The sequence below is a fragment of the Staurois parvus genome, unplaced genomic scaffold (genome assembly GCF_062004578.1).
Source record: "Staurois parvus isolate SC_StPar_1 unplaced genomic scaffold, SC_StPar_1.0 ptg000546l, whole genome shotgun sequence".
In the NCBI taxonomy this organism is placed as follows: Eukaryota; Metazoa; Chordata; class Amphibia; order Anura; family Ranidae; genus Staurois; species Staurois parvus.
This window is the reverse complement of record NW_028318342.1, coordinates 4,648,263-4,792,441: the sequence shown is the minus strand read 5'-3', so window position 1 is coordinate 4,792,441 and position 144,179 is coordinate 4,648,263. Positions and strand designations below refer to the sequence as shown.

General features: G+C 42.2%; 1 pseudogene; it reads left to right on the top strand.

The window, feature by feature from the left end:
- The first annotated feature begins 29,552 nt into the window (after positions 1-29,552).
- On the top strand, positions 29,553-140,783 carry LOC149451209 (uncharacterized; annotated as a pseudogene).
- Positions 140,784-144,179: the final 3,396 nt, after the last annotated feature.

The following is a 144,179-nucleotide window of genomic DNA, read 5'->3' as shown; positions in this document are numbered from 1 at the left end:
TCATCATCTGCCAAAATGCAGTGATCATCATTTATCACAATGCTCAGATTTACAACAGGAAATATTATATTTTTGATGAACAAACTGCTATTCGTGTGTGAATTACCGCAGCACCCAAAGGTGCTTTTTGAAATATCTGAAGTATTTTAGCAGTTATTCTAACATAGTTCCCTAGCTCATCTCTAAAACCAACAAAAAATTATTATTTTTGATAACAGCTTGTTAATCACAATTTAATTTTTTTGGGAAAAAAAATCTTTTTACTTAAAAAAACCACAGGAATATCACCCAAAAGTTATTTTATTATTATTATTATCTTTTTGTGAAACTCCAGTATCCTAATGTTTCAGCAGCAGTCTCCTATACCCGTTACTAATGCTGTGAAAATCACCACATGAGAGCTCATCACTTGAAATTAACATAATAGAAACATGCTGTCTTTTATACTTGAAAATGGAAAAATGGCAATTACTAAGACCCACTGCATAACATTAGCAATTTTTTTTGATTTTCTTTCTTTGTTTAATTTGCTGTAATTGATAAAGTTAAAGTCTGACTGGTTGACATCGACACATTACCTCTAGGTTTTTACTGCATTACTCAGTAAGTGCATTAAGTATGTACTGTATGGTTAACAGATTTTCAGAATGAAATCCAGGGGTGATATAGGGCTCTATATCCCTAGGTACTTGCAACACCAATACTTTCCCCTATCCCCTAAAGTTATCGTCAGTAAGAACACGGCCTTAGCATGGTATCTCAGAGAGAACTGCTTCCTGTTGATGTGAATGGAGTTTGGATAAGGAAATCCAGAACAAGTGTTGGGTCTCATTAGGGAAGTTTAAGGACCAAGCGTTCCAGAAGTTATTCACACATGATTTTTTTCCCTAGTAAAAGCTGAAATGGCTAATATTTGGACCTCTAAGGTAACTGAGGCTGAGCCCCAAATTCAGACCTGTCAACCTCTGGGTTGCATGTATCGATGTTCCACCTAGCTACAAAAGCAGTGAATTTGTTCCAGGCTTTGGAGAAGATATTGTTAGTTGATGACCTGAAGCCCTGCAGGGTTCTAATTATTTCCAGAGGACAACCTAGTTCCTCCAACTCTTCCCTCTCAATTTCCAAGACACCAAGTCCAAATGTGGAGGATTTTGATAATGTTGTTAAAGTGGTGATGGACTTGCAGTTCCTATTCTTTCAGTGGGGCTAACATGGAGATCAGGAGTTGTGAATGTCCTTGGTAGGGTGGACAACCTGATAGGAATACCTACAAACTGAAAGTGCTCTTTCCCCTCCATGACCCTGAGAAACTGCTGAAAAGACTGTAGAATGGGAATATGTAGATAAGCATCTTGCAGATTCATGAATATCATCCAGCCCCCCAGCTGGATTGTATGGACAATAGAATGCATAAACTCCATCTTAAATTTCTCTACTTAAATGAACTGATTTAGCTTCTCCAAGTGGCCTCCAGTCTCCAGTTTTTTTTTTTGTATGAGAAAAAAAGGAGAGTAGAGGCATGTAAATTCTAAATAGTGAGGAACCGTAACTATCTCCCCTTGCAGCTGCAAGATACTGATTTATTAATGATTGACATTTTATTTTTGAGAAGATGGTATTGCCACCCTGGAGGTGGTAAAAGAGTGGTCTGGAGGGCACAGATTGAACACCCAGAAATGGCCATATTTTATTGTAGAAAGAACCCATAGATCCTGACAATGTTTTACCCATATGTGTGCAAGATTGGCCATCCTGGCTCCCCCCGCCTATGTGGGCCTCTAGCCAAAAAAACTTCTCAAGGGTCAAAGGGACATTTCCAAAAGGTAGCCTGCTTACTCTTCCATCCTTTCTTGAAGTCTCTGGTCTGATGAAAAGCTCTTGTATTTTGGAAGCTAGGCTGCATCTCCCTAGTACAGTGAACTCGCTGTTGCCTAGACCTCCTATCTTGCAAAAGAAGGCTTGACTTTCTATCAGTTACCCTTGAAATGGCCACATCCAATTTCCAGTCAAAGAGAAACTTTCCATGGAATGCCAGTCTGCAGCAATCTTGTTCTGAGGATGGGTCTGCCAACCAAGGCCTAAGCCATAGAGTGCTCTTTGCTGTAATCAAGTGCAACATTGCTTTCAAGACACATCTGATAACATCAATTGCAACTTCCCCCACAAAATGTGCCAAAAGTTTGAGCTCTTCCAAAGACTGACTCACTTGTTCTTTTGAAAGATCTTACAATAGTAATGGCAACCTTAAGAATCTGGGTCTAGACCCTCATAGCACTTGCCATGGACGTTAGGGTGATTGCTGGGTTACAGGCACATCCTGCTCCCAGATAGAACTTGCAGATCTATGTCAATTCGTCTATCAACACCATCCCTAAAAGAGGAAGAATTTTCCATTGGAAGAGCAATTTTCCTGGCAAGCTTTATAGCTTTAACTACTGGGGGATTGACCAAAAAGGAAATATCTTCCTTTGCCATGGGATATAACTTCTATAAAGGAGTACTCAAGGATGAACTCTTATCCACCTTCTGCCACTCTTCTTAAAAGAGATCTTTAATTTCTCCCATCAGAGGGAAAAATTATGGTTTCCTCTTAAGAAAAGGAAAGTAAGTTCCTGACTTTGTGAGAAATACCTCTGGGTCTTTCCACTCCATGGCCAGCTTGATCACCTTGATAAATGGGTAGGCCATACTGAATTTAAATTCTGAGAATTCCTGCTCCACCTCAGACGAGGATGAATGGCTTTTTCCAGCTCTGAAGAGGTTGGGTGTAGGGCAGGAATAGGTGTATTATACAGTTGCAAGAAAAAGTATGTGAACCCCTTGAGATTACGTGGAGTTTTGCATGAATTGGGCATAGAATGTGCTCTGAACGTCATCTAAGTCACAACAACAGAAGAACACAGTCTGCTGAACATAATACTACACAAACATTAGATGTTGTCATGGTTTAATTGCACATAACATGTAAACATTCACAGTGCAGGGAGGAAAAAGTATGTGACGCCCTAGCTTAATGACTTCTCCCAGAGCTAATTGGAGCCAGGAGTGAGCCAACCTTGACTCCAATCAGTGTGATGATATTGGATGTGTTGCTGACAGCTGTCCTGCCCTTAAAAAACACACACCTGTTTTGGGTTTACTGGTTTCAAGAAGCACTGTCTGATGTGAACCATGCCTCGCAGAAAAGAGCTCTCAGAAGACCTACGATCAAGAATTGTTGACTTGCATGAAGCTGGAAAGGGTTGCAAAAGTATCTCCAAAAGCCTTGATGTTCATGTGTCCACGGTAAGACAGACTGTCTACAAATGGAGAAAGTTTAGCACTGTTGCTACTCTCCCTAGGTGTGGTCGTCCTGTAAAAATGACTGCAAGAGCACAGCGCAGAATGCTGCATGAGGTAAAGAAGAATCCCAGAGTGTCAGCTAAAGACCTACAGAAATCTCTGGCACATGCTAACATTTTTGTTGACACATCTACAATAAGGAAAACATTAAACAAGAATGGAGTACATGGGAGGACACCACGGAGGAAACCATTGCTGTCCAAAAAGAATATTGCAGCACGTTTGAAGTTTGCAAAAGAGCACCTGGATGTTCCACAGCACTACTGGCAAAATATACTGTGGACAGATGAAACCAAGATTGAGTTGTTTGGGAAGAACACACAACACTATGTGTGGAGAAAAAAGGCACAGCACACCAACATCAAAACCTCATCCCCACTGTAAAACATGGCGGAGGGAGCATCATGGTTTGGGGCTGCTTTGCTGCCTCAGGGTCTGGACGGATTGTTGTTATTGATGGGAAAATGAATTCCAGAGTTTATCAAGACATTTTGCAGGAAAACATATGGCCATCTGTCCACCAACTGAAGCTCCGCAGAGGATGGGTGATGCAACAGGACAATGACCCAAAGCATACAAGTAATTCAACAAAACAATGGCTGCAACAGCACAGAATACGCCTTCTGGAGTGGCCCAGTCAGAGTCCTGACCTCAACCCGATTGAAATGCTGTGGCATGACCTTAAGAGAGCGATTCACATCAGACATCCCAAGAATATTGCTACACTGAAACAGTTTTGTGAAGAGGAGTGATCCAAAATTACTCCAGATCGTTGTGCAGGTCTGATCTGCAACTACAGGAAATGTTTGGTTGAGGTTATTGCTGCCAAAGGAGGGTCAACCAGTTTTTAAGTCCAAAGGTTCACATACTTTTTCCTCCCTGCACTGTGAATGTTTACATGTTATGTGCAATTAAACCATGGCAACATCTAATTTTTGTGTAGTATTATGTTCAGCAGACTGTGTTCTTCTATTGTTGTGACTTAGATGACGTTCAGAGCACATTTTATGCCCAATTCATGCAAAACTCCACGTAATCCCAAGGGGTTCACATACTTTTTCTTGCAACTGTAGGTGCCATCTGCACAGAAGTAACATATGAGTGTGATGTGTCTGGAACATCTGTCAGAGGAAAAGACAAGGAAGCCCGGGCAAATGCGCCAATGTGCAATATGGCCACACCAATTTGCGCAAAGAAGTGCGCATGTGCATAGGCGGGCAACACGTAATAAAGCGTTCCTGTGCACGTAAACACACCAGCACACGCACTAATTGCTAACACTCAGTGGCCTTTATAAGGACTGCAGCTCTGCTCAGTGATTGCTGGATTATTGTCAGCCCCTCCCGTTCCTGTGTTCCTGAGTTTCCTGCTGATTTCCTGTTATCGACCCGGCTTGATCCTGACCTTGTTCCTCTCTGCTTCTCTGTGTATGATCCCGGCTTGGTCCTGACCTTGTTCCTGTCTGCTGCTCTGTGTATGATCCTGGCTTGATCCTGACCTTGCTCCTGTCTGCTGCTACTCTGTATATGACCCCAGCTTGATCCTGACCTTGCTCATGTCGGCTGTTCCATATTGATCCTGGCTCTGACTACACTACCCATCCTCCTGAATCCACGTGTTCTCTGGAGACACTTCTCTTGCAACTGGAGCACCCACGGGTTCCATCTCATCAGACATTTCCAAGCAGCAGCACCACTGGCAACCCGTGCTTCTTTGGACACTGAACCTCCTGTTTCCACCTCCAGGGGCGCACTGCACGTAAGCCGTAAGGGGAGCCCTCTCTCTATTGCAGCCTCTGGTCAGGTATGTGACAGTATAATCCAGCCATAATGTCAGAGGCTGAGAGAGGTGTCTCCCCGATAGAGGCTCTGTGCCAGCAGGTTGCCGCCCTCACGCAAGCTGTCAAAAAACTACAAGAAGGCTATTTCCAAGTAGAAGGTTGCCTGCAGAATCTTGACACTCGTTCAGCTCCTCTCTCTATTGCAGCCTCCGGTCAGGTACGAGACAACTTCCCTAGTTAAGGAGAACTGACAGTGCTGAACTGCTGCTGCTGGGAAGGCTGTGTCTTTAACACTGTGCCTAGATTTCACTGGCATAAAGTGGGTAGAGAATTTGGACAGAGAATCCTGGACTACTGGTCTGAGGAGGGTAGTGACCTGTTGGCTATCAAAATCCCTGTCTCTGCAGAGGTCCCAGGGTAAACCTCACAGACAAGTTTGTTTGGCTTCGGATTTGCACCATAAACCTAGCACTTTTTTCCCTTTGGTCACTATAAGCTCCAAGGGGAGGATGAGAGCCAACATTATCAGGAACTATTGTGGTATCTTGAGCAGGACTTGCGGGGGCTGGATAAGTCACTCTCCCATTATGTCTGTCATGATGTACTGATGTCCTCTTAGATTTTCCAAAATGAGCGCAAGAGTGGGCTGGACTGAAAAAAAGAAAAAAAGGCCACACTCATGAAAACGCTGTCAGGGCTGGGCTCCTACTACTTACTGAGCAGCTCTTTTCTTTCACTGTTCAGAAACTGCTCAACTGTCGGTTATTTACCAGCCATTCCTTGTCTCCACAGTGACTCACTTGTATATCATTACTTGTCTCATTAGTCCAGCCTACAGCCAACTCTCTTTGCTATTTTAGCAGCTGAGCTAGTTTTTTCCTTGCCCTTGCGTGGTCTATGATCTCCAGTGTGTTCCTGTCTTTGTTCCTGTGTACAACTTGGTCTAGCTGACTTCTCTTTCGGTTCCTGTTCCTGATTTTTGGCTCCTGACTATGCTGTCTTTTGGTTTCCTGACCCTGGTTCATCTGATTACCCGCAGTGGCATCCAAACTCTGGTTTCTGTTTGACTACGTTCCTGATCTATGTTATATTTGCTATTTCATTAAGGCTGTGATTTTAACTGCACTTTCTGTTTCCGCCTGGTTTATGGTTCCTGACAAACACACTCCTTTTCCCTTGTCCTTCTTATTTACCATACTGATGGTCTCTACCTGAACACATGAAGGTCTTGGTCATGTGGCGGAAGGCTCATTTTGGAGCAAGGTTACAAAAATTGCACAGAAAAGGAAGCAAAGAGAATTTCAGCAAAGGGACAGGCAAACTTACTTGTATATACACACATATCTGGGATGGGATAAAAACCTCATCTCCTTTCTGCTCACCTTCAGAAGCACCAGCAAGGCAATAGAGAACTATCCACCTCTCCAGATCAGGGCAGATTGCCACCATCCCTGAGCATACAGAGTGTTTAATTAAGAAGTCAAAACACTATTTACACCTCCCCCCTTACCAAGAGCCACCCTACTTAGTAGGGAACATTTTTCCCTCATCCAAGATGACCGCCGAGCAGCCTAACCACACTGCACATGTGCAAACCCATCTCTCCCACAACTAAGATGGCTGCCGAGTGATTACTGTGTACGTGTGGCCTCTGTAGGAGAGACAGGAACCAACCAAAAGCCTTCAAAATGGAAGTGCACATACATTTGTGCTCAAAATAATAGCAGTCAAACATCACTAACCTGATCAAACACTGTTTTTGGTAGAAATGATATTTCTACATGGCAAATAATTTACTAGCAGGTGTAGTAGAGTAATAGAAATCCAACAGACCCAACACTCATGACATGCATGCTGCTGATTCTGTGTAAGTGAATCACTAATTGAAAGGGGCATGTTCAAAATAATAGCAGTGTGGAGTTCTATTGGTGAGGTCATTCATTCTTTGAAAAACAGGTGGCAATTATTGCCCTTATTTAAGGAAGGAATGCAGCAAATGTTGTACATTCTGGTTACAGTGCATTTCTCTCTGAAATTCTGAGGAAAATGGGTCGTTCCAGACATTGTTCAGAAGAACAGCGTACCTTGATTAAAAAGTTGATTGAAGAGGGGAAAATATATAAAGAAGTGCAGAAAATGATAGGCTGCTCAGCTAAAATGATCGCAAATGCTTTAAAATGGCAACCAAAACCTGAAAGATGTGGAAGAAAGCGAAAAACTACTATTCGAATGGATAGAATAGCCAAAATGGCAAGAACTCAGCCAACAATCAGCTCCTGGAAGATCAAAGAAGGTGTAAAGTAACCTGTGAGTACTGTTACAATTAGAAGACATCTATGGGAAGCCAACCTATCTGCATGAAGCCCCCGCAAAGTCCCACTGTTGAAAAAAAGACATGTGCTGAAGAGGTTACAATTTGCCAAAGTGCACATTGACTGGCCTAAAGAGAAATGGAGCAACATTTTGTGCACTGATGAAAGTAAGATTGTTCTTTTTGGGTCTAGTGGCCGGAGACAGTTTGTCAGACGACCCCCAAACACTGAATTCAAGCCACAGTACACTGTGAAGACAATGAAGTATGGTTGCGTGAGCATCATGATATGGGGATGTTTCTCATACTACGGTGTTGGGCCTATTTATCGCATACCAGGGATCATGGATCAGTTTGAATACATCAGAACACTTGAAGAGGTCATGCTGCCTTATGCTGAAGAGGAAATACCCTTGAAATGGGTGTTCCAACAAGACAACGACCCCAAACACACCAGTAAATGTGCAACATCTTGGTGCCAGATCAACAAGATTGACATTATGGAGTGGCCAGCCCAATCCCCAGATCTTAATCCAATAGAAAACTTGTGGGGTGACATCAAAAATGCAGTTTCTGAGGCAAAACCAAGAAATACAGAAGAACTGTGGAATGTAGTCCAATCATCCTGGGCTGGAATACCTGTTCACAGGTGCCAGAAGTTGGGTGACTCCATGCAACACAGATGTACAGCAGTTCTCAGAAACAGTGCGACTACAACGAAATATTCATTAAGTGATTCAAAGGAAAGCAAATACTTCAAACATTTTTCAGTTTATATAGTGAATGTTTGAGTATGTAAAGAAGAATACAAACACTGCTATTTTTTGAACAGTCTAATATTCACTTTTTTCAATTTTTTTAAAGCAACAACACAAATTTGATATATTTTTCTTCATGTTTTGATTTGGAATAGAATGTGTAATGTTCCCAATGCATTTGTTTGTATGGAAATAAAAGCTATTAGAAGGATTTTGAGCTTTATTCACATTTTTCAACACACTGCTATTATTTTGAACACAACTGTACGTGCGAGTCTCACTGGCCACTGGGCAGCTACTAGCATGAGAGAGAAAGAGAAATAACAAAATGTAAGGAAACCTACAGCCAGGTAAATAATAATAATAAACAGAGAAAAGACCACCAAACTGACAGTACCAGAAAACTGTCTCAGGCGTGCCACAAGAGGTATAGCGTTTCTAGTTACAAAACTCCTCAGACCCAAAATACCTCTAGACTCCCTAGGGGAGAGGCTGAACTTAGGCTGAACTTAGGCTGATGCCAACCTACTTGGTAGTTAAGGGACTTATTTCATCTTTATAATATACCAGTCTGCAAGTGAAGGTCTTGAGGACAAAAAGGGAATGTAGCACATCTCTCTCTCTTTCCTTTTACAGAATTAAACTGGTCCTTTTAGGTGGGGATGGAGTGGAGCTCTATCATAGGTATGTTGCCATGTTAGTATCAGGAAAAATCTCCAAGCATAGACAATTAAAATACTGTATATGTGTTCACAGCATTTTTGTTTCTCTGAAACACTGTCTCACAAAAAATAACAAAAAACACATAGTATAATCACCATGCTGTTTATAGAAATTGGAATACCATACAAGACTTTTTTTTATCAATACCTATAGCATATCAGAAGAAAGGCAAACATCCACTCTCACATGTTTCAGCCAATGCTTGCCTTAGCCATAGCAGCAATATTGCTATTATAACTATAACCACAATTGGCCAAAATCCTAGATTGTGAGCTCGAAAGAGCAGGGCCCTCGAACCCCTCGTGTATTGTATTGTACTGTTTTGTCTCATGTTCTGTCCCCCCCTCTATTGTACAGCACTGAGCAAACCCTTTGGTGCTATATAAATACTGTAAAAATAATAATACTGCAGTCTAGATTAATGAGGGCATGGGCAGGTGAGCTGATCATTATGTCTTTGGGCTTTGTAAAAGAATCATCCCGTCTTAAAGACACCCTGAGCAGGCACTAGAAATCCATTTCCTGTTTATAGTCCATACAATGCGTTTATTTTAATTCAAACCACAGGTTGGAGGAAATAAAATTACTCAATTCCACCATCAGCACAGTTAGTGGTTGTATTCTGATGGCGGGAGGTTTCCCCGCCATCAGAATACAATGATCACTGCTGGCAGCTTTCGCCGCAGACAGTGCTCGTACCAAACAAAACAGAATGGCTAGAAGAATAAAAAACTCAGCGAGCGCTCAACATAAAAAAGCAGCTATGCACCATAAAGGAAACCATAAAACCTTCAAAGAGACATAGTAAGATATTTGTGCAGCGCTAAAATATAAATAGTCCTGATATGTATGAACCATGTATCTCATGCATAAAATTACAGTCCGTGATAAATATATAAAAAGCTCAAGGTGACTTCAGTATTCCCAAATTCATCAATCTGTAAAATTCGGTGAGAGGCAGGATACAGATAAAATGCACACTCACCAGCTGCGCAAAGGTATTGCACAGTGTATAAATAAATTGAGGTCTGCCAGGGGGTCCTTCTCAGGATGGAATTGGAGTCAGCCCAGTATGAATGGATATAGTCAGGGTGGAAATTCAACCGGAGGTCCTCTTTAAGGACACGGGTGCAGCCTCTTCAATATACTGGGATAGTCACCAGGGGGAGCTCTGGGGGATTTAAGTGCTCAATGCAGAGCAAGAATGGAAATACCCATAGTGTAGCATTTTCACCAAAATATTTAATATAGGAATGAATGAATATCTTCATACATGGAGAGTACTTTATGCAAAGATACTAGTAAACAGTAGCAGTAGCAAAAAATTATGCACCTTAAAAGTTGCTGTGAGCACTGACCAGCTGGTGTTAGATGATGGCCACCGGACCTCCGTGATCTGGCGGTGTGATGTCAAGACCAGCTGGCCTAAACAAAAAATCCCTGTTTTTTTGTGCAAAGTTTGCTATCTAGGGTGTATAGCTGTCTGCAGAGGGTTCATTTAGAATTTTTACCATCATCACAGAGTCCTCTCATCACATCAGAATCCCCCAATGACAGAGTCCCTCCATCACAGAGCCCCTCATCACAGAGCCCCCCAGTCACACAGTCCCTTCATCACATAGCCTCTGGTCATTCAGTCCCACATCATGGACCCCCCCCCCCAACCACACAGTCCCCTCATTTTACTCCAGCAACAAAGCCAAGGGTGGGAGGTGAAACAGAAATGGAGGAGGTGGACTTCTACCCACACCTGAATGCTGGAGGTAGCCCTGCTTGTCACTTGCCCTGGATTGGTACCATGCATTGCCATGGTGTGAGTAGGCTGTTGCTCATACCATAGCAAGGAATCATGCTGGGGGTCTTGCCCTAGAGGCCTACCAACACCATGTCAACTCATGATACTGATCCTGGGCAAACTGGGTCCTGTACTCATGTCACCCAGGAGGAACCCAAACAGTATCTTAGGGTGCTGCGGTACTCTGGTTAAACACCAATGTAGACACTGTTATACATCACTCAGTTCTATTTTCCCCATGCAATCAAGGGAGAAGAAGCCTACATTGACAGATGTTTTAAATTAAGTCCAAGAGCGTAGTTCCTTTAATACATTGCTTACAATTCAGATGGATACAATTAAGAAAGAAACAACTTTTTTTGGCATGCTGTTAAAAAAAGAAATTGGGAAATAGTTTGAGTTTTGAAAGGGAGAATAAGTTATATGAAGGATTGGGGTGAGTTGAGTGTTTTGTCCAATCCTGATTGGCGTTTATATATTGGGACATTTTATTTTAAAGGACTTGTCAAAACTTTTACTTATGGTTTACTTTTTTTCTGCTCAGATATGTTTTTATTGAATGGGAGCACATTTGTAAAATTAACAAATATTGCAACGACAAGTAGTGTATGCGATAACTGAAAGGAAGTTATTCACAATGTCAATAGACAAGGCCATGAAAATGAAATGGTAGTAACATTCTAACCTTCAGTATAAATTGTGGGAGGAAAATAATGTCGCATAGGTTGATAAAAGTGTGCTAGAGGTCCCGGGATTGCATATAAATAACTAAGGGAAAATAAAAACAAAAAGGAAAAAGTAATAAAGAAAAAGAAGTAATAAGGAGGTGTGACAGACCCAGCCAGGACAGGCGCTTTTGGAGGGGACTAGGGGCTAGCCTTTTACCCACTGATTATGGCCCATGGAGGAGACTGGGGATTTTGTCTGCTTCTCCCGGTCACAACATGGCAAAGAGCTCAGTTTAGCCGCTGATCTCATGGTCATAGGGAGCAAATCATTCTCTAATGATGGACAATAATGTCATGAGGCTTGGATTAATTCTCTGCATAAAGACAATAAAGCTTCCCTTCTGGAGTGGATGGAAAAGTGTAGTATTCATTTTGTACAGGTTAATGGACAGAGGAAATATAGTGGCCCTCCTGAAGACTGGGTTGGAGAAGCTCCTCAACTTGGGACAGAAATATTCATCAACAATCTATCAAACAATTTATCAAACAGTTGCAGAGGTGAGGGCCAGTCATCTGAAAGACAGCATAGGTAATGTGCTTTGTGTATCCAGGGTTAGATCACTGCTCATTAGCTGTACTAAAGAATTTTTCTGTTTACTGTTTGCAGTGTTTAGGATAATGTGATCAAGCTCTTACCTATTCAACGTGGGATGTTTGTCCCAATGTGTAATATTTGTTTTATTGGTCATGTGGGGACTGCCTCTATTTCTGAAGTGTATAAAACCTGTATTTATGTTGAATAAAGAGTTCCAGTTGCAACTAAGCTAGTGTCATCTAATCCCTGTGTGCAATGCCCAGCTATAATACCTTGGTCCTGCGTCCCAACGGCAAGGAAGCAGTTCTTTGATGATGGAACTCAAGCGGAGTGCCAGGAGGTCCGTCATAGTGAACTTATCCTTTAAGTTCTCCCTCATGAAGTAAATGTTGTATGCCTTAAGACACAAGGAAGACAAATATCTTGACAGGAGTTCAAGGAGGAGTGGGTACCCATATTGAATTATTCATTAAGTCAGTCCAGTTAGTAGAATATATGGATGTGTTAATAGTTCATAGGAGGGAGGTGTTAATAGGAGAGGTACCCTGTATATTCCCTGTGGATGGTTGGTATACAGAATTGTGTAATTTCACAAGAAGACATAATGGTAGCCACTGTACATGCATTGTTCTTCCCTGATCTGACATGATCATGTATAAGAATCAATTTTGTGGCCATGTAGTACAGTTGTAAATTAGGAAATTATAAGCCAACTAATTTAGATCGCATTTGAAGGACGGCAAGAGAGATTCTAGGAGGGCATTGATTACACATGAAGGAGAAACATATGAATCCTATATTTTGAAAATATCACGCAGGGAGAATTGTCTTGGATATAGAGAAATTTAGGAAGAAAGCGAATTCTAATTAGGCTTACGCAGAAATCTTTATTACAAGCAATCAAGACAAGACTTCAATATTCAATAGTGAAGCTAAACATTAGTGATGAGCTAAATGTACCTGGGTTCAGTTCAGCACAGTTCAGGCAAACCTCCTGCAAAGTATTGAATGCTAATCCCAACTTGATATTGTAGATGCATCTTATCAATTTTATAGCACTCTATTTACCTCTAAGGCCTCAAGCACACTGGGTGTTTTTACAGCTGTTCCTAGGGGCATCTGGCATCTTTTTTTCCTGTCTCTAAACTCCCCTGCTTGTTAGCCTATTGTATGTGTCCATGCATACATAAACGTTTAGAGACTTTTAGTGGTAGCAGAGTCTTCAATTGTCTTCCAAAAATATGTGGGTCACCTCCTGTGTTGTTTAAACACGCAAATATGTATCCACCACTGTTCAATCTTGCACTCACTTCTACTCATAGACCTGTCCTCTTACAGGTTATGAGCACTTGTTTCCCCTAAATGGGGTCCTTAGGTCTGCTCCTCTCTTATATACGGACTCCCCTTTCTTCAATATCGTGTCCTAGGTCCACTCTACATCGTACTTTAAATCCTTAGTAGCCTGGCTTTTTAAATATGCGATCCATGTTTCTGAATTTCATGATCTTCTTCTGTGCCATCCCTTGCATAGAACTACTGCTAGAGACATTAATAAGCATAAATATAGCCTTCTTCACACATACAGCACTTTGCAAAAAAATATGCCATCGTTTTAATCTGCAATCTGGCGAATGGAAACAGGATACTCTGTTATGGGCATCTGGGCATTAATTATGTTAAATGTGGCTAGATGTGCCTAAACGAATTATACACTTTTATAAGCCTCAGATATTTTTTTTGCCAAAGCGCTGCCAGTAGGAAGGCTTCTAGGAGAGTTCGGAAAATGTCCAATGTGAATAAGGCCTAAAAGGGCATATTCAGAAAAACAACTAGGTAATTATTTAAAACATTTAACATTACCTTCTTGGAAGGGGGATATAGATTACTTAGTTTCTCTGGTTTCTTTGAAACAGCTAAAAGGAGTGTTGGAGACACTTCCTGATAATAAGGCTCTTGGAAGGTATAGTCTCATGGCAGAGATATGTAAATCCTTATGAGATCATTATTAGGCATTATTATTGCATTTTATTACCAGCCTATATGTATAGGTAATACTGGTTGCTATATTGAAACTAGGTAAAGATACAATGTACCAAGATTCATACCACATGATATCCCTGCTTTGTGTACTCAATAGCGAAAATATTAGTAAATCACTTGGTTGTGGAAATAAATAAAAATATTAACCCCAGTCAAACAGATTTTATGCCTAACAAATCCATTATGCTTAATAGTATATGCACTTTTTAAACTGTGCAAATACCTCTGGATAATATGGGAGCTAGAATAATATTATATTTAGATGCAGCTAAAGCTTTTGATTAGGGGTTGATTTACTAAAACTGGAAAGTGCAAAATCTGGTTCAGCTCTGCATAGAAACCAATCAGCTTCCAGTTTTTTTTTTTTTTTTTTTTTTATCAAAGCTTAATAGAACAAGCTGAAGATAGAAGCTGATTGGCTACCATGCACAGTTGCACCAGATTTTGCACTCTTCAGTTTTAGTAAATCAACCCCATAGTCTCATTTGTGGATAGTGATGAAAAAACAAGTACTGTTTCAACGCCGAATTTACTAATTGTTTTTCATTTTATATCAGGATCTCTGTTTAAGAATTAGAATAGATAAATGTTTGCCTCCTCAATTTAAGTTACAACTTGGCACTCGGCAAAGGTGTCCTTTATCTCCATTGCTGTTTGAAATAGGTATTGGACCATCTGCAGTGATGATTAGACATTCCACGGATATAAATCATTTAAAATGAAGCTCTTATTGAAGACAAAATAGTGCTATATGTGGAAGAAGTTCTCTTATTTTTAGGCGACACAAGCCGTTCTTAAAAAAAATGTTATGACTGTAACTTCGATCCCTTTTCTGGATTATTAATTAGAGCAAGTCTGTATTATTACCTATTGATGAATTTAAATCCACTTTACCTAGCGGTGCTATTAACCTCCTTAAAAGTTTTAGGTTTGATCATTTCTTCCAATCATAAATGTACAATAAATGTGTTGCTAAATTATTTTTATTGTTAAATTCCAGATACAGTGTAATTCATGATGTAAACTTCCTTTATCTCTAGCTAGCAGATCCAACCTTACTTTATTTATAGCTAGAAGATTCAACCTTATAAAGATGATTTGGATGCCTCAATTATTATATGTGTTAATAATTCACCAAGGTGGACTGCATAGGGTAAATTTCAAATAATTCACTGTACCTTTAAAGATCTTACTTGAATAGATTACGTATAGAAACACTACAGTATCAAAGTGATGAGAGAGAGGTATAGCTGCTGATCCCCATGGTCAGCCTAGCGCAGGAAACAAGGAGCTATTCATGTGGACAGCAGGATCAGCAGGTATAAAGTCTCTATAATGTAAGGCTGTGAAAACTAGAAAGTCTCAATGAGCATGCGTTATGGGAAACTTTCAAAAGACAGTTTTTCATTTTATGCTGTAAAGATACTTTATCCATTTCACTGCCAGGCCCTGCAGTCTACTCTTAACCTCAGGTGGCCAGAACATTTTTGCAATATTTCATTTACAGCTTTCGGAGTTTGTAAAAGACCCTCTTCAAACCATACATTTTCTGAACACACATGACCAGTAGAAAAAATTTTATGTAAGCAATATTTTCAATAAAAATACACTTAAATCATTACTATTTTAAACACAACAAAACTTGCATACTTTCTACTAAATCTACAATATTAAACTGTGTTGAGTTAAGAAATAGCAATTATTTGTAAAATGTAAATAGTGCCTTTTGGTGAAAATGGATAAAGCAAGCACAAGCAAGTTTCTCAAAACTGTAAATAAGTAACTAAAGCTTTAAATCTGGAGGTTGCCTTCACGCTCATTCCTTGTGCCATGATGTCCACTACATTGATGTGCATTGCATCAAAATAATTCAGGCATACATTTTATCATAATGCAGCGAATTACAATGCAGGGCAATGCATCACAGTAAGCTGCTGCACTTGTATCATTGAATCAATGTGCACAATGTGATTTTAAAAACTTGTTACAGGTGGGCTGGGGGTCAGTTAGCACCACATCCCATATAGTAAATAAGCAACAATATGCAAAAAAAGGGGATTTTTAAGGTGCTCAAAAAGTTCCAAACATTTAATGTTGTACTAGAATCATACAAAACTTTATTACATATTGTCATATAAAAAACATCACATTAGTAGTTGTGGAAGCTTAAAACCAACAAAGCGCTCCATAAGGCTTAGAGTTCGCAATGCAACAATTCTCACTTGACATGTTTTGCCACATTTTTGGCTTCTTCAGGAGATTTACAGATAATTGCATATAATTGCCACTAGGAGAAAATAAAATATAACAATGAACAAATTTAACCACTTGCCTTCCTGAGGATTTACCCCCCTTCCTGACCAGGCCATTTTTTGTGTTACAGTGCTGCGTTACTTTGACTGACAATTGCATGGTAATGCAACCCAAATGAAATTTATGTCCTTTTTTTTCATACAAATTGCTCTCTTTTGGTGGTATTTGACCGCCTGCACATTTTTTATTTTCTGCACTATAAGCAAAAAAAACTACATTTTTGAGAAAAAAAAAACAAACAATTGGACATTTTGCTATTAAACATGTCCAGTAAAAAAATAAAAAAATACAATTTTGTCATAAATTTATAATATTTAGGCCAAAGATGTATTCTGCAACATCGAAAATGACATAAAACACAGCACAAAAAATCATGCAAAATAAAAAAAAATTTTGATAAAAGTCCAAAAATTCCAAATAAAGTCCAGTGCTCCAATATAGAGAAAAAAGGTGATAAAAAAGTGATACAAAAGTGATAAAAAAAAATGTTCATAAATTTTCCACCGTTTTCACCTGTACTCACCAAATAAAGTGGATACCCAAGCTGATATGGCTTAAGAATCAAAACATGCTTAAAAGGTGGGGTGTAGTCTCCACAGGTGTGTCTCACTTTAGCGATTCTCTCATAAATCAATGAAAATGCAGAAAAAAAAAAGAAAAATACCAATAGAGTAATACTGCATAAAACTCAAAAGACAAATCAAATGTTTATCATTACACTCACATTGGATAAATTTGTAGCCAGGTTAAATAGACATGAAAGCCTCCCAAACAGCCGCTAGCAGTCCTTCCTTGACAGAGAATCAAAGTATGAAGACAGTGCGGCGCTTGTATAACCCTTACAGCACTAGATAATGGATATCCCAAATAACCTTAACACATATAAGTGATAAACTAGTGATCACATGCAATATAGTGACTAAAACACAATAAAATGAATGGTGTCCATGTGTAAATAATATCATGCAGGTGTGCATGGCAAGTGCCAATCCTCAGACAGGTGGAGTGCCCCCCTCCTTAGACAGGTGGAGTGCCAATCCTCAGACACTGCAAGTGCCAATCCTCAGACAGGTGGAGTGCCCCCTCACCTTCCTGCCCAGGCCCCTAAGGACCAATGAGCCTTTGAATATATACTGGATATTTCCCCTGAACGTGGACGGATCCTTCTGCTGGTGGGTCCCTCAGATGACAATAATGGGCCTCTCCTCCTCTTAACTCCTATACAGATCGTTGGTGGTATCGATAGGTCTCCCTCCCTCACGATCACAAATGAGGAAAGAGAGCTTGCATAGTGTAAATCCACTTTATTAAACGAATATATAAATCAGAAACCTACTCACATGCTTCTATATAAAATCAGGCCTTTACACCACTCAGAGGGTGTACTGTATTCAGGACCAAGTGCACCAAGATGGCGCCCGCGCCGGATGTGACGTCAGAACGTTCGGTCGTATAAGCTCCTCCCCCTGGCGTATCTACGCGTTACGTCACTCACACACGTGACTTCATCAGGATATACGCCCATCCCGGGTGGAGCTTAATTTATCTCATTCACTAGCCAATCAGTAGTTCAAATGGGCTGAGCTTCGCCGCCATGTTAATGAAGCTCACCTAATGTATATAGCCATCGGGGACGTCTAGTGACTGAACAAGACCGTCCCTCATAGATATACAGATGCCAATTACATCTATTGGAGTAATAGCTTGTTTGGAATATAATTAGAGTCATATGCAGGCTGAACCCCTGCATATATGGAACAGGCATATCGGTAAGGATAAGAAAAATTATAAAAAATTAAAAATCAGGTTAGGTCTATGGGATAACACCTACCACTACCATTAAAATACTAAAATAGGGAGTATATATATATTGGAAGATAAAATAAATGTACTATATTAAAAAATGTACATATATAGAAGTATGGATATCCATACCAGTAGTGATTCATCACTATAATTGTAAAATCATATATCTGCATAGTTGTATATATAAAACGAAAGACCCGAAAGGCCGTTTGTATACGGTACACCATCATCGTGGTAACTTATTTAGCAACATCCTAGGGCCATACCCGCCATATACCATGGTCATGTTACATACATAGGCTAATTTATACCTAAGCATATACCAATAAACATAAAATGAACACAGATAGAGAGTACACTGATCATTACTTAAAAATTACCAATGAAGCAATTTAAATCAAATTCTATGTTCAAACCCCTCGGGTGTTGGGACCTCATCAGGAAGATCCATTTTGACTCTGTCTGGCTAATGGCTCTAACCTTATTGCTTCCTCTCCAGTGATTGTTAGACTTCTCTATACCCCAAAACTTCAATTTCGTTGGATCGCTTTTATGATGAGTAGCGAAATGTTTGGAGACACTATGTTTGGTGTGCCCTTTCTTAATGTTCTGCACATGTTCTCTGATCCTTTTCCACATAGGTCTTTTTGTTCTGCCAATATATTGAAGTCCACACTCACACTGGAGGCCATTTACTACACCCACCGTCTGGCAGGATATGAAATCCTTGATAGTATATGTCACTCCTGTTGTTGTTGCCTGGAATTGTTTCCTTCTTGTGTTTAAACCCTTTGTCTCCTTACACGCATAGCAGGTCTTACAGGGATAGAAACCTTTTAGGTCAATAATCGTGGTTCTTAAATTGGTCTGGGGTGGATCAATCACATTCTTTACCAGACACGTTCTAATATTTGGAGCCTTTCTATATATGAATTTTGGTTTAGCAGGTATAACTTTCGTCAGGACTGGGTCTGATTGTAAAATGGGCCAATATTTCGAGAAAATCTTCTCAATCCTTTTATGATGTATATTATAATCTAGAACAATAGGTACCAGGTCCTCTAGATGTTTTGTTTGCTCCTTATCCTTAAGCAATTGGGTTCTGTCCATATGTTCTACCTCCTCCATCTTTCTGGCAATAAAATCCTTATTGTAGCCTTTTTGTTCAAACCTTTCTCCTAATTTCTGAACTTGTGCTTTATAATCACCCACAGTAGTACAGTTCCTTCGCAGATGGACAAATTGTCCCTTGGGGATATTAAGGAGCCATTGGGGGTAATGGCAGCTATCTAGAGAGATGTAGCCATTCCTGTCTACATTTTTAAAGTAAGTAGTGGTTAGCAATTTGTCATTCTTAATTGAGATGTTAAGGTCCAAGAAGTGTATATCTTCCCTACTAGTTTCCCAGGAGAAAACGATGTTCTTATCATTGGTGTTAAGTGACTGCAGAAATACTTGTAAAGAATCCTCATCACCCCGCCACAGAATTATCACATCATCGATGTATCGTTTGTATAGTACTAACTCATCCGGTATTTTGCAATAAATGGAGTGCTGTTCCCAGTGGGCCATAAAAAAGTTTGCCACACTAAGTGCAAACCGGGCGCCCATAGCAACTCCCTTGATTTGTTGAAAAAATTGATGTCCATGCCAGAAATAGTTGTGAGTGAGACAAAAGTCTAGACACTCGACAATATATTTCTGCTGTTTCCTAAGGAGGTTGCTGTATGTCCTCAAGCCCCAACTAGTGGATGTAATGGCATTCTCATGGTCAATGATGGTATATAGCGAGGAGACATCCGCACTCGCTAGCCATAATTCTCTAGTATCTTGGATAGTGCCTAGAGTTTGAATCAAATGTTTAGTGTCTCTAAGATAAGAGACTGTATTTTTGACTAGTGGCTGTAGAAACATATCTACATATTGCCCTAGCCTGGATAGAATAGAATCGATCCCATTCACAATGGGTCTCCCCGGGGGATTATGGAGGTCTTTGTGGATTTTTGGAACTAGATAAATAATAGGTATTCTGCATGTGTCCGGTACAAGATATCTTGCTTCTTTCTTATTGAGAATGTTCCTCTGTACTCCTTTATCTATCAATATCTCCAGTTCCTTCCTGTATTTCATAGTAGGATCTTTATGCAATATTTTATATGTGGTACTATCACTTAATTGTGAATTAAGTTCTCCTAAGTATTTATTTTTTGACAGAACTACAATCCCCCCCCCCCCTTTGTCTGCTGGTCTGACTACTATATCCGTTCGTTGTGACAATTTCTTGATACCTGCTTTAATTCTTCCATTACAGGGTATGTGGGGTAGTTTAACTGTCTCTATATCTGATTGAATCATCTTCTTGAACACTTCAACCTAATTATTCTTATTTAGTTGTGGGTTGAACAATGACTTATTCCTAAGCTCTGTATGTACAACACTACTAGTCTCTCTGTTAACTCTATTTGAGCTTCCTGGTAGGCCTAGAAAATATTTTTTAATATTTAATTTCCTAGTAAATTTAAGTAGATCCACATATACATCAAACCTATTGGCCGGTTTAGGTGGGGCAAATTTGAGGCCCTTATCCAGCACTTCCAATTCTTCTATAGAGAGTGCCTCCCCACTAAGGTTGAAGACCCCAACCCCTAGTGGTCTCTTTTTCTTTTTTTCTCTTGCTCCTGCTCTGCACCCTCTGTATTTTTTATCGGGCTCCTTCCTCTTTCCCCCCCTGGACTTTTCACTATTCTGCCCCTCTCTAAAAAATTATCCTGCGAGTAGTCATATCCAAGGGGTTCATAACGATTGTGTATTGGTAGTGGACTTCTCATATCATATGGCTGGTAATAGTTCCTATCATTACGATAATATCCTTGATCTCTATTAGGCGGTCTATACTGGCGATCATTAGGGTACGGGTTGAAATTGTTTCTTGGCGGATATTGGGGCCTGAAATGTGGGTGTTGTGGTCTCCATTGGTTCCCATAGCCATTCCCTTGAGGTCTATTATATGGTGGTCCTTTGCCCTTTGGTTTCCCTTTATTAATCGGTGTATGATAGTCATTATTTTTCAAGTGTTCTTGTGGTTTGCTAGCTGGTTTCACATCTCGTATGTTATCTTTCAATAGGGTCCCTGTTGTTATATCAGATTTGGATTCATTTTGTGGGGATGTATCTACCGACGCAGATATTGTGGAGTTCAGATTATCTTGCCATTTGAACACCTGATCCTTTCTGAAATCGCTCAAGTCTCTCTGATATTTCTTAATTTTTCTATGTTTAATCTCCTGTTCAGATTTTTCTAGATCTTTATTTAACCGCTGACTTAGATTTAACATCTCTTGTGATTCCTTAAATGGTTCTATTCTGATCTTAATATCATCTATGAGTTTCTCTATATTCCGCATTTTCTTTTGTTTTCTTTTCATTAGGAATGTAATAAATGCCAACCCTTTCTCATGGAAAAAGTCAAACCATTCCTCAATTGACTCCTCGTCTGTTAGCCCATCCCCTATGGGGACATCCCACCTTAATCTCCTAGGGATGAGTCTATCTTTAAGGTACTTTTCGTATGTCAGCATATCCCACCAAGTGGACAGCTTTTTTTCCATTAGGTGTCCAAGCTTTCTGAACTGAGTATGAAGATCCCCTTTCTTAGTAGGGTCTGACTTAGAAAAAATGTCCTCTAGATTAATGGACTTATTCTCTATAAAGCTAAAGATTTCCATATTGGCAGCTGGAGAGTATTGATTGTAATAGACAATTGACATCCTCCAAACTCTCGCTCATGGATGGATAGAAATGCAAAAGAAAGGATACCCAAATAGCATAATACTGTATATAACTTTTTAATATTAAAGTGATGCCCATATTGCACTCACATTTCAAGAGTAAAAAACAAACCTTTTAATGAAAAAAACTCCTTAGGCAGGTTAAAAAACCCATCTGACACTTTCCATTGATGTGTAACACAATCAAGCAGCATGGGCAAAGATGAACTGGCAGCAGTAGGGAGATAGAACTGTCCTCCTCACATTAAAGATGGGCACGGAACGCCACACCAGCGTGCGTTCCACTCACCAGACGTGACATCACATGTCAAAGGTCGGAACCGGAAATTGCGTCAATGCGTTTCACCCCTCCCACAAGGCGTCGTCATGAACAAGGGTCTCCAGCTCCTATTTTAAATATATACTTCCCCATCACTCCTCATTCGTTGAAACTTAATGGACAAGAATACTCTTATTGGTCCCATTCTCAACATCCCTCCCAATCATTCACTAAAGGAGGTAATCTTCACTGCTGCAAATTCACCTCCGTTAACAATAGCCACCATAAACACTTCAATGTCATTAGAACCAATGCACTAAATATTACATAACAATAAAAATTAAAAAATAAAATAAAGTAAAATAAAAATACAAAATAAACAAAACATTTATGAAAAAATATGTAAAAAATATATAAAAATGTATATTAATAAAAAAACATATGTATTAAAAAATGTTATAAAATTATGGTTGTATACAAAATACAAAAATTATATTAAAACAATGACCATCAAAAATGGACTCCAATCTAACGCCCACAGAAATTATTCTCACAGAAAGAACTACCAATTGGATAAAAAACAGGTTAGCTTTATATCAGCATTTAGCCCCCTAGGGGCCATCATGTCCCGGCCGGCAATTCCCCCCCCCCCCCCTCGGCACTAGGTGATTACATTAAGATCATCCATCACTGTCATGAGGCAGATGGCCAAAATTTTGGCTAAGATTTTAGCATCTGCGTTGATCAAAGAGATCGGCCGATAAGAAGCACAATCTTCAGTATCCTTACCAGGATCAAACTGTCCCCTAGCCAGCCAAAAGTCTACCATTCTTGTTCCCATATTCGAACATCCTCTGCGCTGTGGAAAGTAGAGACTTTTTAGTCAGGTCAGTTACATAGTCAGTCTGGCTGAATAAAGACAAAAGTCCATCCAGTTCAACCATTAATAAAACAAAGTTATAATCCTATAACCACAGTTGATCCAGAGGAAGGCAAAAAAACCCAGCAAAGCATGATCCAATTTGCTCTTGCGGGGAAAAAAATCATCGGGGAAAGCTGACAGAGGAGAGACCTGTGTGTAAACAACACAGGTCTTTCTCCTGTCAGCAAGGACAGCAGAGAAATACAAAGCAGCATATCTCCATTGTAAAACAGCACATAATGTGAAACACACGCAGAACACAGTTAATCCTTTGATCGCCCCAGATGTTAACCCCTTCCTGCCCAGTGTCATTAGTCCAGTGTCAGTGCTTTTTATTAGCACTGATCATAGTATTAGTATCACTGGAGATGTCAGTGGCAGTTAGTCAGTTCCCACCCAGTGTCAGAATGCCCGCCACAGTCTCGCAGTCCCACTATAAGTCGCTGATTGCCACCATTACTAGTATAAAAAAAAATTCCAGTATATATACCGCCATTTGTAGACGCTATAACTGTCACGTAAACCAATTAATTTACACGTATTGGGATTATTTTTTTTAGCAAAGACATGTAGAAGAATACATTTTGACCTAAATTTATGACAAATTCGATTTTTTAAATGTTTTTTATTGGATATGTTTTATAGCAAAAAGTCAAAAATATTGTTTTTTTTTTCAAAATTGGCAGTCTTTTTTTTTGTTTATAGCACAAAAAATACAAAACGGAGAGGTGATCAAATATCACTGAAATAAAGCTCTGTTTGTGGAAAAAAAAGGACACAAACTTCATTTATGTACAGCATTGCATGACCATGCCATTGTCAGTTAAAGTAACGCAGCATAGATGGCGGACTGATCAGACATGCATGCCGGAGCTCTGCTGGACAGTTAGCCTTCTTTTCTCCTATCCTACACCTATTGATCACTGAGTGACAGTGCCCACACTCTGGGTGCCTTGTAGATCCTCCGAGTGCCCGAAAGGGGGCAGGAGGCTTCGGATCCCCCCCTCCCCCCACTGCAGCCATCGTGGTCAGCCTGAGTCCGCCTAGGGCAGCCCCACAGGCGCGCTTTTCCAATATGGTGTCTCAAACTGAGGCTGTGGTCCCTCCACTGCTGGACATTCCTGAGGTGATGACGACTATTTCCACCTGCCAAGCAGCATTGACTTCTAAGATAGAGGCAGTTCAGTTGAATGTTGGGCTGCTCCGCCAGGACTTTGACAAGATTTGCTCCCAACTCTCCGCAGGTGAACAGCAGGTTGGACACGTAGAGGACGTGGTGGGGGAACATGCGGCCTCCCTCCGCTTCCTGCAAACGAAGCTCAGAGCCCTGGAATACAAGGCAGAAGATACGGAGAACCACAGCAGACGTAAATCTGTGGATAGTGGGACTCCCAGGGGGTGCGGAAGGTAAGCACCCCACAGTTTATGTGGAAGAGCTGCTGAGATCTCTCCTGCCATGGCCCAGCTTTCCCCCCAGTTTACTGTGGAGGCGGAGCACTGGGTACCCCCGAGGGCTGGACCGGAGGGTTGTTTGCCATGCACATTTTATATGTGGCTACTAAACTATCAACTCCTATAGGCTGCTCGGGTAACGGGAGATTTGTCCTATCATAACACTAGGCTGCTGTTATTTCCGGGGGGGACAGATGGCCATTGCCGACCTTGTTTGGACTGTTGTGGGTTTTACAATGTGTTTTTTACAATGTTTGTTATGTTTTGGTTCTTTTAATGGCCCCTAGGGGCCAGAGAGCTTAACTGAAGAATCCACTTTGTCTCATTCTGTGAGACCGACTTCCTCATGTCACCAACACGCCAATGGGGTTTCATTCTGTCAATCCCACAAAACTTGAGCAAAGATGGATCCCGATTGTGAAATTTTCTGAAGTGATAGGGCAAACTATGATGTTTAAAGCCTTTTTTAATATTAATGTGTTCACCTAATCTCACGGCAAGTTTCCTGGTTGTTCTCCCCACATATTGTAAATGACAAGGGCATTCCAGAAGGTACGTTACATGAATACTATCACATGAAATGAATTTCTGAATTTTATAAATGTCCCCTTTTGCTTGGAACTGAAATTCCAACGTTTTGTTATTATTATTGACCTCCATTGTTTTACATGCTATACATTTACCACATCTAAAAAATCCCACCTGGTCCAGAAAGGTGACCTTGTTGGACGGTGGGTCTGGAACATGCTTTACTAATCTAGTTCTAAGGGTAGGTGGTCTTCTATATATGAATTTAGGTTTCCTGGGGAAAAGCTTTCCCAATACCTCATCATGCAACAAGATTGGCCAGTGACTCCAAAAAACATTTTCAACCAACCTATGCTGCTTGGAAAAACCTGTTATAAAGGTCAAATCAAAATGATCTCCCTTTCTTTCCTTTTTCTTTAACAAGTCATTCCTATCCATATTACCTATCTTGTCCCTGATGCCCTTTAGCTCATTAATCTTATACCCAGGGCTGGACTGACAACTCATGGGGCCCCCGGGCAATAGGGGATCATGGGGCCCCTGTGTCCTTGCCCAAACTCAAAAAAGCCTATGAAAATGGTACCAGGGGCATCTTATCGGGCCCCCTACTGACACCGGGCCCTCGGGCGGTGCCCGAGTTTCCAAACGGTCAGTCCGCCCCTGTTTATACCCTTTCTCCTCAAATCTTTTGATTAGGATCCCTGTCTGTTCCCTATAATCACTTTTCTCATCACAGTTCCGTTTAATTCGCATGAACTGACCTTTTGGAATGGGCTTAAGCCATCCATGGTAATCGCAACTGTGTATGGGGATGTAACCATTCCTGTCAACCTCTTTGAAATTAGTACATGTATGTAATCTGTCCCCTTTTCTGAATATCATGAGATCTAAAAAAATGAATGGAATCAGAACTAAAGTACTAATACTCTCAGTGAATGATATATTAAATCTGTTCATTCCCACTTGTTTGATGAACTTTTCCAACTATTCTTCTGTACCTTCCCAAGTAATACAAATGTCATCTATAAATCTCTTATAGAGCTTTAATTCCGGCCTTCTATTGGAATATATAAATTCATGTTCCCATTTACTCATAAAAAGATTATCTACTGAGGGTGCGTACTTTGCTCCCATAGCAACTCCGGTTTTTTGTCTAAAGAATTTTTTATTATGTCAGACAAAATTATGGCGCATAGCCAAATCTAGACATTGCAATAAAAAATCTTTCTGTTTACTATCCATCTGTAAGGACAATTTTAATGTTAATATATAGTGAGTTCACATCAACACTTGCCATAACACATGGCTTGTCAATCCGTACCTCCTTCAAAACATTAATAAGATCTCCACTATCCCTCAAGTAGGCTGGAAATCTCTGAACAAGTGGCTGAATAAATTGGTCCAAGTACTCCCCTACCCTTGCGAATAGGGAGTCCTCCCCACTCACTATGAGTCTCCCTGGGGGTTTCTTTAAATCCTTGTGTATTTTTGGCAGTTTATATATTACAAGAGTTGATGGGAGCATCAGGGACAATATATATACTTTCTTTTTTATTCAAGAACCCTTCTTTTTCACCTATAGTGATTAGTTTCATTAACTTACTTTTATATTTCCTTGTTGGATTCCCTATTAAAACCTCATAAGTTTCCTGATCATTTAGTAACCTTCAAGTTCTTCATAGTAATCTTTTTTGTTCAAGATAACCACCCCTCCTCCTTTATCTGCTGGTATTATCACAATCTCCTTATTTTTTTCTAAAAGTTCTATGCCCTGAATAATGTCTCTTTTTCTCCTAGTGGGGGGGGGGGGGGATAATGAGAGCCTCCAAATCATCCTCAACTAGTTTCTTAAAGGGGTCCACACAATTATTATTAATTTTAGGGTTAAAGATTGACTTATTTCTCAAGTTAGTATGCAAATATTCTGTGACATATCTTTGCTAAAAAAAAATCCCAATATGTTTAAATTAATTGGTTTACGTGAACGTTATAGAGTTTACAAATGGCGGTATAGATAATGAGATTTTTTTCTACTAGTAATGGCAGCGATCGGAGACTTTTAGCGAGACTGCCATGGACATTCTGACACTGGGGGGAACTAACTTGGTGTCACTGACACCCCAGTGACACCAATACAGTGATCAGTGCTAAAAAAAAAGCACTCACACTGTACTAATGGCACTGGGCAGGAAGGGGTTAATGTGAGGGGCGGTCAAAGGGTTAACTGTGTTCTGGGAGTGTTTTACTAGGGGGTGGGGGTGTGTTCTTCACTGTAAGCACACTGATCGGGATGGCTGTACTGTGCACAGCCATCCCAAGCAGTGTGCTTGAGCTGACAGGGAGGAAGACTGTTTGTAAACAAAACAATCTTACTCCCCATCGGAGATGCTTGGTAATCACCAGGCGCCGGCAGGTAATTACTGGCCGGGACTCGATGATTGACATCTGTGGCTGAAAATGGCGGCACGGGTAGGGCGCGCACGCGGCGTGCATCTGACCCTTACCCAGAACTACAAAATCACGTATATATACGTGATTCTGCGCACAGGTGCCGCCCTGTAGCAGTATATCTGCTATAGGGTGGTCCTTAAGCAGTTAATTAACAAAAGTACAAAAATAGTACACAAGTCATCAATACATCATGTTCATACATCACTACGCCTGCTAGATATGGGTTTTTATAGGGTTAACCTGTCAGGGCTGTTCTTACCAGTTGTATCTTCATTAAAGAGAATACAGCAAACGAGCATCCACTCTCATATTACTCTCAAGTGAGGCTTCAATTGTAGATCATTGAAATTCTAGGCCTTGTTACCAGTGCATTTGCAAAAAACAGAATACTGTCTTCACCAAAGTGTGTAATGATGTGTATAACATGCTCATGTATGTATGTATGCATTTTTATAGCGCTCTGTATGTAATGAATTGTTTTCATATAACTGTATGTAGTCTGTATAAGAAGCATTCTTGTTTAACTGCTTGCCCACCGCCATCTAGTAGAATTACTGCTACAGGGCAGCAGGGCTGTGCAAAATCATGTGTATATATATATATGGGATTTGCATTTCCGGGTAGGGGATGCACACACGCTGTCATTGAGATGTCAATCATCATGTCCCGGCCGGCAATTCTCCTCCCCCCCTCCTCGGCACTAGGTGATTACATTAAGATCATCCATCACTGTCATGAGGCAGATGGCCAAAATTTTGGCTAAGAGTTTAGCATCTACGTTGATCAAAGAGATCAGCCGATAAGAAGCACAATCTTCAGGATCAAACTGTCCCCTAGCCAGCCAAAAGTCTACCATTCTTGTTCCCATATTCGAACATCCTCTGTGCTGTGGAAAGTAGAGACTTTTTAGTCAGGTCAGTTACATAGTTACATAGTTAGTCTGGCTGAATAAAGACAAAAGTCCATCCAGTTCAACCATTAAAAAAAACAAAGTTATAATCCTATAACCACAGTTGATCCAGAGGAAGGCAAAAAAACCCAGCAAAGCATGATCCAATTTGCTCCTGCAGGGAAAAAAATCATCGGGGAAAGCTGACAGAGAGACCTGTGTGTAAACAACACAGGTCTTTCTCCTGTCAGCAATGACAGCAGAGAAATACAAAGTAGCATATCTCCATGGTAAAACAGCACATAATGTGAAACACACACAGAACACAGTTAATCCTTTGATCACCCCAGATGTTAACCCCTTCCTGCCCAGTGTCATTAGTCCAGTGTCAGTGCTTTTTATTAGCACTGATCATAGTATTAGTATCACTGGAGATGTCAGTGGCAGTTAGTCAGTTCCCACCCAGTGTCAGAATGCCCGCCACAGTCTCGCAGTCCCACTATAAGTCGCTGATCGCCACCATTACTAGTATAAAAAAAAATTCCAGTATATATACCGCCCTTTGTAGACGCTATAACTGTCACGTAAACCAATTAATTTACACGTATTGGGATTATTTTTTTAGCAAAGACATGTAGAAGAATACATTTTGACCTAAATTTATGACAAATTTGATTTTTTAAATGTTTTTTATTGGATATGTTTTATAGCAAAAAGTCAAAGATATTGTTTTTTTTCAAAATTGGCAGTCTTTTTTTTGTTTATAGCACAAAAAATACAAAACGGAGAGGTGATCAAATATCACTGAAATAAAGCTGTTTGTGGGAAAAAAAGGACACAAACTTAACTTATGTACAGCATTGCATGACCACGCCATTGTCAGTTAAAGTAACGCAGCATAGATGGCGGACTGATCAGACATGCATGCCGGAGCTCTGCTGGACAGTTATCCTTCTTTTCTCCTATCCTACACCTATAGATCACTGAGTGACGGTGCCCACACTCTGGATGCCTTGTAGATCCTCCGAGTGCCCGAAAGGGGGCAGGAGGCTTCGGATCCCTCCCCCCCGTTGCAGCCATCGTGGTCAGCCTGAGTCCACCTAGGGCAGCCCCACAGGCGCGCTTTTCCAATATGGTGTCTCAAACTGAGGCTGTGGTCCCTCCACTGCTGGACATTCCTGAGGTGATGACGGCTATTTCCACCTGCCAAGCAGCATTGACTTCTAAGATAGAGGCAGTTCAGTTGAATGTTGGGCTGCTCCGCCAGGACTTTGACAATATTTGCTCCCAACTCTCCGCAGGTGAACAGCAGGTTGGACATGTAGAGGACGTGGTGGGGGAACATGCGGCCTCCCTCCGCTTCCTGCAAACGAAGCTCAGAGCCCTGGAATACAAGGCAGAAGATATGGAGAACCACAGCAGACATAACAATCTGTGGATAGTGGGACTCCCAGGGGGTGCGGAAGGTAAGCACCCCACAGTTTATGTGGAAGAGCTGCTGAGATCTCTCCTGCCCGTGGCCTAGCTTTCCCCCCAGTTTACTGTGGAGCGGGAGCACTGGGTGCCCCTGAGGGCTGGACCGGAGGGTTGTTTGCCATGCACATTTATTATGCGGCTACTAAACTATGAACTCCTATAGGCTGCTCGGATAACAGGAGATTTGCCCTATCATAACACTAGGCTGCTGTTATTTCCGGGGGGGGGCGGGCAGATGGCCATTGCCGACCTTGTTTGGACTGTTGTGGGTTTTACAATGTGTTTTTTACAATGTTTGTTATGTTTTGGTTCTTTTAATGGCATTTACATTCAACTGCTACGTGAGGTTGCCTTTTGGGGCTGTAGTGCACCTATTGTGTGGAACGGGTATGTTTTCACGGTGGGGACTCCCCCCTGCTCTGTCCTGAGTCTGGTGGCAGAGCCCTCTGTGCCTTAATCCTTATTAGCTATCTACTTCTGCCACAATATGGCTAAGCTCTCTCTTATATCATGGAATGTCCATGGCCTTAATTCAGCCATGAAGAGATCTGTTATTCTTCTAACTTCGCAGACTCCACCCTCATATCTGTCTTCTTCAGGAGACTCATCTTATGGGTTCCTGAATATTGACTTGGGTGGGTGCCCATTACCATGCCACGTATTCCAACAATGCAAGTGGAGTTAGTATCTTGGTACGCAGATCTTTTCAACTCTTGGAGGTTAGGATGGATCCAGATGCCAGATATGTGCTCTTACATGTTCTAGTAGCAGATGTTGCCTTTGTGATAATGGGTCTCTACTTGCCTCCACCTGCTGATGTGACTCTTCTGTATACACTTATGCAATTGATGGCTCAATATGGTGAAGTTAATGTGTTGCTTTTTGGGAACTTTAACTTGGTGCCCTCCTAAGATCTAGATAGGCTCCCGGACTTCACTGCCTGGACCCAGGGCCTTTCCCAATGGGCCTCCTCTTTTGCATTGATTGATGTGTGGCGCAGGGGCAGACTGACCATTTGTAAACTCAGGCACTGCCCGAGGGCCTGGGTTCAGTAGGGGGCCCCATGAGATGCCCCTGGTACCTTTTTCATAGGCATTTTTGAGTTTGGGCAAGGACACAGGGGCCCCATGATCCCCTATTGCCCCATGAGTTGTCAGTCCGCCCCTGGTGTGGCGAATTTTCATCCTTTTTAGATCACGAATATACTTGTCATTCTACAACTCATCCATCTCTGTCTCGTGTAGACCTGTTATTTGCCTCCTCCTCTGTACTTCAGCGGGTGATCTCAGCTGAGATCCTGGCCAGGGGCATTTCTGACCATGCCCCTCGTCATGATTTTCCTGCGGCTGGGGGCAGCCAGGGGCCAGGACCAATGGAAGCTGTCTAGGTTCTGGCTTATGGACCCATCTGTTCAAGAATTTATCCTCGAGGTCCTTTGTGACTATTGGTTGCATAATGAGGACTCTGCTAGTCCTCTGATAGTTTGGGACACATTTAAGACCTGGCTTAGGGGGGAGTATATTTCTTGCATAACTAATGTAAAGAGTTCTTCTGTGCAGTCTCTGGAGCAGCTGGAGGTTGAGACACGGCAAAGAGCGGCGGACTATATGGCTCATAATGACCGTGACCACTGTGTAGCGTAGCAACAAGCCCCTAGGGAGATATTACTCAGAGCTGGCCAGCTCAGTGGATTACTTCAAAAAAGGCCTGGATTATTTCTTAGATACACATAATATAACTGGATATTAACATTTATAGGTAAAGTTGATCCAAGGAATATCCGATTGCCTCTCAGGGGATTAGGAAGGAATTGTTTTCCCAGCAGGGGCAAATTGGATCATGTTTTGCTGGGGTTTTTTTTGCCTTGCTCTGGATCAACTGTGGGTATAGGATTATAACTTTTTTTTTCCTCTATGGTTGAACTGGATGGACTTTTGTCTTTTTTCAGCCAGACTATGTACTATGTAACTGACATGACTAAAAAAGTCTCTACCTTCCACAGCGCAGAGGATGTTCGAATATGGGGTCAAGAATGGTAGACTTTTGGCTGGCTAGGGGACAGTTTTATCCTGGTAAGGATCCTGAAGATTGTGCTTCTTATCAGCCGATCTCTCTGATCAACGCAGATGCTAAACTCTAAACTGCCTCACGACAGTGATGGATGATCTTATCCACGTTGATCAAACAGGTTTTATGCTTGGGAAGGGTACAGATGTTAACTTGGCTGCCACTCATGCTAATGGTGGCACTGGAGTTATAGCCTCCTTAGATGCTGAAAAAGGCTTTCGATTCGGTTGAGTGGTTGTTCCTTTGGGAGGTACTGTGCAGATTTGGATTTGGCCCTCGGTTTTTGAAGTGGCTGGGTATGCTCTATAATGCTCCTCGAGCTAGGATCAGAACCAACGACCATTTGTCTGACTTTTTCCCTTTTGAGCAGAGGTACTCAGCAGAGATGCCCCTTCTTGCTGTAATTATAGACCTGTTAGTTTAACTTCTATAGTTTGAAAGATACTGGAGAGTTTAAAAAAAGACCACATAGATGAGTTCTTGCTTGAAAAAAATATTTTAAGCAACAGACAGCATGGATTCATGAAAGACAGAACTTGTCAAACAAATCTCATTTCTTTTTAAGGAGGTGAGCAAAACCTTGGACAGAGGGGTGGCTGTGGACAAGGTATACTTGGATTTTGTAAAAGCGTTTGACACAATTCCCCACACATGGCTAATGTGTAAGGTAAAGTCTACAGGCTTGGAAAAATCAGTATGTAAATAGATAGAAAACTGGCTAAAAGATTGTATTCAGAGAGTAGTGGTTAATGATTCATACTCTGAATGGTCTAGGGTTGTCGGTGGTGTACCCCAAGGTTCAGTGTTAAAACCCTTACTGTTTAGTATATTTATAAACGATATAGGGTCTGGGATTAAAAATATAATTTCAGTCTTTGCAGATGACACCAAGCTGTGTAGTGGAATAACGTCCTTACAGGATGTCTCCAACTTTCAAGCCGACCTCAATGCACTGTGTAATTGGGCAACTCTGTGGCAAATGAGGTTTAATGTTGATAAATGTAAGGTTATGCACTTGGGGGCTAAGAATATGCATGCATCATACATACTTTTCATAAACAGTCCTCTTTGTGCTTCTATGATATTTCAGTGACAAGTGAGGTGTTTTGTGCCAGACTCCCCTTGTCACTGAAATATCATAGAAGCACAAAGAGGACTGTTTATGAAATTGTTTTGAATATTGGATGAACATTACTTTGGAATGCACTATATGTTGCACTGGCTTGAAGCACAGTAACTTTGTTCACATTATTATTTGAATAATCACCAGTATATGAGTTTTTAAGAATATTATGGAGCGCGGCACGTATATGTATCTGTAGATATATATGTTTTATGTACAGTCTATGTTTTTGCACAGATAATGAGTATTGTGTAAAGTGTTGATGCACCATTATTTGATATATATGATTTTAGTTATTTATTTATCATGTTAGGGGAGTATCACATTTTGGCTCACAAGTATTATTTATTGTATTTTAATACAGAGAAATACTTACCTTATTCCTGACTTCCCAGCAGCCAGCACTCTTCTGCACTCCAGACCTGAAATGTGGTTGCCCTCAACATCCTTTAATAAAATGAAGGATATTGGAAGGTGCAAGAGAAGAGGATTGACTTTGTGGGCATGGTTGTGCATACCAAAACAAAAAAAAGGTAAGTAATATTCACTATAATGTGCCCCTAAACTAAATGAGCATTAGATCCTAAATGTAACCTGACCAGAATTCAGCTTAAAGCCAATCAACACATTAATATCAAATAATTTTATTTGAATGGCAGTGTGTGTATGTGTGGTGTGTGAGAAAAAGATAAAAATACTTCTGTTCTGTGCATTGCAATAAATAGAGTGTGTATGAATCACATAATAGACAAAGCATTGCTAACAGAATATGCAAACGTTTAACTAAAGCTTCCTTTTACATGCTATGCTGTGTTATCGTTATAAAATGATTGTCACAATTAAAGTCAGAGCCAATTAGCAGGTGGAGAGAGTTCAGATTCAAAATTTTCAAGTTTTACAGTACTGTACTTTAAATAGTTTTAGGAAGCTAAGTATAAAGACGCAAATACTTTGAAAAGCTTGTTGTATTCATATTCTGACTATTTTTTTCTTCTTTATGCTTCACAATCAGAACTGTAGAAACATTGCTGCTTTCTATATTACAGTAAGTATTGAATTATGAATAACATAATAGTCAAAGTCCAGACCTTGAGAGACAGACAAGGCCAAACATTCTATATCACAAATGTAAGAAAAACATATATAAATGGTTTAGATGGTAACCTTTTAGGATAAACCTGTTTTATTGGGAATTGTTAGGAAAGTGAAGAGGAATCAATATTAAATTAATGGAATTGAATGGATGAAAATTGTAAAACACCAAATAAAAGGGGGGGGGGGCAATTTAATAAATATAGCATTTTACTATCTTCAAAATCATTGTGCCTCTTCTGAGATATTAACATTTCTTAACATTAATGGGTATTATGCTAGTGTCCTCAATGTGACCCAAAATTGACAAATGAATTTATCTAAAAAAGAATTTCCAAAAATTCTTTATTACAGTAGTTCTGCATATTCCATGTGGTTTAGAACAGTTTTAGAGTACTTTCATGAAGATCTAGAGTTGTGGCATATATTATCTAAAGTCTCCTTCTTACTTCATTATCAACCAATAGGACCCAGCAATTTTTTTAAAATGACATCTTGTTCTAGTAAATGAATATTTTCTTGGGAATCAACTTTTTACAGATAAGGGTAAACATCTCAGTGTCTAACACACTGGTTTCACTGATCGCATCCCTTGTTAGCAGAAGCAGTAGCAATAGTTACAGTGTACAAGAGTTTATCTGGAATGGAAGCATTTTATTTATCTACTATCTAGTTTGCAATGTGCTGCAATGAACCACGCCCAAAACAGTACTTATCCAGTGTATGTGCAGTTTTGCAATACAGTTTTGATCTATGTCTTGTTTTATTGGCCTGAGTATGTGACATTTAAGAAACTGATTCTGAATTCACACCTTGTATGAATCCACATTGTAAACTGCATTGCAGACTCACCAGGGTGTGGAAGAAAAGGTGTAAGTTTTTGTAGAGATAGCATAGACATCCTCGTCATCCATCTCGTTGTATCTGGTAGTCTGTAAGGCACAGTATCTACAGAGTGCTTTATTCATGAATTCCAAGAGTGCATATGACACTTTGTCACATTCTGATCTTTGGCCCCATTGTCCTCTAAATGCACCTCCTAATGCTGGCTGTAGCTCCATCCCATTCTGAGATGATGGGTGTTCCTGTAGGGGAAAGTACAGCCAGCACAGAGCCCCCACCCCTCTTTAAGCGGATTGATCTTTCACTATTATAAATGAACAATCAGTGCTGCCTTATTATTTATAATAGTAAAAGATCACTCAGAGCTGCAATATCTGCCAGTGCCCTTTAAGTGTAAAAGCAGATACACTTAATCATGATGGTGACACAACCTGGCAGCACTGATTGATTATTCATAAAAAACATTTAACACTGTGATCGCCCATATTAACCTTACGATCACTCCGTCACCCAGTCAGTTCCATTGGTACAGTGTCAGTATTTTTTCACTGATCACTGTATTACTACCACTAGCAACATCAGATAGCGTCAGGGTCAGCTAGCGTTAGATTGCCTGCACACTATCGCACTCAAACTATAGGTTGCTGATCACCGGTTTTACTAGTATAGTGTTTGCATGGATCAATATATTGATCGTGAACAGAAATGTACTAGTGCTTCCTTACTATAGTGTCCGCAAAAGCGCAGTGTTAGCAGGATCAGCCAGCACTAGCATTTAGTGCCTCAGCTGTTTTTCACGTAAGATTTCTATCAATTGTGGGCCAAAACAATTTATACTCACAACAATACATTGCCACCCACCCAAATTCAGCTCTTGCCAGACAATTTGCATGGAAACCTATCACAGTTTTCGAATATAAAACTTTTTTTGGTGTAACCCTCAACATGGACATTACAAAAAAGAATGAATTGAGGTCATATTGGTCCACAGACTCGATTCATCATATGCTCATGTTCTCTGCTGTTCCCAACAAGGACCAGCAACGTACCGTTATATCACTGGACTTTGAGTGGTTATACCAGGATGATGCCTGCAGATATAGACATCAGCCTGGTATTGTTTTTTTTCAGCTGGTGGTCAGCTTTCATGTAAAAGCAATCCTGGCAGCAATCCTGGCAGCTATTTAACTGCTGGCAGATAAGATAACAACCAGTGGAATTGGTACCATTTGTATGAAAATAACAAAAATATGCAAAATGCCTGCGCACAAGGTGTCAATGAATTAAAGTGTTTGTTCACCAATGCCAGAAGTCTGCCAAGCAAAATAGGTGAGTTGAAAGCTTTGGTGCATGAACAGAACTATGATTTAATTGGTATTGCTAAATCTTGGCTTCATTCTTCACATGACTGGGCCATTAATATCCCTGGCTATGTTCTCTTTCAGAGAGACAGGGTAAAAAGGAAAGGTGGTGGTGTTTGTCTCTATGTGAGAAGTGAACTCAGAGCGAGTGTGAAAGAGGACCTAGTTGATGTAGAGTGTGATGAGGTTGAAGCTTATGGGTGGAACTGTACATGGGGGTGTGTACTACAAAGGTAATCTATGCAGTTTGTTATAGGCATCCCAGTGTTAATGAGGAGATGGAGACTCAGCTCCTTGCAGAGATCAAAAGGGCTGCAAGAGCTGGAACAGTGATAATAATGGGGGATTTTAACTACCCGGAAATTGACTGAAGTAATGGTACTGCAGGAACAGTTAAAGGGTAAACATTTTTAAACCTACTAGAGGACAATGTTATGGTACAGTTCATAGAGGCCCCAACTAGGAATGATGCTCTGCTGGACCTGGTACTCTCAAACCATGCAGAGGTTATTACGAATTTCCATATAAAGGAACATCTGGGTAGAAGTGACCATAACATTTCATTTATTGTTAGCTGTAAACAACAAGCACATATGGGAAAAATAAAAACACTCAATTTTAAAAGAGCTAATTTTCCAAGGATGAGACCTGCTTTCCAAGACTTAGACTGGGAGGGAATATTGGCATCGATGAACACAACACAGAAATGGGAGTTCTTCAAAAAAACTGTATGTGAACACACTGCAAAATATATTCCCATGGGCAACAAGTTTAAAAGACTAAAAATCAAACCTATGTGGCTTACAGCCAAAGTTAAAAAAGCTATAGATAATAAGAAGAGAGCTTTTATTAAATATAAAAATGAAGGAACGCTATCATCGTTTAAACATTACAAAAAGAATATAACAGAATATGCAAAAAGGAAACAAGGGCTGCAAAAATTGAAAACGAACGACAGATTGCAAAAAATAGCAGAACCAACCCCAAAGCATTCTTCAAATATATTAATAGCAAAAAGGTTTGGTCTGAACATGTAGACTCTTTACAAAATAATCTAGAGTGGGTGACTGGGGACAAAGAGAAGGCAATTTTATTAAATACCTTCTTTAGCTCTGTGTATACAAAGGAGCAATGGTTGAGCTCTTGCCCATAATGGTCATGGTATTGACACAGCTCCAGATGATCCACATTGGCTCGCAATTGATATGATCCAGAAATATTTAGACAGAATAAAGGTGAATAAAGCACCTGGACTGGATGGCATACACCCAGGGGTCCTTAAAGAATTGAGATCTGTCATTTCAAAGCCATTGTTTCTAATTTTTAGGGACTCTTTAATGACTGGCATAGTACCACTGGACTGGCGTAAGGGCAATGTGGTGCCAATATTTAAAAAGGGGTCAAAATCTTTACCAAGTAATTATTGACCTGTTTGTTTAACTTCTATAGTTGGCAAGATACTGGAGAGTTTAATATAAGACCACATAGATGAGTTCTTGCTTGAAAAAAATATTTTAAGCAACAGACAGCATGGATTCATGAAAGACAGAAGTTGTCAAACAAATCTAATTTCTTTTTATGAGGGTTTAAGCAAAACCTTGGACAGAGGGGTGGTGGTGGACATGGTATACTTGGATTTTGCAAAAGCGTTTGACATGGTTCCCCATACATGGCTTATGTGATAGAAAACTGGCTAAAAGATCGTATTCAGAGAGTAGTGGTTAATGATTCATACTCTGAATGTCTAGGGTTGTTAGTGGTGTACCCCAATATTTACTGTTGGGACCCTTACTTTTTAATATATTTATAAACGATATAGGGTCTGGGATTAAAAATACCATTTCTGGGGGAATCAATGGTGAAGAAGGATCTGGAAGTTCTTGTAGATCACAAGCTTAAAAATGGCATTCAATGCCAAGCTGCAGTTTCTAAAGCGAGCAAAATCCTCTCTTGTATTAAAAAAGGTATAGACTCCTGAGAGAGAGAGATTTAATTTTACCCTGTAAAAATAATTATTAAGACTTCATCTGGAATATGCAGTTTAATTTTGGGCACCAATTCACAATAAGAACATTGGGGAACTGGAGAAAGTACAGAGAACGGCAACCAAACTGGTAAGAGGAATGGAGGAGCTCAGCTATGAGGAAAGGTTAGAGGAACTGAATTTATTCTCTCTTGAGAAGAGGAGATTAAAGGGGGAGTATGATCAACATGTATAAATACATCAGTGGTTCAAATAGTGAAATTGGTGTAGAGTTATTCACCCTGAGGTCATCACAGAGGACAAGGGGGCACTCTTTACATCTGGAGGAAAATAAATTTAATCTCCAAACACGGAAAGGTTTCTTCACAGTAAGAGCTGTGAAAATGTGGAATAGACTCCCTCAAGAGTTGGTTATGGCCAGCTCAGTGGATTGTTTTAAAAAAGACCTGGATTCTTTCTTAGATACACAGAATATAACTGGATACTAACATTTATAGGTAAGGTTGATCCAGGGAATATCTGCTTGTTTCTCAGGGGATCGGGAAGGAATTGTTTCCCCTGCAGGAGCAAATTGGATCATGCTTTGCTGGGGTTTTTTTTGCCTTCCTCTGGATCCACTGTGGGTGTAAGATTATAACTTTTTTTTTTTAATGGTTGAACTGGATAGACTTTTGTCACACAAATTAAATTAATATACATATATTGGGTTCTTTTTCCAAAGACATGTAGCAAAATACATTTTGGCCATAATTTTTTACTAAATTTGAGTTTATTGGATTTTTTTTATAACAGAAAGTAGAAAATATTGTTTTATTCATGATTATCGGTCTTTTTTCATTTATATCACACAAAATTAAAAAACCCAGTGGTGACCAAATACCATCAAAAGAAAGTTCTATTTGTGTGAATAAAGGACATAAATTTAGTTTGGGTATAGCGTTGCATGACCACGCAATTACCAGTTCAAGCTCAGTACTGAACAGCAGAAAATGGCCTAGTCAGCAAGGAGTGTAAATATTCCGGGGCTGAAGTGGATAAGGATTGATTTATTCAGATGGTGCACTCCTCGCTAGGTGAACGCCACACATTTTTCCAGGAATGATGACAGGACTTAGGCAGGCAGCAATATTCTATATGGCAGTATATTTGTTTGTTCTGAGTTGGACTTAATATATGAATTGCTTTAAATACAATATTACGTTTTGACTAATGATGCTATTGCCACCAACTATACAATATGCCCTGTGGTAAGGATAAATTAGGCTTTATTACGTTAGCCCCCTTTTGAACATCACAAAAAATGATATATAAAGACTTAGATTATCATGACATAATGTTTTGATGGGTTCAACACTACTCCTATATATACAATCACTTTCTATATATTATTTTATTTACTATAGATTTTTTTCTCCCAACAATCAATGCTCTATTAGGTTCTTTAAAATCTTGGAAAACAAAGAAAAAATCCTTCTCCCCCCTCTCCATCTATAGGTGGATTACATTAACCACTTGCCCTCCTGAGGATTTACCCCCCTTCCTGACCAGGCCTCTTTTTGCTACTCGGCGCTGCACTAATTCAACTGATAATTGCGCGGTCATGCAATGCTGCACCCAAACAAAATTTATGTCCTTTTTTCACACAAATAGAGCTTTCTTTTGGTGGTATTTGATCACCTATGCGCTTTTTGTTTTTAGCGCTATAACCAGAAAAGTTTTCAAAAAAAATTTTTTGGGAAAAAAACAATATTTTCTCATTTCGGTCATAAGAAATATCCCCCAAAAAATAAAATTTTGTCATAAGTTTAGGCCAAAATGTATTCTGATACATGTTTTTGGTTAAAAAAATCCCAGTAAGTGTATATTGATTACTTTGTGTGAAAGTTATAGCATCTACAAAATATGGTATAGATAATGGAATTTACACAGCTTTTACTTTCTGACTGCCCATCACATTTCTTGAGGTGCTAAAATACCAGGATAGTACAAACACCCTCAAATGACCCCTTTTTGGAAAGTAAACACCCTAAGCTATCTGAGAGGCATATTGAGTCCATGGAAGATTTATTTATTTTCCACAAGTTTCTGGAAAATGACAAAAACATTTTTTTTTTGTTTACACGAAGTTGTCATTTAAGTGATTTATTTCTCGCACAAGCCATGGGTATATGTGGAATTACACCCCAAAATACATTCTGCTACTTCTATCGAGTATGGAGATACCACGTGTGTGAGACTTTTTGGGAGCCTAGCCACATACAGGAGCCTGAAATCCAATGACCACTTTGAAATCCTGAAGGTGCGTAACTTCCTCATTACACTTCCTCACTACCTATCACAGTTTTGAAGGCCCTGACATGCCAGGATAGCACCAAACCCCCCCCCAATGACCCCTTTCTGGAAAGTAGACACCCCAAGGAATTTAAAAAGAAGCATGGTGAGTATTTTGTAGGTCTCATTTTTTCCTCACAAGGTTTTAAAATATACTTGTGGCAACAAATGAGATCTGCAAAATACTTACCATGCTTTTTATCAAATTCCTTGGGGTGTCTACTTTTCAAAAAGGGGTCATTTGAGGGGGTTAGGTGCTATCCTGCCATTTCAGGGCCTCCGAAACTGTGATAGGTAGTCTGGAAGTGTAATGAGGAAATAAAGCCCTTTAAAAGCCTGAAGGTGCTTATTAGATTTTGGGGTCCTGTACTTGGCTAGACTGCCAAAACGTCTCTCACATGTGGTACCACCATACCACATGTGAGAAGTAGCAGAATGTATTTTGGGGAGTAATTCCACATATACCCATGGCATGTGTGAGCAGTAAATCATTTCAGTGACAATTTTGTGTAAAAAAAACCATTTTTTTTGTCATTTTCCAAAAACCTGTGGTAAAAAAATAAATTCTTATATTTATTCAACATGCCTCTCAGCAAATAGTTTGGGGTGTCTACTTCCCAAAAAGGAGTCATTTTGGGGGGTGGGGGCATTCTATGCCCAGCATTAGAAGTTTATGCCACACATCACTCACTCCTCTAACCACTTGAAGACCAAGCCTTTTCTGACACTTTTTGTTCACATGAAAAAAATCTGTATTTTTTGCTAGGAAATTAATTTAAACCCCCAAACATTATATATTTTTTTAAAGCAGACACCCTAGTGAATAAAATGGTGGATACTACAATTTTTTATGGCACATAGTAGTCGCGCAGCGATTTTTCAAAAGCAATTTTTTTTTTAAAAATACACTTTTTGTACTTTTAATGCACAAAAGCACAATATATTGGCCAATTATTTGGTAAAATATAAAAGATAACAGTATGCCGAGTAAATAGATACCAAACATGACATGCTTTAAAACTGCGCATGCCCCGTGCAATGGCGACAAACTGCAAACATTTTTAATATCCATAGGCAACGCTATAAAAGCTACCATTTTAGATTTATAGAGGAGATCTATTGTTAGAATTACTGCCCTTGATATGACGTTCACGGCAATACCTCACATGCATGGAGCAACCGCTGTTTACATACCGCCACAGGGTCAAGGCTTGTGCACACAGGTGTGCGCACATGGGAGGGGCTATTTTTTTTTTTTAGTTATTTCTGATTTTTTAAATTATTTTTACATTGTACCTTTCATTTTTTTTTTTATCACATTTAATGCTATCACAGGGACTGCAAATATCTCCTATAACTTCAATGGGCATTGTCATATATTCTTTTTTGAGAAATCTGGGGTCTATCAGACTTTGGATATCTCCTCTGCCCTTACATTATCTAATCAAATCAAAATCGGTGTGATCAGATGCTTTCCCAATTTACAAATGGCGCTGTTTATATCCTGCGTAACTGAAGTGATGAAATGCTTGTAGCTTCCGAATTCTTAGACTATAGAGATGATTGGCACCACTCTGGTCTCCAGTCAGCTCTATGGTCAGCTGGCAGAAACACCGGCTGCAATCTCAGGTTCCCCCGATGGCACGAGACTGCCCGAGAAGGCCATGGAAGGCAGCGGGGGAGGGGGGCATCAACTCCTGCTGCTTGTAAAAGCAATCCTGCAGCTAATTAACCGCTAGGATTGCTTTTATATGAAAGCCGATCGCCGGCTGAAAAAAACGATACCAGGATGATGCCTGCAGCTGTAGGCATCATCCTGATATAACCATTCAAAGTCCAGTGATGTACCAGTCGCTGATCCTTGTTGGGTGTATATGCTGTGTTCTTTTTTTTTTGTATGCAGCCTGTGGACTGAATGAAAAAAAGTAGAAGAAATCTCTGCCAGAAAAAGTGTGTGATATGCCCACCATTAGAATATACCGCCCTGTGTCCACCCACTTCTAATGGTGGGCACACATTAGGTCACACTTTGCCACAAGCGCCAGTTCCAAGATTGAACAAATGTCTAAATAGTGGCACGCTTGAATAAAAATTGTCCACATATAAGTGGTACCCCATATAGAAAAAGGATGACACCAAGTACCAAACTATCTTGTCACTGCTCCCCATGTAGTCTAGGCATCCAGGGGGCTCCATGTGACTATCTTTTCCCTCGTAAATCCAAAACTTATAAGTATAGCCTGTTGCTCTCTCACAGGTCTTCTACATCTTGACCCCATATCTGGCACGCTTGCAGGGGAGAAATTGTTTGAATGCAAGGTGGCCAGAAAAATTAATGGGGGACTCATCAAAGCAGATGTTTTGCTGGGGAGTATAGACATCTGCAAATTTTCGGTTAAGATGATTTGCGAGGGACTGAATTTTGTGGAGCCGGTCAAATTCAGGGTCACCCCGAGGATGACAGAGTGTATTGTCGTTGAAATGCAGAAAACACATTATAGTCTCATATCTATGCCTGGCCATGGCAGCAGAGAACACGGGCATACGATGAATCGGGTCTGCGGACCAATACAAGCGCAATTCATTTCTTTTAGTAATGCCCATTTTGAGGGTTAGGCCCCAAAAAAATGTACATTCGAAAACCGTAATGAGTTTCCATGCGAATTGTCTGGCAAGGTTTAAATTTGGGTTGGCGGCGATAAATTGTTGTGCATATAAATTGCTTTGATCCACAATCAATGCATACAGATATTTCGTGAAAAACAGCTCCAAAAATCAAGGAGGTATGTGAAAGACCCTGATGTACTAAACCGCTGGTACTCACCAGTTCACCAAAAGAAGAGCGGCACTAGTACTGGCACTCTGCTGCATGAGACTCATCAAAATTTACCGGCAAATGCTAACAGAGATCAGGCCTGATTCTGCGAACACTGCGGTTTTGTGTGCAATGTATCAAGTGACAGTGACCTACTGACACTGCACTTACTGGGGGAGAAAGGGGGGGGTAAGCATAGGGGCTAAACGCAGGTGTTGGCAGGTGCCAGGGCTGATCCCGCTAAGGCTGCATTTTTGGGGACGCTATACTAATGTGAACGCTGGTATAGTGCTGATCTGATCAAAAATATTGACCCGTTCAGACACTATACTAGCAATGGAGGTTTATTGTACATGAGTGTGCTCCTGGCAATCAAGGGGTTAAATGTGATGACTGGTGTACTGACAGGCAATCTGACGCTATCTGGGAGGGGCATGAAAACCACGAGAGCGCAAATCACATATATATATGTGATTTTGCGCACCCATGCCGCCCTGTAGTAGTATTTCTGCTATAGGGCGGTCAGGAATGCGGTTACAGAAGCGGTTTGTGTTACGTCGCTGCGTTATTTTAACTGACAATTGAGCGGTCATGCAACACTGAACTCAAATTAAATATACATCCTTTTTTCCCACAAATTGAGCTTTCTTTCGGTGGTATTTGAACACATGTGCGTTTTTTATTTTTTGCGCTATAAAAAAAAAGGCTGACAATTTTTAGAAACAAAACAATATTTTGGACTTTTTGCTATAAAACATGTCCAGTAAAAAAATTTAAAAATCAAATTTAGTCATAAATTTCTGCCAATATGTATTCTGCAACATGTCTTTGCTTAAAAAAAATCCCAATACGTGTAAATTAATTGGTTTACGTGAAAGTTATAGCATCTACAAATGGTGGGAAAGATACTTGTTTTTTTTTTATTATACTAATAATGGCGGCGATCAGCAACTTATGGCGGTGATCAGCGATTTATGACAGTGATCAGCGACTTATGGAGGGACTGTGGGACTGCGGCAGACATTTTGACACTGGGGGGGAACTGACTTGGGGTCACTGACATCCCCAGTGACACCAATACAGTGATCAGTGCAAAAAAAACACTGACACTGTACTAATGGCACTGGGGAGGAAGAGGTTAAAATTTTTTAGGTAATGAAAGGGTTAACTGTGTGAGGGGAGTGTTTTACTAGGGGGCGGGGGTGTGTACTTCACAGGAACACGCTGATCCCGAGAGATAAAGTCTTCTCTCAGGTTCAGCGTGCTCTGAACTGACAGATAGCAGAGCTGCAGTGTAAACACTGCAGCCGTGCTGTCAGTGATTACCAGTAATCGCCGGTAACCGGCGATGGACACCCGCTGCCACGATCAGCGGGACGGGTAGGGCGGGCAAGCGCCTCGCGCGCGCCCCCTTCCTGTTTTGCATAGCGACGTTAAAAGACGGCGCTGTGCGCAGCGGTACCGCCCTGCCACAGTAAAAACACTGCGGCAGGTCGGCAACTGGTTAAATTTTCAAATTTGTTTTATAGACATTATAGATGATAATGTGGTGTTCAAATAAAATAAACATAACTATCATTTCTGGTATATATATGTACATTCTCTTTACTCTTTTTTGTTGTTGCTTAGGTGGTCCCAGTGTCTACACTTGATGGGTTCTAATGTGATGTGGAAACTCCCCCCTCCTTTCAATTTTGAAGGGTTGCTTTGATGTGGTGGCATCTTGGCTATGATTTTTCAACATGTTTTAATCTCTCTGTGTTTCACTGATGTGTGAGTATTATATGATCACATACTTGGATTATCAGTATACCATTATGTTATGTATGTTCTAAAAAACATATCTTAAACTTTACTACAGATCATACTGTATTGTCTGCAGAGTTACCCCCGAAGAAGGAGCTGTTGTCTCTGAAATTCGTTGGGTACTCATTCAGAGTCTCTGAAAACACAAAGTATTTTGTATTGTAATTTTTGTATTGAGTTTATTATGTAAAAATACTGTATAGACATATTGGAATGTGTAATTTTTACAACTGTTAAGATACAATTATAATAAAGCATATTCTGTAATTTTTAATATTGTTTCAAATTTGTCTATAAAGTCCCATATAATGGGGGAAGTTTTCTTGTACACGTTCCAATATTAGGGATGTTGGAAAGTACATAAGGGAATTCCCTCTTCTTTTCTAAATCTTGTTCTGTCTTGTGTAGTGAAAATTAATCCCAAGTTTATTATACGTATATACATGGTACTGATCATTTATGCAAAGAAACTTAGAACATTTGACAAGACTCTCTTGCCCATAACAGGTTGTCTGCGTATGGGACAATCTAGAGTTTCCCAATACCATTATAATAGGCACTTCATAAACATTTACAAATTTTTGTTTTTTAACCCTCTGTTTTGCTAGATGAACTAAGGAGAGAAAGATCATAAATTCCAGGCCTGCAGCCTGACTGAAGCCATATTCAGGAGGTTAATTTTCAGGGTTTTCTAGAGGCATAGGTAGCAGGCAAATTGATTTGACTAAAGTTTAATAAAGCCATGGGTCCTGATGGTATCAATTCCAGAATTCTAAGAAAACTTTAAAGTATAGTTGTTGGACCAATACCTGATTTTTTAATCATTCTTTTCTAAAAGGAGAAGTTCTCTATGACTAGTGAACAGTTAATAATGTTCCTATCTACAAGAAGGGTAGTAAGGAAGAAGCTGGAAAGTACAGGTCAGTATATTTATACTCCTAAAAAGATGGATCAATGATCATTTATAAACAAACAACTGGATGGACCCAAAGCAGCATTGCTTAACTAAAGGAAGATCATGTCAAACTAATTTTGAAATATTTGACTATATCACAGATGTGCTATGGATATAGACTTAATTTCATCATAGCAATTGATATTGTTCAACATACTCTGATGATCTAATAGAAAGTTGTACAAGTATAACCTTTAGGTAGTTTAGTGGATATGCAGTTAAGGATACTTATAAATAGTTGTAAATGGGGTTAATTCAGGACAGAGAACAGTGAGGTACCACTAGGCTCTGTTCTAGGTTTTGTTCTATTTACTCTGTAACATAACTGAAGGTTTGGTGGGCAAGGGTGGTGTAGAACAGGGTTGATATTTCTTGGGGTGATAGTAGGATGGAATTGGATTTGGCATTGCTGGAAGATTGGTCAAAACAGTGCAAACTGCAGTTCAATGTTTCTAAATGCAAAAGAATGCACCTAATGAAAAGTTATATTCTGAGAGAGTGAACTAATGGGTTACAGTATTGGCCGAAACTACAAAGAAAAAAGATTTTGTTGTGCTTATTTCAGATGATTGTAAAATGAGCAAATAATGTGGTTAGACATCGAGGAAAGCAAAATAGATTTCTGGGGTGCATCACTAGAGAAATCACCAGCAGTAGGAAGGAGGTCATGATTCCTCTGTATTGATCTTTAGTTAGACTTATTAGAAGTATTTTATTGAAAGAGCAGCTGATGTTTGCAAAATTCTTCCAGTAGAGTTAGTAAGTCATTCAACAGTAAGTGAATTAAGTGAATTTAAACATGCTTGGAACAAACATAGATCTATACTTAGAAAAAAAGTAAAACATAAATAAGCAGATAAATAAATTAAGGGACAGACTTGGTGGATCACATTATCTTTTTCTTTTCTCCTCTTTTCTCACTCTTCTATGTTTCTGTGCTTCTATGTTTAAAGCAAACCTCCACAGACACTTATACTTTCAGTAATTTGTATTTCAAGGCATAAAAAACCATATGAAGTACATCTCTGCAATGCATGAACATATCCCTGTGCATTTCCCTTTAGAGACCCTGCATGTACAGAAAAATATCTGCTGATGTGCAATAAATTCAGCTCCTAACAGGTAAAATAATTTTCTAACCTTTTTATGTTCTTTACGTGATTTTATACACTTTCTAAAAAAAAAAAGAAAAATAAAGGGAAACGGAGTAAGGGTAGCTATACATGACTCATTTTTCTCTTGTTCAACTGTTTACTAACAGTTCTCCTCCCTGTCAGCTTGGACACACTGCTTTGGATGGCTGTGTACAGCACAGTGAATCACACAGACAATGCCCCATAGGAAAACACACCCAGCACACAGTTAACCCTTTGATCGCCCCTCATGTTAACCCCTTCCTACCCAGCACCATTAGTACAGTGTCAGTGCTTTTTTTTAGCACTGATCACTGTATTGGTGTCACTGGGGATGTCAGTGACACCAAGTCAGTTCCCCCCAGTGTCAGAATGTCCGCCGCAGTCCCGCTATAGGTCGCTGATCACCGCCATTACTAGTAAAAAATGAAAAAACAAAATCCCAGTATATATACCGCCATTTGTAAATGCTATAACTTTCACGTAAACCAATTAATTTACATATATTGGGATTTTTTTTAGCAAACACATGTAGCAGAATACATTTTGGCCTAAATTTATGACTAACTTTGATTTTTTTAAATTTTTTTACTGGACATGTTTAATAGCAAAATAAATTGTCTTTTTTTTTTTAGCGCAAAAAATGCACAGGTGATCAAATACCACCGAAAGAAAGCTCAATTAGTGGGAAAAAAGGACATACATTAATTTGGGTGCAGCGTTGCATGACTGCGCAATTGTCAGTTAAAGTAATGCAGCGCCGTAATGCAAAAAATGGCCTGGTCAGGAAGGGGGGTAATTCCTCAGAAGGGCAAGTTGTTAATGTCCAATGTGAAATAAATCCATGACACACAATTGAACAATTAATTGCTTCTACTTCAAAGGAAAGTCTCTTCTTTAATAAAGTGCTCTGTGCTCTGCATACAATAAAGCAACTTTGTGCTTAGAAAAAAGTGATCCGTGCCCCCTCTTGTGTGCTCGCACTCACTGGATGAGATGGACTCCCTGCTATCAGCATAAGAGTCATGCAAGCTCTCTACTGGGTGGTGTACCTCTTTGCTCCACTCTGCTATGAACTCCACTCTCCTTCATACTTTTTTCTCCACTTTGAGCTCTAAGTAATTTAACTTGATCTGTTCTTTTAAAGTGTTAATAAACCCACAGCAGTAAAATCAGTCTGTATATGCAGTAAAGCATGCTTTTTATACTCACTATGGAACCTAAGGGGTTAATCCTCTGCATTGTAAAAATGTTGTTTGATCCTGACTTTTCTGATCCTCCCCTTCTTCCAGTGCCCCCCTCTTATCTCCTGATAAGACATATTAGATGGAGACACTCTGCACATGCTCAGTTTGGTGTGTATTGCTAGAGGGTTTTTTTTTCTTGGGAGAGTGCATGTGATCAGCACAGGGCCAATCAGCACTGTTCAGACAGAGATCAGGGGTTCTGCATCATCCTAGATCAAAATGAAAACTCCTCCTACAAGCTTTAACATGTGCTCTGCTGGACACTGATAGAAGTCACAAGACTACTCTAACTGCTGATGAGAAAAGGTATTTAGCAGTTTATATCTACTAAACTAATTGCACTTCCATGTTATGTGTACTGTAGGAGACCAGATATAGTGAATGCAGGGTCCTGGGTTTAGTAACACTTTTAGAACTGTCAACAAACCTTCCACTAAAAGTATATATATATGGTGCAGCTCTGCCAATACTGAACAAAAAAATGGAAAGTGTAAAGAAGATGAGCTACAATGCACCTCCCCCACTAAGGTGTGATCACTATGTGCAATCCTTCATTAGTTATGTGATAAGTATATGAACTTACACAATGAAAAAAAATAATGAAATGAAATGAATCATATGTATGCATATACTCCCCAATAAGTGTTATGGTGCTACAAAACACCTCCCACACATTAACCCTTAATATGCATAAATAATGAGAATAATGGAATATGTGATAAACCAATAATAAATACTGTGAACGAGTCCAAAAAAGTACAAAAACTCTTTGTGCTGAAAATATATCTACTGGGACTATAATGCCCCTTCCACCCCAAATAGGATCTATCTGCAGTCTTGGTGATATATTAGTGCATGGTGAACCACTCATGCTCTTCCTCCACATTCGCTCTCACTGCAATTATTTGACCCCTTATAATAAGCAGGTCAAAAACTGCTCAGGGTGATGCTCTCCTCTCCTTAAATTCCCAGTGTCACGCTGATAGAATTTCCTCCAATCAGATAATACACTGCTCAAAAAAATGAAATTAACAACATGTGCACTATATGGGCAACAATGAGATGACTTCCAAAACAGGAATGGTTTTACAGGTGGAAGCCACTGACATTTTTTTCCCTACAGATCTTTTGTGACTGTTTTTCACTAGTTTTACATTTAGCTATGGTCAGTATCACTACTGGCAGCATGAGGCGATACCTGGACCCAACAGAGGTTGCACAGCAAGTCCAACTCTACCAGGAAGGCACATCAATACCTGCCATTGCCAGAAGGTTTACTGTGTCTCCCAGCACAGTCTCAAGAGCATGGAGGAGATTCCAGGAGACAGGCAGTTACTCTAGGAGAGCTGGACAGGGCTGTAGAAGGTCCTTAACCCATCAGCAGAACCGGTATCTGCTCCTTTGTGCAAGGAGCAACAGGATGAGCACTACCAGAGCCTACAAAATGACCTTCAGCAGGCCACTGGTGTGAATGTCTCTGACCAATCAATCATAAACAGATTTCATGACAGTGGCCTGAGGGCCTGACATCCTCTAGTGGGCCCTGTGCTCCCTGCTCAGCACCACAGAGCTCGATTGGCATTTGCCATTGACGCCAGAATTGGCAGGTCTGCCACTGGCGCACCGTGCATTTCACAGATGAGAGCAGGTTCACCCTGAGCACGTTATAGATGTTAAAGGGTCTGGAGAAGACGTGGAGAATGTTATGCTGCCTGTAACATCATTCAGCATGACCGTTTTGGTGGTGGGTCAGTGATGGTCTGGGAAGGCATATCCATGGATGGATGCACAGACCTCTACAGGCTAGACAATGGCACCCTGACTGCCATTAGGTATCAGGATTAAATTTTTCAGTATAGGTCATGCTGCTCTGTGTGGGGGAGGGGCGTGAGCATGGCGCTCAGAAGCCGCAGGTGCTAGGAGCTCCAGACGCCTGCAGTATAATGTTGGACAATTAAGCTCTTACCTTCCCGAAATGTGCCCTGGCAGAGGAGATATGGTGTGCCTAGCCCAGAGTGCCCTGTACAGCTGAAGTCCTGGTGCAGAGGAGAGCCAGTGAGTTCCTGTGCAGCTGGAGGTGGAGAGAGCTCAGGTGGAGAAACGAAGGATCCCGGGAGTGCCCACGTGACCGATCAGGTGATGGTGGACGGTGCGGGGGAGAGACAGCACCATATTACAGTGAAGACCTGTGGAGTGGTAGTTTAAGTGCAGGGGGTCCCCCGAACACCAACAGCAGCACCCTGAGACCCTTGAAGATATACACCCAGCATACACTTGGTATCGGAAGCTTAGCCGAAAGACGTGGAACACAGGAGGAGTGGGTGAGTTGACGTGGGAGGTGGTAATTCCCCACTGTTACTGCTGCAGATACTGGAAGTAATGTGCAAATAATAGAAGCAATCAAATGGTCTCAGAGGTTGGTGGGACTGTGGAAAATTATAAAAATATCAAAAGGAAGATTATAATAAGAGAGGAGGGGGCACCCAAAAAGTATTAGACAAAGAGGAGAAAGAGTGGATACCAGAGAACTGTAACTCCCATAAAGAGAACTGAAAAGGGGCACAGGAGGAAAAAGATTAACCATATGCCCTCCTGAGGATTTACCCCCCCCCCCCCTCTTCCTGACCAGGCCATTTTTTGCTGTTCGGCACTGCACTAAATCAACTGGTAATTGCGCGGTCATGAAATGCTGTACCCAAAGGAAATTTATGTCCTTTTTTCACATAAATAGAGCTTTCTTTTGGTGGTATTTGATCACCTCTGTGGTTTTTATTTTTTGTGCTATAAACAAAAAAAGACCAAAAATTTTGAAAAAAAACCAATATTTTTCACTTTTAGTTATAAAATATATCCAATAAACTCAAAGTTAGTCATAAATTTAGGCTAAAAAGTATTCTGCTACATGCCTTTGGTAAACAAAATCTCAATACACGTATATTAATTGGTTTGTGTGAGAAGTTATAGCATCTACAAACTATGATATATATATATTGGAATTTATGTAGGTTTTAGTTTCTGACTGCCTATCACATTTCTTGAGGTGCTAAAATGCCAGGGCAGTACAAACCCTCCCCCAAATGACCCTTTTTGGAAAGTAGACACCCCAAGGATTTTGCAGAGAGGCATGTTGAATCCATGGAACATTTGATTTTTTGCCACAAATGTGACAATTTTTTTTTTTTACACAAAGTTGTCACTTTAATGATATATTGCTCATGTATGCCATGGGTATGTGTAGAATAACACCCCAAAGCACATTCTCCTACTTCTCCTGAGTATGGGGATACCACATGTGAGAAACTTTTTGGCAGCCTAGCTACATGCAAGACTACAAAATCCAATGACCATCTCCAGTCTTTCAAAGGGCATATTTCCTCATAGCACTTCCCCACTACCGATCACAGTTTTGGAGGCTCTAAAATGCCAGGATAGTACAAACACCCCCCCCCCCCAAATGACTCCTTTTTGGAAAGTAGAAACCCCAAGGAATTTGATAAGAGGCATGGTGAGTATTTTACAGATATCATTTTTGTCACAGGGTTTTGGAAAAAAAATAGATAAGAAAAATTAATTTTTTTTGTTTTCTTTCTTCATTTTCCAAAAACGCATGGCAACAAATTAGATCTGCAAAACACTCACCATGCCTCTTAGCAATACTTTGGAGTGTCTGCTTTCCAAAAAGGGGTCATTTGGAGGGGTTGCTTCTACTATCCTGGCATTTCAGGGCCAACATTAGAAGCTTATGCTACACATTACCCACTCTTGAAGACCAAGCCTTTTCGGACACTTTTTGTTCACATGAAAAAACTGTTTTTTTGGTAGGAAATTACTTTGAACCACCAAAAATTATATATTTTTTAAAGCAGAGGCCCTGGAGAATAAAATGATGGGTGTTGAAATTTTTTACATCACACAGTATTTGCGCAGCGATTTTTCAAACGCAAATCTTAAGGGAAAAATACACTTTTTAGAATTGTAATGCACAAAACCACAATATATTGCCCATTTTTTGATAAAATATAAAAGATGATGTTACTCTGAGTCAGTGTTTCTCAATTCCAGTCCTCATGGACCCCCAACAGGTCATGTTTTCAGGATTTCCATTATTTTGCACAGGTGATTTGATCAGTTTCACTGCCTTAGTAATTACCACAGCTGTTTCATCTGAGGGAAATCCTGAAAACATGACCTGTTGGGGGTCCATGAGGACTGGAGTTGAGAAACACTGCTCTGAGTAAATAGATACCAAACATGACATGCTTTAAAATTGCATGTGCCCGTGCAATGACAACAAAGTACATAAATTCTATATTATCAATAGGCAACGCTTTAAAAGCCTTTACAGGTCACCAATTTATATTTACACAGGAGGTCTCGTAGTAGAATTACTGCCTTTGATCTGACATTCGTGGTGATACCTCACATGCACGGTGCAACCAATGTTTACATACCACCACGGTAAGTACCTTTCATTTTTTTTTCTTGATCACTTTTAATGCTATCACAGGGAATGGAAATGAAAATATCCCCTATAACAGTGATGGCGAACCCGTGGCACGCGTGCCACAGCCGGCACGCCGAGCCTTATCTGTGGGCACGCCAGGAGAATACCGTATTTTTCGCTCCATAAGACGCACTTTTTTTCCCCCAAAAAAGGGGGGAAAATGTCAGTGCGTCTTATGGAGCGATTATAGAGCGGCCGGTCCGGTATTCCCACCGCCGCCGTGTCAGAATACCGGGCCGGCCGCTCAGCTCTGCAGTGGGACCTTACCTGTCCCTCTATCCAGCGGCGCGCTGTCTTCCCGGCTTCTGTAGTGTGCATGACAGCCGGGTCCCAAGTGCGCATGCGCAAGAAGCAGTGCTCTTTGTGAATGGTAAGGCGGTACCTGGGACACATGACAGATCCCAGGAGCCGCCGGACCAATCACAAAGCGCAGCGCTTCTCGCGCATGCGCACTGGGCATCCGGCTGTCCGACGAGCGCCCACACTACAGAAGCCGGGAAGACAGCGCGCGGCTGGATAAAGGAACAGGTAAGATAAAAAAAAACTCTGCGGAAGTAAGAGCGGGTACCTGTCAAATTCAGGTACCCGCTCCCCCTCCCTCCCCAAAGGTCAGCAGTCATCTGTACTGTCCGCAGTCTCTGGTCATCCCTGTGCTGTCTGCAGTCTCTGGTCATCCCTGTGCTGTCCGCAGTCTCTGGTCATCCCTGTGCTGTCCGCAGTCTCTGGTCATCCCTGTGCTTTCCGCAGTCTCTGGTCATCCCTGTGCTGTCCGCAGTCTCTGGTCATCCCTGTGCTTTCCGCAGTCTCTGGTCATCCCTGTGCTGTCCGCAGTCTCTGGTCATCCCTGTACTGTGTCTGCAGTCTCTGGTCATCCCTGTACTATGTCCGCAGTCTCTGGTCATCTCCTGTACTGTCCGCAGTCTCTGGTCATCCCTGTACTGTCCGCAGTCTCTGGTCATCCCTGTACTGTGTCCGCAGTCTCTGGTCATCCCTGTACTGTCCGCAGTCTCTGGTCATCCCCTGTACTGTCCGCAGTCTCTGGTCATCTCCTGTACTGTGTCTGCAGTCTCTGGTCATCTCCTGTACTGTGTCCGCAGTCTCTGGTCATCTCCTGTACTGTGTCCGCAGTCTCTGGTCATCCCTGTACTGTGTCCGCAGTCTCTGGTCATCCCTGTACTGTGTCTGCAGTCTCTGGTCATCCCTGTGCTGTGTCTGCAGTCTCTGGTCATCCCTGTACTGTGTCTGCAGTCTCTGGTCATCCCCTGTACTATGTCTGCAGTCTCTGGTCATCCCTGTACTGTGTCTGCAGTCTCTGGTCATCCCTGTACCATGTCCGCAGTCTCTAGTCATCTCCTGTACTATGTCCGCAGTCTCTGGTCATCTCCTGTACTGTGTCAGCAGTCTCTGGTCATCCCTGTACTGTGTCCGAAGTCTCTGGTCATCCCTGTACTGTGTCCGCAGTCTCTGGTCATCCCTGTACTGTGTCTGCAGTCTCTGGTCATCCCTGTACTGTGTCGGCAGTCTCTGGTCATCCCTGTACTGTGTCCGCAGTCTCTGGTCATCCCTGTACTGTCCGCAGTCTCTGGTCATCCCTGTACTGTTAATTAGTTTGCACTACTGTATGAGTTGTTTTTTCTAAACCCAAAGCTCGATATTCAGGTTTCATTGCAGTGTTGGCACTTTGAAAGAAATAAGTTGGTTTTGGGTTGCAGTTTGGGCACTCGGGCTCAAAAAGGTTCGCCATCACTGCCCTATAACTTCAATGGGCATTGTCATATATTCTTTTTTGAGAAATCTAGAGTCTATCAGACTCTAGATATCTCCTCTGCCCTTACATTATCTAATCTCACCAAAATCGGTGTGATCAGATGCTTTCCTAATTTACAAATGGCGCTTTTTATATACTGCTAAACGGAAGTGATGAAATGCTCGTAGTTTCCAATTTCTTAGACTATAGAGATGATTGGAGCCATTCTGGTCTCCGACCAGCTCTATGGTCAGTCAGTGGAACTGCCGGCTGAATTCTCGGATTCCCCTGTGGGACAGGAGAGCCCAAGAAAACTGTCGAAGGCAGCAGGGGGGGGGGGGGGGGGAATGTCCCTTCCCGCTGCTCGTAAAAACAATTCAGCAGCTAATTGGCAACTAGGATTGTTTTTACATGAAAGCCGACCGCAATTTAAAAAAAACTATACCGGAATGATGCCTGTAGCTGCAGGCATCATCCCAGTATAACTACTCAAAGTTCAACAATGTACCAGTACATTGCTGGTCCATGTTGAGCATATATGTAACAGCAGAGAACATGGGCATACAAAAAATTGGCTCCGTGGATCAATATGACCACAATTCATTCTTTTCTGTAATGCCCATGTTGAGGCTTAGGCCCTAAAGAGTTATAAATTCAGAAGCCGTGATAAGTTTCCATGCGAATTGTCTGGCAAGAGCTGAATATGGATGGGCGGCCATGTATTGTTGTGTGTATAAATTGCCTTGGCCCATAATCAGTTGATACAAATCTTCTGTCAAAAACAGCGGAGGGGCTAAATTCTAGTGCTGGCAGCAAACGGGGCCGATCCTGCTAACTCTGCGTTTTTGTGGACACTATACAAAGGAGGCACTAGTATAGTTCTGTTGATCTGTACAAATATTGAGCTAGTAATAGCGGTGATCAGCGACCTATAGCGTGAGTGCGATAGTGTGCGGGCAATCTAATGCTAGCTGACCCTGGCTGGGAGGGACGCTTACTGACCCTGACGATATCTGATGTCGCAGGAATACAGTGATCAGTGAAAAATTATATATACTGACACTGTTCTAATGGCATTGGCTGGGTGACTGGGTTAATAGGGGCGATCAAAGGTTTAAATGTGCTAATCTAACGCATGCGTGTAAAATGTAGTGGTGCTTTTACTCGGTGCTGTGTTCTCTCTTCTCTGCCTGGACCAACGGGTGGGGGGGGCAGTGGGGGGAGGGGTGCAGGTGCATTCACACCCCAAATAGGAAGCGACACATGATTACGTCGCCTTGTCAAGAGCTGCTGCTCACTCGCAAAAAGCGGTTGGCAAGTAGTTAAAAAAAAACTCTTATAAGAAAAAAAAATTCTCAATATGGTATTTTTTTTTTTACATTTTTATTATTATTATTATTTTATTATTTTAATACTTTTATCAGAATAGTACGTTACCATAGTAACATTGTACTACTGTATGGGATCAGGGATTTTTTTTTTTTTGCTTTGCAGAAGAAATAAAGATAATTTATCCTGCAATGCAAAGCTTGCTGTCAGAACCTAACTCATTCATGAACTGTCATGAATGGCTTACGTTTTGACAGCTCAGGATCTGTGATTGGCTGCAGCTGGTCACATGGTACAGGGTGCTGTAATTAACCCCATGTATCATGTGACAGCTGTGGGTCAATTACAGCTCACTAGGAAAAGAAGCAGGGCTGTTATGAATGACATTGATTTATAACAGCTTTGCTTACATAATGATCACGTGATCGAATAGCGATCACATGATCACCGGGTCCCGTTCACCGGGATTTTCATTCCTCTGTGTCCCCTGGACACAGCAGTCATGGGGGTGGCACGCTGCGCCCCCTTGTGTTAGCACAACCAGAGCGACATATGGGTACATCGCTTTGCCTGTAGCTGCCGCCCAGCAGCAGTACATTGTGGGCAGGCGGGAAAAAATTAAAAGTCTGATCAGTATCCCGGTACTGGAAACATAAATAATATCCTGCCTGAAGTTAAAAAAACTACCACATAATCTAAACAAGATGAACAGCAGATCGTTCAAAAGAGGAGGTACAAAAACTCCTCAACCAAGTTTAGATACAAGTACAATTAAGAAGTATATACCTTCACAGGAGAAACTCCCTGAGAGACAATGAGAGGTAAATCGTAGCGGAGACCATGCTAGACTATTCTATGGGGTCATGGATAAGATCCAGACCAAAGAAGCCGCAGATTCGGAAAATGAAATAGGATAAAGAAATATGGAAGAGCAGGAGGCGAGATTGCAAATGCCCACAAAATCGGAAATTGCAGAAATGTTTGTAAAACTAGAAACCTCCATAAAGAGTGAAATAGCAGCACTACACAGTGTTATGGGACAAGTTTTAGCACAAGTAGAAGAAACCAGCTCAGGTAATCAAAAAAGTAGAAGTGCAAATGGAAGAAATTACTGTTTAACCCAATAATAGGGAGAGCAGAGACTGAACAACTAAAAATAGACAGTGTGCATAGGATAAAGGAGGTTCCAAAGAGCAACATTAGACACCCCAAAGAATGTGATAGTACATTTCCATCATTATGAGGATAAAGAAATTATCTGGAAGAAGCTGAGCGTGATACCAGAGATAGAATATGGAGAAATAGAGTTGCAGATTATTGCAGACATTGCACCAGAGACACTTGCAAAAAGAAGATCCCTGGGACCATTGCTAGAACAGATGAGAGAAAAACATGTCCGCTATAACTGGGGATTCCCTGCATGTTTGATCGGGTGGAAGGACGGTAAATCGGCAACACTGAGATTTCCAGAAGACATGAGAGACTTTTGCAAAAGACATTATAGGGTAGTCTGGGGGGGGGAGGAATGAAGTATTAGGAAAAGGGAAATGACGAGTCTCTAAAAAGAGATAGTAATAGCAATAATAACAAAGGGGGGGGGTGTCACAGGGTGGTGGGGTGGGAAGGGGAGAGGTAAGGAGACAGTGCTGAATATTCGGCCTCATATCCTTTGTTTTTTGTTTTTTTCTTTTCTTTTTCTCTCCTCGCCCCCCCCTCACTCATTTTCACAGCTCTTATTGTGAAGAAACCCTTCCGTGTTTGGAGATTACATTTCTTTTCCTCCAGACGTAAAGAGTGCCCCCTTGTCCTCTGTGATGACCTCAGGGTGAATAACTCTACACCAAGTTCACTATATGAACCACTGATGTCATTTATACATGTTGACCATATTCCCCCCTTAATCTCCTCTTCTCAAGAGAGAATAAATTCAGTTCCTCTAATCTTTCCTCATAGCTGAGCTCCTCCATGCCTCTTATCAGTTTGGTTGCCCTTCTCTGTACTGTCTCCAGTTCCTCAACGTTCTTTTTGTGAATTGGTGCCCAAAATTGAACTGCATATTTCAGATGAGGTATTACTAACGATTTGTTCCTTCAAGAGACACATATAACTCAAGATACAAATGAGAAGCTATACTCTAAATATTTTCCAACCTTGTATTATGCAGATTCACCGATAAGAAGGGCGAAAGGAGTAGCAATTGGGTTTGGGAGAAATATAAGATTTACGGCGGAGGAAAGTCTGGTATACCCAAAGGGTAGGTATCTATTTTTGAAAGGAAATCTGCAGGGTATGGAGTGTACTTTGGTAAATATATATTGACCCAATAAAAATCCAATTAAATATCTTGAAGGGATATTGAGAAATCATACAGAATTTAAGAGAGGATTTCTAATTGTGGCAAGAGACTTTAATTTTTGAATGTATCCAGAGATGGACGCAACATCGTGTGCAGGAGGCAGGAGTCTAAAGCATTTTAAATGAATCAGTGTCAATTGACAGATGTATGGAGAGTTTAACATCCAAGGGAAAGAGACTACACCTTCTTCTCCATGGCACACAGGATGTATTCGCATTTGGATTACATAGTGATTAAAGATAGATTTTTGGAGTCTCTGGTGAAAGCAAATATAGATTATGTTCCTGTTACAATGAGATTACGGCTTCGAAATAATCAGCATAAAATGAATATATGGCGATTAAATGAGACACTTCTACAAGACCCTGAAACGGAAATAAGACTGAAAGAGGAAATCGAATAATATTTTAGGCCAAATGAGACTGAGGGAGTCTTTGCTGCTACAGTGTGGGAAGCACATAAGACCTACATTAGAGGAATCCTGATCTCAATCGATAGGGGCAGAAAAAAAGAAAGAACAGGGCAAGAAAATAAGGATAATAATGGAAGAATTATATAAGTGGGAACAATCGCATAAAAAAAAATATTTTCTACATTAGATGAATGGCTGTACTATCACCTAAGACGTTTTGTTGCAGCTCTTCCACAACCATTGAGGACAGAGGAGGATATGTACCTTTTAGAGCATATGTTTAGTTTAAACAAAATACAAAAAACATGCAACTTCAAAGATTTATAAGATTCTTACTGAATTATCTGGATCAGAATCTCAAGGATTCATAGATAAATGGGAAAATGAACTTGGAATAAAATTGAATGAGCAAAAAAACCCCAAAACGTTCAGATTAACACACGGTTGGTGAATATGAATATAGTTGAAATGAATTATAAATATCTAGTAAGATGATACATTACAACTAATATTGCACGTAAGCAAAAACCAGAGGCATCACCCCTCTGTTGGCGTGGGATTAAGGGAACAATGGCACATATTTGGTGGTTTTACCCCAAAATACAGGAGTATTAGTGGGGAATAATTCAATATATACAGGAGATACTGAGGGTTAGTATACCGTTGGATCCGTGGACCTGTCTTTTTTATATATCGGAGACATCTGTGAAGCAATATAAGAACACGATATTGTGCCATTTAATAAACGTGGCCAAAGGCCTTATTCCCAAATTCTGGCAAGCAATAGAGCCCCCTAAAATTAAAGATTGGAAAATTAGAGTCCAGTATATACATAAGATGGAGGAACTATATCATATGGATGAGGGTAGAGTTGAAAAATGTAAAAAATCTTGAGGAAGTTGGCATGGTTTTAAAAAATCAAAAAGATATTTAGAAGTAGTTGGAGTGTAAAGAAATAAAAGTAAAAGAAATAAGAATATGGAGTTGGATAAGAGAGAAGGAAAAATAATAAGAGGGTTGAGATGTTAACAAGGAAAAGAGTAGAAGAACAAGCAGTAAAGGAAAAAATAAGAAATTTGTGTTTTATGATGATTGTTATAAAGTGGATTTTGTATAAAAAAAAAAACTAATAAAGATGTAATAAAAAAAAAGAAATCCTTCAGTATAGATATCCAGCGGGATATTTTTCCTCATTGAGATCTGATGTGTTTTCAAAGTGTTCCTTTAATTTTTCTGAGCAGTGTACTTCCCTAATATTGGATAAAATCCTTCTCTCTTCCTCAGCACGGACCAAGCAGTATTATAAGAGGGAAACTCCCACAATGTCATACCATTTATTAAATGTCATAAAACCAATGTATTGTACTTACAGATACAAAGAAACAATGGCACTTTAAGACTAAACTAACTGGAGGAAAGGATTATAGGGTCCACATATTCAGAGAAGGATTGTTTTCCATTTTGGTCTATTACAGTAAGCTAAAAAACAACAGACTTGTTGGCTGTATCACCAGGAAAAAAAGAAGAAAACTAAAGCAGACACCACATATAAACATCATATTATCCTGTAACCAGTACAACCTGTGATTAAACAAGCACAATCAGCACTCAAGTCCACAAGGAATAATCCCTAAAGTTCACAAAGCAGGTGGATGGATGGCTGGAAAGGTGGATAAGAGAAACACACTCTGTCCAGAAGCTCCTAGCCAGTGGATCTGGGTAATCCCTCACGAGCATACAAAAGAAACAGAGAAGGGTACCAGATTGATGTTTGGTTAAAAACAGTTTAATTCCATTTCTCACTTACATCACCTGCTGTAGAGGGCACAACACGTTTCCGAGGCCCTGACTCTTTTTTCAACCCTTTATAAGACTCTATAATAACTGAGAGTCTAACTTAGAATCATTACTTCAGCATCACAGTTCAGTATACAAACGACTTACTCCTCATAAACAGCATCCCTCTTAGTGAAGTCCTTGGTAGCTATGGTAATACAGGCAATCAGTCAACCTTCCTGGCAGTATTCCCGAGTGTAGCTCGGGGTAAACTTTCAGTACTAAAAGCAGTAACCCTGAGCTAGACTCGGGATTACCCTGCAGCATTGCTCCGGGATCCCTGTTTCACTTACCTTGTCCTGCGCTCCCGCGATGTCCCCCCTGCAATGTCCCCGGCTATTGCAGGGTTGTCCTGTGCCCTGTGCCCTGCCTGCATTTTTACTGTTCTTACTGCCTGGAAACTGAGAAACGTCCATGGCGTCCAAAAAGCGTCTTTAGGTCAAAAGCGGTTTTAGACCAGAGAACAGCGATAGTGAATTAGAACCACTTGCAGAATTGAGTGATAATGATTTGTGGGGAAATTTGTCATCAGACATTGAAAATGATTTTGCGACTAAGCTCAGTGATATGCGAACTTGGCGCTATATTTCAAATTTCAGTGTTTTTGGTTTGATTACATTATTGAATTAAATTCATTATTATTTTTTATGATTATTTATTATATTATAATTTATGATTTCGTGTTTCAAATTTTATCATACCCGGGATGTTTACTAGACTTGTTTGGACAGATTTCAGTGTTATTCCTAAAAATTGAAGGACTACAATAAAAAAACAACATATTTCCATGCAAAAAAAATGTACCGCTTTGAGCACAGAAATATTGACATAATCATATAGCTAAGGAGGTTAAAGGGATCCAAGGCCTCATGTCAAAGGGGTACCCCACTGGAAGTGCAGTAGCAATTGGGGAGGTGCTTTCCCCAGTAGCTGGGTCTTCCAGAGAAGCAGCAATTTATTAAGTACCTGCCTGACTCAGTGGCGTAGCATGGGGGGAGCAGCCAGTGCGCCTGCCCCAGGCACAACATTTTGAGGGGCACATAAATGAGTTCCTGTCCCTGTCTCAGACCCCCAAGCCACCGGAAAACCTGCAGCTCCATCCACCTGCTCCTCTCCTCTCCCTCCTCTGATGAGAGCTCCGTCTCCCTGATCACTCCCTGGTCTCAGTGTCCAGGTGACAGCCAGCTCGGGAGTGCAGCTGTACTGAATGGAGGAGATCCTCACACTGCTTCGTCCGCCTTCAGCATTCTTGAGCTGTGTTTCTCTGTTACATTCTAACAGAACCAAGCCAGCACAGCCCCTTCCTTTCCCTCCACACAACTTGGAGAGAATGAAACTACTCTGCCCCCTCTCGCCCCTCTCTCCCTGTGTCCATTCCACACTCTCTGCTGCATCTGTGAAGGGGATATGAGTGGGAAGTTTAAACAAGCAGCTGACATCCACACTGAAACAAGAGCTGCTGACTGGGCCAGTAAGCCCCCCCAAGGACTATCCAAGAGAGTGAGTACTGTCACTGAGACAATACCCTGTCCTCTCTCTTCCTCCCTGCCCCCTCTCTCTCTCCCTGCACCCTCTCTCCTTACCTGCCCCCTCTCTCTCTCCCAGCCCTCTCTTTCTCTCCTTGCCCAATCGGTTGCTCCCTGCCCCTTTTCTCTATCACTGCCCCCTCTCTGTCTCTCTTCTTGCCCCCTCTCTTTTTCCCTGCTTTCTCTCTCCCTTCCTCTGCCCCCTCTTTCTCCTTGCCTGCCCTCTCTGTCCCTCTTTGCCCCCCCTCTCTCTCTCCCTGCTACCTCTCTCCCTCATTACCCTCTCTCCCTCCCTGCCCGCTCTCCATTCATGCCCGCTCTCCCTCCCTGCCCTCATCCTTGCTGCCCCCTTTCTCTCTCCCTGCCCCCTCTGTCCTTCCTTGCCCCCCTCTCTCCCTGCCCCCCTCTCTCCCTGCTACCTCTATCATTCCCTACCCTCTCTTCCTCCCTGCCCACTCTCCCTTCCTGCCTTCTCTCTCCCTCCCCGCCTTCTATCTCCTTCCCTACCCCCTCCCTGCGCTCTCTCTGTCCCTACCCCCTCCCTTCCCTCTCTCTTCCTCCCCTTGCTCTCTCCCTGCCCTCTCTCTAACCTCCCTGCCCCCTCTCTCTACCTGTGCCCTCTGTCTCTCCCTCCCTCCTCTCTCTTTACCTGTGCCCTCTGTCTCTCCCTGCCACCTCTCTCTCTCCCTGCTACCTTTATCTCTCCCTGCCATCTCTATCTTTCCCTACCCTCTCTCCCTCCCTGGTTATAGGTTAGGGGCGCAAATTACTTGCCTTGCCCTGGGCGGTGATGACCGACACTATGCCACATGCCTGGCTGTCTGCATGTCAGTTCTAACTGTGGAGGCCAGCTTACCTGGCTGCAGATCACTTGCCCAGTTACCTTTGCCTTATTAGATGTGGCCAAGGGAGGGAAGCAGAAGAACTCATCTTCACTAGACATGCCTAAACCCACATCTGAGCATAGTGAGTAAATGGACTACACCTGCACTATCCAAACACTTTTCCTTGCATGATATTATCTTATATAAATCTTCCATTGGACCTCAGGGATCCTGGCAACCATCATGTTATTATCAGTTACAATGTGGGGAGCAACTTAATTGCAATGATTTAGTCTGAACCTAAGGGTTTGTAATCCTTGAAGCACATATTCACTTTTTTAAATCTGAGGTCTAAGAGTCCAATAAATTACCCTCTTTAAACCAGGGTGGAGGTCACATGGTGGTGAACTACATTTATGGTAAGTGCCCCATGTATCTGTAATTTAACCCCTTCATGCCTAAGGATAAAACAAATCTTAAAGCTTAAGTAAAATTTTACAACTTTGACTTGTGTTAGTAAAACCTTACATATCATCACAACCACTTTGTACATCCAGATGAATTATACCTTGTTTTTTCAGGACAAATTTTTTTATTATCGAAAGAAAATTGGGCCAAAATAGTAAAAAAAAAAATTTTTTTATTTAGCTGTGTGTTTATTGTTACTACCATAACCTACTACCAAAGAACAACCCAAAATACATTTTCCAGCTCTTGATGATCACAGCGATACCATATACGTGTATGTTATTTGTTGTTTGTACCTGTACTACAGTCCAAAAAATAGTGCACATTTTGTTTTTTGTTTTTTTTTACCTAACACACTGACACTAACTGCAACTTTAATCAATTTAAAAATGTTTAAAAGTCCTGACCTTTTACCTTGACTTCTCACTCTGACCTTGACCCAAACACTAACCCTGGCACTGAACTAGGTCAAACCTTGATCTAGGTATTTTTTCTTTATTTTTTATTTTATTTAATAATATTTCTTTATTTATCTTTTTTTTTAAACAGTTGGGTTTTTTTTTCTCTATGCAAGGAGAGAGAGAGAGAGATACAATGTGTCTCTCTCCTCCATTCAGAGAGAAAAAAAACCTGACTGATCACTGTGATAGCCAATCAGAGGGTTATACAGCGATCATGTGACTCGGAATTGGGAGTCCCAGGTTCCAATCATAAGAACAGGACCTGGGGCTCTCAGTCTGGTCTTTGTGGTCTTTGTGCTGGGAGCGCGCTATGTTCAGTACAAAGACAGTTATGTAAATATGTGGCCCCACGGAAAAAAGCCCAGTTCTGTGAGGCCGCATATTTGTGTGATGTCGGCGTCAAGGGGTTAAGCTGTAACTTAAGCTGAACTCTATTTTGTCTTGATTTGAGCCACTAACTACCGTGATTCCAGACTTGAACATAAATGAAACCTTTATTTTATCTGCATTTCACTTTCCTGCTACACTGTTCAGCATCCATGAGTAAAAAGAAAGTCCTGTATAGGCCACAAGTTGCTGTAGCCATAGTTTACACAAACTTTTGAACAATGAGAATGCCATTGATGGTTGCCTCAGCTCTGTCATATGGAGTAAGTCATATGTTTACAAGTAGCGACTACTTGGAGGGACTAAAGTAAACCTTTTACTTAGATCTGAATGGAAAAAAGGAATACATTTCCTGAATGTGCTTTCAGACTGCTCTTTACACTTCTGCCCTAGTGAATATTTTTATTAAGAAAGGCATTGGGTAATGCACAGCTTTCCTTTGCTACACTTTCATACCAAGTACTAAGTCCCTAAAAGAAGGAGTGATAAGCTAAGCAAGTCTGCTAAAGCCCTGCATAAGCATACAGTGCAGGGGCAGACTGACCATTTGGAAACTTGGGCACTGCCTGAGGGCCCGGGGTCAGTAGGGGGCCCCATGAGATGCCCCTGGTAACTTTTTCATAGGCTTTTTTGAGTTTGGGCAAGGACACAGTGGCCCCATGATCCCCTATTGCCCGGGGGGCCCCATGAGATGCCCCTGGTACCTTTTTCATAGGCTTTTTTGAGTTTGGGCAAGGACACAGGGGCCCCATGATCCCCTATTGCCCGGGGGCCCCATGAGTTGTCAGTCCGCCCCTGGTACAGTGCCTATAAGTAGCTGTATAAAAACCTTACTGTCCATGCCTATAGAGTATAGCACCTTCCTAGGTGGGTTGCTAGGATGTATATAGTCTAGTTTAGTATAGTGTGGTCTTCTGCTTAACGGGAGACTGACACGAAGTAGTGCCCCTGAGCATGCTGGGTACTAGTATTTATGTTCAGTGAGCACATGTGATCTGGGTTTTTTTTCTTCTTCCACTGAGATAGGAGTTCCAGCCAGGAGAGGCGACTGCCACCCTGGCTCATGCTGCCAGGAGGCCTCAGATGGGTGACCTGAGGGCCAGGATGCTGTAACCCAGGGTGCTTCTGAGAGCCGACTAAGGGGGATGTCTACAGATCCTGCCTGGTATCAAAGAGGAAGGTGACCTTCAGCAAGGGCATAGTGAGTACAGACAGTTCTACATGGATGCTGGGACTTGTGCTGTTTAACCCCATCAGGACCTATATAGTCAGCTGCTGGGTGTAAGCTAAAGGAGACACTGGCTGGTGTCTAGAAGAGCAAATGTCCATTAAGTTCTGCATTTCTACAGAGGGACTTTGTTTGCACTAATCTTTGCACAGTTTGTCACACAGATCTACTTAGAGAAAGCTGCCCTCAAGTGTGTGTAGTTCAATTTGGAATATTCCAGTATATCCCTTCCCTATCCCAGTTCCAAAAGTAAAATAAAACAACCAAAACTACAACCCTTAGACTGGTCATTCGAGTAACGAGCGGAAGTTTTGTGCACCTGGCTATACAAAAGGCTACAGGAGACTATCTAGGGGAAAGCCTGGGCAAAATACAAGCGGCTCCTACAGGGGTAGTGCTACAAGTGCATATAAAATTACTTGGTATGCAAGTTCAGCCTCAAAGTGAAACTGTACTTTGCCCATTGCCTCGTGTAATAGAGATATTCACTAGGGCAAATCTGGAAAGACAAATTTGGAAGAAAATACAGTGACTCTACGATTTGCCCATTGTGTGAAGTATTAACACTCTGATATTTTATTTCTGCCATTTTAGAGGACACACTAAAATACTACACACTACTACATTACTAAATAATAAATACTAATAAAACAATTCTGCTTTTTTGAACAGTCACTGAGCCTCATTCAGTTCTGTCTGCATAATCCACAATTGTGCTTCATCATGGCTCACTAGAAAAATAATTCTCCCTCCAAGTAGATCTAACTCTCCTACATTCTAACACCTTAGAACTACTGCAATATGTACTTTAAAAATTAAAGTAACAAGAAGATTTATACTTACCTCTTCTTTTTGTGGCATTGCAGAAACACTTGGTTACAACTTTGAAGCTTTGCCACATCATCATTTGCCAATTATATATATATATTGTGGGAACTCGCATCAAGTTGTAGAGCTTTTTAAAGCACACAGCAACCCCCTTCTTGTTTTTTAAAGGCCTTTTAGCCCAATTTTATTTAAAAAATAAAGTTCCCTAACATGCTTCCCACGCAGGGGTATCCACCATCAAACAAATGCAAAGAATATTCAGCCTCCTGGCTTGTACACAGATTTATGCCTGCCTTCTGCAGACTGTTTCCAAAAACGTCTGTTTCGCACACAGCTAGCCACTAGCACACAGCTACGCTGGCTTCCACCTCTCTTAGGTGAAGCCCTCCTAACTCCAAGGCAGTGACCTCCTGTCTGCCAGGGGGAGCCCTCCTGACTCCTGTCTGCCGGGGTGGAGCCCAGAATCATGGGTTAGGCCTCTCCAAAAAGGCCTGCACACGCCTGTACAATCAGTGTGCTGGGGGTTCTCAAAACACGGACCCCGGATTGGAGATTTCATCCCTCCCAGATCACTTAGAAATCTCCAGGCTCCAGATCCCAAAACAGACTTGACAAATAAATGAGGAAACTGAAAAGCCAGTTTCCTCTGCATCAAATAAACCCTCTGGAGCCCCTCAACCTGTCTGGTTGAGAGTCCCAAGTTATAAACTGGATTTCGACCGTGGCAGGATACCGCACTGCCACAATATATATATATATATATATATATATACACATACATATATATATATATATATATATATATATATATATGAATGTTTGCCCACTCACAAAGAAATGATCAGTCTAAAAATCGAATGGTAGGTGTATTGTAACACTGAGATACAGAATAGCAACAAAAAATTCAAAAGAAATGCATGACTTAGTACTTGGCCCACTCCTCTTGGCAGATCCTCCCCAAATCATTAAGGTTTGGTGGCTGACAATTTGGCAACTCGAACTTTCAGCTCCCTCCACAGATTTTCAATTGGATTAAGGTCTGGACACTGGCTAGGCCACTCCAGGACCTTAATGTGCTTCTTCTTGAGCCACTCCTTTGTTGCCTTGGCCATGTGTTTTGGGTCATTGTCATGCTGGAACACCCATTTGCAATGCCCTGGCTGAGGGAAAAAGGTTCTCACCCAAGATGTGACTGTACATTGCCCCGTCCATCGTCCCTTTCATGCTGTGCAGTTGTCCTGTTCCCTTAAAACACCCCCAAAGCAGAATGTTTCCACCACCATGTTTGACAGTTGGGATGGTGTTCTTAGGGTCATAGACAGCATTCCTCCTCCAAACACGGCGAGTTGAGTTGATGCCAAAGAGCTCGATTTTGGTCTCATTTGACCACAACACTTTCAACCAGTCCTCTTCTGCATCATTCAGATGTTCAGTGGCAAACTTCAGATGGGTCTGGACATGTGCTTTCTTGAGCAGAGGGACCTTGCAGGCACTGCAGGATTTCAATCCTTGTGGGCGTAGTGTGTTACCAATTGTTTTCTTGGTGACTGTGGTCTCAGCTGCCTGGAGATCATTGACAAGATCCTCATGTTTAGTTCTGGGATGATTCCTCACTGCTCTCATGATTATTGGCACTCCACGAGGTGAGATCTTGCATGGTTCACCAGACCTAGGGAGACTGACAGTTGTTTTGTGTTTCTTCCATTTGCGAATGATTGCATCAACTGTTGTCACCTTCTCACCAAGCTGCTTGGCAATCGTTTGGTAGCCCAGTCCAGCCTTGTGTAGGTCTACAATCTTGTCCCTGACATCCTTGGACAGCTCTTTGGTCTTTGCCATGGTGGAGAGTTTGGAATCTGATTGTTTGATTGCTCCTGTGGACAGGTGTCTTTTATACAGGTAACAAAATGAGATTAGCAGCACTCCCTTTAAGGGACTGCTTCTAATCTCAGCTGGTTACCTGTATGAAAGAGATCTGGTAGCCAGAAATCCTGCCGAATGATAGGGGATCAAATACGTATTTCCCTCAAGAACATGCAAATCAGTGCATAATTTGTTAAACATGCATGTCTTTTGAAATTTTTGTTGCTATTCTGTCTCTCAGTGTTACAATACACCTACCATTTGATTTTTAGACTGATAATTTCTTTGTGAGTGGGAAAACATTGAAAATCAGCAGGGGATCAAATACTTATTTCCTTCACTGTGTATATACAGTTGAGTTCAAAATAATAGCAGTCAGACATCACTAACCTGATCAATCACTGTTTTTGGTAGAAATTATATTTCTACATGGCAAATAATTTACTAGCAGGTGTAGTAGAGTAATAGAAATCCAACAGACCCAACAGTCATGACATGCATGCTGCTGATTCTGTGTAATTGAATCACCAATTGAAAGGGGCATGTTCAAAATAATAGCAATGTGGAGTTCTATTAGTGAGGTCATTCATTCTTTGAAAAACAGGTGGCAATTATTGCCCTTATTTAAGGAAGGAATGCAGCAAATGTTGTACATTCTGGTTGCAGTGCATTTCTCTCTGAAATTCTGAGGAAAATGGGTCGTTCCAGACTTTGTTCAGAAGAACAGCGCACCTTGATTAAAAAGTTGATTGGAGAGGGGAAAACATATAAAGAAGTGCAGAAAATGATAGGCTGCTCAGCTAAAATGATCACAAATGCTTTAAAATGGCAACCAAAATCTGAAAGACGTGGAAGAAAGCGAAAAACTACCATTCAAATGGATAGAAGAATAGCCAAAATAGCAAGGACTCAGCCAACAATCAGCTCCAGGAAGATCAAAGAAGGTCTAAAGTTACCTGTGAGTACTGTTACAATTAGAAGACGCCTATGTGAAGTCAAGCTATCTGCAAGAAGCCCCCGCAAAGTCCCACTGTTGAAAAAAAGACGCGCTGAAGAGGTTACAATTTGCCAAAGAGCACATTGAATAGCCTAAAGAGAAATGGCGCAACATTTTGTGGACTGATGAAAGTAAGATTGTTCTTTTTGGGTCTAGTGGCCGGAGACAGTTTGTCAGACGACCCTCAAACACTGAATTCAAGCCACAGTACACTGTAAAGACAGTGAAGCATGGTTGCGCAAGCATCATGATATGGGGATGTTTCTCATACTACGGTGTTGGGCCTATTTATCGCATACCAGGAATCATGGATCAGTTTGAATACATCAGAATACTTGAAGAGGTCATGCTGCCTTATGCTGAAGAGGAAATGCCCTTGAAATGGGTGTTCCAACAAGACAACGACCCCAAACACACCAGTAAACGTGCAACATCTTGGTTCTAGACCAACAAGATTGACGTTATGGAGTGGCCAGCCCAATCCCCGGATCTTAATCCAATAGAAAACTTGTGGGGTGACATCAAAAATGCCAATTCTGAGGCAAAACCAAAAAATAGAGAAGAACTGTGGAATGTAGTCCAATCATCCTGGGCTGGAATACCTGTTCACAGGTGCAAGAAGTTGGTTGACTCCATGCAACACAGATATACAGCAGCTCTCAGAAACAGTGGTTACAATATTAATTAAGTGATTCAAAGGAAAGAAAAATCTTTAAACATGTTTCAGTTTATATAGTGAATGTTTGAGTTTATAAAGAAGAAAACAAACACTGCTATTTTTTCGAATAGTCTAATATTCACTTTTTTTCAATTTTTTTAGAGGAACAACACAAATTTGATGTATTTTTCTTCATGTTTTGATTTGGAATAGAATGTGTAGTGTTCCCAATGCATTTGTGTGTATGGAAATAAAAGCTATTCGAAGGATTTTGAGCTTTATTCACTTTTTTCAACACACTGCTATTATTTTGAACACAACTGTACGTGCGAGTCATACTGGCCACTGGGAAGCTACCAGCATGAGAGAGAAAGAGAAATAACAAAATGTAAGGAAACCTACAGCCAGGAAAATAATAATAAACAGAGAAAAGACCACCTAAATGACAGTACCAGAAAACCATCTCAGGCGTGCCACAAGAGGTATAGCGTTTCTAGTTATAAAACTCCTCAGACCCAAAATACCTCTAGACAGAACTCCCCAGGAGAGAGGCTGATGCCAACCTACTTGGTAGGTAAGGGACTTATTTCATCTTTATAATATACCAGTCTGCAAGTGAAGGTCTTGAGGAAAAAAATGAGAATGTAGCACATCTCTCTCTCTTTCCTTTTACAGAATTAAACTGGTCCTTTTAGGTGGGGATGGAGTGGAGATCTATCATAGGTATGTTGCCATGTTGGTATCAGGAAAAATCTCCAAGCATAGAAAATTAAAATTCAGCATATGTTTACAGCATTTTTTTCTCTGAAACACTCACAAAAAATAACAAAAAACACATAGTATAATCACCATGCTGTTTATAGAAATTGGAATATCATACAAGACTTTTTTTTATCAATACCTATAGCATATCAGAAGAAAGGCAAACATCCACTCTGACATGTTTCAGCCAATGCTTGCCTTAGCCATAGCAGCAATATTGCTACTATAACTATAACCACAATTGGCCAAAATACTGCAGTCTAGATTAATGAGGGCATGGGCAGGTGAGCTGATCATTATGTCTTTGGGCTTTGTAAAAGAATCATCCTGTCTTAAAGACACCCTGAGCAGGCATTAGAACAGTCTAATATTCACTTTTCTTAATTTTTTTTAGAGGAACAACACAAATTTGATGTATTTTTCTTCATGTTTTGATTTGGAATAGAATGTGTAGTGTTCTCAATGCATTTGTGTGTATGGAAATAAAAGCTATTAGAAGGATTTTGAGCTTTATTCACTTTTTTCAACACACTGCTATTATTTTGAACACAACTGTGTGTATATATATATATATATATATATATATATATATATATATATACATATATATATATACACAGTATATATATGTGTGTATATATACACAGGCATAATATATAGGCAACTGCTGTACTGTTCAAGCTATTGTGTTTATAAAATTCATTAATAAAAGATTGCAAATCAATGACACGTCAATATACATCAGTCCAATAGATATGCAATAAGCATGCTTTTCACTGTAGCAAATATTATGCTTTGAGCAGACTTTTCCAGGATGTTCATTTAAGTTCTCAGCCACAAATGGAAGTGGGGGATTAAGTCCAGCAGCTGACTGCAAGGGGTTTCGGAATCTTCAAGACACTTCAATGTGCAGGCACATGAAATCACAAGTCTACAAATTCTTCCTAAAATCCAGTTTAATGCAATTATACTTTTTTCCTGGCAGTAGATGTCTGTGAAAAGCATCTGATGTTTACCACCCCATCCCCCCCCAATTTCCACAATAATAGTGCCAGGAATAGCAAGCTGGCCTCATTCCCTTTGCAGAGTTGTGGCCATAAAGATGTACAGAAAGAGCAAAGCCAGCGGATTCAAAAAAACCTCAAACAGCTTTACAGATAGGTCAGCAAAAAATTACTTACAGCAAAGGCAGCAAGGCGGGTTATGGTTTATCATTCCAGGGTTATAACTTTTACTGCTTCCTACCATTAAATGCTTCTCTGCCTTTGAGGAGGAAAACTGCTATACTGGATTAGATATATGCTTACTGATGTGGGTGGGTTGCAAATTTAGAATGAAATTCTATTTCCCTAATTGCAACAACAATCCAGCTTTTAAAGTCTAGATTCTGAATATGTTTTTTCTCATGTCTACTTAAAGGTAAAGTATAATTAATTTTCAGTAAGCACTTTTCCTTATTTATTATTGCAGTGTTTGTCATAAAGCTAAATTCAAGAAAAACAGTTAAATACACAGATTAAATGCATATATTGGAGCTGATTTCACTGCCAAAAGATTTTAACTTTATTCATTCTAATTCAAACATTTACACAGTTCTTCCACACAGCAGAGCCCTGCCTGGTGGGGCATGGGACCCATCCTTTCACTGGTGATCTGTGTGAAGAATCTCCCTCCCAGATTCTCCAGGTCAGAGGGGGAGAATCAGGGAGTGAAGAGAGAATTACTGTAGTACTGAGGAGGAAGAAGGAAGTTTTTGAAATTTCTTCTTCTTCCTTTAGAGCCTCCAAGACAGTGGGAAAGTACCCCCAAAACCCTAGAGCAGTTTAAAACTCTCCCTCTCTCTGTATATATATATATATATATACACATACATAGTATATATATGTGTATATATATGTGTGTGTGGATGTGTGTGTGTGTATAAAAAGTACTGGGATACCCCTCCAGATCATTGGATTCAGGTGTTCCAATCACCTCCATAGCCACAGGTGTGTAAAATAAAGCACCTAGGCATGCAGACTGCTTCTACAAACATTTGTGAAAGAATGGGTCGCTTTCAAGAGCTCAGTGAATTCAAGCGTGGTACCTTGATAGGTTACCACCTGTGGAATAAGTCCATCCATGAAATTTCCTTGCTACTAAATATTCCACGGTCAACTGTTAGTGGTGTTATAGCAAAGTGGAAGCAACTGGGAACAACAGCAACTCGAAGCCATGAAGTGGTAGACCACATAAAATGACAAAGCGGGGTCAGCACATGCTGAAGCGCACAGTGCGCAAAAGTCGCCAACTGTCTGCAGAGTCAATCGCTAAAGACCTCCAAACTTTATGTGGCCTTCAGATTAGCACAACAACCATGCACAGAGAGCTTCATGGAATGGGTTTTCATGGCCAAGCAGCTGCATTGAAGTCTTACATCATCGAATACAATTCAAAGCGTCGGATGCAGTGGTGTAAAGCATACCGCCACACTAGAGCAATGGAGACGTGTTTTCTGGAGTGATGAGTCACGCTTCTTTTTCTTGCAATCCAATGGATGTGCCTGGGTTTGGCAGTTGCCAGGAGAACGGTACTTGCCTGAGTGCTTTGTGCCAAGTATGATGGGGGGAGGGTTATGGTGTGGGGGTTTTTTTTCCAAGGGTTGGGCTAGGCCCCTTAGTTCCAGTGAAGGGAACTCTTAAGGTGTCAGCATACCAAGACATTTTGGACATTTTCATGCTCTCAACTTTGTGGGAACAGTTTGGGGATGGCCCCTTCCTGTTCTAACATGACTGCACACCAATGCACAAAGCAAGGTCCATGAAGACATGGATGAGCGAGTTTTGGGTGGAGGAACTTAACTGGCCTTCACAGAGTCCTGACTTCAACCCACTAGACCACTTTTGGGGTGAATTAGAGCAGAGACTGCGAGTCAGGCCTTCTCAACCGACATCAGTGCCTGACCTCACAAATGCACTTCTGGAAGAATGGTCAAACATAGACACATTCCGAAACCTTGTGGACAGCCTCCCCAGAAGAGTTGAAGCTGTTGTAGCTGAAAAGGGTGGGCCAACTCAATTTTGAACCCTACAGACTAAAACTGGGATGCCATTAAAGTTCACGTTTTTATTATTATGTATGTGTGTACTGAGGAGAGCCGCCAACTTAATAAACTGATGGGTGGTGTTTTACTGATCGTTTGTTTCTGTAATCTCGCTATATCTTGCGAGATTACAGCAATACCAGCCATTTTCCAGAGTTCAAAGCATTTGTAGATTGCTTCTCTCCTCATTAGGAGAAGCGATCTACACCGCTTCATAAACAGTCAGAGTTGTCTCCTCTAAGAAGGCCAGAGAACTCAGCAGTGATCAATTACTGCTGCTTTATAAACTGACACCTTTGTTGCAGATTCCCACCTGTTTCTCCTCTGAAGAGAAGGTTGTTTGTTTATCTATGTCTGTTGGATACAGATTCTGAATGTGATTGCCTTTTTCATTGTTTTTCAGTTGATGCATTTGCAGTGCATTAATGAGAAGAGTGGTATAGTCTTCAAGTAAATATCCCTTTAGCAGCATTTCACCAAAAATGATTTTGTTTTTGTTGCAGAGGATGCTTAAAATCTGACCTGCACCATATTTTTGATAGAATATGTGAGCCAATCACACAAGCAGGATATGGTATTTCTGGGGAGATTCCATTCATTAACTGTGTATACAATAGCTCCAGGTTGCTGTATTGCATTGTTTTTACAGAAAACACAGCACTGCAGATTGAAAAGATATCTTTTATTAACATTAAATTACAGTATAGCTTGTGTCACAATTGTATAAACTAGATTTTTTTTATTTTGCAATATTTTTTTCCCGCAAAAGTGGTGTTACCATTTAAACTGTCTAAAATATCACAGCACATAAATAGACGAATAGGTAGCACAGGTTTCCAACGCATACAGTAAACAGATTTTTACTATTATTACCTAAAGTGGTTGTAGATCCTTACATATACCCAGTGAAATGACTGGTCTCAGGTGATACACCTCCTCCTTCAGCATTAACTGTACCTGTTTATCTCCAGTCTTCTCTTCTCTACATCCTTTCAAAGTCCAGAATTTATAAAGCTTGTTTGAAATTTATAAAGCTTGTCTGAGACTTTAGAAAACGGGGGCAGAGAGCTGAAATTACACACTGCAGAGATCACCGAGGAGGGCTCTGAGAGCTGATTGGAGGGAAGGGACACACCCCCTTGCACACAGGAACAGAGCTGAGGCTGTCAATCTGCTGGAGATATCTCCCTGTCACCTTTTTTCTCTTGTCTCAGGAAAACTTGTCATGCAAATAGCAGAGAAACGAGGCAGCAGACAGAAATAACACTCTGCACTCTAGGCAGGGACGGACTCACAACTCATGGGGCCCCCGGGCAATAGGGGATCATGGGGCCCCTGTGTCCTTGCCCAAACTCAAAAAAGCCTATGAAAAAGGTACCAGGGGCTTCTCATGGGGCCCCCTACTGACCCCGGGCCCTCGGGCAGTGCCTGAGTTTCCAAATGGTCAGTCCGCCCCTGGCTCTAGGTAGAGACAAGTACACACTATAGAGGTATATTCTTTGTTCATATTTCATGTCTGAGATTTACAACCACTTTAAATTAGTATTTAAAGCAATAGAGAAGATATAACATACAAGGAGGAACTTTTACACAAAACCAAATTATATAAATTCCATAAAAGATATTATCAATCCCACGCACTGGAAGTTACATGTGAATCTTCTTCTTATCACTTTGTACAAATCTCCTCTGTGATTCACTCAACTCCTCTTCCACATTTACATTTTGTCAAAAATATCAGCAGAGGTAATTTCTTAAAGGCAAAAGAAGTGAGTGCACGGATTTACACAAAGCAGCTAGCATAAAAGGCTGAACCCCTATATCCTCAAAAACATAAAACAAAATCGTATAATGCAGTGCTGGACAATATTAAAAAAACAAGATGATAGTAAATAAAGTGACAATAATGACAGAGTGAAAGTGAGGCGCTCTGAAAATTGCGCTAAAGTGAATGTTATTGCCATACCATGACCATGACATTTATTTGATATTCATCTGGATGATCTCATTCATTTATTTTATATTGGACTGTTCACTATTGTCACTTTATATTAACTTTTAGACATCACTTACTCAATGTTATTTAGTGTGACACATATGTATTATTATTCACTTTAGCGCTATTTTCAGAGCGCCTCACTTTGAATCTGTCACTATTGTCACTTTATTTACTATCAATTTTGTTTTTTAATGTTGTACAGCGCTGCATTATATGTTTTTTTTCCTGCTTCAGAGGCAATTTCTTGGCTGGCGGGAAATTTGTGAGCACATTTGATCTAAATAATATTTTTTCTAAGTCACTAGCGGCAGAGCAGGAGTATTTTTATTGTATGCTTTTAAAGCATCACCTATGAATAATTTATTGTACTGCAGTTTGTCACTATTCCATGGTTGTGCCCAGTTTTAAAGTTTGCTATGTTAGGTATCTACTTACTTGATGTAACATCATATTTTATAGTTTAACAAATTGTAGTGCACCAAACACATTTTTTTGTAAAGTGTATTTTTTCCTGAAAATCTGAGTTTTAAAAATGGCTGTGCAAATATTGTGTGACATAAAAAATTGCAACAACCACCGTTTCGTTCTCCAGGGCCTCTACTTTCAAAAATATATGTTTCTGATTTCTAATGCAGATTTTAACATGTACTGTATGTGAGAAATGTCAAAATTGTTTCGTAAACCAAGAGTTGCAACTGAGCTGTAACTACTCATGAAAGTTTTTTTAGTTTGACATCATTGATACAGTTCAACACCCTCCACTTCCATAGTGCTTGTGGGCAATGCCCACAATTCAATTCCCTGGTCTACTTCTGGGTGTGTGTTCATGCATCTCCAAGCTCTGCCCTATGCTTTGTGCCACTATGGATTTCCTTGGGAATCAACCTGATCATTTCCATGGTCATGAAATGTGAGGGGCAAAGCTCAGACATGCATGTACACACACCTGGAAGTAGTACTCGAGTGGAATCTACCGAGCCTATAATGTGACAGCAGCTGGCTGAAGTCATCAAGAGAACAGGATTTTGTAACACATGCTTTTGTTTTGTGTGCACAAAGTGGGAGCACATGAGTTTGTAACTGCAGCTCATTTGCTGTTTTCATAAAATATCATTACGGTTTTACAATTTGTACTGCTCTGTACTTCCTTTGTATTGGGTATATCAATGAGTCTGACCATACTAAAATATTTTAGGTTTGGTCCACACCAAAATGTGAGTTTTGGTCATTTGGTGTGGGGACTATAGGTAGGGAAGAACACTGTACTGTTAGTTGGGGGGATGATCACAGACCACCTCCCAAATTTGTCAAGGTTTGTTCTGCGCTATGATATACAGGGGAGGGCACTTTTATTTTTATATGTGATTTGATGTATTTCTAGTACTGCATCTTGAAAAGGGCATTTTAGTAGATATGGTATTCATTTTAGGTGCAGCCTGCATTTTAACAGCATTCACATAAATAATTGCAATACCAAGTCCATAAAAAAAAGGTATGAAATCCAGAAAAGCAGGCCTCACAGAGGGTTTTTCATTCTGTGACCCTGTCTATGAGAGTATAGTAGGGGTTTATGACTTAACATTTCAAGTGAGCAGTGGTGAAAGAGGGGTGCAAGAGGAGGTGAACAGTTATAGTAGAAGAGTAGCACAAGTTCTTGGGTCCCAGTGTGTTTATAATTTTCTTATTTGGGTTGTTTTAACTTGCCCTCCAGAGGATTTACCCCCCTTCCTGACCAGGCCATTTTTTGCGATACGGCGCTCCGTTACTTTAACTGACAATTGCGCGGTCGTGCAACGCTGCACCCAAATTCAATTTACATCATTTTTTCCCCTTGAATAGAGCTTTCTTTTGGTGGTATTTGATTGCCTATTTGGTTTTTTATTTTTTGCGCTATAAAAAGAAAAAAAAGACAATTTTGAAACACTATTTTTTACTTTTTGCTTTTAAACATGCCCAGTAAAAAATTTAAAAAATCAAATTTTATCATAAATTTAGGCCAAAATGTATTCTGTGACATGTCTTTTTTTTAAAAAAAATCCCAATACATGTAAATTATTTGGTTTACGTGAAAGTTATAACGTTTACAAATGGCAGGGTATATAGTGGATTTTTTTTTTACTAGTAATGGCAGTGATCAGCGACTTATAGCGGGACTGCAGAACTGCAGTGGGCATTCTGACACTGGGGAGGAACTGACTTGGTGTCACTGACATCCCCAGTGACACCAATACAGTGATCAGTGCTAATAAAAAGCGCTGACACTGTACTAATGGCACTGGGCAGGAGGGGCTAACATCTGGGGTGGTCAAAGAGTTAACTGTGAGCTGTGTGCTGTTTCACATCATGTGCTGTGTGTGTGCTTCATTGTATAGCAGAGCTATACAAAACAGTGTGCAGGAGCTGACAGGGGAGAGAACTATGTTGTTTACATACAGTTCTCTCCCCCCGTCGGTATTACTCAGTGATCACCGAGTGCCGGCGAGTAATCACCTTCCGGGACCCGGTGATTGACAGTCGAGGTCGCAAATCGCATGTGCCCCCTACCCGGAACTGCAAAATCACATAAATATACATGCGCACCCGTGCTACCTTGTAGCAGTATTTCTGCTATAGGGCGGACAGCACTATCAGTACTCCCCGTTCTGCTGATATGGATGGCATGGTGACATCAGAGCCCCTCCCCTACGCATTGTGCCACAGGGTCACGTGGCTTTTATAGCCTTGCTTAACAGTTGGGCTATATAGCAAGAAATAAAGGGGAGAGGAGGAGACAGGATATAGACCTGTTTTATAAGTTATTTATCAATTATCAATTGGACAGAGCTGTTCCTTTATGATGTGCCTTTCATTTATTGACTATTTGTGAGTACAATACCTATTATTTACATTAATTAAACATATTTTTAAGGTAATGCACTAGGCCGGTGCACCCTCTATTTGTTTTTCTCTTTTCAGTACTTTTGGACTCCCCCTGTCCTTTGAGGGCACCAAGGCGTGCATATCCCAAGATTTTCATTATGTGGTCCTAATGACATTGAGTCCATCCCCAAGCGCAGGGGTAACTGGGTTTTCCACTTCTAAAATAATAAAGGGGTACTTGACCACCTTAACCGGGGTCAATTTCTTCTGGTGAGTGAGAAATTCAATTATTGTCTGCACATGGGGAAAGAGCATACCTTTTGGTTTACGGGACTACATTTTTATGGGACTGTCACTCTATATATTTTGTGTTCACCACATATTGTATTTTGTTCAGAAATTAATTTGTTAGATGATGAGAGTTCACATAGTTGCTTAGTTGTTCTCATTTTTTGATGCACGGTTATTGCAGCGCCTACCTATTCACGCATTTATTTATTTCTATCGTTCCTAATTATAAATGGAGAAAAACAATATTTTCTACAGGAGCAGCTGTTTTTGCTCATTACATAGGCAGTCTCTGCTTTCTGATTTGGAGTGTTACATAATGGTTCTGCTTTTCTGTCTATCTGACTTCTCTGGCTTCAGGATAAAAGTAAACTTCTATATTCTTCATTAATTGTCCAGATAGAGTAATTGCAGTGAGTAGCTGAAAGCTTCCTCTAGTGATCCGCTGAAAACAGTATATCCCCCCTTTTAGTCATCATTCATCACATTCACAGACAGTGCTTTTAATAACTGCTAGTGTTTATAACTGCAAATAGAAAACCCTGGGATGTTTGGACACACAGATACAGGAAAGCAGTAAATCCTGCAGGACTGCTTTAAGGATATATTAGTGAATGACAAAAAGGACTAAAAACAAAAGTGCAAGTCTCAGATTCCTGACTAGTTTATTGTATATGCTGTACGTAGGCAAGAATCCACCATTGAAAGTATTTTTTACTGTGTTAAAGCAGCAAATGAGAGTATTTTGTGTTTTTCCAAAGGATTTACAGTACATTAGATTCAGCAGCCCATCCACACTATGGATGATCAGAATGATATCAGCAAAATTGATTTTGTGACAAAATTACTGATTTCACTGAGTTAAATTTTGCAGAAGCTTTTAATTAGACTGGTTAAGCTGCTTAGGCACAATTTGCTTGGAAAGACATCTACTCTATTTACAGAGTGTTATTTGTGGTTGTATTGAGAGTAGTTTAGTTTTTCATTTAGTGTTCTTTCTGTTTCTTTAATTGTTTCTATATATGAAAGTAATATGTGTACTGTGACTTTAGCTAATTTATTTTACTTTGTTACTGTCTTTTATTCCTAGTTCTATAAAAAAAAAAACTTAAAATAATGAAATATGTTAATTTATGTTGCTATTGCAAAGCATAGCAAATCTATTTGACCACTTCAATACTGGGCACTTTTAACTCCTTCCTGCCCAGGCCAATTTTCAGCTTTCAGTGCTCTCACATTTTGAATGACAATTGTGCGATCATGCAACACTGTATCCAAATTAAATTTTTATAATTTTGTTCACACAACTAGAGCTTTCCTTTGGTGGTATTTAATCACCACTGGGGTTTTTATTTTTTGCTAAATTAATGAAAAAAGTCCACAAATTTTGAAAAAAAAAACATGTTTTCTTTGTTTCTGTTATAATAGTTTGCAAACAAATAATTGTTCTTCATAAATTTAGGCCGAGATGTATTCTGCTACATTTCTGTGGTGAAAATAACCCAAATCAGTACTTATTGTTTAGTCTGTAGGAAAGTTATAGAGTTCACAAACTAAGGGATACATCTGAAAATTGAGCAATCTTGAAGTACTGATGGCCAATCTAATTTCTTGAGGCCCAAAAATGTCACAACAGTACAGATATCCCCCAAATGACCCCCTTTTTACAAAGTAAACAGTCTCAGGTATTTAATAAGAGGCATGGTGAGTTTTTCGTAGTTGCAATTTTTTTGTCTACATTTTTTGGAAAATTAGGAAATTAAAAAAAATGTTTTACACAATTTTTTTAATTAATTTTTTTCTTTTTTTTAAGATTTTTTTTTCATATTGCACTGTGACCAGAGTAGTATAATTTTACCATAGTAATATTGTACTACTTTGTGGCAGTGATTAGTTTTTTTTTTGTTTTTTTACACATTATGATTGCTTATAGCAAATGATATCTTTGCTATAAGCAAGCATTTAACTGAAAGAAATCGATTCATTGAGGTTTTTCTTGTTGCGATTAGCTGTGATTGGCCACGGTTAATCACATGATACAGATGCGCTGTGATTGGCCCAGTCTGTGCATGTGATCACGGTGACCAATCACAGCTAGTGACACAATTGTATACAATGGATGGCATGAAAGGAAGCCATCCATTGTTTACATTTGTCATGTGATCTGCTGTGATTGGTCACAGCAGGTCACATGATATTGGCAACAGGCCGGTACACAGATCTGTCATTGGCTGTGCCAAAGGTACACAGCCGGTGACAGATCTCGCCACAGTGAGGCACTGCGAGCACACATGTCCACCCAGATCGACGAGAGTCCCGCTCGGCCATCATTCTGCTATTGGCCGGGTGAGAATAGGTTAAAAATAAAAGTAAGGCTTATTTTTCAATTTTCTGCATCTTTTTAAAGTGCAGTGCTAAAAAATTAAAGCAAAGCCAATGAAAAAATGTTTGATTTTTCTTTATCATAGATATTTAGATGAAATATAATAGCTAAAGAGAGGAGTGAGTTATTAGGCCTGATTAGTATTGACAAAGCGTTAAATGAGAATACAGGTTTTTTTTTAACTTGCAAGGTTTCGGTCAGGCCTCATTCACACCATATGTGCAGAAAAAGTGATGGAAACAACACGCAGATTTCACTTGCAAAGACAGGAGTTTATATCAGTATTCATGTGCGTATCAATGAGTTTTATACAGGTTGCAGATTCCTGTACAGAAAAAAATCTGTACATGATACTAGTGTTGTGGTCGAACAGGGCACATAGAGAACAATTGATTTCATTGTGTCCTTGCAGAATGCCTGCAGATAAGCTGAAGTCTCTGCACCATGGTGTGAACGAGTCCTAACTGAGGTCATATGCAGCTTATATGTCTCCCCTTTAATATGCTATGAATAAACCAGAGTATTTACAATGTAACAAAATAACACTGCTACATCGTAAATCATTTTAACACTGCAGATGCTGTTCTGCTAGTGTCAATTTACATAGAAACAGCAAGATCCGCTTTCGTGATAGTAAACAGGTCAATAAATGCAGCTATGGATTTTTTATTTAATCATATTTAAAATAATTTGTGTAATGCATGTATTGTGCTGCCACGCAGCTTTACTGTTTAGCAGTTGTTATTTACATGTTATGATATAATGTTATTTGGTATTATCCACACACCCCTGCTGTTTCTGACTAGTTGGTTGCTTCCACCTTCATTTCCTGTTGTAACACCATTTTAGTTTAGTGGTTATCAAGATGCTGTAGAGTGAGGAGGCTATGTGACAGCACTGGAAATTTAACTATGAAAACACCTTTATGTTCACACCTTTGTTACCTTGAAGCATAAAGAAGCATTGGAAAATACCTCTGAAGTTGTTATTCATTGAGTAAACTATCTGTTAAGGCGATCATTCAACTTGCTGCACACATTCTGACAGACTGGGTCTAAACGAATCTCACCACAAGTACAACCGATGCCAAGACAGAACATGTATTATTTACCGATTTATTGAATTATCCATGGAAAGTTCTCCTACATGCATTAGGTGAAACAGCCCCCAGACCATTGCTAGGTGTTGCCATCATCCATGTTACAAGTGGCCCCAGTACACAGAGCTGTCACACCCTTTCAGGATACCATTAGTGTCAGAGCTAGTTTTTAAATCATAATCTCTACATTCAGCACTGCTGATTCCGGCAGTCAGCCTGTTCCCCTGTAGCCTCCCTAGCGGTCTGATTATGTCCATATTTCTGTGCTCAAAGCGGTACTTTTTTTTGCATGGAAATATGTCGTTTTTTATTGTTGGCCTGTAATTTTTAGGAATAACTCACTGAAATCTGTCCGAACAAGAGTCTAGTAAACATTCCGTGTATGTTAAAAGTTGAAACACGAAATCATAAATTATAATTTAACCTCCCTAGCGGTCTGATTATGTCCATATTTCTGTGCTCAAAGCGGTACATTTTTTTGCATGGAAATATGTATTTTTTTTATTGTAGGCCTGTAATTTTTAGGAATAACTCACTGAAATCTGTCCGAACAAGTCTAGTAAACATCCCGGGTATGTTAAAATTTGAAACACAAATCATAAATTAGAATTTAATAAATAATCATAAAAAATAATAATATAATAATAATACGTTTAATTCAATAATATAATCAAACCAAAAACACTGAAATTTTAAATATAGCGCCAAGTTCGCACATCACTGAGCAAAGTCGCAAAATTGATTTCAGTGTCTGGTGATGAATTTCCCCACAAATCATTATCACTCAATTCTGCAAGTAGTTCTAATTTACTATCACTGTTCTCTAGCTGGTCTAAAACCGATTTTGACCTAAAGGGACGTTTTTTGGATGCCATGGACGTTTCTCAGTTTCCAGGCAGAAAGAAGAGTAAAAATGCAGGCAGGGCACAGGAAAAAGCACTAGGGACAAAATGTATGTGAAATGGTTTGATACAGTAATGTTATACTATGTGATTTTAGTGAATTTAGTGAATGTCACTTTTTGTCATTTTCAAATTTCCTGCCGTTCCTTCCCCTGTACATCCCAACGTCGCAGGGGACGGAACCCAGAAGACAGATTCCAGCATCCGCTGGAGGACATTGCCGGGGACACTGCAGGAGGGACATCGCAGGAGCGCAGGACAAGGTAAGAGAAGAACAGATCCCGGAGCAGCGACGCATGGTAAGCCCGAGTGTAGCTCGGGGTTACCGCTTGTTGTACTGAAACTTTTCCCCAAGCTACACTCTGGAATACCGCCAGGGAGGCTACTAAATAATCATAAAACATAATAATATAATAATAATAAATTTAATTCAATAATATAATCAAACCAAAAACACTGAAATTTTAAACAGAGCGCCAGTTCCCACATCACTAAGCAAAGTCGCAAAATCGTTTTCAGTTTCTGATGACGAATTTCCCCACGAATCATTATCATTCAATTCTGCAAGTAGTTCTAATTTACTATCGCTGTTCTCTAGCTGATCTAAAACCGCTTTTGACCTAAAGGGACACTTTTTGGATGCCATGGACTTTTCTCAGTTTCAAGGCAGAAAGAACAGTAAAAATGCAGGCAGGGCACAGGACAAAGCACTAGGGACAAAATGTATTTGAAACAGCAATGTTTTACTATGTGATTTTAGTGAATTTAGTGAATGTGACTTCTACAATTTTCAAATTTCCCACCAGTTCTGTCCTGACGTCACAGGGAACGGAACATGGAAGACAGATGCTGGCATCGGCCGGAGGACATTGCCGGGGACACTGTAGGGAGGACATTGCGGGAGTGCAGGACAAGGTAAGTGAAGAAGAGATCCCGAATCGGCACTTCAGGGTATTCCTGAGTGTAGCTCGGGGTTACCGCTTGTGGTGCTGAAACTTTACCCCGAGCTACACTCGGGAATACCTCCAGGGAGGTTAAGTATCATGAGAGATTAGCCTGGCAGTGGTGTGTGACTCCCTGTAGTCCACAGCACTTTACACAGGAACAGCAAACAGCTGATCTTGGTGAAACACGTAATTTACAGTATTTACAAAAGCTCTATAAACAATGTATAGACCAAGAAAAATAAATTCTTGTCTTCGGCAGCTTACTAATAGACAGAGGACCTGATTAGAATATCTTTCTTTGCCACACAAGCTTTGTCTCATTCAACATGACCTCTCATTTACCACCCAGGTAGTCCTTTGCTCCCCAGTTACACTGGTTCCAGGGTGCAGTAAAATTCCTGAGAAGGCTGGGAGTTATATATAGCCCAGAATAACCAGATTTGCTTCAGTTGGGCCTACTATCTCACCAGTGGGCCGGCAAGCTCAGCTCTCTCACTTAAACGGAACAAAAAGAAAATTATTCAGTAAACTGACTGAATTTGGAACAAATATACTTCTCATCCTCTATACAATAGTTTTCATTGGTCTTCTTTCACAGTATCTACATTACAAAATAAACTATTAATTGAGTAAGTGCCAAAAGCAGGTTGGCAACTGTGGCTTCTTCTCCCATATGATGAATTATATTTCATGTACACCTTTTAATAGACAGTAAGTTTCAAAATCTTCTGCCTAATGAAGATCATACATGGGTCGAATTCCAAATGAATTTTCTTCAGAAAATCTGAAATTTCGTGCATTTTGTAATCTAATGGTGCCACCATTGATATCGAAATTCAACCAACCAAGCCTTCAATTTCACCCTGTGTTGCTACAGAAAAGAATTTTCATGGCCAAGAATTTTCTTTTCTGTCCAGGTCACGCTCATGCTCATTTCTTTTTCAGTTATATTTGTTGCACGATTATCCCATCATAGATTCAAAATTTGTTCCTTTTCCCAAAAATTTCCAACATGCTCAACCACTCAAATTCGATGGCCACCCGAAAATCAGTAGTTTCTGTGACTCACTAATGGTGCGAAATTCGAACAAAAATTCTTAGAGAAGATTTTCGAAAGAAAATTATTTTGTAATTTGACCCATGTATGGCCGGCTTTACTCTGTGACACCTTTTATTTTTTTTTGCTTACTTAGGTTTACTCTCTTCAGCCCTGGGAGAATGTACGTTCTATCAGAGTATATTTCAGCCTTATTTCCCAATAGATTGTAAGCTAGATTCCATCTTCTGAATCCTTTAAAGGATAGTGGAGTCACCCTTGGGCTAAATAATTTGCTGAAGGTTGTGACTGCTCATAGCAGCGCACCAGAATTACAAATATTTTGGAAACTAAAGCAAAATGGCATATATTGCATTTAATGGAACTAGTAAATGAAAGCATAAGTTCACCTTTCATAACATGTTACACCCATATTCAAGGTGTAACATGTAATAAATACACCAACCCCCACTTTGACAGCTAGTGGGGTATTTTCTCTCCCTCCGCTGTCAAATTTAAAAAAAAAACGTGGCCGTGCGGAGCTTCACAGTCTTCTGTGAATGAGAAACTGCAAGTCTCAACAGCCTTATCGGCTATCAGCTTGTAGTTCTCAATGAACTACCACAGAGCTGTGGAGTGCCGTGGTAGTTCCTTGATTCTTCCTGACAGTATATCTGCTTGCCGCTACCTTCCATACGGCAAGCAGGTATACTGACAGATCTTCAGGAGACCTGCATGGCGCCAGTGATCTGCTGATCGCAGGTGCAATGGTTTCCCGGCTCCTGCAGCCAAAAATAATAAATGCACATTTTTTTACCTGCAAAAAAATTTACATTTATTATTTTTGTTAAAAAGGTGAACTTATCATTTAAATTAAAGTGGAACTTCACTCCCTCACTGAACATTAACAATTTGTAATCCTTATGCTGCTAGAGTTGGTAAATACATTGAAAAGTATATTATATTTACTTGTTTTAAACTTTTTCTTTTGTATATTCTTCAGTTACTTCCTGGTTTCCAAGCCTTGGCAAATGATGTCATATATTCCAGGAGGTTTCAGGAGAGGAGAAAGGGAGGAGTATTTTTCACAGATGGCTTAGTTACAACCTCCAGAAATGTAATTTCCTGCTTGTGTGATTGGCTCACTGATTTTCCCAGAAGTCTGTACTAAGATATAAATCATATTTTGGGCACTCTTGCATCATCTGCAACAAAAGTTCCAATCTTGGTGAGATACTCCCAGGGTTAATCACATCTAAAGGGATTCAGACCCTGCCACTTTTCTCATTAGTACCCTGCATGTGCAGCAGCTCATCAATAATGAAAACATCACTTCCATTCACCTTTAATTTGTACATGGACAAACAAATGGATATTTTTTTTAATAACAAATGGAGGGAATCTGCAACAAGGTCTGTTAAAAACCCTGAAGTGTACATAGATCACCCAGAGGGGAATGTTTTTTCTCCACAAAAGTGGAATCGCTTTTTAAATCTCTTTTCCTCCAGATATAACGTGTGCATCCATGTGTTTTGTAATGACCCAAAAGTGAATAATTCTAAACTAAGTTCACTCTATGGGTCACCTATATATTTCTACATGTTGATCATATCCCCCTTAATTGCCTTTTCTCAAGAGAGAATAAATTCCGTTCCTCTAATCTTTCCTCATAGCTGAGCTCCTCCATGCCTTTTATCAGTTTGGTTGCCCTTCTCTGCACTTTATCCAGTTCCCCAATGTTCTTTTTTTGAACTGATGCCCAAAACTGAACTGCATATGATGAGGTCTTACTAATGATTTGTACAGGGACAAAACTATGTTTCTCTCTGGAGTGTATATCTCTTTTAATACAAGAAATTATTTTGCTTTCTTTAGAAAGTGCAGCTTGGCATTGCAGGCTATTACTAAATCTATGAAGAAGAAATCAGATATGTGTGACAACTTCCATCTTTTGTGAATACATGCTGTTTGTTGCTTAAAATATTGTTTTCTAACAAAAATGTTTATATGTGGTCTTTTATTAAACTTTCAAGTATCTTTCTGCTTATAGAAGTTAAACTAACCAGTATGTAGTTACTAGGATTTTATCAGCAGGTTTCAGCCAATGCTTCATGGCTGAGACCTCCTGATCGGCTGTGTTTAGTGACAGCCCAGAGCCCTTGTATTGGCAAACACAAAGGGCACAAGCAGCACACATTACACACATTAACACTTGTTAGGCACACACTTAACCCCTTGATTACCCTGAGATGTTAACCCCTTCCCAGTCAGCATAATTATTACAGTGCCAGTGTATAGTACTGATCACTGTATTAGTGTCACTGGTGAATTCAGTGTTAGTCAGTCTGTCTACCTCCCAACCAATGCCAGTGTTAGATTGCCCACCACACCACCACAGTCCCACTATAAGTCGCTGATCACCACCATTACTAGTAGAAAAACAAATACTTAAAAATTCCAGTATATATACAATAGTTTGTAGACACCAGAACTTTCACACAAACCAATCAATATACACTTACTGGCATTTGTTTTTTACCAAATACATGTAACAGAATACATTGCAGCTTAATTTTATGAAGACCTTTGATGTTTTTTTTTTATTGGATATTTTTTATAGCAAAAAGTAAAAAATATTGTTTTTTTTCACAATTGTGTTTATATAATAAAAAAAGTAAAAAAAACTCAGCGGTGATCAAATACCACCAAAATTTGGTATAAAAATACCACTAAAATAAAGCTCTAGTTGTGTGAAAATAATTATTTAAATTTCATTTGGGTATACAGTTGCAAGAAAAAGTATGTGAACCCCTTGGGATTATGTGGAGTTTTGCATGAATTGGGCATAAAATGTGCTCTGAACGTCATCTTCAGCATTGCATAACCACACAATTATCAGTTAAAGTAGCGCAATGCTAAATAGCAAAAAATGTCCTGGTCATAAAGCAGGTAAAACCTTCCGGAGCTCAAGTGGTTAATGAATTTTTTTTCTTTTTGTCCCCAGTCACCAACTTTAAGTTATCTTGTAAAGGGCTTAAATGCTCAGTGCCACGTTCCTGTTAGTAAGCTTGAGATGACAAGTGTGGCCTCTTGCACAATTCTCATCCAAGCACCTCTTTTAGTGGAGACCAGGACTGCTAGGGCAGCGGAAGGGTGCAGTTACCAGGAAGCTGATGCAGCAAACTTGGACTTGGATGCCGAGGTGGGATGATCAAAAGCAAGGAGTCAGGTCCCAAGCCAAGTCTGGTACCAGCCAGGCAGATAGGTACAAAATCATAATCAGAGTCTAGGTCAGAGACAGGCAGAGGTTGATAATGTGCTTGGCAGGAACGTACAAAGTCAGCAGGCAGAAGCTTATTCAAAAGTCCATGTTGGGGTTGATAACATGAATAAGTAGCACAGATAAGCAGGCAAGGGGAATCTAAAGTAGAGTCATATGGAGCAGGGTTAACACAAAATGAGTCACAAGGTAAAGCTGAAGACAATCTAGCAATGCAGGCCTTTGGTACAAATAGGCCGCCAGGTCCCAGAATCTGTGGCATGCCTTTGCGTGCACATGTGCACCATGGCTCTTGACTATGCATGAGCATTCTCCTTGCAAGTCCAGTTCTACATTTTAGCTCACACGTATGAGCACATGTACATCTATGCTCATGAGTATAAGCATGCACATGAAAATTAGCATAGATGGCCTTAGGTTCCTGACACTCAGACCTGACCGATTTACTATTAACTAGTAATTTATTAGTAATACGATTTACTAGTGAGAGAATACCATCAAGTTGAGTGGGGAGGAGCCTAACTATGGCGGCATAGGAAAGCACGCTGTCCGTGCTCTCCGATATCTCCTCATCACCCCAGGTGCCCGAAGTGATGGCTTGTTGAGAGCCGGGGACTTACCGAGGCGCAGCGGATACAGGAGTGAGGACAGTGTCTGGGAGCTGTGCAGGGCCGGCCGTTCTGGTCCCCGAGGTCTGTTGGGAGAAGACAGGCATGACGGGAGAGGTTGCCAAGTTTGGTTCCTAAAGTGGGGAAAGTGATACGCACAGAAGAGATGAAGAATAAGAATGTTAAAAGTAATGGGCCAAAGGGGTCTCAAACTGGTACGATAAAAAAATATACATCCCAAGGCAATGTGACTCCAGAAAGGCCTCAAGGTGTTGGTGAAAAAAGTGAACTGGAAATGAGTGTGGAAGGTAGCCCTAGACTATCCCTGGGATTGAAAAGTAGCAACCAACAAATAATAGGAAATCTGGAGATTAGAGAACAAGAAAGTGAACTACAAGTACCAAATAAAAAAGAGATGGCAGATATGTTCAAAAACATAGAAAAAACAATAAAGCAAGAAATGGCAACTTTACAGAAAGATCTGGGGCAAATGTTATCGTAAGTGGAGGAAATGGAGGAAAAAGTTAAAAACCATGCCCAATATATTGCTGATTTGGATAAAAGGATAGTGGTTATGAGGAAAGATCAAAAAAAATTGCTATACAAAATATAGAATAAGGATAGGAGGTGTAATCTAAGGGTAAGAGGAGTACCGGAGTTTCCAAGAGGGGAAGAACTACGAGGCCTAGTCTGTAAAATTCTAAACTCCATAATGGGCAGACCCGAAAAAGAATCAGTTAACCTAGAAGAGGTTTATAGAATTGGAAGGCCCAAGCAAGGAAGTGGAGAGGAGAAATCAAGAGATATATTTGTCCAATTCCAGAAATGTGGAGATAAAGAAGAAATTTGGAAAAAAATTAAGGGAAGATCAATCATTAAATATGGAGAAATAGGTATACAGATTTTTGCGGACTTATCACCTGAGACTTTAAGGAGAAGGAGAACTTTAAAGCCCCTGTTAGAGCAGATGAAAAAACAAAATGTGCACTTTAGATGGGGAACTTCGGTGTGTTTAATCGGATGGAAGAATGGAGTAACCGCTTATTTGAGATGGAGGAATTACAGTTTACAACTTATAATGTGAATGGGTTGAATTGTCCGGGAAAAAGGTTCAGATTATTCAGGTAGCTTTAACATAGAGCAATCTCAGTGGTATTCTTACAGGAAACACATTTTGAGTTAAAGTCAAATGTTAAATTGAATTCTAGATATTATCCAACATGGTATTATGCAGATTCCCCTAAGAGAGCAAAGGGAGTAGCTATAGGATATGCAAAAAATATAAGATTTGAGCTGGAAGATAGAAGAAACGATCCTGACGGGAGGATCTTGTTTTTGAAAGGTAAACTGCAGGATATGGAGTGTACAATCGTCAATATATATTGTCCAAACAAGAAGCCGGAGATATTTTTGAAAGGAATTTTTAACTTCCTTTAAAGGAAGATTTTAACTTATGTATGGATCCACAGATAGACACAACTTTTCCTGTTCAAAGGGAGGGGAGTAGGCCCTTGAGATTATTGAAAAAAGGGATAAAAGAGTGTTAATTGGTAAATAGTTGGAGAATTATGCATATGAAGGATAGAGACTATACTTTCTTTTCAAATGCTAATGAGATGTATTCTAGACTGGATTATATATTGATAGATCACCAACCTATTGAGTCGTTAGTTAGAGTAATAATAGAAGTAATGTCCCTTTCGGATCATGCCCCTGTCATAATGAAATTAGGATGATGGAGGAGGTCGGTAAGAGGCTCGTTATGGAGGTTGAATGAGTCACTGCTGCTGGACCAGGACACTGATAGGAAGATTGGGGAAGAGATGAAGATATTTTTTTTGAGAAGAATGAAACAAGAGATGTGTCTGTGGCTACAGTATGGGAGGCTAATAAGGCATATATAAGAGGAATCCTTATCGCAATTGGGGCAAAAAAGAAAAGAGATAGGAGAGAAAAAAATCAGTGGGCTCCTAAAGGAATTAGCTGAATTAGAACAACCACATAAAAATAATATAACTAAAGAGATTAAGCAAAAAGTTATAAAAAAGAAAGAGGGAATAAAAATAGAAATGAGAAAAATAGAAATTATATAGATAAAATAAAAAACACCAAGGGAGCATTGGTCTATTCAACTAAAGATATTGCGAAGGTGTTTAAAGATTATTATAGTAAGTTATATAATATTGCTTCCCATGACTCAATAAATAACGACGATAGTGTAAACATTGAAAAGAGAAGGATATATTTAAAAAATGCAGATTTACCAAAATAAATGAGGAACTATTAAACTCCCTAGAGTCTGAAAGTACACAGGAAGAGATAAAAATAGCATTACAAAGCTTTAAGACAGGTAAAAGTCTGTGGCCAAATGGGTACACCGTGAGGTAATACAAAAAATATATTGAACTGTTGATGCCTAAATTGAAGAGCTATATGAATGCTTTAGGGGGAGAAATGGAAATGAGGAGGGCATCCCTGCAGGCTCAGGTGGTCCTTATTCATAAGGAGGGAAAAGATGCCTCCCAATGTTCAAGTTATAGACCCATATCATTATTGAATACAGATACGAAGTTATACGCAAAGGTCTTAGCAAATAGGCTGAAAGATTTAATGCCAGAATGGATACATAGAGATCAGGTGGGCTTTTGTCCAAGGAAGAGAAGGCAGAGATAATGGGTTAAGATCCTTGTTGCTCATTCAAAAATGTAAAAAACATAAGCTCCCGGTGGTTGTACTTTTGATCGATGCGGAAAAGGCATTTGATAGAGTCAATTGGGGTTTTATGATGGACACTTTGGTAGCCTTGGGAGTGAGAGTTAAAATGAGAGATCGGATAGGAAAATTATACAAAAGGCCTTCTGCAGTGGTTATGGTTAATGGAGAGATGTCGGAGTTATTTGAGATGTCAAATGGAACAAGACAGGGTTGCCCATTGTCCCCATTGTTGTATGTTTTATCTTTAGAATCTTTGTTGTCAACAATAAGGAGACATGTAGATATTAGGGGAATATGTATAGGAAGTACTGAACATAAGGTGGCCGCTTTTGCGGATGATTTATTGTTTTATGTTGGAAATCCTAGGATAACACTCCCTAATTTAATGAGATCTTTGAAGGAATATGGGGAGATGTCAAATTTAAAAATCAACCCTACCAAAACAGAGGTATTGAATATAAATCTCCCAAATAATGAAAAAGAAAAGATACAAAGAGATTTTCCCTTTGTGTGGAAAGAGAAAGAACTAAAATATTTGGGGGTGAAACTTGCTTCTTCAAATAAATACCTATATAAATTAAATTATATATCCCTGTTAAATGAAATTAAGGAGGAATTAAAGAAACTATGAGGAAGTAACCTGTCATGGATGGGAAGAATAAATTTGCTAAAAATGGTGATAGTCCCTAAAATCCTATATAAATTCCAAGTGGTTCCTATCAAACTTCCAGAGGTATATTTTAAGGTAATAAAAAAGACAATAACAAGATATATATGGAGAAATAAAAAACCTAGAGTAGCTTGAAGTGTTAAGTAGAAATAAAGAGAGAGGGAGATTGGGAGTGCCAGATTTTAGGAGATATTATAGAGCAGTAATTTTGGCAAGAATATTTGATTGGACACATAACCTAGAAGAGAAAAGTTGGGTTGCAATTGAAAACACACTTAGTGGAAATAAATTCAGTAAGATTATATGGGTGCCTACACAGTATAGAAATTTAGAAGAGAGCACAAGTTTGTATACTTTAAATGTGTTTAGAATATGGGATAAAATGCACAAGCAGATGAAGTGGGATTTCAACTCATTTCTGATGCCTTTGAGGAATTCAGAGTATTTTCCCCCAGGTAGAGAAGAGGTTACTGGAAAATGGTTTAAAAAGGAGGATGCACAGTTGAGAGATCTAATGGAGGGAGTAGAATTAAAATCACTAGGGGCTTTGGAGAAAGAAGAGGGAGGGATTTTTTCGTGTGGATGTGTGGAGGTATAATCAATTGAAACATTTTGTTGGGAATCTTCCAAAACCCCTGAGATCTAGGGAAAATTGGAATTCGTTTGAGAGATTGTTGGATTCACAGGGAGATGGAAAACACTGCACTGCTAAAATATATAAAATTCTCACTGAATTAGAGATGGACACAAAATTAATGTGTATAGTAAATTGGGAAAAAGATTTAGGGGTAGAGATAGGGGAAGATAAACAGAAAAAGATATTTAGATTGGTTCACGAGAATATAAGTATGCGTGAGGTGGAAATGAATTATAAATGTTTGATAAGTTGGTATATTACACCGAGTGTGGAACACAAGATGAGTGTGGAAAAATCTCCTTGGTGCTGGCGAGGGTGTGGAGAGATTGGCACGATGTATCATATATGGTGGAGTGTCCAAAAATACAAGTATAGGGCACTATTTAAATGCTGAAAAAGGTTTGATCCCCAAGTTTTGGCATAAAATAGAGGCACCAAAGGAGGAAGATTGGATGGATAGAGTGGAGCAGATTGGTAGGATGGAAAAACTGTATTACATCCAGGAAGATAGGATAGGAGCATATTATGTGAAATGGGAAAAATGGGAGGCGTATAGATCGAAGGTAAAATGTAGGTAGTAACTTTTGGTAATGAAAATATTTTCCTTGGTTTATGGATGGAAGGGTTTGAGAAACACAGGATGGGTAGTAGGTTGGGAATGGGGGTGGGGGGGGGGTTGGAGGGGAGGATAGGATTTTGCTATGAGGGGAGGTGGGATGGAGGAGGGGGGAATACATATTGCTAAAGTTTGGTTGTATGAGAATTGTAATGGAATTTTGTATTGTTGCTTTCTTTTAAAAAATAAATAAATATTTAAATTAAAAAAAAAAATACGATTTACTAGTAATACGTTGTATATTTAAATAATTTTTGGGAGTCTTTTTATTCTTGCTCTCTTTTGCAACCTGTTGTTCTTTTTGAATGTTTGCAGCCCTAATCTCCGTTTTACATATTCTTTTTTTATTCTAACTTTTAAATGATGATAGTGTTCTTTCATTTTTATATTTTTTAAATGCCCTTTACTTATTGTGTATAGTGAGAAGATCCTGGCAAAAAACTGTCAGTGGCAGGAGTGGTCTACTTTAATAAAGCATCAACTTTCTTTATTTCAGCAAATAAAATGTGTTTAAATTGCCAATTCTTCAGTTCAAGGTGATTGAACATTGATGTTTGTGGGCAAAAGTTCCACAGGGTACAATGGGTGTTTGAACATAATTCAAAAGCATATTAAAATCAGATAAAGTATAATAAAAATCCAAGGAAAAGGTGTGCAGATTATATAGTAATATAGTGCTAGGAAAGTCTCCTAAAAATTAGACATATCCATAATAGTATAAATATATGGTATGTTAGAGTAGTTATGTGGTTAGGAAAAAGATATCTAGTAACTGAGAGTAACGTGTCATTATAAGGGTCATAATAAGTATCATTGCTGGCCGCCAGAGTGCCTGTTTGGAAATAATGTAAACCACGGAGGCATTAATAAGGTCTTAAAAAAAGGTAATCAATTGATTTTGCCACACTCTTCTTACGTATATGTTACACCCATCTAAGAACCCCAACAAGAACCCAGGATGGGAACCCCTGAGACATAAAAAGTGACCACCCAAACCTTATATGGAGACAGGTTTTTTCCACCAGTGCACTTAAAAGGTTCCGTGCCACTTTTATTTTTTTCTTTTCCCACTGTGGAGTCTCTTGCCATGTTTTTTTACCATCTTTGAAGGAATACAAGTTTTTGTAATAATCTACTACACTATAAAGGCTCTCCTGCCACCCTCTTTGCTTTTTTAGGTGGATCCTTCGAGTCATTTTTGACCACCACATTTCAGGCCTTATTATCTATAGCTTCTCTAGTATTGGATGTGAGCCATAGATTTTGTTTTCAACCTTTATACCTATTGTCAATGGGAATATATTTTGCAGTGTGTTTGAAACTAGAGATGAGCGAATCGAACTTGGCGAAGTGGAATTCGTTTCGAATATTAGGAAAATATCCGAAAATTAGCAGACTTCGGATGCGCGAATCGAAATTTTTCCAAAAATGGCGGCGACATGTGCGGCGACAGAGCGGGGATCTCTGGGAAGGCGCGCAGACACGGCGCGCTGACCCATAATGCATTCATTCATGACATGTGATCGCATTAGCCAATCAGCAGCCAGCCAGCACTGTGTAATGGTCGAGCTATAAATTGCGGCCATTTTAGAATTCTCCATTTGCCTCCAGTCATTCAAGAGAGACAGACCTGGCTGTATTGAGGGAGAGAGTTAGGGACACAGAAACGTTACTTAGGGCCACAGAAACGTTACTTAGGGCCACAGAAACGTTACTTAGGGCCACAGAATCGTTACTTAGGGCCACAGAAACGTTACTTAGGGCCACAGAAACGTTACTTAGGGCCACAGAATCGTTACTTAGGGCCACAGAAACGTTACTTAGGGCCACAGAATCGTTACTTAGGGCCACAGAAACGTTACTTAGGGCCACAGAATCGTTACTTAGGGACACAGAACCGTTACTTAGGGCCACAGAAACGTTACTTAGGGACACAGAATTGTTACTCAGGGACAGACACAGAATTGTTACTGAGGGACACAGAATTGTTACTGAGGGACACAGAATTGTTACTCAGGGACAGACACAGAATTGTTACTCAGGGACAGACACAGAATTGTTACTGAGGGACACAGAATTGTTACTGAGGGACACAGAATTGTTACTGAGGGACACAGAATTGTTACTCAGGGACAGACACAGAATTGTTACTGAGGGACACAGAATTGTTACTGAGGGACACAGAATTGTTACTCAGGGACAGACACAGAATTGTTACTCAGGGACAGACACAGAATTGTTACTCAGGGACAGACACAGAATTGTTACTCAGGGACACAGAATTGTTACTGAGGGACACAGAATTGTTACTGAGGGACACAGAATTGTTACTGAGGGACACAGAATTGTTACTCAGGGACAGACACAGAATTGTTACTCAGGGACAGACAGAATTGTTACTGAGGGACACAGAATTGTTACTGAGGGACACAGAATTGTTACTTAGGGACAGACACAGAATTGTTACTGAGGGACACAGAATTGTTACTCAGGGACACAGAATTGTTACTCAGGGACAGACACAGAATTGTTACTCAGGGACAGACACAGAATTGTTACTCAGGGACAGACACAGAATTGTTACTCAGGGACAGACACAGAATTGTTACTGAGGGACACAGAATTGTTACTGAAAGACACAGAATTGTTACTCAGGGACAGACACAGAATTGTTACTGAGGGACACAGAATTGTTACTGAGGGACACAGAATTGTTACTCAGGGACAGACACAGAATTGTTACTGAGGGACACAGAATTGTTACTGAGGGACACAGAATTGTTACTCAGGGACACAGAATTGTTACTCAGGGACACAGAATTGTTACTCAGGGACAGACACAGAATTGTTACTGAGGGACACAGAATTGTTACTGAGGGACACAGAATTGTTACTCAGGGACAGACACAGAATTGTTACTCAGGGACAGACACAGAATTGTTACTCAGGGACAGACACAGAATTGTTACTGAGGGACACAGAATTGTTACTGAGGGACACAGAATTGTCACTCAGGGACAGACACAGAATTGTTACTGAGGGACACAGAATTGTTACTGAGGGAAACAGAATTGTTACTGAGGGACAGACACAGAATTGTTACTCAGGGACAGACACAGAATTGTTACTCAGGGACACAGAATTGTTACTGAGGGACACAGAATTGTTACTGAGGGACACAGAATTGTTACTGAGGGACACAGAATTGTTACTCAGGGACAGACACAGAATTGTTACTGAGGGACACAGAATTGTTACTGAGGGACACAGAATTGTTACTCAGGGACAGACACAGAATTGTTACTCAGGGACAGACACAGAATTGTTACTGAGGGACACAGAATTGTTACTGAGGGACACAGAATTGTTACTGAGGGACACAGAATTGTTACTCAGGGACAGACACAGAATTGTTACTGAGGGACACAGAATTGTTACTGAGGGACACAGAATTGTTACTGAGGGACAGACACAGAATTGTTACTCAGGGACAGACACAGAATTGTTACTCAGGGACAGACACAGAATTGTTACTCAGGGACACAGAATTGTTACTGAGGGACACAGAATTGTTACTGAGGGACACAGAATTGTTACTGAGGGACACAGAATTGTTACTCAGGGACAGACACAGAATTGTTACTCAGGGACAGACAGAATTGTTACTGAGGGACACAGAATTGTTACTGAGGGACACAGAATTGTTACTTAGGGACAGACACAGAATTGTTACTGAGGGACACAGAATTGTTACTCAGGGACACAGAATTGTTACTCAGGGACACAGAATTGTTACTCAGGGACAGACACAGAATTGTTACTCAGGGACAGACACAGAATTGTTACTCAGGGACAGACACAGAATTGTTACTGAGGGACAGACACAGAATTGTTACTGAGGGACACAGAATTGTTACTGAAAGACACAGAATTGTTACTCAGGGACAGACACAGAATTGTTACTGAGGGACACAGAATTGTTACTGAGGGACACAGAATTGTTACTCAGGGACAGACACAGAATTGTTACTGAGGGACACAGAATTGTTACTGAGGGACACAGAATTGTTACTGAGGGACACAGAATTGTTACTCAGGGACACAGAATTTTTACTCAGGGACAGACACAGAATTGTTACTGAGGGACACAGAATTGTTACTGAGGGACACAGAATTGTTACTCAGGGACAGACACAGAATTGTTACTCAGGGACAGACACAGAATTGTTACTCAGGGACAGACACAGAATTGTTACTGAGGGACACAGCATTGTTACTGAGGGACACAGAATTGTTACTCAGGGACAGACACAGAATTGTTACTGAGGGACACAGAATTGTTACTGAGGGAAACAGAATTGTTACTGAGGGACAGACACAGAATTGTTACTCAGGGACAGACACAGAATTGTTACTCAGGGACACAGAATTGTTACTGAGGGACACAGAATTGTTACTGAGGGACACAGAATTGTTACTCAGGGACAGACACAGAATTGTTACTCAGGGACAGACACAGAATTGTTACTCAGGGACACAGAATTGTTACTGAGGGACACAGAATTGTTACTGAGGGACACAGAATTGTTACTCAGGGACAGACACAGAATTGTTACTGAGGGACATAGAATTGTTACTGAGGGACACAGAATTGTTACTCAGGGACAGACACAGAATTGTTACTCAGGGACAGACACAGAATTGTTACTCAGGGACAGACACAGAATTGTTACTGAGGGACAGACACAGAATTGTTACTGAGGGACACAGAATTGTTACTCAGGGACAGACACAGAATTGTTACTGAGGGACACAGAATTGTTACTGAGGGACACAGAATTGTTACTCAGGGACACAGAATTGTTACTCAGGGACACAGAATTGTTACTCAGGGACAGACACAGAATTGTTACTGAGGGACACAGAATTGTTACTGAGGGACACAGAATTGTTACTCAGGGACAGACACAGAATTGTTACTGAGGGACACAGAATTGTTACTGAGGGACACAGAATTGTTACTCAGGGACAGACACAGAATTGTTACTGAGGGACACAGAATTGTTACTGAGGGACACAGAATTGTTACTCAGGGACACAGAATTGTTACTCAGGGACAGACACAGAATTGTTACTGAGGGACACAGAATTGTTACTGAGGGACACAGAATTGTTACTCAGGGACAGACACAGAATTGTTACTGAGGGACACAGAATTGTTACTCAGGGACACAGAATTGTTACTGAGGGACACAGAATTGTTACTCAGGGACACAGAATTGTTACTGAGGGACACAGAATTGTTACTGAGGGACACAGAATTGTTACTCAGGGACACAGAATTGTTACTCAGGGACACAGAATTGTTACTGAGGGACACAGAATTGTTACTGAGGGACACAGAATTGTTACTCAGGGACACAGAATTGTTACTGAGGGACACATAATTGTTACTGAGGGACACAGAATTGTTACTGAGGGACACAGAATTGTTACTCAGGGACAGACACAGAATTGTTACTCAGGGACAGACACAGAATTGTTACTGAGGGACACAGAATTGTTACTGAGGGACACAGAATTGTTACTGAGGGACACAGAATTGTTACTCAGGGACAGACACAGAATTGTTACTGAGGGACACAGAATTGTTACTGAGGGACACAGAATTGTTACTCAGGGACACAGAATTGTTACTCAGGGACAGACACAGAATTGTTACTGAGGGACACAGAATTGTTACTGAGGGACACAGAATTGTTACTCAGGGACAGACACAGAATTGTTACTCAGGGACAGACACAGAATTGTTACTGAGGGACACAGAATTGTTACTGAGGGACACAGAATTGTTACTCAGGGACAGACACAGAATTGTTACTCAGGGACACAGAATTGTTACTCAGGGACACAGAATCGTTGAATTAAAGAGTATGTCAGACAACATGCAGAGGAGTGGCAGAGGAGGCAATGTTTTAGGAGCGAGCAGACGTGGCAGCAGAGGAAGGGGTCGAGGCAGCACTAGTCGCAGCCAGAGGCCTGTGCTCCCGGTGTCATCCAGCGGTCGTGTCTCCACCGACAACCCTGCCGTCATCGATTGGTTGGCTCGGTCGTCTTCCTCTTCCCAGGTCACCTCTGACACCTACAGCCAACGGTCGGTGGGTACATCAGACACAACCGTTAGTTGGCATGGCCCAGGAGCAAGCCCACTGAAATCACGTGTCCTCTACCTGCCCTTGTCCTTTGGTGTTCCCTCACCAAGCGAAGTATCGCATGCTGTGGGCTCAGCCCCACTGTACAGTGAGGAAGAGCTAACAGAGGGCGGTCAGGAACGGGGGGAGACATCCGCCTCTTCAGCAGCCAGGCGAAGAAGTAGTGGCGAGGAGAGTGGCTCGGTAGCCGGTCTAGAGACAGGTCTGTCTCCTGACCCACACGCAGCCGAGGGGGCTAGTAGTGAGGCGGAGACCCTAATTGATGATGATGAGGCTGATCGCACTTGGCAGCCTCGTCATCATCAGGCTATTGCTTCCGCATCATCAGGAGAAGAGGGTGGCAGCTTGGCAGCGAGCAAAACAGTCGGTGGGTTGCCCAGGAGGCAGCAGGGTCGCAGCAGTGTCAGTGGAGGCAAACGGCCACGGAGTAGAGCACCAGCTCCACTGCAGCCTACCACCACGGCCAGTAGTGGTGCCGGTGTGCACGGAGGAAGTAGCAGTCAGCCAGTGAGGAGTATCGGGGGCAAAGTTTCCTACTCGGCGGTGTGGCAATTTTTCGTCAAGCCGCCCGAGGAAGTAAACGTAGCCTTATGTCGACTATGTGGCCAGAAAGTCAAGCGTGGCCAGGGGGCCCATGTTGGGACTACAGCGTTGCGGCAGCATATGCAGCGTCGCCATTCGGTGGCCTGGGAACACCGCGATAAAGATATGGCAGTTCTGCCTGCCCCAGCCCCCGCTCCATCACCCTCTCCGTTACTTGCTCCGTCACCCGACGTCAATCGCCCTCTATCAGCCAGTCAAGGCTCCAACACCTCTGCTGAGGGGAGTTGTCGCTCGTTGGCATTTTCCGCTCGTTCAGATGCTCCTTCTCCTGCTACTCCTCTTCACGGATTCCGTCAGCAGTCTTTCTTGGAATCCGTTTCCAAGAGACAACAGTTTGCGAGCATGCACCCGACGGTGCAAAAGCTGAACGTCCTCCTGTCCAAGTTGCTGGTGCTGCAGTCCCTCCCTTTCCAAGTGGTGGACTCAGCACCTTTCCGAGTAATGATGGCTTGTGCCGCGCCGCGGTGGAGAGTGCCAAGCCGTCATTTCTTCGCCAAAAAGGCAGTGCCAGCCCTGCATTCACATGTAGAAGAGATGGTGGGCCAGTCTTTGAGCATGTCGGTCTCTGCCAAAGTGCACGGCAGCGCCGACGTGTGGAGCTGTAACTACGGTCAGGGACAGTACATGTCATTTACGGCCCACTGGGTGAACGTGGTGCCGGCACAGCCGCACCAGCAACTTGGACAGGTCACGCCGCTTTTGCCTCCACGTTTGCACGTCCTTGGTCCACAAAAGATGTCCGCCTCTACCACCTCTTCTTCCGCCGTGTCCTCAGCCGCCACCCCCGTGCCAAGTCCCATTACCCGACCGGCATATCACATGTGCAGGGAGCAACGGTGTCACGCTGTGCTGCACCTGGTATGCCTTGGCGAACGTAGTCACACAGGGGAGGAACTTCTGAGTGTAATGAACAGAGAAATCGACAGATGGCTGTCTCCGCGCAAACTGAAAATCGGAACCATGTTGACCGACAACGGAAAGAACATGGTGTCTGCTCTGCGTCAAGGAAGGTTGTGCCATGCGCCATGCATGGCTCACGTGTTCAATCTGGTTGTCAAGCGGTTCCTAAAATCCACCATTCCACTGCAAGACATCCTTAAAATGTCACGTAAACTTTGCATGCATTTCAGCCATTCCTACACCGCAAAGCACAACCTCCTTGAGCTGCAGCGGCAGAACGGAATTCCTCAGCATCGCCTGATCTGCGACGTTGCAACAAGGTGGAATTCAACCCTACACATGTTAGACCGCCTTTACGAACAGCGAAAGGCCATCACCGATTTCCTGATGTTACAAGCGGATAAAGGTACTCCCCTGTGTAACTTAGATGTCAGCCATTGGCAGCTCATGCGTGACACCTGCCGCTTGCTCAGGCCCTTTGAGGAGGCCACGCTATTCGTGAGTTGGCAGGACTATGGGATGAACGACGTCATTCCTCTGTTGCACGTCCTGGAACAAATGCTGTTAACAATGGCTGGTCAGGGTGCGGTAGACGTGGCGCACAGATCTCAACGCCACATGACCCCTGTGGGGGCAGGACAGGAAGAAGAGGAGGAGGTAGAGGAGGACATTGGTGCTCAGGAATTATTGAGTGAAATGGGTGGTTTTTCAACTCAGTGGACAGGAGTGGAGGAGCAGGAGCATCTGGTAGAGGAGGAGGAGACAGAGGACCCAGACGCACCGTGGCAGTATGCTGTGGAGATGGAGGCAGGGAGTCCCTCGCATTCCTTGGCACAAATGGCCCATAGCATGCTCGGTTGCTTGCGTAGCGACAGCCGAATAATAACCATCAGACAGAGGGATGACTTTTGGCTGTCCACCTTGTTGGACCCTCGCTACCGTCCAAAAATGGTGGCCTTTTTCACACCTGCTGAGAGGGAGGCCAAAATAACGTACTATAAAAACCACCTATGTAGTCAGTTGGTCTCTGCCTTTCTGCGCCAACGTCCATCCTCAGACACTGTGGACCCTGTGCGCTCGCGTTCCACTGCCATGGCAGCAGGGGAGGGGTGGGGTGGTAGGAGCAGTGGCAGCACCACCAGCAGCGGCTGCCTCAGTCTGCAGTCGATGATGAGTAGCTTTCTTCACCAGCGCAGTGAGGAAACTACTAACCAGCCGCAGCAGCAGCAGCATCAGGTGGACCTGGAGCAGGACCTCAAACAACAGGCTTGGGCCTACTTGGACAGCACCCTGCCAACCGAGGTAGACAATCCCCTTGACTACTGGGCAACGAAACTTGACCTTTGGCCCCAACTAGCTGAATTTGCCCTTGAAAGGCTGTCATGCCCGGCCAGTAGCGTGGCATCGGAGCGCGTGTTTAGTGCGGCAGGAGGTATTGTAACTCCGCGGAGGACACGACTGTCCACCCAAAGTGTGGAGAGACTCACGTTTGTGAAAATGAATCAGGCGTGGATTAGTCTGGATTTCAAACCACCAGTTCCTGACACAACTGACTAAATCCGCCATGAATCATGCCCCAAACATGTGCCACTTTCAGGTCTCCTCACACTGCTGGTGTGTTCCATTTTTTGTCATAGGGTGCTGGCAGATTACGGGCCTCCCATTGCTGCTGCCAGGCCCGTAATCTGCCATGGGCCCCCGTACCGCCTCCTCATGCTGCTGCCAGGTCCAGAGTCTCTCATGGGTCCCTGTACGGCCTCCCATTGCTGCTGTCTCCATCGCCACACTCTGCCATGTGCCACTTTCAGGTCTCCTCACACTGCTGGTGTGTTCCATTTTTTGTCATAGGGTGCTGGCAGATTACGGGCCTCCCATTGCTGCTGCCAGGCCCGTAATCTGCCATGGGCCCCCGTACCGCCTCCTCATGCTGCTGCCAGGTCCAGAGTCTCTCATGGGTCCCTGTACGGCCTCCCATTGCTGCTGTCTCCATCGCCACACTCTGCCATGTGCCACTTTCAGGTCTCCTCACACTGCTGGTGTGTTCCATTTTTTGTCATAGGGTGCTGGCAGATTACGGGCCTCCCATTGCTGCTGCCAGGCCCGTAATCTGCCATGGGCCCCAGTACCGCCTCCTCATGCTGCTGCCAGGTCCAGAGTGTCTCATGGGTCCCTGTACGGCCTCCCATTGCTGCTGTCTCCATCGCCACACTCTGCCATGTGCCACTTTCAGGTCTCCTCACACTGCTGGTGTGTTCCATTTTTTGTCATAGGGTGCTGGCAGATTACGGGCCTCCCATTGCTGCTGCCAGGCCTTTAATCTGCCATGGGCCCCTGTACCGCCTCTTCATGCTGCTGCCAGGTCCAGAGTGTCTCATGGGTCCCTGTACGGCCTCCCATTGCTGCTGTCTCCATCGCCACACTCTGCCATGTGCCACTTTCAGGTCTCCTCACACTGCTGGTGTGTTCCATTTTTTGTCATAGGGTGCTGGCAGATTACGGGCCTCCCATTGCTGCTGCCAGGCCCGTAATCTGCCATGGGCCCCCGTACCGCCTCCTCATGCTGCTGCCAGGTCCAGAGTCTCTCATGGGTCCCTGTACGGCCTCCCATTGCTGCTGTCTCCATCGCCACACTCTGCCATGTGCCACTTTCAGGTCTCCTCACACTGCTGGTGTGTTCCCTTTTTTGTCATAGGGTGCTGGCAGATTACGGGCCTCCCATTGCTGCTGCCAGGCCTGTAATCTGCCATGGGCCCCTGTACCGCCTCTTCATGCTGCTGCCAGGTCCAGAGTGTCTCATGGGTCCCTGTACGGCCTCCCATTGCTGCTGTCTCCATCGCCACACTCTGCCATGTGGCACTTTCAGGTCTCCTCACACTGCTGGTGTGTTCCATTTTTTGTCATAGGGTGCTGGCAGATTACGGGCCTCCCATTGCTGCTGCCAGGCCTGTAATCTGCCATGGGCCCCTGTACCGCCTCTTCATGCTGCTGCCAGGTCCAGAGTGTCTCATGGGTCCCTGTACGGCCTCCCATTGCTGCTGTCTCCATCGCCACACTCTGCCATGTGCCACTTTCAGGTCTCCTGACACTGCTGGTGTGTTCCATTTTTTGTCATAGGGTGCTGGCAGATTACGGGCCTCCCATTGCTGCTGCCAGGCCTGTAATCTGCCATGGGCCCCTGTACCACCTCTTCATGCTGCTGCCAGGTCCAGAGTGTCTCATGGGTCCCTGTACAGCCTCCCATTGCTGCTGTCTCCATCGCCACACTCTGCCATGTGCCACTTTCAGGTCTCCTCACACTGCTGGTGTGTTCCATTTTTTGTCATAGGGTGCTGGCAGATTACGGGCCTCCCATTGCTGCTGCCAGGCCCGTAATCTGCCATGGGCCCCAGTACCGCCTCCTCATGCTGCTGCCAGGTCCAGAGTCTCTCATGGGTCCCTGTACGGCCTCCCATTGCTGCTGTCTCCATCACCACACTCTGCCATGTGGCACTTTCAGGTCTCCTCACACTGCTGGTGTGTTCCATTTTTTGTCATAGGGTGCTGGCAGATTACGGGCCTCCCATTGCTGCTGCCAGGCCCGTAATCTGCCATCGGCCCCCGTACCGCCTCCTCATGCTGCTGCCAGGTCCAGAGTCCTTCATGGGTCCCTGTACGGCCTCCCATTGCTGCTGTCTCCATCGCCACACTCTGCCATGTGCCACTTTCAGGTCTCCTCACACTGCTGGTGTGTTCCATTTTGTCATAGGGTGCTGGCAGATTACGGGCCTCCCATTGCTGCTGCCAGGCCCGTAATCTGCCATGGGCCCCTGTACCGCCTCCTCATGCTGCTGCCAGGTCCACAGTGTCTCATGGGTCCCTGTACGGCCTCCCATTGCTGCTGTCTCCATCGCCACACTCTGCCATGTGCCACTTTCAGGTCTCCTCACACTGCTGGTGTGTTCCATTTTGTCATAGGGTGCTGGCAGATTACGGGCCTCCCATTGCTGCTGCCAGGCCTGTAATCTGCCATGGGCCCCTGTACCGCCTCTTCATGCTGCTGCCAGGTCCAGAGTGTCTCATGGGTCCCTGTACGGCCTCCCATTGCTGCTGTCTCCATCGCCACACTCTGCCATGTGCCACTTTCAGGTCTCCTCACACTGCTGGTGTGTTCCATTTTTTGTCATAGGGTGCTGGCAGATTACGGGCCTCCCATTGCTGCTGCCAGGCCCGTAATCTGCCATGGGCCCCAGTACCGCCTCCTCATGCTGCTGCCAGGTCCAGAGTGTCTCATGGGTCCCTGTACGGCCTCCCATTGCTGCTGTCTCCATCGCCACACTCTGCCATGTGCCACTTTCAGGTCTCCTCACACTGCTGGTGTGTTCCATTTTTTGTCATAGGGTGCTGGCAGATTACGGGCCTCCCATTGCTGCTGCCAGGCCTTTAATCTGCCATGGGCCCCTGTACCGCCTCTTCATGCTGCTGCCAGGTCCAGAGTGTCTCATGGGTCCCTGTACGGCCTCCCATTGCTGCTGTCTCCATCGCCACACTCTGCCATGTGCCACTTTCAGGTCTCCTCACACTGCTGGTGTGTTCCATTTTTTGTCATAGGGTGCTGGCAGATTACGGGCCTCCCATTGCTGCTGCCAGGCCCGTAATCTGCCATGGGCCCCCGTACCGCCTCCTCATGCTGCTGCCAGGTCCAGAGTCTCTCATGGGTCCCTGTACGGCCTCCCATTGCTGCTGTCTCCATCGCCACACTCTGCCATGTGCCACTTTCAGGTCTCCTCACACTGCTGGTGTGTTCCCTTTTTTGTCATAGGGTGCTGGCAGATTACGGGCCTCCCATTGCTGCTGCCAGGCCTGTAATCTGCCATGGGCCCCTGTACCGCCTCTTCATGCTGCTGCCAGGTCCAGAGTGTCTCATGGGTCCCTGTACGGCCTCCCATTGCTGCTGTCTCCATCGCCACACTCTGCCATGTGGCACTTTCAGGTCTCCTCACACTGCTGGTGTGTTCCATTTTTTGTCATAGGGTGCTGGCAGATTACGGGCCTCCCATTGCTGCTGCCAGGCCTGTAATCTGCCATGGGCCCCTGTACCGCCTCTTCATGCTGCTGCCAGGTCCAGAGTGTCTCATGGGTCCCTGTACGGCCTCCCATTGCTGCTGTCTCCATCGCCACACTCTGCCATGTGCCACTTTCAGGTCTCCTGACACTGCTGGTGTGTTCCATTTTTTGTCATAGGGTGCTGGCAGATTACGGGCCTCCCATTGCTGCTGCCAGGCCTGTAATCTGCCATGGGCCCCTGTACCACCTCTTCATGCTGCTGCCAGGTCCAGAGTGTCTCATGGGTCCCTGTACAGCCTCCCATTGCTGCTGTCTCCATCGCCACACTCTGCCATGTGCCACTTTCAGGTCTCCTCACACTGCTGGTGTGTTCCATTTTTTGTCATAGGGTGCTGGCAGATTACGGGCCTCCCATTGCTGCTGCCAGGCCCGTAATCTGCCATGGGCCCCAGTACCGCCTTCTCATGCTGCTGCCAGGTCCAGAGTCTCTCATGGGTCCCTGTACGGCCTCCCATTGCTGCTGTCTCCATCACCACACTCTGCCATGTGGCACTTTCAGGTCTCCTCACACTGCTGGTGTGTTCCATTTTTTGTCATAGGGTGCTGGCAGATTACGGGCCTCCCATTGCTGCTGCCAGGCCCGTAATCTGCCATGGGCCCCCGTACCGCCTCCTCATGCTGCTGCCAGGTCCAGAGTCCTTCATGGGTCCCTGTACGGCCTCCCATTGCTGCTGTCTCCATCGCCACACTCTGCCATGTGCCACTTTCAGGTCTCCTCACACTGCTGGTGTGTTCCATTTTGTCATAGGGTGCTGGCAGATTACGGGCCTCCCATTGCTGCTGCCAGGCCTGTAATCTGCCATGGGCCCCTGTACCGCCTCCTCATGCTGCTGCCAGGTCCAGAGTCCTTCATGGGTCCCTGTACGGCCTCCCATTGCTGCTGTCTCCATCGCCACACTCTGCCATGTGCCACTTTCAGGTCTCCTCACACTGCTGGTGTGTTCCATTTTTTGTCATAGGGTGCTGGCAGATTACGGGCCTCCCATTGCTTCTGCCAGGCCCGTAATCTGCCATGGGCCCCAGTACCGCCTCCTCATGCTGCTGCCAGGTCCAGAGTGTCTCATGGGTCCCTGTACGGCCTCCCATTGCTGCTGTCTCCATCGCCACACTCTGCCATGTGCCACTTTCAGGTCTCCTCACACTGCTGGTGTGTTCCATTTTTTGTCATAGGGTGCTGGCAGATTACGGGCCTCCCATTGCTGCTGCCAGGCCTTTAATCTGCCATGGGCCCCTGTACCGCCTCTTCATGCTGCTGCCAGGTCCAGAGTGTCTCATGGGTCCCTGTACGGCCTCCCATTGCTGCTGTCTCCATCGCCACACTCTGCCATGTGCCACTTTCAGGTCTCCTCACACTGCTGGTGTGTTCCATTTTTTGTCATAGGGTGCTGGCAGATTACGGGCCTCCCATTGCTGCTGCCAGGCCCGTAATCTGCCATGGGCCCCCGTACCGCCTCCTCATGCTGCTGCCAGGTCCAGAGTCTCTCATGGGTCCCTGTACGGCCTCCCATTGCTGCTGTCTCCATCGCCACACTCTGCCATGTGCCACTTTCAGGTCTCCTCACACTGCTGGTGTGTTCCCTTTTTTGTCATAGGGTGCTGGCAGATTACGGGCCTCCCATTGCTGCTGCCAGGCCTGTAATCTGCCATGGGCCCCTGTACCGCCTCTTCATGCTGCTGCCAGGTCCAGAGTCTCTCATGGGTCCCTGTACGGCCTCCCATTGCTGCTGTCTCCATCGCCACACTCTGCCATGTGGCACTTTCAGGTCTCCTCACACTGCTGGTGTGTTCCATTTTTTGTCATAGGGTGCTGGCAGATTACGGGCCTCCCATTGCTGCTGCCAGGCCTGTAATCTGCCATGGGCCCCTGTACCGCCTCTTCATGCTGCTGCCAGGTCCAGAGTGTCTCATGGGTCCCTGTACGGCCTCCCATTGCTGCTGTCTCCATCGCCACACTCTGCCATGTGCCACTTTCAGGTCTCCTGACACTGCTGGTGTGTTCCATTTTTTGTCATAGGGTGCTGGCAGATTACGGGCCTCCCATTGCTGCTGCCAGGCCTGTAATCTGCCATGGGCCCCTGTACCACCTCTTCATGCTGCTGCCAGGTCCAGAGTGTCTCATGGGTCCCTGTACAGCCTCCCATTGCTGCTGTCTCCATCGCCACACTCTGCCATGTGCCACTTTCAGGTCTCCTCCCACTGCTGGTGTGTTCCATTTTTTGTCATAGGGTGCTGGCAGATTACGGGCCTCCCATTGCTGCTGCCAGGCCCGTAATCTGCCATGGGCCCCAGTACCGCCTCCTCATGCTGCTGCCAGGTCCAGAGTCTCTCATGGGTCCCTGTACGGCCTCCCATTGCTGCTGTCTCCATCACCACACTCTGCCATGTGGCACTTTCAGGTCTCCTCACACTGCTGGTGTGTTCCATTTTTTGTCATAGGGTGCTGGCAGATTACGGGCCTCCCATTGCTGCTGCCAGGCCCGTAATCTGCCATGGGCCCCCGTACCGCCTCCTCATGCTGCTGCCAGGTCCAGAGTCCTTCATGGGTCCCTGTACGGCCTCCCATTGCTGCTGTCTCCATCGCCACACTCTGCCATGTGCCACTTTCAGGTCTCCTCACACTGCTGGTGTGTTCCATTTTGTCATAGGGTGCTGGCAGATTACGGGCCTCCCATTGCTGCTGCCAGGCCCGTAATCTGCCATGGGCCCCTGTACCGCCTCCTCATGCTGCTGCCAGGTCCACAGTGTCTCATGGGTCCCTGTACGGCCTCCCATTGCTGCTGTCTCCATCGCCACACTCTGCCATGTGCCACTTTCAGGTCTCCTCACACTGCTGGTGTGTTCCATTTTGTCATAGGGTGCTGGCAGATTACGGGCCTCCCATTGCTGCTGCCAGGCCTGTAATCTGCCATGGGCCCCTGTACCGCCTCTTCATGCTGCTGCCAGGTCCAGAGTGTCTCATGGGTCCCTGTACGGCCTCCCATTGCTGCTGTCTCCATCGCCACACTCTGCCATGTGCCACTTTCAGGTCTCCTCACACTGCTGGTGTGTTCCATTTTTTGTCATAGGGTGCTGGCAGATTACGGGCCTCCCATTGCTGCTTCCAGGCCTGTAATCTGCCATGGGCCCCTGTACCGCCTCTTCATGCTGCTGCCAGGTCCAGAGTGTCTCATGGGTCCCTGTACGGCCTCCCATTGCTGCTGTCTCCATCGCCACACTCTGCCATGTGCCACTTTCAGGTCTCCTCACACTGCTGGTGTGTTCCATTTTTTGTCATAGGGTGCTGGCAGATTACGGGCCTCCCATTGCTGCTGCCAGGCCTTTAATCTGCCATGGGCCCCTGTACCGCCTCTTCATGCTGCTGCCAGGTCCAGAGTGTCTCATGGGTCCCTGTACGGCCTCCCATTGCTGCTGTCTCCATCGCTACACTCTGCCATGTGCCACTTTCAGGTCTCCTCACACTGCTGGTGTGTTCCATTTTTTGTCATAGGGTGCTGGCAGATTACGGGCCTCCCATTGCTGCTGCCAGGCTCGTAATCTGCCATGGGCCCCAGTACCGCCTCCTCATGCTGCTGCCAGGTCCAGAGTCTCTCATGGGTCCCTGTACGGCCTCCCATTGCTGCTGTCTCCATCGCCACACTCTGCCATGTGCCACTTTCAGGTCTCCTCACACTGCTGGTGTGTTCCATTTTTTGTCATAGGGTGCTGGCAGATTACGGGCCTCCCATTGCTGCTGCCAGGCCCGTAATCTGCCATGGGCCCCTGTACCACCTCTTCATGCTGCTGCCAGGTCCAGAGTGTCTCATGGATCCCTGTACGGCCTCCCATTGCTGCTGTCTCCATCGCCACACTCTGCCATGTGCCACTTTCAGGTCTCCTCACACTGCTGGTGTGTTCCATTTTTTGTCATAGGGTGCTGGCAGATTACGGGCCTCCCATTGCTGCTGCCAGGTCCGTAATCTGCCATGGGCCCCTGTACCGCCTCTTCATGCTGCTGCCAGGTCCAGAGTCTCTCATGGGTCCCTGTACGGCCTCCCATTGCTGCTGTCTCCATCGCCACACTCTGCCATGTGCCACTTTCAGGTCTCCTCACACTGCTGGTGTGTTCCATTTTTTGTCATAGGGTGCTGGCAGATTACGGGCCTCCCATTGCTGCTGTCAGGCCTGTAATCTGCCATGGGCCCCTGTACCGCCTCTTCATGCTGCTGCCAGGTCCAGAGTGTCTCATGGGTCCCTGTACGGCCTCCCATTGCTGCTGTCTCCATCGCCACACTCTGCCATGTGCCACTTTCAGGTCTCCTCACACTGCTGGTGTGTTCCATTTTTTGTCATAGGGTGCTGGCAGATTACGGGCCTCCCATTGCTGCTGCCAGGCCTGTAATCTGCCATGGGCCCCTGTACCGCCTCTTCATGCTGCTGCCAGGTCCAGAGTGTCTCATGGGTCCCTGTACGGCCTCCCATTGCTGCTGTCTCCATCGCCACACTCTGCCATGTGCCACTTTCAGGTCTCCTCACACTGCTGGTGTGTTCCATTTTTTGTCATAGGGTGCTGGCAGATTACGGGCCTCCCATTGCTGCTGCCAGGCCCGTAATCTGCCATGGGCCCCTGTACCGCCTCTTCATGCTGCTGCCAGGTCCAGAGTGTCTCATGGGTCCCTGTACGGCCTCCCATTGCTGCTGTCTCCATCGCCACACTCTGCCATGTGCCACTTTCAGGTCTCCTCACACTGCTGGTGTGTTCCATTTTTTGTCATAGGGTGCTGGCAGATTACGGGCCTCCCATTGCTGCTGCCAGGCTCGTAATCTGCCATGGGCCCCAGTACCGCCTCCTCATGCTGCTGCCAGGTCCAGAGTCTCTCATGGGTCCCTGTACGGCCTCCCATTGCTGCTGTCTCCATCGCCACACTCTGCCATGTGCCACTTTCAGGTCTCCTCACACTGCTGGTGTGTTCCATTTTTTGTCATAGGGTGCTGGCAGATTACGGGCCTCCCATTGCTGCTGCCAGGCCCGTAATCTGCCATGGGCCCCTGTACCGCCTCTTCATGCTGCTGCCAGGTCCAGAGTGTCTCATGGGTCCCTGTACGGCCTCCCATTGCTGCTGTCTCCATCGCCACACTCTGCCATGTGCCACTTTCAGGTCTCCTCACACTGCTGGTGTGTTCCATTTTTTGTCATAGGGTGCTGGCAGATTACGGGCCTCCCATTGCTGCTGCCAGGCCCGTAATCTGCCATGGGCCCCTGTACCACCTCTTCATGCTGCTGCCAGGTCCAGAGTGTCTCATGGGTCCCTGTACGGCCTCCCATTGCTGCTGTCTCCATCGCCACACTCTGCCATGTGGCACTTTCAGGTCTCCTCACACTGCTGGTGTGTTCCATTTTTTGTCATAGGGTGCTGGCAGATTACGGGCCTCCCATTGCTGCTGCCAGGCCCGTAATCTGCCATGGGCCCCTGTACCGCCTCTTCATGCTGCTGCCAGGTCCAGAGTGTCTCATGGGTCCCTGTACGGCCTCCCATTGCTGCTGTCTCCATCGCCACACTCTGCCATGTGCCACTTTCAGGTCTCCTCACACTGCTGGTTTTTTCCATTTTTTGTCATAGGGTGCTGGCAGATTACGGGCCTCCCATTGCTGCTGCCAGGCCCGTAATCTGCCATGGGCCCCTGTACCGCCTCTTCATGCTGCTGCCAGGTCCAGAGTGTCTCATGGGTCCCTGTACGGCCTCCCATTGCTGCTGTCTCCATCACCACACTCTGCCATGTGCCACTGTCAGGTCTCCTCACACTGCTGGTGTGTTCCATTTTTTGTCATAGGGTGCTGGCAGATTACGGGCCTCCCATTGCTGCTGCCAGGCCCGTAATCTGCCATGGGCCCCTGTACCGCCTCTTCATGCTGCTGCCAGGTCCAGAGTGTCTCATGGGTCCCTGTACGGCCTCCCATTGCTGCTGTCTCCATCGCCACACTCTGCCATGTGCCACTTTCAGGTCTCCTCACACTGCTGGTGTGTTCCATTTTTTGTCATAGGGTGCTGGCAGATCACGGGCCTCCCATTGCTGCTGCCAGGCCCGTAATCTGCCATGGGCCCCTGTACCGCCTCCTCATGCTGCTGCCAGGTCCAGAGTGTCTCATGGGTCCCTGTACGGCCTCCCATTGCTGCTGTCTCCATCGCCACACTCTGCCATGTGCCACTTTCAGGTCTCCTCACACTGCTGGTGTGTTCCATTTTTTGTCATAGGGTGCTGGCAGATTACGGGCCTCCCATTGCTGCTGCCAGGCCTGTAATCTGCCATGGGCCCCCGTACCGCCTCTTCATGCTGCTGCCAGGTCCAGAGTGTCTCATGGGTCCCTGTACGGCCTCCCATTGCTGCTGTCTCCATCGCCACACTCTGCCATGTGCCACTTTCAGGTCTCCTCACACTGCTGGTGTGTTCCATTTTGTCATAGGGTGCTGGCAGATTACGGGCCTCCCATTGCTGCTGCCAGGCCCGTAATCTGCCATGGGCCCTTGTACCGCCTCCTCATGCTGCTGCCAGGTCCAGAGTGTCTCATGGGTCCCTGTACGGCCTCCCATTGCTGCTGTCTCCATCGCCACACTCTGCCATGTGCCACTTTCAGGTCTCCTCACACTGCTGGTGTGTTCCATTTTTTCATAGGGTGCTGGCAGATTACGGGCCTCCCATTGCTGCTGCCAGGCCCGTAATCTGCCATGGGCCCCCGTACCGACTCCTCATGCTGTGACGTTGCAACAAGGTGGAATTCAACCCTACATATGTTAGACCGCCTTTACGAATAGCGAAAGGCCATCACAGATTCCTGATCTTACAAGCGGATAAAGGTACTCCCCTGTGTAACTTAGATGTCAGCCATTGGCAGCTCATGCGTGACACCTGCCGCTTGCTCAGGCCCTTTGAGGAGGCCACGCTATTCGTGAGTCGGCAGGACTATGGGATGAACGACGTCATTCCTCTGTTGCACGTCCTAGAACAAATGCTGTTAACAATGGCTGGTCAGGGTGCGGTAGACGTGGCGCACAGATCTCAACGCCACATGACCCCTGTGGGGGCAGGACAGGAAGAAGAGGAGGAGGTAGAGGAGGACATTGGTGCTCAGGAATTATTGAGTGAAATGGGTGGTTTTTCCACTCAGCGGACAGGAGTGGAGGAGCAGGAGCATCTGGAAGAGGAGGAGGAGGAGGAGACAGAGGACCCAGACGCACCGTGGCAGTATGCTGTGGAGATGGAGGCAGGGAGTCCCTCGCATTCCTTGGCACAAATGGCCCATAGCATGCTCGGTTGCTTGCGTAGCGACAGCCGAATAATAACCATCAGACAGAGGGATGACTTTTGGCTGTCCACCTTGTTGGACCCTCGCTACCATTCAAAAATGGTGGCCTTTTTCACACCTGCTGAGAGGGAGGCCAAAATAACGTACTATAAAAACCACCTATGTAGTCAGTTGGTCTCTGCCTTTCTGCGCCAACGTCCATCCTCAGACACTGTGGGCCCTGTGCGCTCGCGTTCCGCTGTCATGGCAGCAGGGGAGGGGTGGGGTGGTAGGAGCAGTGGCAGCTCCACCAGCAGCGGCTGCCTCAGTCTGCAGTCGATGATGAGTAGCTTTCTTCACCAGCGCAGTGAGGAAACTACTAACCAGCCGCAGCAGCAGCAGCATCAGGTGGACATAGAGCAGGACCTCAAACAACAGGCTTGGGCCTACTTGGACAGCACCCTGCCAACCGAGGTAGACAATCCCCTTGACTACTGGGCAACGAAACTTGACCTTTGGCCCCAACTAGCTGAATTTGCCCTTGAAAGGCTGTCATGCCCGGCCAGTAGCGTGGCATCGGAGCGCGTGTTTAGTGCGGCAGGAGGTTTTGTAACTCCGCGGAGGACACAACTGTCCATCCAAAGTGTGTGGAGACTCACGTTTGTGAAAATGAATCAGGCGTGGATTAGTCTGGATTTCAAACCACCAGTTCCTGACACACCTGACTAAATCCGCCATGAATCATGCCCCAAACATGTGCCACTTTCAGGTCTCCTCACACTGCTGGTGTGTTCCATTTTTTGTCATAGGGTGCTGGCACATTACGGGCCTCCCATTGCTGCTGCCAGGCCCGTAATCTGCCATGGGCCCCCGTACCGCCTCCTCATGCTGCTGCCAGGTCCAGAGTCTCTCATGGGTCCCTGTACGGCCTCCCATTGCTGCTGTCTCCATCGCCACACTCTGCCATGTGCCACTTTCAGGTCTCCTCACACTGCTGGTGTGTTCCATTTTGTCATAGGGTGCTGGCAGATTACGGGCCTCCCATTGCTGCTGCCAGGCCCGTAATCTGCCATGGGCCCCTGTACAGCCTCCTAATGCTGCTGCCAGGTCCAGAGTGTGTCATGGGTCCCTGTACGGCCTCCCATTGCTTCTGTCTCCATCGCCACACTCTGCCATGTGCCACTTTCAGGTCTCCTCACACTGCTGGTGGGTTCCATTTTTGTCATAGGGTGCTGTATGGCCTCCCATTGCTGCTGCCTCCACCGCCACACTGTGGCTCCACACTCTGGTTTTGGACCCGTGACTGCCCAAATGAGTGAAGTGTGCGGTGATTCTAAGATCGACGGCACTCATCTGCATGTCATACTGACTGACAGTATTATTTCTCTTCCCCAGCAGACTCCAAGGGCATTTAAATTAAAGGTGCAGTGTTCTGCACTAATATGAAGGCTCTCTGAAGCCTAGAAACACCCTTTTATAAGTTAAATTCGCAGCGAATATATTCGCATCGAATCAAATTTATTCCTCGAATTCGCCGAATCAGCCGAATCGAATTTTTGAATACTTCGCTCATCTCTATTTGAAACATTCCCATTTCTGTTCTGTGTTCTTTAACCATGTGCCCTCCAGAGGATTTACCCCCCTTCCTGACCAGGCCATTTTTTGCTATATGGTACTGCGTTACTGACAATTGTGCGGTCATGCAATGCTGTACATAAATGAAATTTATGTCCTTTTGTTCCCACAAACAGAGCTTTCTTTTGGTAGTATTTGATTGCTTGTGGGGTTTTTATTTTTTGCTCTATAAACTAAAAAAACTGACAATTTTGCAAAAAAAACTCAGTATTTTTTACTTTTTTGCTATAAAATATATCCAGTAAAAAAAAATAAAATTTGGTCATAAATGTAAGCCAAAATGTATGTCATGGCTGTATATATACTGGAATTTTTATGTAATGGCAGCGATCAGCAACTTATAATGGGACTGCGGCGGGCATTCTGACACTGGGTGGGAACTGACTAACTGCCACTGATATTCCAATGACACTAATACAGTGATCAGTGCTAATAAAAAGCACTGACACTGTACTAAGGACACTGGGCAGGAAGGGGTTAACGTGCGGCTGTTTTACATAATGTGCTATATGTGTTTTACTAGTGAGACATGCTGCTGTGTTATTGGCAGGAGTTGTTACTCAGCGATCGAGCACTCCCTACCGAGAAATGCAAATCACATACAGTACATATACCTGATTTTACACAGCCCTGCCGCCCTGTAGAAGTAGTTCTACTATAGGGTGGTGGGGAAGCGATTAATCACAACATTTCTCCCCAATCTAATGAAATGAATGAAATGAAATTATGTTATGGCCATTGCTACCCAGGTGTTCCTTTAGTTTATATGAACATTAGTAATAAGCTCTGCATGGTTTGAGATTATCAGGTCCAGCAGAGCATCATTTCTAGTTCAAGTTCTTCTGTAAACTGTAGCATAAAATTGTCTTGAAATAGGATTGTAGGATTGTTCCAGTAGTGTCATTTCTCCAATTTTAGGGTAGTTAAAATCCCCTATTAACACCACTGTCCTAGTCCCTGCAGCCTTTTCTATCAGTGCAAGAAGCTGCTTTCTCTCCTCCTTGTTAAAACTGGATGGCCTGTAGTAAACTCCAACAGTTAACTATTAACACACACCCAAATGCAGCTCCACCCTTACTGCCAGAAACAGTGGCACAGATGGTCAGATCACTCAGAAAACCAGGGCCAGACTGTATATGCTTTCAGTGAAACAAAATTCATCCAGATATCAACACACAACAAACATAAAAATAAAGTGAACAAAAACCCCAGTGACGGACTACCTGACTAATAAACCTAACAAACAGAAAACCTAACAGATAACTCTATACAATGTATACAACATGGGCAACAGAGAAAGGCAGAGCAAACTGGAGGTGCAGGGAGCAGATGGGAAGGGGGAACCAAAACTAGGGTAGGGAACAAAGGAGAGCACGTACAAGGCAGCAGGATATCAGGAACAGGTCAGGATTATTGGCAGCAAGATCTGGCAGCAGCAAAACAATGGAGCATGAGGCACTAAAAGGAGAGACCTAAATGCCTTCCCAGCAACAGGTGTAGACTACTGGGAGACATCTGTTTGCACCGGGTGGAACTACAACCCTTCGCCCAAGGAACCACAGTGCCACTAGCAGGCGATCCAGGTCCTAGCAGTGCATCTGCACCATCACACAAGTTTCTCTTTTACACTCACTTTTTGATCACTCTTCACATAGAGGCAGAGATTGACATCTTTTTATTTTACCCTGTCTCCCTGAATAGTAATCGTCCAGTCATGTGATAAATGAAGTAAAGATTCAACCACACTAATCATATCATAGTTCTCGCACCAAAGCTTCCAACTCTCCTATTATGCTTAACAGACTTCTGGCATTTGGTAAACAAACACTTTAACCCATTGTTGCATTATGCAGTTGTGTTCTGCATATCTATAGCTTGAGATGATTGTAGCCGTAATATTGTCCTCAAAATTGTATGTTAGTGCAAATAAAAAAAGTATCACGGACAGTACTCAATTGTTTCTGTCGCATGTTTATAGTACAAATAGAATTTTATTTCCAATAGTTGCTTGTAACATGGGAAATTCCTTTTCACCTACCATAGCCTTTACCCTATCTTTCCCCTTTCCATCCTCCCTTAGTGTCTGACTTCTCTTCTCCTTTATATTTTAATTCTCCCCCCCCCCCTCACTCCTAGTTTTAAATACTCCTCCAGCTTTCCCATAAACCACTCCCTCAGCACAGCAGGTCCCGTTCCATTTAGGTACATACCAATGTGGACCAAGACAGCTGAGTCACGCCTGGTTCTTCCCAGTAACTTGACCACCCTGTTCACCACATGCCGAACCCGGGCACCAAGGAGACAGCAGCCCATTCAGTTGAAGTGTTCCTGATGACAAATTATTCAGTCCTGCTGATTATAGAATCACCAAAAACCAACCTTCTTCCTTCATTTCTTCATTACCTCCACCAACCCTTGTAACTGTGTCAGGAATGGACTCACCACTGGTGGTACTGTGGCTCACTTGCTCTGTGGGCTGCAGTACCAGCTCCTACCAGAGGGTGCTTTCAGCAGCCAGTGTCTCACTCCTTCAATCAAGCCATCACCTGAGGCTGATTGCAGGAGGTCTATTTAAGCAGGACCAGGCCTGCAATCAGTGCCTTGGTGTTTGTTTCCCATGAGCCCCTGTACCTGGTATCCTTTGAATCTTCTGCTGCTGACCTGTGCATTGTTCTTGACCCTGCTGATTGTCTCCTGTTTAACCCCTGGCTTGCCTGACCATCCTTCTGCCTGATCCTCTGTACCACGCTGCCCGTGAGTCTCTGAACCCGGCTTGTGACCCTGACCATTCTCTGCCTGCTCCTCCGGTACCTCGCTGCCCGCATGTTGCTGACCTGGCCTGCCTCACTACGCCTTACGCTACCCAGACGATCCATCCATCTCGCACGGATCTGTCTCTGTTACCAGGTCTGCCAGCCTCTTCACGTCAGGCTCCTTTCCCCGCACACCTCTGACGACGCTCTCTACCATTGCCGAACGTACTCAGGGGTCGCGACCTGGTCTCAGTCTGCTCCAAGTCCGTCCCCACCATCAGGGGCCCTGGTGAATAAGCAGATTGGGACTTAGACCCCGCGCCCTGAGGATCCCCGTGCTGTGGGCTACTAGAGACGCCGCCAGGCGGTGCTTAACAGTACCAAACGGCCTGCCTGACCATTCCACCTCTCCAGCCCTGACTACACCTGTGTTCCCACACATTTCTGGTCATACCCGGATCCCTAACAAACTGACTATCTGTTCTTGAAAATGCCTTTTGTCTGCAGCACACCTCATCATTTGAAACAATAAACACCAGAGGAAAGGTACTACTAACTGATATGGAACATGTACAGCAATAGATATTTTTTATTATTATATAATATTTATAAAACCACAAAAACATGGAGAATAGAGAATTCTGTGCAGTCAATATAAAGTTACAAACAACACTGTCCATGATAATGAATCAACCTGAAATTACCCTCCATTGTATTGCCAAACAGAGAAGTGTGATTCATCACTCCAGAGAACGTTTTCACTGCTCTAGAGTCCAGTGGTGGCATGCTTTACACCACTGCATCCGACGCTTTGCATTGCACTTGGTGATGTAAGGCTTGGATGCAGCTGCTTGGCTATGGAAACCCATACAGATGTCCACTTCTGCGCACTGTGCACTTCAGTATGCGTTAACCCCCGCTCTGTCATTTTATGTTGCCTACAACTTTGTGGCTAAGTTGTTGTTGTTCCCAGTTTCCTTTGTTATAACACCACTAACAGTTGACCGTGGAATATTTAGTAGCAAGAAAATTTCACAGGTGGCAACCTATCACAGTACCACGCTTGAATTCACTGAGCTCCTGAGAGCGACCCATTCTTTCACAAATGTTTGTAGAAGCAGTCTGCATGCCTAGGTGCTTGATTTTATACACCTGTGGCTATAGAGATGATTGGAACACTGGAATCCAATGATTTGGAGGGGTGTTCCAATACTATTGGCAATATAGTGCATATACACACGAATGTTGTGCCTTGCATTTCTTTTTTAAATGGAATGAGTTGATTTACAAGGTAAGGTTTCACATATAAGTTAAAGAAAACACCTGCCTGTGTCTTGTGTCTCTGCAATTTACTGTTGTTTTTGCTAGGTAAAACTGTCCTGCAGCTGGTGAATTTCGATCCCACTATTAGATATCGGTGTTTAAAAATTGTCCAGTAGCAGGACACCGTTAATCAGCAAGAACAAGTGTCTCTCTGTTTGCTCATTTTGTTGATGTTTACATTTATCCTGCTGTTGGCCAATATCTATTAAATGCTCAGATACAGATATGTAAAAACTGATCTTCAGCAGGACAGTTTTACTTAGTAAGAACAGTAAGGATATGTTCATATCTCTGCAAATAGAAAGCACATGCAAAATCTTGTGCATTCCCAACTCACAATGAAAAACACTGTACTTGCAGATGCTCAGGTTTCCATTAATTCCTAATGGAACCCCCATGCATTGGGAACTGCTGTGTGATTTAGCATGCGCTATACTGCATGGTGCCACAGCATTTTCCGAAAAAGGTCAGGACTTCTTTCCCAATGTTTCTCATAGGTAGGGGTAGCCTATTAAAATTAATGAGCTTCCGTACCCGTGGAATACTCGTGCAAACGTGCTCGCACATGTTTGAACAGAGCCTAAATTCAGAGACACAAGGCATAAGCAGGTGTTTTTCTACAATAATTTAGGCACATCACCCCTTAGATGATATAGCTGTGTAAAAATTTGCCAGTGGCAGGTCAGCTTTTCATCAGTTGGCACAGTGATAGCCTCAGCAAACTGCTGGTCAATTTATATCCTTCAATTAAAGCATGCATAGTACCGTGAATGAAACCTGTGTGTTGCTACCAAAACTGAAAATCACTGGTGATTGATGAATGATTCCAATTATAGTATATTAGGGTGGTGCCACTGTTTGTAAGCCAAAATAAATTTCAAACAAAAAGTATCAATTCAACAATCAAATATGCACTGCCAAAATATGCTGTTGCTGTGTTTGTCTGTGAAAATTGTGCTGTTCCATGTGACCACATACAGCTTTAAGGCAGCCTCCCAAACATGTAATTGAATAGATTTTTGTATTTTTCTTTTCAACCTCTCCACTTTTTACTAAATATATATATATATATATACAATATTTATATATTTAATTTTGACATTGGCACAGGTCCCCTATGGTTGTAAAGAATGATGCCATTTCTAACAGTAGCAGCCAAAACAGTAGCAGCCATTAGATCAAACAATGTTCATGAGATGTTTTCCCCAGGCCCACCAGTTTCTTAAAACAGCGTTTGTACCTAGCTGTTACTGAAACTTGGTCCCTTTTGAATTAATAAAAAAACAAAATGTCAATGCACAAATATCTACAATGTTTCCTGTTATTTTTTTTCTTAACTTAGTTTATTAAAAAAAAATTGCACATACAAATTATACTTGCCAAGCCAATACAGTGGCAAAGTACTAACCAGCAGCGTATACAAAGGGAATTGTCACAGCCTTTAAATTCCACACATACTGCAGCAACAAATAGGTACATCCATGTACTGTATATGAACAATGAGAAAAATCAAACAAGAAGAAAAAGCTTACATTAAACAAGTGACAAAAAAGAGAAAAAAAACAGAGTAAGCAATTGGACATAAAAATGCTGCACATATGTATGTTATCAGACTGAGTGTGTCCACCCAGGCGCCCAGCACCATAAAAAGTTACTAAAGGAAAAAGAAAGAGAAGGGCACAATGTTAGTAGTTGTCCCAAAGGACAAGCAGCAAGAACAGAGGGGAGGGTTGGACTTAAAAGAGAAGGTAATTAAGGTATGGGGTCAGAGAAATGTAGAAAAGAGTCACTGGTGTCTGGTGTGTCCAGCCAGGGTCGCCAGAGTCTAGAAAACTTCCCTGGACACTGTCTTGCCTCATAAGTTAGCTTATAAAGTGGGAGGTTCTGATTAATTAAACATTTCCACAAACCAATGTGCAGGGGTCAGAACGTATCCAGTATAATGCAATGGTCTCCCTGGGGTAATAGAGCAATATTCATAAGAATCGTTTAGCTTTAGCAGTCAGTTCAATATCATAAAGTACCCTGAGAAGACACCACTTAGGACTTCAGGCATTGGGGAGGTCAAAATGAACTGAAATAAATGCAGTAACCTCAGACAAAAACGGTCTGACCTCAATGAATGACCAAACCATATGCATAAAGCCCCCTTGTTCTGACTCATTTATGGCATGTGGGGGTGTCGTGTTTACACATAAGAAATAAACGCTTAGGTGTATAATATGTTCTGTGTAATTATCTCATTGTTTGAGCTTTTCCCTAGCAGAGATTACAGTGTCGTGATATGAGGCATACAACTCCTTCCAATCATCTAGAGAGAGGTCCGGGATATCAACCAGCCACATGTCTTGTACTTTAGTTAGCTGGGTGGAAGGTCTGTTCAGTAGTAAGGATTAGTAAGTAGAAATAATTTGTCTGTGATTAGATGAAAGAAGTGCACGCTCCAGTTTAGAATTACTTAAACATACGTCCTGGATTCCCAGCTGCACCACTGCCGCATGGCATAATTGTAAGTACCTGAAGTGCCCCAGTGGGATGTGTAGCTCTCTCTGCAAGTGTATAAATGTTTTAAATACGCCCTCTTGATATAATTGATGAAGATAGGTTAAACCGAACGTAGCGCAATTCAGACTATCTAGTAGGTCATAGAAGTGTGGCAAACAGGGATTAAACCATAACAGCTGGTTGGGGGAACAGAGGTGCTTAGCTTTATCTAAAATATTTAAGCAGTGGTTGTAAATTCACAGAGAGGCATTATCATCCTTGTGGTAGTGTTCACTGTTCATCTGTAAATAAGATTACCCAAAGTCCGAAATGAGGAGACCACTGCCGCTTCGGTCGCAGTGGGTGTGCTGCTTTGTTGGGGGAAAAACCACCATGTCTCCTGTTATTTAACTATTTTTTCTTCCTTATAGCATCTCTAGCAACGTACCTCCATCATCTCAACACCTTTATTTACATCTCTCTACAGATGCCTGTGGTCAGTTAAGAAATAAAAAGTAACAGGAATACCATTAAAACAAATCTATACTGAGAATTTGCTACTTTCTCTAAAATAAGCAACTTGAAAGCAAAAGTGCTAAACACTGTTATTAACTGTCATAACACGCTCCAGTAACAGACAGTTATAGCAGCTATTGTAAAAGCAGAAAAGGTTGAAATTCATATATTGGTGCCAAAAATAAAGTTCCTTTGGAGGTTTTCTTCTGTGATCATTGGCATTCATTTTGGATTTGTTAAAGTGAGCCTATCGTGCAAAATGGAAAAATGAAGTTGAAGCTTAAAAATACATTTGGTGGATATTGTCGTAGATACCTATTTTGGGAAATGTCAGCTGTGAAATTTTTTGTTTCTATATATAATGAAAGTCTATGACAGGAGCCATTACACTAAACTGAATGTGCCTTAGAGGAAAGCAGAAACATTTTAATAGTGCCAAGTTAAATTTTATAGCCTCTCTATATAGATTAAATTGATTTATAAATTATATCTTTAAAGTGCAAAGAAATATAGTATAAGTGCTCCTCCTCTTTTCCCCTCAAGTGGCAGAGCAGGGCAGAGATGAGCTCAGGCTGAGCTTTCAAGCCAGGAAGCAGTGAAATCGAGCCCTAGGTAGCGGAGGCATTCCCTTCCCCACAGCATGTGTGACTGTGAGGCAAGGAATGCCTCTACCACCTTGAATTCACTGTTGGCTTTGACAGGGCTCATTCAAGTTCAACCTCCTATCCCCCTGAGTGCAGTGTACTGATCCCCACTGCTCCTTTCCACTTATGGGTGACATCATGTGATGAGAGAGGAGGAATGGCAGGGATCAGCACATCATGTTGATCAGCATCAGGAAACCACTTATGTACCCTCCTGACCTCAAGCACCAAACTCATCATTCTGTAGCATTCCCTTCTGACCCCCAGTAACATGTACTCCTGACACCTCTGTAGTCTACCCTTATAACCCCCCAGGACTGTGCCTTTTTGACCCCAATACCATGCCCTCCTGTGGCCACTCAGGAACACCAGGGCACCCCCTCCATCCAGCCAGGTCTGTCTCTCCCTCCAGCAGCAGAAAGCTGGCGGGAGGGAGAGTGGGAGAAACCTCAAACCGGCTTTCAGCTGCTGGAGGGAGAGATACACAGTACATCCTTCTGCAACTGCTCTCCTTCACCACACCAATCCTTCTGCTGTCTGGGCCACCTACAGGAGTACTGGTGGTACCCCTCTGATGGCGACTCTGCATGGCTCTGTCTGCCGCTGCTCACCAGGTCCCTTTTTCAGGGGGAACGGTGCCTCCCCTCCTAAAAATTGCAGCCCTAGGCAAATGCCTTGTTTGCCTCGCGGTAGATACACCCCTGTTCATGACCCCTCTTTACTTGGACTTGCTGACCCCCTGCCCTTTGCCCTGTTGATGCCCTGTTCTCTGCTCTGCTAATCACTGTCCTGCTCACCGCTATCATCTACCCTACTGATCCCTGTACACTACTCTACATGCTACTGACCTCTGTGCTATGCAATACACCTTACTGACCTCTGTACATTGCCCTGTCTACTACTACCTCTGTACACTTCCCTACCCACTACTGACCCCTGGGGGCTTGCTAGTTAATGTCTTAAAAAAAGGGTGCAACACCTGCTGTTTACCTTATATGTTGTTATGGTAGATCTCCACCTCTCAGAGGTTTGCCTGCCCCTGCTCTAAGTAATTTTTTTTTTATTTGTGATCTTATTTTCACTTAAACCACATGCTCCACTTTCCCCCATAAATGCTCTTGTGCAACATATTGGAAACACTCTCAACACTTATTCACATCACTGAAAGGTAAATGAGACTGATTGATAATCCCTAGTATTCTCTACACTTTTTTTGTCACACCACAATTAGATGAAGACAAAATCTCATAAGCCAATTCCAGATAAATAATGTAAATTAAACGTTAGATAAAATTACTTAAAGGCAATAAAGAAGCTGTTCCACTCATGTGTAAAAAGTGCATACAACACTATAACAGTTGTTTGAGCACACACATCCAATGATTATGGCTTGACTGACGCGTTTCATCAAAGAATTGACTTTTTCAAAGGTCATGCTTCTTACATTCTTGAACTCCTCAGTTGTGGATGAGGCAGAGGTGGCACATGGATCATTAAAGATGAAGGCTAAATGTTATTGTTAACACCACGAAACTACAGACAGCCAGTGTGGTATTATTGAGAGACATCAAGTCCACAATTGCCAGAGATCCAGAAGGGATTTTAGAATATCAAACCCTAGCTTGAAATTATAAATATAAGTGCTTTTAATATGTGGCAATCTTAAACTCATGCAGATCAAGATTTTATAGATCAGAATTTTACAATGGCCAGTACACGTAGATTGATGTTTATAATAAAGTGCCAGTCTTTTTGCTTCAACTCTAGGGTATATAATAAATGACAAGAAGCTCAAGCTATGTATGATACATTTTGTTAAAAGACTACATTATAAAGTAACTAAACTACTTTTACATTTTATACGCAGCCAAACTTTTTTTTTTTTACTTTGAATATAGTAGGGAAGGGTTAGAAAGCGTGCAGTGTTTGTCCAGTCAAAGATTTCTCCTCACTTAATGTCTCACTAACAAAGTTTTAATAGACTGGAAGTGAGAGTAACTCTCCAACAGCAACAAAGGATTTTTTTTTTATTTTTTGTAGTAGGAAGGACATAACCCCTGCCAGATGTTTCTAAAGCCTGGTACACACAGATAGTTTTCTTTTATTCAGCCCAGTGAGCTGAACGTAAAAAACTGAGGTGCTTATGAGGAGCTCACTATACTAACTATGTGATGTTAGTGCAGCGATCCCCGCTGAGCTATTGTGTTCTGACAGGGAAACTGCCCCCCTACCAGAACACACCAATAGGCTCTCGCAGCCATTGGGTGCAAGCACTGATCTGATGCTGATTGGCTGCTGGTTTTCCAGCATGCCCATTTGACAGAAGCTGGGCATTAGTCCAGCTTGTGCTGGACAGGCTGCTGTACACACTGGCTGAATGTCGGCTGGTTTCTGTTGAACCAGCGGATACCGGTCGATACTCAGCCCATGTGTACCAGCCTTAAGACTTTTATAAGGTTTTTATTTCTAATGAACCTGTAATGATTTTTTAAGTTTTTTTACAGAACTTCTAAGAATACTTGACAACTTTGATACTAACATTTATAGCTAGTAACACCAGGGGTAGTTAATCCAGGGAATAACCGATTGCCATAGTGGCTGCCCCTTACACAGGACTGTTCACTCAGATTCTTATACTCACAACATAACCACAATCTTTGCAAATAATAGTAATACCATCTATAGCTTTAGAAATTACCTCTCTTATGTGTAGGATATTGTAACATATATAAACATATAAATGTTATCTTTTTTTATCATGCTCACATGTATATCATAATAGTAAACCAATTAAATCCTATAAAACCATGTCAATCCCCAATATGTATGCCCAATATGTCCACCAGACCATCCAAGAGAGAAAGAAGGAAAGCAGGAGGCACTGGCAATACTGTATTGGGAACAACTTTTAATACTTAACCTTTAAACAGATGACAGATATTATTGATAGTAATAATTGTACTGATTTCACAAGCCCCATCCAGCAACAGCAAACAGTATAAAAGGCAAACGTGAAAACATGAGTGAACAGTGACCAAGTGACAAAAAGCCTAATTAGCAAACCTAACTATCATACAATATATACAAACAAAAAAGCACTGAATAATGGGGTAAAACCGGAGGTGATAGGAACAGCCAGGAAGGGGGAACTAGGACTGGAATTGGGAAGAAGACCTAATGAGAAGTAGCAGGGTACAGGATCATGGCAGGAATCAAGATTAGAAAAATTCAGCAATCAATTATCAGGCTAACAGATAGAACACTAAAGCAAATATACAAATCAAGGGAGGGGTTATATACCTTCCAGCCTGTTAGTATATATGTACTGTATGTATTTCAAGTCATCTGAGACGTGGGACAAAAAATAGTTTGGGCACTCTAAATATTTTATAGATACATTTTTTTTATAATGACTATCTTAATGGCAAATAACATATACCTGTATATTATAACGTAGTAAAGAGCAATACAATAGCAAATTACTAGAAAAAGAATACAACTTTAAATGCTCATTTAATTACAAAAAGTAAATTCCACACATAAACAATATTTATGTTTTTAAATTGAAGATTTTTAGGAGAAGAATTTTATGCGATAAATAAAGAAATAATTCCCCTTAGTGAACCAAGTCTTTTACCGTATAGCATACCATGTAAGCATTTCTTATCTCACTGCATTAGCAACAGCATAGTATATTGTACCATTCCCTTACTGCAAATTATGCAAAGGAGTTCAATAAAAAATGCAATATAATAACAAAAAGTATATAAACCAGCAAATGCAAATTATATCATACCACAAAAGCACACTAAGTTACTGGGCAAGAGCATATCAGGCTATAATAGCACAATATATCATCCGACAAAACAATATTAGGCAGCAAAAAACTATTTATCACCCTGCAAAAGCACAATAGCAATAGTGCATCATCAAAATATATCACTGTGTAACATAACAATATAGAATATAAGAGTAGCTCATCTTCTGCCTCCTCTTGTGACTAAAAACCATTAGCAATTCAGTAGTCTTCATTAGCCCATTTAACCAACAAATATACAGTATCTGTGTTTCCTCAGATTCCATATACAGTGGGGATCGAAAGTTTGGGCACCCCAGCTAAAAATTTGTATTAATGTGCATAAAGAAGCCAAGGAAAGATGGAAAAATCTCCAAAAGGCATCAAATTACAGATTAGACATTCTTATAAAATGTCAACAAAAGTTAGATTTTATTTCCATCATTTACACTTTCAAAATAACAGAAAACAAAAAAATGGTGTCTGCAAAGGTTTGGCCACCCTGCAGAATTTATAGCATGCACTGCCCCCTTTGCAAAGCTGAGACCTGCCAGTGTCATGGATTGTTCTCAATCATCGTCTAGGAAGACCAGGTTATGTCAATCTCAAAGGTTTTAAATGCCCAGACTCATCTGACCTTGACCCAACAATCAGCACCATGGGTTCTTCTAAGCAGTTGTCTAGAAAAATGAAACTGAAAATAGTTGACGCTCACAAAGCTGGAGAAGGCTATAAGAAGATAGCAAAGCGTTTTCAGATGTCAATATCCTCTGTTCCGAATGTAATTAAGAAATGGCAGTCATCAGGAACAGTCGAAGTTAAAGCAAGATCTGGAAGACCAAGAAAAATATCAGACAGAACAGCTCGTAGGATTGTGAGAAAAACAATTCAAAACTGACGTTTGACTGCACGATCCCTCCAGAAAGATCTGGCAGACACTGGAGTTGTGGTACACTATTCCACTATAAAGAGATACTTGTACAAATATGGTCTTCATGGAAGAGTCATCAGAAGAAAACCTCTTCTACGTCCTCACCACAAAAATCATCGTTTGAACTTTGCAAATGAACATATAGACAAGCCTGATGCATTTTGGAAACAAGTTCTGTGGACCGATGAGGTTAAAATTGAACTTTTTGGCCGGAATGAGCAAAGGTACGTTTGGAGAAGAAGGGACACAGAATTTAATGAAAAGAACCTCTGTCCAACTGTTAAGCATGGGGTTGGATCAATCATGCTTTGGGGTTGTGTTGCAGCCAGTGGCACAGGGAACATCTCACGAGTAGAAGGAAAAGTTAAAGAGAGGATGGCTTCTACAAATGGATAATGATCCTAAACACACCTCGAAATCCATGGGGGATTACATCAAGAGGCGTAAACTGAAGGTTTTGCCATGGCCTTCACAATCTCCTGACCTCAACATAATTGAAAATCTATGGATAGACCTTAAAAGAGCAGTGCGTGACAGACAGCCCAGAAATCTCAAAGAACTGGAAGACTTTTGTAAGGAAGAATGGGCAAAGATACCTCAAACAAGAACTGAAAAACTCTTGGCTGGCTACAAAAAGCGTTTACAAGCTGTGATACTTGCCTAAGGGGGCAGTACAAGATATTAACTCTGCAGGGTGCCCAAACTTTTGCAGACGCCATTTTTTTGTTTTCTGTTATTTTGAAAGTGTAAATGATGGAAATAAAATCTAACTTTTGTTGACATATTATAAGAATGTCTAATCTGTAATTTGATGCCTTTTGGAGATTTTTCCATCTTTCCCTGGCTTCTTTATGCACATTAATACAAATTTTTAGTTGGGGTGCCAAAACTTTCGATCCCCACTGTATATACTGTGTATGTGTGTATATATATATATATATATATATATATATATATATATATATATACAGTTGCAAGAAAAAGTATGTGAACCCCTTGGGATTACGTGGAGTTTTGTATGAATTGGGCATAAAATGTGCTCTGAACGTCATCTAAGTCACAACAATAGAAGAACACAGTCTGCTGAACATAATACTACACAAACATTAGATGTTGCCATGGTTTAATTGCACATAACATGTAAACATTCACAGTGCAGGGAGGAAAAAGTATGTGAGGCCCTAGCTTAATGACTTCTCCCAGAGCTAATTGGAGCCAGGAGTCAGCCAACCTTGACTCCAATCAGTGTGATGATATTGGATGTGTTGCTGACAGCTGTCCTGCCCTTAAAAACCACACACCTGTTTTGGGTTTACTGGTTTCAAGAAGCACTGTCTGATGTGAACCATGCCTCGCAGAAAAGAGCTCTCAGAAGACCTACGATCAAGAATTGTTGACTTGCATGAAGCTGGAAAGGGTTACAAAAGTATCTCCAAAAGCCTTGATGTTCATGTGTCCATGGTAAGACAGACTGTCTACAAATGGAGAAAGTTTAGCACTGTTGCTACTCTCCCTAGGCGTGGTCGTCCTGTAAAAATGACTGCAAGAGCACAGCGCAGAATGCTGCATGAGGTAAAGAAGAATCCCAGAGTGTTAGCTAAAGACCTACAGAAATCTCTGGCACATGCTAACATTTTTGTTGACACATCTACAATAAGGAAAACATTAAACAAGAATGGAGTACATGGGAGGACACCACGGAGGAAGCCATTGCTGTCCAAAAAGAATATTACAGCACGTTTGAAGTTTGCAAAAGAGCACCTGGATGTTCCACAGCACTACTGGCAAAATATACTGTGGACAGATGAAACCAAGATTGAGTTGTTTGGGAAGAACACACAACACTATGTGTGGAGAAATAAAGGCACAGCACACCAACATCAAAACCTCATCCCCACTGTAAAAGATGGCGGAGGGAGCATCATGGTTTGGGGCTGCTTTGCTGCCTCAGGGCCTGGACGGATTGTTGTCATTGATGGGAAAATGAATTCCAGAGTTTATCAAGACATTTTGCAGGAAAACGTATGACCATCTGTCCGCCAACTGAAGCTCTGCAGAGGATGGGTGATGCAACAGGACAATGACCCAAAGCATACAAGTAATTCAACAAAACAATGGCTGCAACAGCACAGAATACGCCTTCTGGAGTGGCCCAGTCAGAGTCCTGACCTCAACCCGATTGAAATGCTGTGGCATGCCCTTAAGAGAGCGATTCACACCAGACATCCCAAGAATATTGCTACACTGAAACAGTTTTGTGAAGAGGAGTGGTCCAAAATTACTCCAGATCGTTGTGCAGGTCTGATCTGCAACTACAGGAAACATTTGGTTGGGGTTATTGCTGCCAAAGGAGGGTCAACCAGTTATTAAGTCCAAAGGTTCACATACTTTTTCCTCCCTGCACTGTGAATGTTTACATGTTATGTGCAATTAAACCATGGCAACATCTAATGTTTGTGTAGTATTATGTTCAGCAGACTGTGTTCTTCTATTGTTGTGACTTAGATGACGTTCAGAGCACATTTTATGCCCAATTCATGCAAAACTCCACGTAATCCCAAGGGGTTCACATACTATTTCTTGCAACTGTATATATATATAAATTCAGACACTACCACCCCCCTCATAGTTAGCCACAATTAGCCCCAATGTGAATTAAATTCACTCTGTAAATTCAAGCCTCTTTCCCCCCTGGTACTTGTTCCTGATGGTCAAGGTTCACTTCTTCACTCTTTGTTAGGGAAAAGAAACTACAAAACTAACTTTATACAGTCAGTCAATATATATGTGCAATTACTGAGATGTAACTGTTTGAAAAGCCAATATAGCAAGCTCAAAACTCCACATTGCAAGGGCAACCCTCAAAAAAACAGGTGAATCAATCATGATCACAAATATATTTATTCTTCATAGTGGTGGGTAGCAAAGCATTTTGAATCAACTACACTGTCCCTTTAACCAGGTCTGTTTGTTTGGACCTTATTTTCTTGAAACAAGACAAGATATTTAAAGGCTAAGTTTACCTTAAAATATATTCAATGTATATGATTGTGCAGGTAAAAAACAGTGCATGTATTATTTTTTTACAATGCCGTCTGCAAAGCATTGCATCCATGGTCCGAAGATCACGGGTGCAATGTAAGACTCCTGCAGACACTCGGCACATCTGTCTGTCCGTACCTCGCGTGCCTCCCGGGGGAAGATGTTTGCTGATGCATAGTGACATGTTACTTACCAAATACAGGTGTAACTGTATCATGTTGCAAAAGGTAAACTTAGCCTTTGAACCCATATTATATAAACATAAAGTCTGTAGGTAACAGAAAAAATATTGACCACAACAAGTTAGTTGTTAGCAACCGCGATGAGCAAATTACCATTTCCCATTACTGCTTTAAAAATGCCCCTAATCCATTGGTAGTCAGTGTGAATTAGTCCTTTAAATTAGTGACTCTTAAATTGGCATTTATTGTAAGACCCCCTGTTACATTGGCTTGAGGTGATTATTGAGTGAGTACTGTCTGTGATCCTTTTTTTTATTTTCACTAACATACACTTTAGGACATGCTTTCGAACTGTGCCCCCTTCTTCAAGGTCCAAGAAGCACTAATGCATGAAGGTGTAGCAGAGTGTTAATAAGACAATCTCTGAGAACAAAAATACACACACAAATACATACACACAAATACACACACACACACACACGGTAATTAAACTTGGATAGCTGGTGAGATAAAACAAGGAGAGGGTTGTGAAATTGGAGGTAGGAAGTCCCATAGGTTAGAGTAGTCATAAAAATTTTGAATAGTGATTTAGGAAGCTGTGATCTACATTTAGACCATGATGTTTAGTGTCAAATAGAATTATCATTCTTAGTTCTTTCAGAAACAAAACATTCAGGTCTCCCATAGTGTGGTCTGGTTGTGAAAATGATGTCCCAGAGGTGTGCAAAAATCATCTTCCTTATGCTCCTTAGGGCTTGTTCACACTTGACAAAATTTCTAACTCTTACCAAATGCTCCTATAGCTTTAGTATGGGCTTTAGACAGGCGTTAATGAGCTTTAATAGAGGTGTTAGACTAGCTTTTTACAAGTGTCAAAAAATGCTCCCCAAATGTGGTATGTGCAGTTTCGAAGCTTTTTATGAGAGTTTGACAAACGTTAAAACCACACCACAAACTAAATAAACTGTAATGTTATTGACACTCTTCAACCTCACCGCAAATGAGGAGAGTCACCATAGACTTGAATGGGAGGCGTTGACTCAACATCAGGCTTCAATTTTGAAGCAAACAGATGCTAATGCTTTGTTTTGATAATGTGAACAGCACTGTGTGCTGCCCATAGTATCTTATGGATAGGCTAGGGGTTACTTGAGCAATCAGCAACTTTTGCCTCTCAGGTAAGTTCCCACTGACACCATTGATATTTTTAGCAATCTGTAATGGGGTAATTCTTCCCAATGACCACAAGTGTAAGAAGCATTCTTACCTCTGACTATCACACTAATGTATCATGAACTGTAGATATAGTCATTTTTAGCAGGGGTTCCCTGAGACCAGAAACTTACGTCAAGGGTTCCTCTGCATTGAAAAAGTTGAGAAAGACTGGCATAGGTGTTTGAGGAGCGTTAAACCCCTCAAATACCTGCTTTCAATGCCAGTGTGAACTAGGCCTTAATGGTTTGTCTGTGTAAATTCACTTGTGCTTGTAATGTCTGTCCTGTTTCACTAACGTAAGATTCTTTGCTACATTGTTAGCATCGGATGAGACTCACAATATTATCCGCTTTAGCGCTGCCCAATAGCAGAAATACTGCTACAGGGTGGCAGCTGTGTGCAAAATCACGTATATATACGTGATTTCACATTTTTGGGTAGGGGGAGCATGCAAGCCCTACCCACGCCATTCGCGGCTGTGGCTGTCAATCATCGGGTCCCGGTTGGTGATTACTCACTGGCGCCCGGTGATTGCCGTGGATCTCTGACGGGGGGTGTTAGTAAACAAAACAGTTCTCCTCCCTGTCAAATCCTGCACACTGCTTTGCATGGCTGTGCACAGCACAGCCATGCAAAAGCGGTGTGCTTACAGTGAAGCACAAACACAGAACATAATGTAAAATGGCACACAGCACAAAGTTAACCCTTTGATCACCCCACATGTTAACCCCTTCATGCCCAGTGCCTTCAGTACAGTGTCAGTGCTTTTTAGTAGCACTGATAACTGTATTGGTGTCACTGGGGATGTCAGTGACACCAAGTCAGTTCTCCCCAGTGTCAGAATGCCCGCCGCAGTCCCCTATAAGTCGCTGATCGCCACCATTACTAGTAACATTTAAAAAAAAAAAAACCCAGTACATATACCTCCATTTGTAAACGCTATAAATTTCACATAAACCATTTAATTTACACGTATTGGGATTTTTTTTTTTAGCAAAGACTTCTAGCAGAATACATTTTGGCCTAAATTTATGACGAAATTTGATTTTTTACTTTTTTTTACTGGACATATTTAAGAGCAAAAAGTTAAAAATATTGTTTTTTTCTCAAAATTGTTTTTTTATAGCGCAAAAAATAAAAAACACACAGGCAATAAAATACCACCAAAATAAAGCTCTATTTGTGGGAAAAAAAGACATAAATGTAATTTGGGTGCAGTGTTGCATGATCGCGCAATTGTCTGTTAAAGTAACGCAGCACCTTAACACAAAAAATGGCCGGGTCAGGAAGAGGGGTAAATCCTCTGGAAAACAAGTGGTTATTGGAGGTGCAGCTGTATGATTCTCTGATACTGAAGGTCCCTTTTGTGTGTGTGACTGAAAGTGTGGAATCACTCATTACCTGCATCTGCAGATAATGAACATGTTTATGCTTATACGGCAGGACTAAATTATATATTATATGGAAAGGCAAAAACTTAGTAAAAACAGTTTCAGGGTTCCAGGAGCCTGCTATGCAGAGGTTCTAAACAGCAGAATACAGGGACACTGGTATTGTTTTTTTTTCTGCTTGCCATTGGACCCCTTTTCAAAGTATTTTAAAGTACCTAATTTATATTTATTCCTTCTTTCATAAGCTTGGAAAATTTCAGGATCACCTACAGACAATGGGGGGCTTGCTGCCCAGCACTTTGCAGTTCCTCCTTACTTCTCCCCCATTCTCTTTCCTCTCCCCTTCCCTCACTTAACCCCCTCTTCCTCCCTCCTCTCCTTTCATTCTCTCCAGTCCTCATTTTCAGCCTTACTGACTTCCAATAGTTTCTAGGTATGATAATCAGTGCAACAAAGAGGAAATAAAAATTGCATACTTGTACAATGCCATCTAAAAAGAGACTAGCTAGAAAAGTGATTTCAGAAATCAGTGGTCATATGTATAAATGTCGACTTAAGCCCTGTACACAGGATGAGAATATTGGACGAATGATCATCCATTGTTTTTGCATGCTAGTCTCATATCAAAAGTGAAGAGGTTACTAAAGTTCCGAAAATTCTTGTACGACAGAATAAAAATATGAAAGTTATGTAATGTATTGTATTGTATTGTATTTTTTGGACAAAAGCTGTACTGATTAAATGAAAATCGTATGATCTGGTATTGTATGAGAAAAAATTTTGTGCTTGTCCCTTCTAATAATTTCAGGTAAAAGATGTGTATTAACAATCAGATTATCGCCACAAGCATTACAGCTCAAGCAAACAAAAAAGGACAACACTTCAGTCAACCAATGATATGAGTAAAACTACACTTGCTTGGGTTTTGGTTACACTAGGATGTTGATTTAATGTCAATTCTGTTAATTAGACACCATCTCTCATTATTTAGGAAGGGCAGATTACTCCCCAGTTACCAGACCTGTGGAATACTGGTTGTTCTAACCGTATTCAATGCACACATATGATAGGAGAAGCTTGTTCACTTATCCACACCAGGTTTATTAGATTAAAAGGAATGGTTATTACACCTGTCAAACTAGCTTTGCCGTATATTTTTGAAGTGCCCATGTGGCTTTTATTACATTGAAGGAAACAACTCAAAAAATAAGGACAGATTTGCTGGACACAAGTACTCTATAAGAGACATGCGTTCTCAATTACAGGTGGCCAGACACTTTTGCTGAGTGTTCTCATTCAGTGTCTCCGCTAAGATTCATGGTAATAGACAATACTTGTAAAACTAGCTTTGCAGCATATTTTTTGCTGTGCCCATGTGGATTTTTCTTACACTGGGCTAAACGATTAAAAAAATAAAGGACAGATGTGCCAGACACTTACTTACTCTATATGAGACAGGCTTGTTCAATTACAGCTTTTCAGACACTTCTAAGTATTTTCATTCACTGTCTTAACTACAATTAATGGTAATAGACCATGTATAAAAAGATAGAAACGGTAGCAATAGAGAACTGAGATTACAAAAACTGAAGTTTACTGAATTGAGCGCCCAAACATTCTCCAGCCTTGAGGTCTCAATTTAGAGATTGCTCTATATATATTTTTCCTAAATGTGTATTATTTCATAGATTTGGGAGTCAATTTCCTTAGAAATATTCTTGTTTATGTTTTTCTATGATTTTATTATGGGGCATTCAATAGCACAGCAGATTAAATAGATGCAATATATTTAAAAAATCCATATTTACATAATGTAATAACATTTTGTTTTTGTAAATATGTATCTCTTTTTAGTTTAATTGTAACATAATTGTATAAAACCTATACATTGAGTATCTTTATAAACACCTAAAATTTTTCCCTTGCCATGCTGGCCCATATAAATAAACATAGTTCCTTATATCAAATATAATCAAGGTACACCCTGGCAAATGTCTGATCCAAAAGAGACAACGATGCTTCAGAAAGTAATATTATATTATAATAAGCCATATCCACAAGCCATGGATTATTATACAATAGGTCACTGAGCAATGGATTTTGGCTTGTTTATTAAAATTTGTATATTAGATTTGTGAATGTGTGTGTTCTTCTCTGTGGTGAAATTGCAGCTCATTGATGTTTGTCAGCTCATTGACATTTCTTTGTGTGCTGCAACTTCAGACTCTGAGGAAACCGCAATATGAAACAAGTTAGAATAGGGTCATCTTCTGAGGCACTCAGTACACCTGCTGCTTGTCCAGTGCAGATCCATCCGCCAGTCTCACTTTATTTATGGGTGCGTTAACCACTTGATGCCTGATATATAGTATATATGGATAGATCCATTTTGATGCATTCACAATTAACAATTGTAGTTTGCAGCACTCCAGCTTTATTTATTATTATCATTATTATACAGGATTTATATAGAGCCAACAGTTTGCTCAGTGCTTTACAATATATAGGGGTCAATACATCAACAATACAGATCAATACAAGAGGGTTAGGAGGGCCCTGCTCCTTGTAGCTTTAATCTAAGATATTTAACAGTAATACCAGCCAGTATTACCAGCATAAATTGTGTATCTCTTGTCGACAGTTTCAGGCTTACATCAATCCATCGTCATGTCTCTAGCACATCTAACACATAAATAAAGTTTGTATTTGTGAGGACCGGAAATGGAATCAAGTACCATGGTAACTGATTAAGCACAATTCATTCCTAGGTATGAGCCATCAAAAGAGACTACAGCTGTAACAGGTGCTTTACAGCTAAACAAAACCACATCAAGTTGTATTCATAAATGTAACAGACATACAATGACTTCCAGTGATGATCAAAATACCTGAAGGGATAACTAAATAATATTATGAATATTTCCAAGATGTAAGCCATTCTTATGCACCTAAATGGAAAATATAAGTAAAAACATAACATGAAATAATTCAATTTCACAAAAATTCACAGATAAAAATCTGCATTTGGCTAAATGGTATTTAATCTACACATCCTTTTTTTTAGGTCATTCCCTGTCCGCCACCTCTACTAAGATGTTTGTCATATGATACAGAATGGTACTGTTCCACGAAGTTTTTTACCACCAGAATGAAAAGAAGGGGAACGCATTAGTGACCCCTACCTATGGGACCAGGACAGACCCTGAATTACTATTTAACAGGTATTTTAATTTGATTGGGCATTACCTGCCACATGTTTTATCCCTCTGGAACATTCATCCATTTGTCAGGTGATCTGAAGAGAGCCTATATAAAGGCAAAAAAGAAGACCTTAGAAGTTAGAGCAGCGGTGACTGCTAAGAAGGCATACTCCTCACCAATGAATTTCTACTGCCTCAACTGATGGAACAGGCCCCTGCTACTGATGGTGACAAGTGGATGTGGCTCTGTCTCTCCCCTCATCCATCGGCATCTCCTCTCCAGCTGGCTGACCTTCCTGTTGTGCGCCCAGCTTCTGTGTCCTTTCCTGTTCTGGCTCTGCCTCCGGTCCACCCACCTGGTGGTCCCGCCTGCTTCGCATCTGAGTTCCCGGCCATCGGCCCCTCTGGCTTCAGCGCCATAAGCTCTGTCATCCTGGGCTGTTTCCACCAGCCCAAGCTTTTCAGCGCTGCCAGTGCATGCACAGATAGGCCTGGCAGGTCCCTGACAGCCAGGCTGAAGAGGAGCCGGAGGATCAATTCCCTATAGCTGCCAAGGACTTCTGATAAGGGTAAGGGTGCTGTAAAAGTTTCTTCTCTGTGCTTTAACTTTGCAAAGGGTGCTGCGAACAAGCATATGAGACACCCCTCTGTGTCCTCTGTTGCTGGTTCATATCTGCCTAATACTTGCCCTGCTCTAACTTCCACTGTGCATGTCAGTAATCCGGATATGATCAGAGATGTGTGGACTGACACATGGAATATCAGGCTTCAGGAGTGATGTGTGTAGCACTCCCTTGGGTGATGCTTGGCTAGATATATAGGTTCAGCTCCCACCTGAATCTGGTGACGCCTCCGATTACACCCAGAACACTCCGACACTCTGAGAATATATTTTATGGGTTTTATTGAAGAAGACAAACCCTGAAAAAGAACTAGCTGATTTAACACAGGTAATGTACACAAATACAGATACCACTTTGCATCACACAGTTAGTAAGAAATCACAATTCATTCGCCAAAGACTCCAAAAACTGACTAGTATCACACTGACTAGGGCGACATATGAGAGTGACATTGACACATGAATCAATAACTGTTAATGAGATTTAGCAGCTTATTGACATTTGCTATAGCAGTACTATCTAGAGCAGAAATATCCTACCTAACCACTGGCCAGTGGGATGAAACTTAAAGTCTCTCAACGTTGGGGCCCTTGAATCAATGGAAGAGCACTCACTCTCTACATGGGAGAGTATTTGTAATCTAGGGGTAGCAGGATAGCACAGTCTCCTTTAAGCAGAATCTTCCAGTGAACATTGCAATAGAAAACAACACTTCAACAAAGTCTTTACCATACAGGTGAATCCTGATGTATTAACACTTGCTCAGTATATTTAAAACAGAAAACTTCTGTGGGGACTTGGAACTAAACACACTCTTCAGCCACAGCACAAATCTTGAGGAGACAATCACCAGTAATACACAGAGACAGAGTTCTCTCATCAATCAGCAGCAGGAATAGCTAATTCTGAGCAGCTTGGGCTTTCCAAGATCTGTGTCACTCTGAGAATTAGAGAGCAGGCTTTCTCATGACCATTCTCCAGAGATGACCAGCAAATGCAGCAATATTAAATCCCCTTTCATCACAGAGTACTCACTGTTTCTGGATTGTCCTCTAGATAGCATTAGACAGCAGTAGAAATCCTCTCTCTTTCAGAAGCTCCAGACTTTGAGAGACACATGCACTTGAGTGGCTGTAATCCTTAGTGTCAGACAGGACAATCCTTAGTTTGCACACTGTCCTCCTGAAACAATTTCTCTGCTACACACTCCCAGCCCATCCCATGGGCTCTAGCAATACAGAGAGTGAGACTCTGTGAATTTACACCAGGAGCCCTTGCTCCATGCGGTCCCCTGAAAATGTCTGCCTCCCCACATGTGCTTCTTCTTCCTTTTTTCTCTCTCCTTTCCACCACAACAAATCATAAGTTTAGATGCAACAGTGCTGCTTTGGGTGGATCCTTCTCAGCTGTAGCAACCACCAATCAGAGCACAGTCCTGCTTTTCCTGTCTGTCACTCACAATGAGGGAAAAGAAAAAAAAAATGCTTTGCAACTGCTGTTTACGATTTAAAGCAACCAGCACCTCTCTACATGTCGATAATAGAATTTATTGTGAGCTACACCAGTATACAAAAACGTACAGTGCAAACAAAAGCCAAATAACCAAAAACCTTCACCCAATATATACATGTACAGCAATCAAGCATAGTCAGGCTAGCCGGGGTCACACACAGGAGACCAAGCATGGGACACAGGGAGGAAGACAGGACACAGAGCGGATCACAGGTAGCAGGTAACAGGTTCAGGGAAACAGAGGCTCATGGGAACAAACACGAAGGCACTGATTGCAGGCCTGGTTACTGTTTAAGTACACCTATTGCAATCAGCCTCAGGTGATGGCTTGATTGCAGGAGGTGAACTCCTGGCTGCTGAAAGGCACCTGCTGGTAAGTCCCAGTACTGCAGCCCATAGAGCAGGTGAGCCACAGCACCACCAGCAGTAAGCCCTTTCCTGACAGTGCATGTTGTGTCACACATACATGTACCTGAGCCAGCAGAGCTACTTGATCATTCTACATTGTTTTCCCCTGCTATGGCTGCCTCCTCACAAGGTTCTGAAGGTGAGTCTCCTACTCACAGTTTATTGTTGTGTCTGGTTGATTCTTATTCTAGTTTTGCTGACAATTTTAAAAGTGCTCTGTCTTCTGATCCTCTTATGTCTTCTGACAGTATTTTACAAGCATGGTCTGCTCCGACTGACTTTACTACACTTCCTCCTGCTTTGGAGTCACATGCTACCCTGTTGATGATACACTTTTACATTGTTCTACAGTTTCTATGGTACCTGAATGCTGTCTTAAGGAGGCCTTGGCATGCAAACTTTTGCCATTAGGGTTTCACATGTCTGCAACAGTTAAGGACAGAACATGGAAAAGAGATTATGTAGATATCATGTCCCTTTTGCCATCTGTTACTGATAACAGATTGGATAGGAAAGAATCGGACAAGTCTAACGATGATAAACGCAAATCTGAGCCTCGCTCTTCTAACAACTTGTTACAGGCATTTTGTTAATTTGCTAGTTTTATGGGAATAAAACACCCAGAACTGTGTTATGGTGTGTTTCAATATGTTGAGATAATCCTCGAGGTTTATAAGAATTTTTCAGGATTACCTTGGTTCTACTATGACAAATCATTTCATCGGAAACTGGGTGTCCATAAGAATTTGAAATGGGGCACTAAATATGTGGACTTATAGCTCAATCTGTTGTTACCCCTAAAGCAGATCTTGAAACCGACTTCCCCTCAGCCGGGGCCTTTCTGGAAAGGGCCTTTGTTTTGGCTTTAATGAAGGGCAATGCAAATGGCCAAATTCCTGCAAGTACAAACATGAGTTTGTTTCGTGTGCTGATGCACACCTGACCTCTCACTGCTTTAAGAAATTGGCTTTGCATACTGCTTCCCAACAAAAGGATATTTTTCTCAAAAGTAGTAACGCCACTGTGGTTAATCGAAATGTTGCCATTTCTCTCCAGTCAGCCAAATCGCCAGACAGCCAATCTATTAATTAATGCTTTTAAATATGTCTTTTTATTGCCTGATTTCTCCGGTACTAGATGTTTGATTGTAAATAATTTGCCTTCCACGCATGGGTTTGGTCATGTTGTTGCTGATAAAATTGCAAATGAGATGCATGATGGTAGGGTGGCGGGTTATTTTTCGGCCCCTCCCTTTGTAAATATTAGAATTTTGCCCCTTGGTTTAATTCCAAAGAAAGAGCCCAATAGTTTTTGTTTAATTGATTATTTGTCCTTGTCTGTTGGTTCATCTTTGAATGATGACAGTGATCCGGTTTTATGCTCTGTCACATATGCCTCTTTTGAAGATGCTATTGTTAAAGTTCCTCCTTGGGGACAATCTGTCTTGTTGGCTATAGCAGACATTAAGTTGGCATTTTGTTTATTGCCAATCCATCCATCTGGGTTCAATTCATTGGGTTTTTATTTCAATGGTTGTTATTACTTCAATCGCTGCTTTCCAATGGGTTGTTGAATGTTGTGTATCTATTTTGAAGCATTATTTTCCTTTTTGGAATGGACAGTGTCTTTTATTGCTGAATCTGATAACATGTTGCACTATCTGGATGACTTTCTCTTTATGGGTCCTGCTAACTCTGTTGATTGCCTTTTCCTGTTTACTGAGCTTCACATTGTCTGTAGACGTTTTCGGTATCCCTTTGGCAGAGACAAAATCTGTTTGGCCAACATTGTGCCTCGATTTCCTGGATATCACGATTGATACCACTAAGATGGAATTTCCTTTACCATCGGCGAAAGTACAGGACTTAAGTTTCTTGGTCTCTTTTGTTCTCTCTAAACAGAAAGTCACTTTACATACGTTGCAATCTTTATTGGGCCTGCTTGCCTTTGCAGTATGTATCATCCCCATTGGTAGGGTGTTTTCTAAACGTTTGTATAAAGCAATTTCTGGTCTTACATCTCCCTATCACTTTGTTAGGATCAGTTCTGCTTTGAGGGTCATCCATTGTATACAACTGTCATGTGACCTGCTGTGATTGGTCACAGCAGGTCACATGGTACTGACAATAGGGTCGGTACACAGATCTGTCACCGGCTGTGTACGAGGTACACAGCCGGTGACAGATCTCGCCACAGCACGGCCCTGTGGGCACGTGCAAAGCACAATCCGGGAAGGACGTCATATGACGCCCTCCCGGAGGGACGAGATGTTCGCCCGGGCTGTCATTTGACCATAGGCCAGGCTGCAAGTGGTTAAAAAGGGTATTTACTCAAGAGATAAAATGAATATTCTACCACTTTGCAAGACAACCACATCTTAAGTATGCCATCCAGTTCTGGTCACCAGTACTCAGGAGGGATGTGCTGGAACTGGAGAGAGTACACAAAAGGGCAACATAGCTAATAAGGGGACTGGAGGATCTCAGTTATGAGGAATGACTACAATCATTAAACCTAGAGAAAGACGCTTGAGAGGAGATATGATTGCAATTTACAAAACCTCTATGATAATTCTAGCATAGGAGAAAAACTATTCAGTTTCTTAGATGGGCATCTTAACAGCTGCAACACACACACCCAGGTTGAACCAGATGGACTGTAGTCTTTATTCAAACTTACCAACTATGTAACTTTATTAGCCCTGAAAAAGAAAAGCATAGGCAAACATAAGCAATACAGCATAACAACACACTTGTCATAAAAACAAGCCTTGGGGCTTACTAATTCATAGCCCAAGCACAGCACAGCAGCCATACAATGCAGCCATGTACCCAATACAGCAGCAGCACTCAAAGCTTAGCAGGCTTGTGTGCTGCAGCTCTTCCAGCACTCCTGACAGCAGCAGTAATATCATCCATTGGCCCTAGTACTCAGGCTCCTGGTTGGTCCAGTATATTTTCCTTGAGCCTTGTCCCTTGGTTCACTGAAGCACAGACTTTGCTCACAACAATCACCCCTGAGTTATACACTCATTACTTCTGTGGTTCCTAACAGGTCTTATCTTCCATTAAGTTGCTGGGTGGGACTCAACAACATGATCATTGTACTGGCAGCCAGATTCCTCCTTAGTCCTATTGTTAGGGGCAGGCTGATCTAGGCTGCAGCAGCAGCCAATCAGTGTCCTTTACTTTGTCTTCCTTTCCCTGCAATGTTAATGAAACAACAAAAGAGAGACAAGCTGAGCAGGGCAGAGCACAATCTTCTGCTAAGTGGTTTAAAGGGGCCACATGCAGTCAACACTAGATACATGTTAGCGTTGATCTACAGAGTGCATCTCACCCTCTTCCAACCCCAATGTAACCAGCTATGAGGAAAGATTAGAGGAACTGAATTTATTCTCTCTTGAGAAGAGGAGACTAAGGAGCGATATGATCAACATGTACAAATACATTAGTGGTTCATATAGTGAAGTTGGTGTAGAGCTATTCACCCTGAGGTCATCACAGAGGACAAGAGGGCACCCTTTATGTCTGGAGGAAAAGAAATGTAATCTCCAAACACAGAAAGATTTCTTTACAGTGAGAATTGTGAAAATGTGGAATAGACTCTCTCAAGAGTTGGTTCTGGTGGATTGCTTTAAAAAAGACCTGGATGCTTTCTTAGATACGCAGAATATAACTGGTTACTAACATTTATACATAAAGTTGATCCAGGGAATATCTGATTGCCGCTCGGGGGATCAGGAAGGAATTTTTTTCCCCTGCAGGAGCAAATTGGATCATAGACTAACTATTTAACTAACTAATCACCGGCATAGGACAAAATGTTCTTTTTATTCACTTAAATGGTCACGTGATGTTCTTGGCTCCAGCCTTCACCCTTCTTCTGTTTACAGGGGTTGGGTCCTGCTTCGGATGTTCTAGTCACTAGCTGTAAGACATGGACACATCCTACTGTTTGGCCAGTGAGGAGGTCCTCCCAGGATCCAAAAGAGAAGTCTAATTGGTGATGTCAGTTTGAAGGGACCATCAGGGATCATCTGGTGTAGTGGATTGTGATAGACAGTCCACGTTCTATTAGATCAGTGGTTCTCAACCTTTCTAATGCCGCGACCCCTTAATACAGTTCCTCATGTTGTGGTGACCCCCAACCATAAAATTATTTTCGTTGCTACTTCATAACTGTAATTTTGCAGTGGGAGGACTAGCGTCCTATCACTGATGTCAGTGGGATGAATAGTGTCCCATCGTTGGTATCAGTGGGATGAATAGTGCCCCATCGTTGGTGTCAGTGGGAGGAATAGTGTCCCATCGTTGGTGTCAGTGGGAGGAATAGTGCCCCATCATTGGTATCAGTGGGAGGAATAGTGCCCCATCATTGGCATTAGTGGGAGGAATAGTGTCCCATCATTGGTATCAGTGGGAGGAATAGTGCCCCATCATTGGTATCAGTGGGAGGAATAGTGCCCCATCATTGGTATCAGTGGGA